At 39.8% G+C, this 144179-nt stretch overlaps 1 protein-coding gene across 4 annotated transcripts; it reads left to right on the forward strand.

The window, feature by feature from the left end:
- Positions 1-56406: 56406 nt before the first annotated feature.
- On the forward strand, positions 56407-104094 carry LOC128645956 (UDP-N-acetylglucosamine transferase subunit ALG13 homolog). Of its 4 annotated transcripts, none has more exons than XM_053699320.1 (4): positions 56407-56534; positions 76615-76777; positions 88461-88599; positions 89740-89935. In XM_053699320.1, exons 1-4 carry the CDS (start codon positions 56451-56453, stop codon positions 89849-89851), a joined length of 498 nt encoding a protein of 165 aa, XP_053555295.1. In that variant the 5' UTR covers positions 56407-56450; the 3' UTR covers positions 89852-89935. The 4 variants fall into 4 exon arrangements, with proteins under 4 accessions (XP_053555295.1, XP_053555296.1, XP_053555297.1 ...); XM_053699321.1 differs by lacking the exon at positions 89740-89935 and adding an exon at positions 102987-104094 and having other exon boundaries at positions 56436-56534; XM_053699322.1 differs by lacking the exons at positions 56407-56534; positions 76615-76777 and adding an exon at positions 86732-86861.
- Positions 104095-144179: the final 40085 nt, after the last annotated feature.

Below are 144179 nucleotides of genomic sequence, written 5' to 3' on the forward strand. Positions count from 1 at the left end.
CTAGATCATTACTTTGGGTTATCTACTACACTACACTAAATCTAAAATTAACCCTACAAGCTCCCTAATTAACTCCTTCACTGCTGGGCAAAATACACGTGTTGTGCTCAGCAGCATATAGCAGCCTTCTAATTACCAAAAAGTAATGCCAAAGTCATAAATGTCTGCTATTTCTGAACAAAGAGGATCCCAGAGAAGCATTTACAACCATGTGTGCCATGATTGCACAAGCTGTTTGTAAATAATTTCAGTAAGAAACCTAAAGTTTGTGAAAAATTTTGTGAAAAAGTGAAATTTTTTTTTTTTATTTGATCGCATTTGGCGGTGAAATGGTGACATGAAATATACCAAAATGGGCCTAGATCAATACTTTGGGTTGTCTACTAAAATATATATATATATATATATGTCTAGGGACATTCAAGGATTCCTGACAGATATCAGATTTTGGGTGTCAAAGTTAGAAAAAGTGTGTTTTTTCCATTTTTTCATCATATTTTATCATTTTTTTTATAGTAAATTATAAGATATGATGTAAATAATGGTATCTTTAGAAAGTCCATTTAATGGCAAGAAAAACTGTATATAATATGTGTGGGTACAGTAAATGAGTAAGAGGAAAATTACAGCTAAACACAAACACTGCAGAAATGTAAAAATAGCCTTGGTCCCAAACGGTAAGAAAATGGAACTATATGTATTTTTTGTGTCTTTAAGATTATATTGCCATTGATACACAAGTAAGCAGATATATATTCAGGTTATATATATATATATTTTTTTTTTGTTTACACACCATATCCAGTTTTTCTGTGTTTCTGTCATAATAGCGTGGTTCATCTTTTTTTATATCTTGCTTTAGTGCCATCTAGTGGTTATTATGTTTATCTCACTTTTCAACTACAGTTTCACCTCAAGTTTAGAATAAAACAAAAATACACAGATTTTATTTTGAGGTAAAATATATGCACTATTACTTGATTTTATATTTATTTTGTTATCCCGATTTAGATTTATAAATGTATTTTTGCAACTATTCTCACATGCCTTCATGAAAGCAAAATATATGCAGCTGTAGCAAAAGTAAAATATAGCAGGTTTAATTCAATATTGTTGATGCCTGTCTATTATGTTTCACATTTCTTTTTTTCCATCTGATATGTGCTCATGGGGTTGTTCTGAACTTGTTTGCTTACAAAAATCTGTTTGTCCTCTACTAACTGTTAGAAGCAGAAAAACAGCTGGGCAGCAGCTTAAACCTAATGGGACAGTCTACTCTAAATGTTTCATTTATTAAACAGAAAGATAATCCCTTTATTACCCATTCCCAAGTTTTTCACAAGCAACACAATTATATTATATACATTTTACCTCTGTGATCACATTGTATCTAAGCCTTTACAGACTGCCCCCTTATCTCAGTGCTATTTACAGACTTGTATTTTAGCCAATTAGTGCTGAATCATGCATAACTCCACAGGAGTGAGCACAATGTTTATCTATATAGCACACTTGTATTTGCAGTGTCTTGCTGTGAAAAGCTATAAAAATGCACTCAGATAAGAGGTGGCCTGCAGATTTTTAGTCTAATCGAGGGATCACATACCCGGCGCAGCAGACAAGTTATGCGCATATATTTTACACGTTGGGCACATTTTTTACTCCATAAACTAACATAGAACTGGCGTTGCCAGTCAGTATCACATATGCAGCAAAAGGACTTAACGCGCGCAGAATGGAGATATTTTACTCCATTTTTATCTTGCCACACATAGGCAGGCGCAGCAACCCTTGCGCATAGTAAAAAAGCACCATAACTCCCTGGAAGCCTTAACAAACACCTAACACATGCGCAATATCAAACCCTAAACCACCATCCCCCCACATTGCAATCACTAATAAAATGTATTAACCTCTAAACCTCCATTCCCCCACATCCCAATGACTAATAAAAGTTAATAACCCCTAAACCGTTAACCACCCACAACGCAAACACCTAATTAAACTATTAACCTCTAAACCGCCAAACCACCACAATGCAAAGTATCTAATTAAACTATTAACCCCTAAACCACCATAACAACGCAAAGTATTAAACTAAAAACTAATCCCCCTAACCTAACATCCTGTAACTTAACCCCAATTAAAATACACTGACATAAAATTAAAAAGATAATATATATCTTAAAAAAATAATAAATAATTGCAAAAACCAAAAAGTCTAAATTACTAAAAAAAAAGTCTCACTCGACCAGATCCGATAAGCGTTAAGATGTCCTTCACCTTTACCTTACGTAAGGTTGGCAGAGGAATAGCTTTCTATTGATGTGATTCATCTCCCAGACCGACAACAGAAGGGCGTACTTACCCTGCTACACACCGGCATCATCACTGAGCATTCCATTCTAGAAGATACATAGCCGAGTTTGCTCTCATGGCAAGGAGAGCCGGTCAGAGAAGAGTAAACATTTCCCTGTGATTTGCACAAAGACATGCAAGGACGGTCTGGGATATCTGAGGATCAGCAACCTATTACCGGTGTAAGTAAGGAATACACCTTATATTACCGAACTTTATTCTTCCTGTAAAAGAAGTTTTCTCTGTCTGCTTATACCAACAGCAAAACGATTGTGCTCCTATCTGGGCTTCTTATGCTTTTGACTGACCTGCTTTCTGCAAACTAAACCTCTGAAGCTTTCTATGCGAATGAACCATTTCGCTTATGACACTATGAACTTTTTAACTTCTTATCTTATTTTATGTATATGTGAAATGTTTTTATGAAATGTTTTTATGTGATTTGACATTGTATTAAATATTTTTTTTTTGCCATTCAGCTGGATATTATATATTTGCTCTTTATTGTAACATAGTAACATTGTAGAAAAGGTTGAAAAAAGACTGAAGTCCATCGAGTTCAACCTATACAAATCTAAAATACTTACAAAAAGCTCCAGTTAAACTTAGATAACCCCACTAAAAGGTGATCCATTTAATACTAGCAATCATATCCATGAATTTTGTTTATATACAGAAATGTATACAGACAATTTTTAAATGTATCTAGGGTATTGGCATTCACTACCTCCTTTGGTAATGAGTTCCACAATTTAATTGCTCTTACAGTGAAAAAACGTTTCCGTTGCATGAGATTAAATCTCCTTTCCTCCAACCTTAACTTGTGACCTCATGTCAGAAACAATTTTCTTGGAATAAACAGAGCTTCTGCCATCTCTGTATGTGGGCCTTGAATATATTTATATAAAGTAATCATGTCACCTCTCAAGCATCTTTTTTCTAAAGAGAACAGACCCAGTTTGGCTAGCCTCTCCTCATAGGTTAAATTCTCCAATCCCCTTATTAGCTTTGGGGCCCTTCTCTGAACATTTTCTAGTTCTGCAATATCTTTTTATGTAATCGGTCCCCAGAACTGCACTCCATACTCAAGGTGAGGTCTTACCAGGGCTTTATATAGTGACAGAATTATGCTTTCCTCCCTTGAATCACTGCCTCTTTTAATACATGCTAGTATCTTATTAGCCTTTGAAGCCGCTGCCCTGCATTGTGCACTCATCTTTATCTTGTTATATATTACTACTCCCAAATCCCTTTCCTCCTGTGTTTGGCTAAGTCTTGTCCCATTTAAAAAATACGTTGCCTGCTTATTTTTACTTCCAAAATGTAGAACCTTTCATTTTTCCGTATTAAATCTCATTTTCCATTTACTTGCCCATACTTCTAATTTTTGCAGATCCCTTTGTAATGAAAGTTCATCCTGCTCCGACCTAATGACCTTACTTAACTTAGTATCATCTGCAAAAATAGAGATATTGCTATTTAATCCTTGCTCCAAGTCATTTATAAAAATATTAAAAAGAATAGGGCCCAGCACTGATCCCTGGGGTACTCCACTGATTACCTTTGTCCAATTTGAGTATGATCCATTTACTACTACTCGTTGCTCCCTATCTTTTATCCAGTTATTTATCCATGAGCTAACATTTTCAGCTATTCCCAGTCCCTTAATTTTGTACATTAATCTCTCATGTGTCACTGTATCAAATGCCTTTGCAAAATCTAAGTATATAACATTAACTGATTCCCCTTTATCTATATTTTTACTTACTTCCTCATAGAATCTAATTAGATTAGTTTGACGTGATCTATTTCTCCTAAAACCATGCTGATTAGAACTCATAATCTTGTTTACACGAATATGCTCATCTATATAATCCCTTATAATCCTTTCAAATATCTTCCCCACTATTAATGTCAGACTAACTGGTCTATAGCATCCTGGATCATCCCTGCTTCCCTTTATGAAGAGTGGCACCACATCAGCTTTACGCCAATCCTGGGGTACCATGCCTGAGGATAATGAGTCTTGAACAATTGAGAGCAGAGGTTTGTCTATAAGAGTGCTAAATTCCCTTAACACCCTTGGGTGTATTTCATCTGGGCCTGGAGTTTTATTTACCTTAATATTATCCATTTTTTTCCTGATATCCTCTAAACATAACCCAGTTAATGGTATGGACTGGCATGTTCTATTTTGTTCCAAAATATCATCCAATGGTTCCTCTCTTGTGTATACTGAAGAAAAAAACTGGTTTAATACCTCAGCCTTCTCCCTGTCATTGTTTATCATGCTACCCTCCACGCATTTTAATGTACCTATATTGTCCTTCTTAGATTTTTTGCTATTTATGTACTTAAAAAACCTTTTAGGGATAGACTTAGAATCCTTTGCAATTAATTTTTCATTTTCAATTTTGGCTAATTTGATTCCTTTTTTGCATGCTTTGTTACATTCCTTATAAATATGGAATGTTGAGTCTGTATTATTATTATTGTGCTATTTCATTTTGCCATTTCAGTAAGGTACTACATATATTAAGCTGCCTGTTAGAGTAGCGCAGTAGTTATTTCTAGTAAACCTATTACTAGAAAACATTTTTTTCTTTTGTGCTATTTATCTATAAGGGATTGGGAATCCTTATATATAGCTACTGCTTTGTATGAGTTTCTTTTTAACTAGCGCTGTGACATTGTTTGTTTACTAAAAAAAACTAACATTAAAGGGACACTGAACCCAAAAAATTTCTTTTGTGATTCAGATAGAGCATGCAATTTTAAGCAACTTTCTAATTTACTCCTATTATCAATGTTTCTTCGTTCTCTTGGTATCTTTATTTGAGAAAGAAGGCATCTAAGCTTTTTTCTTGGTTCAGTACTCTGGACAGCAGTTTTTGATTGGTGGATGAATTTATCCACCAATCAGCAAGGACAACCTAGGTTGTTCACCAAAAATGGGCCGGCATCTAAACTTACATTCTTGCATTTCAAATAAAGATACCAAGAGAATAAGGAACATTTGATAATAGGGGTAAATTGCAAAGTTGCTTAAAATGTCATGCTCTATCTGAATCACAAAATAAAACATTTGGGTTCAGTGTCCCTTTAAACAAAAATAAAAAAGCTAACATTACACAAAATAAAAAAATAAAAATAGTTAAAAAGCTAACATTACAACAATTAATAAACGAAATTATCCAAAATAAAAAAAGTTATTCCTATTCTAATACCCCTGTTTAAAATAAAAAGCACCCCAAAATAAATCTCCCCTAATCTATAAATAAACTACCAATCGCCCTTAAAAGGGCTTTTTGTAGGGCATTGCCTTAAAGTAAACAGCTCTTTTGCCAAAAAAATAAACAAAGTACCCCCTAACATTATAATGCCCCCCCTAAACCGCCAAAATAAAAAAAACTAACTATACAAAAACCTGATCTACCCATTGCCCCAAAAAGACCATTTGTATGGGCATTGTCCTTAAAAGGGCATTCAGCTTCTTTTCAGCCCATAAATAATAAAAAAAGCCCTAATCTAAAAAAAAAACACCCCCAAAAAAAACAAAAAACCTAACACTAACAAAATCGGTACTTATCATTGATGAAGTACGTCAAAACCTCTTCATCTCAGCGGCAAAAGAAGTTCATCCAGGCGAATCCATCTTCATCCAATCTTCAACCCAGTGGCGCGGAGGAGGAGCGGTCATCAGCGACATCCATCCGACACGGTGGTCCTCTTCATGCGATCTTCCGCTGCACACTGAAGATTGAATGCAGGGTACCCCTTTCATATAGGGCTACCCTTGCATTCCTTTTGGCTGATTTGACTTTGATCAAATCAGCCAATAGGATGTAAGCAGCTCTAATCCTTTTGGCTGATTTGAATTTTTAAATGCATAAAAGTCCATTCTTAAAGGAATATGAAACACAAATATTATTCTTTAATGGTACAAATAGGGCATACAATTTTAAACAACTTTCCAATTTAATTCAGTTTTCAAGTTTGCTTCATTCTCTTGTTTTTCTTTTATAAAGGAACAGCAATGCACTACTGTGAGCTCGCTGAACACATCAGCTGAACCAATGACAAGAGACATATATGCGCAGCCACTAATCAGCAGCTAGCTCCAAGTAGTGTATTGCGGCTAGCTCTTTGTGAATCATGAAAGGCATTTTTTGGGGTTCATGACCCTTTAAATGTTATTTCCCTATTGTGTATAATCACTTGTATGCATATGCACATATGTACATGTAGCTATTTGCAAAGGGCATTTTAGTTCTTTTACTGAATGTTTATTTGTATATCTTTATTAGGGTTGCCACCTCAGCCATGTTTTCCTGGACACTTATGAGTTACACATGCTGCAGGGTGTGCAGGGAGGAACATGTATTGTGTTTCTGGACAGCACTATTCATATGCACTATTCATATTCCTCCCTGCACACCCTGCAGCATGTGTAACTTATAACTGTTCTGTATTTTAAGGGACAGGTGGCAACCCTAATCTTTATGTCAGCGTACGCTTGTTTGTGCAGTCAAAATCCTACATTACTTTCTGTCCTTTTGACTGTTTTGTGAGTACTATTATTTTAATTAGCATTGCTTTAAACCTGAAGGCGAGATGAACATTTTGAAAGCTTACTTTGTTTTTTTATGCATTGTTAGACCAATAAAAAAAAATCAATACTACTACATTTTGGCATCTCAGTAGGATTGCTAGAATATGGAATCTAGAAAGAGTCATGTAGTGAATACACATTTCACTAAAAATGCTTTTTTTTTTTTTAATGGATCAGAGTCTATACTGATATTATAAACTTCCAAAGACATGGTACTTTCTACAGGCAAAACAGTTAAAGGGACAATGAACCCAATTTTTTACTTTTGTGATTCAGATAGAGCATGCAACTTTCTAATTTACTCCTATTATCAAATTTTCTTCATTCTCTTGTTATCTTTATTTGACATGCAAGAATGTAAGTTTAGATGCTGGCCCATTTTTGGTTAACAAACTGGGTTGTTCTTGCTGATTGGTGGATAAATTCACCTACCAATATACAAGTGCTGTCCAGCGTCTGAACCAAAAAATAGCTTAGATGCCTTCTTTTTTTCAAATAAAGATAGCAAGAGAACGAGCAATCAATAGCGATTCTATTTTTGCACTTACTTTACAAGCCCATAGTTATTTTTTGTCAGTATGGGCTAGATTACGAGTGGCGCACTAAGTGTAACACGCAAGCGATAAGGGGTATATTGTGGCTCTTTGCAAATGTTGAAAATAGCGTTTACTTGAGTGCAATCAAATTTAATGTGCGTGGGGTAAGCGTAACTTTAGAGCTCTCGTTAACTGTTACGCGAGACAAAATCGTTGCACAATAAAAACATCAAAAACATTTAAAACAAATTTACACACATAATAACACTGTCTGATAAAAAATATTTAAAAAAAAATGCATTAAAAAGTTATAAGGGCTCAAATATATGAGGTCTCGGGTGTTAGAAAAAAAAAAAGGCACTGAAAGGGCTTTAATATAGAGATACATACATACACATGTCTAAATATGTGTGTGTGTGTGTGTGTGTATATATATATATATATATATATATATATATATATATATTTATATATATATATATATATATATATATATATATACTTTTATATATATATATATATATATATATATATATATATATATATACTTATATATATATATATTTATTTATTTTTATATATATATATATATATATATATATATAATGTGTGTGTTTGTGTGTGTACATATGTATTTGTGTGTTTTACTGCATATTTACTGTACATATTTCACATTCCAATGTTCTTCACTTACAGGATAATATCCTTTTTATTGTAAATACATATTTATATATACCTATACCTGTATATCTTTTCCTATAGATATAGGTATAGAAATCTATTTTACATGAACAGTATCAGATATATATAGAAATATGTATTTAATAAAAAAGTACATTATTTTGATACTGTTCATGTAAAATACATATCTATACCTATATACTGTATCTTTAGGAATATATATAAAGGCATGGGTATATATAGATATATAGAGAAATATGTATTTAAAAGAAAAGGGACTGTTCTGCATGTCAAGAACATTGGAATGTGAAATTAAATAATTCATGTCAGGTTTATCGCACATAAACACATTCGGGTTAGCAAGTATGGAGTCTATGGGGAATAAGTTGACGCGTTCATGATATTTGAAGTTCCGCTTTTTGTGCGAGTCGGGTTTAGGTTTGTTTGCAAACTTTTTACTTTCAACTCATAATACAAGCACAGCCCGACATGTGCAAAAAGCCTCCATACCACTCATAATCTAGCTCTATATCAGATAGGGAGGGTGCACTAAATCCCTCATATAGTCTTCTATAGGGGTGCATGTCATGTTGGGGTGCAAGTATTGTAGTTCTTAATATAGTTCTGTTCTTTACTATTAATAATAATAGTTTACTTCAGGTCTCAAAAAGTGCTAAATTTGGTTAGGAGTCTGAAAATCAGAGCAATGTTATTTAAAAATAAGCAAAACTATACAATGTATGGGCTATATAAATGGATCATCTACAAAACATTTATGCAAAGAAAAATCAAGTGTATAATGTCCCTTTAAGACTTCGTGAAAGTCTATAGTTAAATTATTTAAAGTTATTAATAAAAGTGACCATGATCGATCTGTACTCCAACTTGGAGTCTTTTGTTTGGGTAAGAGTTAGGTAATTGGGTGGTTGTTAGTTAGATAGGAATTTCCAATGGGGGTCCAAGCCCTTAAATTGTTTTGTTTTTAATACATCAATATACTACACAAGTGAGGGAATTATTGGTATAAATAAATAAATTCAACTTTGTAGCCATTGTTGATTGCTAACAGTTAGGTTCTTTGTATAACCTAATATACCGTCCATTTAGATTCCCCCCCCCCCCCCATGCTTGATGTCCATGCCTTTACAAAATTAAGTATGTGTCTACCTCACATTAGGCAAAATAGAGAAAAAAAAGTTACTAATTTGCAAACACACAGTCACTTATAAATACACTCATACACTCACACTCATACACTCACTCTAACACAACACAAACTACAACACACACAAACTCACAACACACACAAACTCACTTACAACACACACACTCACTATACACACACTCACTAAACACACAAACTCACTCCTAACACTCACGGTACATTATCAAATATTATGACAACATTTTTTTAAGGGATCCCCCAAGGGTTCCCAACTTAAAGTTTAAGAAGCATCGCTATATCATATATTGTTTACTAATTAATATTTTTTCTAGTCTGTATTATTTTTTATTGTTTTGTATTTTTATAATTTTGTATTGTTATTTAAGTTTCATTTTTTTTTTCTAAGATAAATATTATTTTCTATCTATATATTAAATTATTGCAGATATAATGCTGTGGTAAGTGGTTATGATGGGAATATGGAGACATTAATTCAAACCCCATTTATATTGGTGTAAATTTATAGATTCTTATCAATATTTGTATTACTATTTTAGAGGTTATAGTGGGTTAGCATAATGCATAGAATAATGAATTTATAGTTATAATGTTTTTGCAATGTTTTGTATTTTGTATATTGTTCTATATACAATTCATTTCCTTTATTATCATACTAATAGTGAATTTATTAGAAAGTTTAATGTTTATAAGTTGTTTCTTATAGAAGTTTTTTTTTTTAATAACATATTACTTATATACTTATATGGGTATTTAAGAAATTGGATAGATGATTCATTCACAAATGTACAAAAAGTATATACATCTTATATATTATCAAGTAAAATCAATTGTGTGTGTAATAGTAACCTAGTGTCTTTGTTGTTCGTTAGAACATTTTCCTTTTGCCCTCACTTGTCCCGTTAAGCAACTAATTCTTAATCAATGTTTCCAGATCCTGTCTGAATCCACAGATAAAGATTTTAGCTGTTTCTTGAGTGTAAAGTATGTCAATCTTGTATTGAGCTTAATAAAGGGACATTCCAGTCAAAATAGAAATGCACATAGATTTATTGCATCTTTGAATAGAAACATATTTGCAATATACATGTATTGGCAAAAATGCTTCTATTAAGAGTTATCACTGTTTTAGTGTTACCATTTTTCTCTGCACGTGCATGTGAAGCATAGCTAGATATTTTCAATGCACCCACATTTTAAATAATGCTGCTGCTCAGATCATCAGTGGGGCTTGTATCATTTCAACAATTAACAAATTGAGTCATCACCTGATGGTACAAGCACCTTAGGCTCTCCGAACAAGTGTTGTGTTTAAAATGCTGGTGCACGGTGCATACTTAAATACACTTTTGAAACAGCTATAGCTTTTATTAGAAGCATTTTTGCTAATGCATGTATATTACAAAATTGCTTCTGTTCAATGCCGAAATGCACCCATGTGGTTTCCAATTTTGGCTGGAATATCCCTTTAACAACACCCCTTTATATGTTATTGTATTGATGGAGTGATTTGGTTGTTACTGCAATATACACAATAGGCAAGATTCATGCTGCTGATGTGTCTCGCGGTTCAGGAGAGATCATATTCAAAAATTCATTGAGGCTCATTTCACATATAAGGTTACCACCTCAGCAATTATTTTCCTGGACAGTTATGAGTTAAACATGCTGCAGGGTGGAAAATGCATTCAGGTAGATTACGAGTTATGCGCGCTATAAGGTTTTTAACGAACGCAACACCCTCCATAGCGCTGCCATTACAAGTTTTCTAACAGCCGGCTTGTTCGTGCGATATGGTTGCGTTGAGCTCCATACCGCACAAAATACAAGCACTGTTTTGACATGCTCATGCACGCTTTCCCCATAGAAATCAATGGGGAAAGCCGGTTAGAAAAAAAACTAACACCTGCGATCGCGGAATGAAAAGCTCCATAACGCAGCCCCATTGATGCCTTTGGGAAAAAAGTAACGTTTAAACCTAACACCCTAACATAAACTCCACATCTAAACACCCCTAATCTGCCGCCACTGACATCGCCGGCACCTACATAAAGTTATTAACCCCTAATCTGCCGCTCCCGATATCGCCGCCACTATACTAAAGTTATTAACCCCTATTCCCCTGCACCCCAACACTGTAATAAATATATTAACCCCTATTCCGCCGCTCCCCGACATCGCTGCCACTAAATAAAGCTATTAACCCCTAAACCTCTGGTCTCCCACATCACTACCACTAAATAAACCTATTAACCCCTAAATCACCAGCCCCCCACATCGCAACAACCGAAATTGAACTATGAACCCCTAAATCTAACCCTAACCCCCCTAACTTTAACATAATTAAAATAGAGCTACATTAAAGTTACAATTATTAACTAAATTATATCTATTTAAAACTAAATACATACTTACCTGTGAAATAAAACCATTCCAAAAAATAAAAAACCTACCATTTCTAAAAAATAAAAAAACACTAAAATTACAAAAACTAAATTTATGCTTACCTGATAAATGTCTTTCTTTCTTGACACGATGAGTCAACGGATCATCTAATTACTATTGGGAATATCACTCCTGCCCAGCAGGAGGCGGCAAAGAGCACCACAGCAAAGCTGTTAAATATCACCTCCCTTCTATCCAACACCCAGTAATTTGACCTAAGTAAAGGAGAGAAAGGAAGCAACAAGGTGCAGTGGTGCCTGAGGTTTATAACATAACAAAAAATATCCTGTCATCAAAAACAGGGCGGGCCGTGGACTCATCATGTCAAGAAAGAAAGAAATTTATCAGGTGAGCATAAATTTAATTTTCTTCCTAATGACAAGATGAGTCCACAGATCATCTAATTACCCAAGCTAGAGGACACAGATGATAAGGGAGGGACAAGACAGGGAACCTAAACAGAAGGCACCACTGCTTGAAGAACCTTTCTCCCAAAGGAAGCCTCAGCCGAGGCAAAAGTATCAAACTTATAGAATTTTGAAAAAGTATGTAGAGAGGACCAAGTTGCAGCCTTGCAAAACTGTTCTACAGAAGCTTCATTTTTGAATGCCCAGGAAGAGGAAACAGCTCTCGTAGAATGAGCCGTAACCTTCTCAGGAGGCTGCTGTCCAGCAGTCTCATAGGCAAAGCGAATTATACTCTTCAGCCACAAAGAAAGAGAAGTAGCCATAGCTTTCTGCCCCTTACGTTTCCCAGAGAAAACTACAAATAGAGGCCCCATACTGCTCCCCAACCTGTCAGGCTGGTGTCCATAGTCACTATCAACCAGGTAGGTCTGCAAAAACTGGTTCCCTGGGAGAGATGATCCTGAGACAACCACCAAGGAAGAGAATCTCTTGTCATCTGATCCAAATGAATTTGCGGAGACAGATCCGCGTAATCCCCGTTCCAGAATATTTTCATCAAAACAGAATCTATTAAGGTTCCCAAAAAGACTACCCTTGTAGATGGAATTAAGGAACTCTTTTCCAGATTCACCTTCACACCGTGAGAGTGCAGGAAGGATACAAGCATCTCTGTGTGGGAGCTTGCTAGATGAAAAGACTGGGCCTGAACCAGAATGTCATCCAAATAAGGCGCCACTGCAATACCCTGTAACCGGAGCACTGACAACAGAGATCCCGGAACCTTTGAAAAAATTCTGGGAGCTGTAGCTAGTCCGAAAGGAAGAGCCGCAAACTGGAAGTGTTTGTGGAGAAACACAAATCTCAGAAACTTGTGATGATCCCTGTAGATGGGAACATGAAGGTACACATCCTTTAAATCTACTGTTGTCATAAATTCAACCTTTTGAACTAATGGAAGAATGGAAGGACGGTACTCTGAGGAATTTGTTTAGACTCTTGAGATCCAAGATTGGTCTGAAGGTTCCCTCTTTCTTGGGAACCACAAACAGATTGGAGTAAAATCCCAGACTCTGCTCCTGTACTGGAACAGGAACTATCACTCCCATTTCGGATAGATCTCGAACACAAGGTAAGAACGCCTCTCTTTTTTCTACAGATAATCTTGAGAGAAGAAATCTGCCCCTGGGGGGAAAGGTCTTGGATTCTAGTTTGTATCCATGGGACACGATGTCTATCACCCAAGGATCCTGAACATCCTGAACCCAAGCCTGAGCAAAAAAAGCAAAGTCTGCCCCCCACAAGATCTGGCCCCGGATCGGGGGCAGACCCTTCATGCTGACTTTGAATCATTAGCAGGCTTCTTGGATTGTTTTCCCTTATCCCAAGATTGGTTGGGTCTCCAGGAAGGTTTGGACTGATCCTGTTTTGTAGAGGGAGAGGAAGGTTTATCCTTGAAGTTTTGAAAGTAACGAAAATTACTCTGATGTCCCTTCTGCTTAGATTTCTTATCCTGAGTAAGGAAATGATTCTTTCCTCCTGTAATCTCAGAAATAATCTCAGCCAAAGCTGGGCCAGACAAGGTCTTACCCTTGTAAGGAATAGACAAAAGTTTAGACTTAGACAACACATCTGCAGACCAAGATTTCAGCCATAAAGCTCTTCAAGCCAGAATGGCATAACTAGAAATCTTTGCTCCCAACTTGATAACTTGAAGGGAAGCATAAGAAATGAAAGGATTTGCCAATTTAAGAGCCCTGATCCTGTCCTGGATCTCGTCAAGGGGAATGTATGTTTCAAAGCAATCAGACCAGACAACGTATCAAACCAGTATGCCGCCACGCTAGAAATTGTAGCAATACACACCGCAGGTTGCTATTGTAAACCCTGGTGAACATAAATTTTCTTAAGAAAACCCTCCAGTTTCTTATCCATAGGGTCCTTAAAAGAACAGCTATCCTGTATGGGAATAGTAGTTCTCTTAGCTAAAGTGGAAATTGCCCCTTCCACCTTGGGGACCGTTTGCCAAGACTCCATGATAGAGTCATCAATGGGAAACATCTTCTTAAAATAGGAGAAGGAGAAAAAGGAATACTCGGCTTCTCCCATTCCTTAACAATAATTTCTGAAGCCCGATCTGGTACGGGAAAACATTCTATCATGGAAGGTACATCATAATACTTAAGAAAAGGGGTTAAAAATAAACACTTTATTTAACAAATATACTGTAACAAACAAAATTATCAAAATGGATCAAATTTAAGAAGTGGGTAATCACCATCCACTCCTAAGTATTCATTTAGGGATGATCCAACAAAGTTAAAAACATTAAAAGGGCTGTGTGCCCTAGAGGCACTGTTACTGAAACACAGGAGACAGAGTGAAATAAGCAGAAGAATGTACAGGGATTTATCCAATCACACAAATCACACAGACTATGCGCTCAAAGGCGTCCTCCTGCCTGCGTACTGCTGGGATTGAACCCAGTCAACCGATTGCTAAATAAATGCCCTGTATCACATTCATACCAAAAATCACTCAGTGAATCTGCATGTCATACAGCATGCTTGTATTTCCACAATTAGCTCAAGATTCACTATAAATGGCTTGTATTCATTTTTAAATAGATACAGTGTGTCACCAATCGTCACTGTGTAATATAAAAGTTCATCAATGATTCATCTGTATACTAAATATGTATCATTATAAGTAGTTGCAAACGATAGTCATAGTCAATCTATATATTTGGTATGAATGTGACGATAAGATACAGGGCATTTGGGGGACGGAGCCTACTCTCAAAGCGGCACTTCATTATAAAACTGCAGTATTGTATACTCTTAGGGTGCACATTACAACTAAAGCTTGGACTATCTTTGGGGCTGATGATACGACAGTGTTTTGGCCTATGCTCTTTGGGACAGCTATGCAGGAGATATACTATCAGGGCCGAGCAGCCATTTTTGCTCAAAACTCTAGAGAAGGAATCTCAGCGTAGGTCTGGGGCTGCCGCAAGAAACTAAACCCCCCCCCCCCGAACTCCGGGGTTAAGAGATCCTGTAATAGGATTCACAAAAATAAATCATCTCTTGACTGAGTCTGCTCTCCAATAGAGAGCTATACCAAGCTAACATATCACTCGTTGGCAAATGCAAGAGCAATGGCACACAGGAGGGATGTCTTTGGAGCTGTGGCAACCTGGGAGTGCGCAATAAAGGATGCGATCAAGCAATCTAACCAACAGCTTGGAAGGGACCTGTGGTCACTACTTTTCGCAGCGACAGCTCATAGCGACACTTCACCTGGGGAAGATACAAAGCAGATTACCCCTCCGGCCACTGTGATATCGGGTTCGGAGCCGGACAATACCTCGAGCAGACGACTTCAGGTTCAGAGCTTAACCGCACCACGAGGTCTCAAGGAGTCTGCAAAGAAGACCGATGATCTCGCTGAGGCAATAAAGAATCCGAGTCAACACGCAGAGGAGCAAGGTTGCGATCTCCCATGTCCCACTATCTATGTACGGAAGCCATGCAAGTTGGAGACTAGTTGCATCGCTACTAGACCCATACACAGCCATAGTACACTGACCTCTTTGGTCGCACACATGGGCCGGTCTTGGGAACTTTCTGAGACTTTGCAGGTGGCACGGGAGTTTGTTTCAGGTCCCGCCATCAGCAATTGCCATTTGGATACGTGGCAGACATGGTTGCTTGGAGATCAGAAGTGCCGTCACCCTATATTGCTGAGACACCTGCCGAAAATGAGTACCTTAGAAGTCCTTAGGTGCTACCCACTAAAGACTGGTGTCGGTTGACCACTGACCAAATATATAGTGCCAGGGTGCTTGCCGCAGTTTTTTTTCACTTGTAGCAGGCATCTGAGCTGCAAACTGTCATTAGTTATCTACTGTTTGCTCACTCAGTCTAATTGTAGCTCTCCCTAAAACCACAGATCCCTAGTTATCCCATGTGAGTATCGTTAGTATACCTGCTATGGGGGCTGAGAACTCCAGGTCTTCATTACGCTATAAGAAGAACTAATTGAAGTCATGGTGCCTACAAGCAGAGACGGTTTGAACTTGCTCTAGAGAGCTATACATTACCTTTTTGCAGCACTAGACTCCTATATTGTTGTTCACTCAATATTGTTGATATTTTGTATTATAGATTGAGTAGCTTATCCTGATTACTAATGTAGATCTATATTACTTGAGTAGATTGCTGTTCATTTTGCCCTCATATATGTTTTTCTTAGCCTATGTGTTTACCTACAGAGCTCAATTTTGGACTATATATATTATATGCTTGAGCATGCTAGCTAATATCTCAATAACTAATTTATACATTGTTAACTTAATAGCTCTTAACAAGTTAAAGTGACACATATGCGAGTAATATAGCAGATTTATCCATTGTTCTATACACACCTATTTGTGCTTCTAATATTGTAAACATATCTTAATAATAGATGGAGTATATAGGTCTGAACATTTCTTATTAATCCCAAATTCATGTCCTACCCTTATACATGATCAGCAGTCTGTTTTGATTTTTACCTGTTTTACCTCCTTTTTATATATGGCCCCAGAGTGTGAAATTGAAAGTTTTTTAGTTGACCATATGACAACTATCCAGAAAATTGGTTGAGCTATTATACCCTATCCCATGGTCTTTATATGTGTTTATCTCCTATTTAGATAGTCCAAGGACAATGGTGTTATATGTATACTATTTCCCAGGCTCTAGCCAAACTTTATCTAGAGGGCACAAGTGAGGCCCAAAGGCTGCACTTGGGGATTAAATAACTCATATTTACGTGTTCAGAAAGTTTGTATATAAGTTTACAACATATTCTCTTCTGCCTATATATAGAGAAAAGGAAAATGAGGTATACTATTGGAGATCCATAAGTGGTCTCCTTTTAGTCATGATTACCCTCCGTTAGACAACTTTATATTACTAGGGGGTACAAAAGTGACCTCAAAGATCATTTGGAGGGTATATAGTTTACTTGGCTGAGGATATCCATCTTATTGGTGTTTGAATTTATCATCTGCATATATTTCATTACCTTTATCTGATTTGTATTGATTGTTTTATATGCAACTTATTTGTGCTGTAAGTAATTCTTACATGTTTTTTGTAAGCCTTATTTTCAACCTCAATAAAAAAATTAAATAAAAAAAAAAAGAAAAAAAAAAAGATACAGGGCATTTATTTAGCAATCGGTTGACTGGGTTCAATCCCAGCAGTACGCAGGCAGGAGGACGCCTTTGAGCGCATAGTCTGTGTGATTTGTGTGATTGGATAAATCCCTGTACATTCTTCTGCTTATTTCACTCTGTCTCCTGTGTTTCAGTAACAGTGCCTCTAGGGCACACAGCCCTTTTAATGTTTTTAACTTTGTTGGATCATCCCTAAATGAATACTTAGGAGTGGATGGTGATTACCCACTTCTTAAATTTTATACCTTTTGATAATTATGTTCGTTACAGTATATTTGTTAAATAAAGTGTTTATTTTTAACCCCTTTTCTTATTAATTCACTAGTGCCTAATTCAGCAATTAGCTTTAATGCCAAAAATCCCTTAATTTTTCTAACATATTAATTACATCATAATACTTGTTAAGTTTACTAGACTTTTTAGGGATGACAATGACAGTAGAGTCTGAGTCATCCAGAGTAGCCAAAACCTCCTTGAGTAGTAAATGGAGGTGTTCCAGCTTAAACCTGAAGGATACAACTTCAGCATCAGAGGAAGGAATTACACTGCCAGAATCTGAGATTTCACCCTCAGATGCTACCGAAAAATCCTCCTCATCAGATTTATGAGAGGAAACATTCGGACCGAGTCAGATACCTTACGCACTGATTCTTTAGACTTCCTCTTGCGCTTTCCCTGTAGCATGGGAAAAGCAGACAATGCATCAGAAACTGCAGAAGACATGAGGGAAGCAATGTCTTGCAAGGAGACCCCAGCCGGAGCTTGAGAGGAAGTGCAGGGCCCTGGAATTAATGGGTACTAAAATTTGGGACACTTATCTTTACCACTTCCTTACACTAACATAGGCAAAGAGAATGACTGGGGGTTGGATAGAAGGGAGGTGATATTTAACAGCTTTGCTGGGGTGCTCTTTGCCACTGCTGGGCAGGAGTGATATTCCCAATAGTAATTAGATGATCCGTGGACTCATCGTGTCATTAGAAATAAAAAAAAAAAACTACCCTTAAAAGGGCCTTTTGTAGGGATAACAGCTCTTTTCCTACAAAAGAAAAACAAACACCCCCTAAAAGTATACAAACCCCCACCCCCCAAACCCACAAAATAAAAATAAAGTAAAACCTAATCCACCCATTGCCCTGAAAAGGGCATTTGAATGGGCATTGCCCTTAAAAGGGCATTAAGCTCTTTTTCCTGCCCTTAAAAGGGCATTCAACTCGTTTAAGAAATGCCCAACCCTTAATCTAAAAATAAAAACCACCCCAAAATGAAAAAAAACATTACACAAAATAACAAACGAAATTATCCAAAATAATAACTATTATTCCAATTCTAATACCCATTAAAAAAATAAATAAAAAATAATAATAAAAGAAACCTAATCTAGAATAAACTACCAATAGCCCTTAAAAGGGCCTTTTGTAGGGCATTGCCCTAGGTTAAACAGCTCTTTTTCTAAAATAAAAAGACAAAGACCCACTAACATTACAAACCCCCCCCCCCCCCCAAAAAAAAAAAAAAAAAACTATCTAAAAAAACCTAATCTACCCATTAGGGCATTTAGCTCTTTTAAGATCTGCCCAACCCCTAATCTAAAAAAAAAAACACCCAAAAAACCTTTAAAAAGCATAACACCAACCCCTCTAGGTACTCACAGTTGCTGAAGCCCCGCTTCATCCCGGCAGCGTCTTATATCTTCATCCCGGCGGTCCATCCTGAAGACATCTGGCGTGGAGCATCCTCTTCATACGATCGCCGCTGTATACTGAATCTTCAATGTAAGGGACGCAATTCAAAATTACGTCCCTTGCATTCCTATTGGCTGATTTGATTTTTGAAATTCAAATCAGCCAATAGGATGAGAGCTACTGAAATCGTATTGACTGTTCAAAACAGCTAATAGGATGAGAGCTTCTGAAATTCTATTGGATGTTCAAATCAGACAATAAAATTTCAGTAGCTCTCATCCTATTGGCTGAATACAAATGCCCTTTTCAGGGCAATGGGTAGATTAGGTTTTTGTTAGAGTTAGGTTTTTTATTTTGGGGGGTTGGTTGGGTGGTGGGTTTTACTATTAGGGGGGTCTTTGTATTTTTTTTTTACAGGTAAAAGAGCTGTTTAACTTAGAGCAATGCCTACAAAAGGCCCTTTTAAGGGCTATTGGTAGTTTATTGTAGGTTAGGGTTTTTTTTTATTTTGGGTTGGCTTTTTTATTTTTATAGGGCTATTAGATTAGGTGTAATTCTTTTTTATTTTTGATAATTTCGTTTGTTATTTTTCGTAATTTAGTGTTATTTTTTGTAATTTATTATTTTTTATTTTTTGTAATTAGTTTGTAATTTTTATAGTAGTGTTAGGATTTTTTTAATGTAAACAAGAGAGGAGACAATGGCACTACTCAGTTGATTTTTTTAATGTGTATTTTAGTTTTCTTTAATTGGTAGTTAGTTTAATTTTAGTTTAATAGTTATATTAGTTTAATTGTTAGTTTAAACTTACGGCTAGATTACGAGTTTTGCGTTATGAGTTATAACGCTGCTTTTTCACTACCGCTGCTATTACGAGTCTTGTAGGTACAGCTGTCCCGCACACTTTTTTGGCCGTACCGTAAATTAACTTACGCAATTTTCGTAAAGTCTTTTTTCAATGGGACTTCCATAGCGCCAGTATTACAAGCTTTTTTTGGAGGTCAAAAAGTGAGCGGTACAGCCTATCCCACAAGATTCGTAGCGCATTCTAAAGTCAGTAGTTATGAGTTTTACACTACAAAGCTGTAGCATAAAACTCATAACTAAAGTGCTAAAAAGTACACTAACACCCAAAAACTACCTATTAACCCCTTAACCGCATTGCAAACACTAAAATAAAATTATTAACCCCTAATCTGCCGCTCCCGACATCGCTGCCACTAGAATAAACATATTAACCGCCGCACTCCCGCCTCGCAAACACTAGTTAAATATTATTAACCCCTAATCTGCTGCCCCTAACATCACCGCCACTTTTAAGGGCTTTTGGTAGTTTAAGGGCTATTGGTTGTTTAGTTTAGGCTAGGGTTTTTTTTTATTTTGGGGGGGGATTTTTTCTTTTGATAGGGCTATTGGATTAGGTGTAAATTAGTTTAAATATCTGATAATTTGTTTTTTATTTTGTGTAATTTAGTGTTTGTTTGTTTGTTTTTGTAATTTATGAAATTGTATTTAATTTAGGTAATTGATTTAATTGTAGTGTAAGGTTAAGTGTTAATGTAACTCAGGTTAGGTTTTATTTTACAGGTAAATTTGTATTTATTTTAGCTAGGTAGTTAGTAAATAGTTAATAACTATTTACTAACTAGTCTACCTAGTTAAAATAAATACAAACTGGCCTGTAAAATAAAAATAAACCCTAAGCTAGCTACAATGTAACTATTAGTTATATTGTAGCTATCTTACGCCTAGATTTAGAGTTTTGCGGCCAAAGGGGTGTGTTAGCTACGCATGCTTTTTTCTGGCCGCACCTTTTAAATACCGCTGGTATTTAGAGTTAACAGAATGGCTGGGTTTTCAGTGCGTTAGGCTCCAAAAAGGGAGCGTAGAGCATAATTTAACGCCACTGCAACTCTCGATACCAGCGGTGCTTACGGACGCAGCCAGCCTCAAAAACGTGCTTGTGCACGATTCCCCCATAGAAAACAATGGGGCTGTTTGAGCTGAAAAAAAACCTAACACCTGCAAAAAAGCCGCGTTCAGCTCCTAGCGCAGCCCCATTGTTTCCTATGGGGAAACACTTCCTACGTCTGCACCTAACACTCTAACATGTACCCCGAGTCTAAACACCCCTAACCTTAGACTTATTAACCCCTAATCTGCCGACCCCGCTATCGCTGACTCCTGCATATTATTTTTAACCCCTAATCTGCCGCTCCGTACACCCGGCCACCTACATTATCCCTATGTACCCCTAATCTGCTGCCCTAACATCGCCGACCCCTATATTATATTTATTAACCCCTAATCTGCCGCCCCCAATGTCGCCTCCACCTAACTACACTTATTAACCCTTAATCTGCCGACCGGACCTGAGCGCTACTATAATAAATGTATTAACCCCTAATCCGCCTCACTCCCGCCTCAATAACCCTATAAGAAATAGTATTAACCCCTAATCTGCCCTCCCTAACATTGCCGACACCTAACTTCAAGTATTAACCCCTAATCTGCTGATCGGAGCTCACCGCTACTCTAATAAATTTTTTAACCCCTAAAGCTAATTCTAACCCTAACCCTAACACCCCCCTAAATTAAATATAATTTTATTCTAACGAAATAAATTAACTCTTATTAAATAACTTATTCCTATTTAAAGCTAAATACTTACCTGTAAAATAAACCCTAATATAGCTACAATATAAATTATAATTATATTGTAGCTATTTTAGGATTAATATTTATTTTACAGGCAACTTTGTAATTATTTTAACCAGGTACAATAGCTATTAAATAGTTAATAGCTATTTAATAGTTACCTAGTTAAAATAATAACAAAATTACCTGTAAAATAAATCCTAACCTAAGTTACAATTAAACCTAACACTACACTATCAATAAATTAATTAAATAAACTACCTACAATTATCTACAATTAAACCTAACACTACACTATCAATAAATAAATTAAATAAAATTCCTACAAATAAATACAATTAAATAAACTAACTAAAGTACAAAAAATAAAAAAGAACTAAGTTACAAAAAATAAAAAAATATTTACAAACATTAGAAAAATATTACAACAATTTTAAACTAATTACACCTACTCTAAGCCCCCTAATAAAATAACAAAGCCCCCCAAAATAAAAAAATGCCCTACCCTATTCTAAATTAAAAAAAGTTCAAAGCTCTTTTACCTTACCAGCCCTTAAAAGGACCTTTTGTGGGGCATGCCCCAAAGAATTCAGCTCTTTTGCCTGTAAAAAAAACCATACAATACCCCCCCCAACATTACAACCCACCACCCACATACCCCTAATCTAACCCAAACCCCCCTTAAATAAACCTAACACTAAGCCCCTGAAGATCTTCCTACCTTATCTTCACCTCACCGGGTATCACCGATCGGTCCTGGCTCCGAAATCTTCATCCAACCCAAGCTGGGGCCGGCGATCCATAATCCTGCGGCTGAAGAGGTCCAGAAGAGGCTCCAAAGTCTTCATCCTATCCGGGAAGAAGAGGTGATCCAGACCGACAAACATCTTGATCCAAGCGGCATCTTCTATCTTCATCCGATGAGGAACGGCTCCATCGTGAAGACCTCCAGCGCGGATCAATCTTCTTCCTCCGACGTCCAACTGAAGAATGACGGTTCCTTTAAGGGACGTCATCCAAGATGGCGTCCCTCGAATTCCGATTGGCTAATAGAATTCTATCAGCCAATCGGAATTAAGGTAGGAAAATTCTGATTGGCTGATGGAATCAGCCAATCAGAATCAAGTTCAATCCGATTGGCTGATCCGATCAGCCAATCAGATTGAGCTCGCATTCTATTGGCTGATTGGAACTTTCCTGACTGACTCCAAATACCAGCGGGCGGTAAAAACCAGCGTTAGGAGCCTCTAACGCTGGTTTTCACGGCTACCGCCCAACTCTAAATCTAGGCGTTAGGGATTATTTTACAGGTAAGTATTTAGTTTTAAATAGGAATTATTTAGTTAATGATATTAGTTTTTATTTAGATTTATTTTAATTATATTTAAGTTAGGGGGTGTTAGAATTAGGGTTAGACTTAGGTTTAGGGGTTAATAAATTTAGTATAGTGGCGGCGACGTTGGGTGCGGCACATTAGGGGTTAATAAATGTAGGTAGGTTGCAGCGACATTGGGGGCGGGAGATTAGGGGTTAATAAATATAATGTAGGTGTCGGCGATGTTGGGGCAGCAGATTAGTGGTTTAGTGGTTAATAAGTGGCGGCGATGTTAGGGGCAGCAGATTAAGGGTTAATAATATTTATCTAGTGTTTGTGAGGTGGGAGTGCAGCGGTTTAGGGGTTAATATGTTTATTATAGTGGCGGCGACGTTCGTGGCGGCAGATTAGGGGTTAATAAGTGTAGGTAGGTTGCAGCGACATTGGGGGCGGGAGATTAGGGGTTAATAAATATAATGTAGGTGTCGGCGATGTTGGGGCAGCAGATTAGTGGTTTAGTGGTTAATAAGTGGCGGCGATGTTAGGGGCAGCAGATTAAGGGTTAATAATATTTATCTAGTGTTTGTGAGGTGGGAGTGCAGCGGTTTAGGGGTTAATATGTTTATTATAGTGGCGGCGACGTTCGTGGCGGCAGATTAGGGGTTAATAAGTGTAGGTAGGTTGCAGCGACATTGGGGGCGGGAGATTAGGGGTTAATAAATATAATGTAGGTGTCAGCGATGTCAGGGTGGCAGATTAGGGGTTAATAAGTTTAAGATTAGGGGTGTTTAGACTCGGGGTTCATGTTAGGGTGTTAGGTGTAAACATAAATTTTGTTTCCCCATAGGAATCAATGGGGCTGCATTACGGAGCTTTACGCTGCTTTATTGCAGGTGTTAGACTTTTTTTCAGCCGGCTCTCCCCATTGATGTCTATGGGGAAATCGTGCACAAGCACGTACAACCAGCTCACCGCTGACTTAAGCAGCGCTGGTATTGGAGTGCGGTATGGAACACAGTTTTGCTCTACGCTCACTTCTTGTCTTTTAACGCCGGGTTTATGAAGTTGCAAGCTAGCACTGCACCCCTCTTACCACAAAACTCGTAATCTAGCCGTCTGTTTTTTTAATTTTACAGGTAAGTTTTAATTTAATTTAAGATAGGGAAATTGTAATTTTAATATATAGTTAGTGGGGCGTTAGGTTTAGGGGTTACTAGTTTAAATTAGTTTATTGCGATGTGGAGGGCTTTTAATTTAGGGGTTAATAGTTTAATTTAGTATATTTCGTTATGGGGGGCTTTCGGTTTAGGGGTTAATAGATTTATTATAGTGGCGGTGGTGTCGGGGAGCGGTGGAATAGGTGTTAATATTTTTAGTATAGTGGGGGCGATGTGGGAGGACGGCAGATTAGGGGTTAATAATATTTAACCCTTTGAGTGCTAATGATGACGGCTCTGAGCCGTCACAGAGTTTCCCACTCTGGTGCTAATGACGGCTCAGAGCCGTCACTAGCACTCTCCCACCTTGAGGGAGATCTGGGGGCTTTCACCCGCTCCAACCCCGGCGATCGTGCCTGTAGAGGGACAGGCATCGCCGGGGCATCACGTTTTGCGCAACTTTATTAGCAATTTGTTAATACAAATTATAGGGAAAGGGGGCATGCTGCTTAGAAGCCTGAATCTCAGGCATCTAAGCAGCTACAGACCCCAAGACCCACCATTGGAAAGGTAATCACCTAACCTTTCCAATGGTGTAAGTTTTGGGGATCTGGGGGGAAAAAAAGTTGAAACTTTTTTTTCACAAAATAAAAAAAATAAAAAAATAAATTTAATCATCTTAGCACCCAGTTGGGAAAGTGCTTAGCACTCAAAGGGTTAGTGGCGATGTCGGGAGCGGCAGATTAGGGGTTAATAACTTTATTATAGTGTTTGTGATGCGGGATGACCTCAATTTAGGGGTTAATAGGTAGTTTATGGGTGTTAGTGTACAGTTTTGTAGCATAAAACTCATAACTACTGCTTTCAGATGGCGGTACGGATATTGTCGATATAGGCTGCAACGCAAGCTTTTTAGCCTCACCGCAAAACTCGTAATGGCTATGCTATGGAAGTCCCATGAAAAAACATCATTTTTACGTGTGCGGGACTGACGTTGCGTTACAGGCTAAAAGGCTTGTGGCACAGCTATACCGACAAGACTTGTAATGGCTGCGGTGCTGTTTAATGCTGAAATTACCATTTTTTCAGCGTTAAAACCGTAATGAAAAACTCGTAATCTAGGTGATTGTGTCTCTGGACAGCACATAAATATTCCTGCTAGACAGCACTATTCATGTTTCCCCCTGAACACCATAAAGCATGTATAACTCATAACTGCGCAAAAAAACATGGCCGAGGTGACAACCCTATAATCACATATCCTTTCTAGCCAATCATCAGGGGGTATTTCTGTTATTAGCATATATAGTTGTGTTAAATGGCCAAAAAAATTATATAACGCACATCAAACGTGAAATTCTAGAAATGTAGTAAAACAATAAATTCAAGTATAACAATTGTGAAACATGTAAAATAGGATCTGTGTCATTGTAAATTGTTCGTCTGTCTCTGATGTTATGTTAAAGTAGTCTCACAGGATGGAATGGTATTTGTATTGGTAAAGGTGTTGACTGTGGGAGTTCTTTGGTGTTCAGGGGTTTTAAGGCGTGGTTGTGATTTTTCACGTAAACCGCAACTCATGCAGAATTTAAAAATGAAACAAAAGAAAGCGCTCTAATGGCTTTTTGTTTTCTCAGTGAATAAACTATATGGTTATAAGAAGAGCTGACCATAAAACAAGAGAGAAGGAGTACCAAGAACTACTAATAATAGCCTTGTAGTGACGCCTCTGTCTTATTTTGGGACCAACTAAGAATTTAAAAAGACACAATTGCCCAAGTGAAATATCTCAAAGCTGATGTGGTGGTCTCTTTTATTTTATGAACGCTCTTCATGTTTTTCCTTTTGCATGTATTAGAGTGGGCAGATTTATAGAGGGTTTTTTTAATGTAATGTAATATTTTTTAAAACATTGTGATGTCTGTATCCTTGACAGTGGAAGCGGTTCTATTCCACAGGAAGTAAACAGTTTGCGAGAGAGAAACAGCTGCATTGATTTTATTAGAGCTCATTTCACCAATCACTGCTCTAGATGAATCTTTTTCAGCAGAGATGATGTGGTGATTTCTTTTAGCAAGATGATCTATAGACTGGTAACTCTCTTCAGATGGACAAACAAAAAAACATAAAATAAAGATGTGTATTACTTTGGCCCACTCAGAGGAAAGAGCATATGCATATAAATCAAAATATGGGATTTCAACTGCCCTAGGCACACGATTTGCTATAGCAAATGTTTCTCCCAGTAATACAAGTTTTTATAGAAATTCCCCATGAAAGGAGAACAAAAAGAGCATACATACAAAATATGTTCAAAGAGACATAAAAATCCCTACTTTGCTAGCAATTTTTTAAAAATAATTTATTTTGCATGCTAAAACCAAGTATGGACCCCAGAGAAAAGTACTTTATTGGCGCTCTGGAAATAGCCACATGCAGTACAGCGTATGAGCTTTTTAACTACCCACAAAAGTCTGCTCCTGTGCCTTACAAATCTATTTCATTGTCCAGGACTTGTGCACAAAATTCAAATGGCAGTACAAACTGCAACATTAAGGGACAGCACATGAAGAGCCTGCTCAGTATATATATGGGGACAATTACTCTGGTCCCAGATTGTGCAACACTACTTCTTTACCTGTTGCCTCCTTCCCCCCTGGTATTATTTATCTCACAGCTTGTGGCTTCCCCCTACCTCACACCTGTCTATACACTGCTAACCTTCAGTGAAACAGAAGACCACAGAAAAAAAATATAGCAGGAAAGTTAGATAAGGGGAAACTTAAAGGGATATTAAACCTATTTTCTTTCATGATTCAGATAGAGCATGCAATTTGAAGCAACTTTCTAATTGTCTTCGTTCTCTTGGTATCTTTATTTAAAAAGGCAGGAATGTAAGCTTAGGAGCTGGCCCATTTTTTTCGTTCAGCACCTGGGTAGAATTTGCTGATTGGTGGTTAAATGTAGCCACCAATCAGCAAGCGCTACTCAGCGTTCTGAACCAAAAATGGGCTGGCTCCTAAGCTTACGTTCCTGCCTTTTTTAAATAAAGATACCAAGAGAACGAAGAAAAATTGATAATAGGAGTCAATTAGAAAGTTTCTTAAAATTGCATGCTCTATCTGAATCATGAGAGAAAAAAATTGGGTTTACTATCCCTTTAAGCTTAAATATCATTGTGTGCATTATTTTATAGAAACTAAACCTTTTTTACTTATATCTTCAACATTTAAACAACTAATACAGTGGTTTTCAAAGTGAGATGGGGGGGTGTTAGAGCCTATAAGGGGAGGTGCGGGAGCAATGATACTTAGCACTATCTCATGGAAACCACATGCTGATTTGGCAAAACATAGAACGTTTTTTAAGAGTCTACAATGCCATGTTGTGATGGAATAAGGCAAAGGGCAGAATGTAGGTGGAACAAAAGCACTGAGGTCAAAATCGCTCAGAGACTGAGTTGCGTCTGTTGTCTTGATCAGTAACTTGTGTTTAACACAGGAGTAACAAAGTACAAATTAAAACGTGAGTGAAGGACTCATTTGGTTCTGGAGCAGAATTAGCTTTTGAACTGTGTGTAAACCCTGGATCAGATGTAAATTCCCCAAATTATAACTAAAAATAAATATTACAATTTTATTTAAAGACAAAAAAATAATCTATTGTGGGGGTGCTGTTTTGTAAATGTCAGAAGGGAGTCCCACCGCTTAAAGGGACAGTTCACCCAAACATTTTCTCCCCTTTAAATTATTCCCAATGATCCTTTTTACCTGCTAGAGTGTATTAAATTGGTTACAAGTAGCTCCTTTACTCCTATTTCATCATTTGAAATAGCTGATTTAGCCTGTGGTTTAGCCACCTATACTGAAAGTTTTGATACTGGAGTCTCAGCTATTGAATAGCCTAAGTAAACACAGCCAGCAGAAAAAGTTACACTCTCAGTGGGGTGCAGGATAGTTAAGTAATAAAATGATAATGTTCCATTGTTCTCTCTATGTATTGAGCTTTGGTTTTCCAGCCAAATAAAAGATAAGGAAGCAAGTGTGTATACACAAAGTGATAACATAATGAGTTCTGATATTACCTGAAGCTCAACCCATTGTAATAGGCTGTGGTTTCAAAGCACAAAATCAGCTACTTCATATACACAAATAAACCTGAAAATGAAATTTCTCAAATATTTTATATTCTGCATTTGGTATAACAAGTCATTGAAAATACATTAATAGAAAAACAATTTTACAGTGTACTGTCCCTTCGCTTTGAAAACCCCTGAACTAATACAATTGTAATGCTAATTATTCCAAGGCTAATTTTTGGTTTGAATACATTGTTATGTCTATCATGTATTATCTTTAAATATGGAATGCTAATCCAGTAACACATGTATTACTACTTATGGAGAAATTGCACCACCTTGTGGACATTCTTCTTAAATACAGGCATACCTCGTTTCATTGCAATTCGCTATATTGTGCTTTGCAGGTATTTCTGGAAACCCTGCGTCAAGCAAGTCTATCTGTGCCATTTTTACAACATATATACACATATAAACACATAAATACACACACACACACACACATATATATATATATATATATATATATATAGGCTGACCATATTTCCTTTAGACAAAAACGGGACATTGAGATGTCAAAAATGGGACAGGGTTAATATTCTTTATTCGTAGGAAAAAAAGTAAGATTTTAACAAAAGTTAACTTTTATGACATGAATATAAACTATTGAGCCAACAATTATCCTTAGCTCAGTTGCCCAAAATCATTGTTACATGGTGGAAGAACTGAGAAAAATGTGGAAATAGTTACTTGATAATGATAACCGTTACTTATAAAGTCTTTAGAACCAGCACTGCAGCAGCGTAATAAGTAAACTGCAAAATAAAAATAAAAATACACTACCATCATAGTTTAGTTCTAAACAACATGACAAATTACTTTTTTTTATTTTGTTTTATTTTGCAGTTTACATAAGAGTCAATTGTAAGCAGTAAGAAAAGAGTGTGAAAGGTTGGAATAGTAAGCAATTTAGTAAGCATAATTAATGACAATTAAATTAATTGACTGGCACAGACACTGGTCTTACTTTGGCCGTGCACAATTCTTGCATAACTTAGACAGTTGATCTACTTGATCACTATGTTTGTATGTTCACACTGTGACACAAGAAGTTGGCAAGAATTATCTCTCTGGTGATGGTCAGCCGCTAATTCGGATGATGGCAGAGGCAGATGATCATCACATCAGATAATGACAGATCTAGTCCGACTCCTGTCCTTACTAGGCACTAGCTAGTAGTTCTAACTTGTCTCTCGTGACCAGTCTCTCTCCTCAGCTCAGTCTGACAGCTCACGACTGAGTACTGACCTGCTGTCACTTGCTTTCAATGATCACAATGATTTTAGTAAGTGGTGTGTGTGCTAAAAAATTACACTGATAACCCTCAAAACGGGACAAAATGAATGTTATTAAAGAAATGACGGGACGGGGGAAGAAACATAAAATAACGGTACTGTCCCTTTCAAAACGGTACGTATGGTCAGCCTATATATATATATATATATATATATATATATATATATATATATATATATACATATATATATATATATATATATATATGTGCATACCACCAGCAAAATGATTACGTTTCGCAGAAGGCTTAGATAATGGTTACCTATTTTAGCAATAAAGTATTTTTTTACTACGGGATGCAGATTGTTTTTTTTAGGCATAATGAAAGTACACACTTAACAAACTATAGTATAATGTAAACATAACATTTATATGGACTGGGAGGCCACAAAATGTGTGTGACTCGCTTTGTTGCAGTGGTCTGGAACCAAACCCACAATATTTCTAATGTATCCAGATACAAGAAAACCAGTAAATTGCCGGCAATGAGTGTACATATATAGCACTCAACAACACTTTATTAGGTAAATCAAAAATAAACAGTGCATTAACCCCACAAGCATCCTACCCCAAGTTTTACGCCAGCACCCTTAAAGAACCACACCTAAACCTGGCACCATTATCCCCAACCCAGGGGAGTGCAATTACAATAGCATCCTCAATTCTGATACCTGAAAAAGTGTGCATCGACATTTTTGGTATTTGTATATACTATGATGACCCAGTACCACAGATGATAATATAGCGTTATAATAAGCAGTGTCAGGATTGTTCCAAACTGTGTTTTTATGTTCTATTTTCAATCATGAATTTTTTTATTCATATAACTAATAAAAGTTAAAGGGACATGAAACCCACATTTTTTCTTTCATGATTTTGAAAGAGAATGCAGTTTTAAAAATCTTTCTAATTGACTTCTATTATCTAATTTGTTTTATTCTCTTGATATTCTTTGCTGAAAAGCATATCTAGATATGCTCAGTAGCTGCTGATTGGTTGCTGCACATAGAAGCCTCGTGTGATTGGCTCACCATGTGCATTGCTTTTTCTTCAACTAAGGATATCTAAAAAATGAAGCAAAATAAATAATAGAAGTAAATTGTAATGTTGTTTAAGTTTGTATGTTCTATCTGAATCATGAAAGAAAGATTTTGGGTTTAGTGGCCCTTTAAGTTTTATTCAATCCCCTCGAAGCAGGGGCCCGATCCGATATGCAGCGTCGCCCGCAAAAGCCGGCGACGCCAAATTTTGCGCTGGTTTGGAATCACATATACGGCGTAACCTAGAAGTTACGCTCGTATATTTCTGTCTTCGGCCGTAGTTTTTTGGCCCATAGACAGGTATACCAAACCCGCGCAGTTTGGTATCCAATATACAGCGTAAGGACTTACGTGGCGAAAATGGAGAAATCTTACTCCATTTTCACCTCGCCACAAATTGCAGGCGTAGTAAGCCTTACGCTGAGTATTGGAGTCCCGTAACTCCCTAAACTCCCTGCAAAATAAAACACCTAATGCATGCGCAATGTCTATCTACCTGTCAACCGCAATCCCCCGCCGCAATCCCTAATAAAGTGCTTAACCCCTAAACCGCCACTCCCGGACCCCGCCGCCACCTACATTAAAATGATAACCCCCTAATGTGAGCCCTTACACCGCCGCCACCTATATTATATATCTAACCCCCTAATGTGAGCCATCTACACCGCTGCAACCTATATTATATATCTAACCCCCTAATGTGAGCCCCCTACACCGCCGCCACCTATATTATATATCTAACCCCTAATGTGAGCCCTCTACACCGCTGCCACCTCTATTAAAATTATTACCCCCTAATGTGAGCCCCCTACCCCGCTGCCACCTATTTTAACTACATCACCCCCTAATCTAATCCCCCTACACCGCCGCCACCTATATTAAAATGATTAACCCCTAATCTAATCCCCCTACACCGCCACCACCTATATTAAATGTATTAACCCCTAATCTAATCCCCCTACACCGCCGCCACCTATAATAAATGTATTACCCCTTAAAATACTAAAGTGTCCCTCCACTGCATTGCCCCAAAGTAATCAGCTCTATTACCAGCCCTTAAAAGGGCCTTTTGCGGGGCATTGCCCCAAAGTAATCAGCTCTTTTACCTGTAATCTGACCCCCCCTACACCGTCGCCACCTATATTAAATATATTAACCCCTAATCTAATCCCCCTACACCGCCGCCACCACCTATATTAAATATATTAACCCCTAATCTAATCCCCCTACACCGCCGCCACCTATATTAAATATATTAACCCCTAATCTGACCCCCCTACACCGCCGCCACCATATTAACTATATTAACCCCTAATCTGACCCCCCTACACCGCCGCCACCTATATTAACTATATTAACCCTAATTATATTAGGGTTAATATAGTTAATATAGTTATGATATTATATATATTAACTATATTAACCCTATCTAACCCTAACACCCCTAACCTAATTATTATTGCAATAAATCTAAATAATATTAATATTATTAACTAAAATATTTGTATTTAAAACTAAATACTTACCTATAAAATAAACCCTAAGATAGCTACAATATAATTAAAGGGACACTGAACCCAAATTTTTTCTATCATGATTCAGATAGAGCATGCAATATTAAGCAACTTTCTAATTTACTCCTATTATCAAATTCTTTTTATTCTCTTGGTATCTTTATTTGAAATGCAAGAATGTAAGTTTAGATGCCGGCCCATTTTTGGTGAACACACTGTGTTGTTCTTGCTGATTGGTAGATAAATTCACCTACCAATAAACAAGTGCTTTCCATGGTCCTGAACCAAAAAAATAGCTTAGATGCCTTCTTTTTCAAATAAAGAAAGCAAGAGAACGAAGAAAAATTGATAACAGGAGTAAATTAGAAAGATTTTTAAAATTGCATGCTCTATCTGAATCATGAAAGAAAAAATTTGGGTTCAGTGTCACTTTAATAATTACATTGTAGCTATTTTAGGGTTTATATTTATTTTACAGGTAACTTGGTATTTATTTTAACTAGGTTCAATAGCTATTAAAGAGTTAATAACTATTTAATAGCTACCTAGTTAAAATAATTACCAATTTACCTGTAAAATAAATCCTAACCTAAGTTACAAATACACCTACACTATCAATAAATTAATAAAATAAACTACAATTATCTAAACTAAAATATAATAAAATACACTAAACTAAATTACAAAAACAAACACTAAATTACAAAAAATAAAAAAGATTACAAGAATTTTAAGCTAATTACACCTAATCTAAGCCCCCTAATTAAATAACAAAGCCCCCCAAAATAAAAAAATGTCCCTACCCTAAACTAAATTACAAAAAGTAATCAGCTCTATTACCAGCCCTTAAAAGGGCCTTTTGTGGGGCATTGCCCCAAAGTAATCAGCTCTTTTACCTGTGGAAAAAAAGAACAACCCCCCCCATTACAACCCACCACCCACACACCCCTACTCTAAAACCCACCCTATCCCCCCTTAAAAAAACCTAAGTCTAACCCCCAAGTGGTCCTTACCTGTCCTGAAGACCGGCGGAGAAGGTCCTGTTCCAGGCGGAGAAGTCTTCCTCCAGGCGGCGACCTCTTCTCTTTCCAGGAACCAGCCGGCGCGGAGCGGAGGAGTTGAAGACCGATGACCGCAGAGCTGAAGACCGTCCTCTCTGGAACTGAAGACCTGCGACCGGCTATTCTAATCAGCCAATAGAATTACAGTAGCTCTTATTCTTTTGGTTATTCAAATCAGCCAATAGAATTAAAGTAGCTCTCATCCAATTGGCTGATTTGAATTTGAAGACTCAAATCATCCAATAGGAATTCAAGGGACGCCATTTTTAATCTATGGCGGCGATCATATGAAGAGGATCCTCCACGCTCCATGGCCCCGGTCTTCAGTTCCAGCGTCGCCGATCTTCAGTACCTGCATCGCCGGTCTTCAGTTCCAGAGAGGACGGTCTTCATCTCCGCGGTCATCGGTCTTCAACTCCTCTGCTCCGCGCCGGCTGGTTCCTGGAAGAAGAAGAGGTCGCTGCCTGGAAGAAGACTTCTCCGCCTGGAACAGGACCTTCTCCGCCGGTCTTAAGGACAGGTAAGGACCACTTGGGGGTTAGACTTAGGTTTTTTAAGGGGGGATAGGGTGGGTTTTAGAGTAGGGGTGTGTGGGTGGTGAGTTGTAAAAGGGGGGATTGTTCTTTTTTTCCACAGGTAAAAGAGCTGATTACTTTGGGGCAATGCCCCACAAAAGGCCCTTTTAAGAGCTGGTAATAGAACTGATTACTTTTTGTAATTTAGTTTAGGGTAGGGACATTTTTTTAGCTTAACTTTTAGCTTTTAGCTTAAAATTTTTGTAATCTTTTTTTATTTTTTGTAATCCGGTTCTAAATAAAGTTATTAACCCCTAAACCGCCAGCCCCCCACATCACCATAAACTAAATTAACCTATTAACCCCTAAACCTAACAACCCGCTAACTTTATATTAAATATTAACTCATCCCTATCTTATAATAAATTTAAACTTACCTTTAAAATTACATTAAAGGGACACTGTACCCAAAAAAATTATTTCGTGATTCAGATTGAGCATTACATTTTAAGCAACTTTCTAATTTACTCCTATTATCAAATTTTCATTCTCTTGGTATCTTTATTTGAAATGCAAGAATGTAATTTTAGATGCCGGACCATTTTTGGTGAACAACCTGGGTTGTCCTTGCTGATTGGTGGATAAATTCATCCACCAATAAAAAAGTGCTGTCCAGAGTACTGAAACCAAAAAAAAGCTTAGATGCCTTCTTTTTCAAATAATGATAGCAAGAGAACAAAGAAAAATTGATAATAGGAGTAAATTAGAAAGTTGCTTAAAATTGCATGCTCTTTCTGAATTACAAAAGAAAAAAATTGTGTTCAGTGTCCCTTTAAACTATATTAAACTACTAATTAATTAACCTACCCTAACTATTATAATAAAGTTACATTAAACTATATTAAATTTAAACTGAATCTAACCTAACTTTTATACTAAAATTACATTAAACTACAAATTAAATGAACTATATTATATTTTTACAAAAAACTAACAACTAAGTTACAAAAAATAAATAAGAAATGATCAAAGATTTAAACTAATTACACCTAATCTAAGGTCCCTATGAAAATAAAAAAAGCCCCCCAAAATAAAAAAAAACCCTAACCTACAATAAACTACAAATAGCCCTTAAAAGGGCCTTTTTCAGGGCATTGCTCCAAAGAAATCAGCTCTTTTACCTGTAAAAAAAATAAAATACAAATACCCCCCAACAGTAAAACCCCTAATCTGCCTCCCCCAACATCGCCACCACCTACATAAAACTATTGACCCCTAATCTGCTGCTCCCGATGTTGCCGCCACTATACTAAAGTTATTAACCCCTAAACCTCTGGCCTCCCACATCACTGCCACTTAATAAATATATTAACCCCTAAACCTAACCCTAACGTAAGCCTAACCAACCCCCCTAACTTTAACATAATTAAAATAGAGCTAAATTAAAGTTACAATTATTAACTAAATAATAACTATTTAAAACTAAATACAAACTTAACTGTAAAATAAAACATAAGCTAGCTACAATATAAATGCCCATACAAATGCCCTTTTCAGGGCAATGGTTAGTTTAGTTTTTTTTAGATAGCTTTTTTTATTTGGGAGGGTTGGTTGGGTGGTGGGTTTTACTGTTGGGGGGGTCTTTGTATTTTTTTTTTTACAGGTAAAAGAGCTGTTAAACTTAGGGCAATGCCCTAGAAAAAGCCCTTTTAAGGGCTGTTGGTAGTATATTGTAGGCTAAGGTTTTTTTTATTTTGATAGGGCTATTAGATTAGGTGTAATTCTTTTTTATTTTTGATAATTTCGTTTGTTTTTTTCGTAATTTAGTGTTTGTTATTTTTTGTAATTTACTATTTTTTTAAATTAGAGTAGTGGTAGAATTTTTTTAATGTGTAGTTTAGTTTTATTTAATTGGTAGTTAGTTTAATTTTGGTTTAATAATTATATTAGTTCAATTGTTAGTTTAAACTTAGTTTTTTTTAATTTGACAGGTAAGTTTTAATTTAATTTAAGATAGGGAAATTGTAATTTTAATATAACGTTAGTGGGCATTAGGTTTAGGGGTTAATAGTTTAAATCAGTTTATTTCGTTGTGGGGGGCTTTCAGTTTAGGGGTTAATAGTTTATTTTAGTATATTTTGTTGTGGGGGGCTTGCGGTTTAGGGGTTAATAGGTTTATTATAGTGGCGGCGGTGTGGGCAGACGGCAGATTAGGGGTTAAGAATATTTAAATAGTGTTTGAGGTGCAGGAGGGTGGCGGTTTAGGGGTTCATAACTTTAATATAGTGGCGATGATGTCGGGGAGCGGTGAAATAGGGGTTAATAAATTTTATTAGTGGCGGCGATGTCAGAGGCGGCAGATTAGGGGTTAATAACTTTATTATAGTGTTTGTGATGCGGGAGGACCTCGGTTTAGGGGTTAATAGGTAGTTTATGGGTGTTTGTGTACTTTTTAACACTTTAGTTATGAGTTTTATGTAACAGCTTTGTTGCGTAAAACTCATAACTGCTGAGTGTACCGCTCGCTTTTTAGCCTCCCAGAAAAACTTGTAATACCAGCGCTATGGAAGTCCCATTAAAAAACGTAATTTTTAGGAGTGTGGTACTGACGTTGCGTTACAGGCTAAACGGCTTGCGGTACACCTATACCGACAAGACTCGTAAATAGCTGTGTTGCTGTTTTAACTATGAAAATGCCATATTTTCAGCGTTAAAAGACGAAAACACAAACTTGTAATCTAGCTGATTGTCAGGTATGCTAACTTATTAGAGTATATCTTTTTAACCCTTAAAGGGCCTTCACTCTTTTCAAATTACAACTAACCTTCTACATAGGTTTGTTATCTGAGCTTTTATTTTTTATGTATTTTTTATTTACGGTTATCAGAAAGTCTGATTTTCTTTTCGTCCTCTATTCTGGTGCTAGCCAGGACAGGAAGTTTCCAAATATTAAGCTTTCACTATTTCTCTTTGGATAATCTCTTTAGAAATAAACTGCAGTAAAAGTAGACAAATGTCATCATCATCTGTGTCTTTGAATGCTCATTTATTTATAAACTACATTGCAGCACATGTAATTCAATAAATCATTATTCCCCCAGTTTGTACAGTTTATTGTTGCTGTCCTCCACCAGCTGACTATTTAAAATATATATATATATATTGCTTTTATTGAAAGTTTTTACAAAAGTACAATATATTCGTTTCAACAGTACAAGTAAACATTTTCCAGAGGGGTACAATCTGGCTGCATAAAAGTTCAGGGAGTTCACATTATGAGCCATCCACATAAATGAGAGAGAGTTGAGGTGTGGAAGAAACCACATAATAAATAAAAAACCAATGAAGAGACTATATGCATTATAATGACACCTCGCTCTACTCAATAGAATGAACAACTCATGTAAATACAAATGACCCACACTGTAGTATTCCCTGAGAATTGTATATAAGAACAAGCAACAGATGTACTGCAGAAACATAAGGAAATCAAAGCGGTGAAGTATACTAACTGAGAACCATGGCCCCCTATAGAGTCAGATACTGCAGGAAAAGCCTTGTCGAAAATGTGATCGAGGACCCATTCTGTTAAGAACATGGGTTCCCCCCCTGGCTCAAGACATTGTCTCCAGAGCTCCCAGCTCAACCAGTGAATGTCAATTGTGTTGTTAGCTGCAAAAATGGGGCATTCCATTGTTTCCATATGTGTCATAATTGTCAGGACTTGAGACCACCCTGGGCATTTAGGCTGACGCCATGATCTGGCTATAGCCAACTTAACTGCAGTAAATAAGTATATACACAGATTTAGAACCTGAGCCGGGAGCTTCTCGGGGAGCATATGAAAAAGACCCTTCAGAGCATGCCCCCCCCAGCTAACTCTGAACCGCCTGCAGCATAGAAGAGCCCTGGTCCAGAGATAATTAATTTTGGGACATGCCCACCACATATGAACTGCGGAGCCAGTTCTCCCACAACCCCTCCAACATAAGGGGAGTGAATGTGGGACATTTGAAATAATTTAAGAGGAGTTAGATGCCATTGGAATAAAATTTTGTGTTAAAGCTCCAAATAAGTAACATTGTGAATAGCGCTCTTGGTATATGGTTCTGGACACCAGCTGTCTATTTTAATTGACCATAAAGGCACCTGCAAGCCTCACATATATGTGCTTTTTATTTATATTGTTTGTGGTTTTTTCCTTCTAAAGATATTTAAAGGGACATAGCCAAAAAACATTTATTTCATGATTCAGATAGAGCATACAATTTTAAACAACTTTCCAATTTTCTTCTATGAGCAAATTGTCTTTGTTTTCGTGTTACCCTTTGTTGAAAAGCAGGAAGGTAAACGTGTCTGCAGCACTATTTGGCAGTAGTTTTGCAACAATATTATACATTAGCAAGAACACTAGATGGCAGCACTACTTCCTCTCATGTAGTGCTTCAGACATGTGCACGCTACCTATCTAGATATCTCTTCAACAAAAGAATAACATAAGAATGATGCAAATTTGATCATAGAAGTAAATTGCAAAATTTTAAATTGTATTCTCTATCTGAATCATGAAATATGAAGTTTGGGTATCATTCCCTTTAAGAAGTACAGGCATACTTTAGAAATATGGGCAAGAGGAAGGGGGGAAAAAAACGATGGCACTACAAGCGTTGTTGCCTGAAGCACTATCAATAGTCTGTTCCCAGTAGGTTGATAGGGAACAACATAGACATATAATGTTAGGCCAGTGTTGTACACTAAAAGGAAGCTAGATACAAGAAAACCAGTAAATTACCGACAAAGAGTGTACATATATAGCACTCAACAACACTTTATTAGGCAACTCAAAAATAAACAGTAGAGAAGGGATATTTATATGGACATCCGGGGCGCGATCCGATATACGGCGCAGGTTTCGGCGCAAGCGTGGAAACCTGTGGCGCCCGTAGTTTCAGCTCGCCCATCGAGCTATCCCATATACGGCGCTGGCATTTGCTAAAGTGCCGTAAGTCTAACAAACTAGCGATGACCAGAAATCTGCGTAAGTACAAATTTCTGGAGTCGCCAGTGACTTACGGCACTTTAGAAACTGCCGCCGCATAAAAAAACTGACTAAAATGTTAAATCTCCCGTTACTGTCTAACACGCCTCCCAAACATAGCCCGACACGTATACCCCTCTATCCGCAACCCCCCCTCTCACTCCTAACAATAAATATATTAACCCCTAAACCGCCGCTCCCGGACCCCGCCGCCAGCTACATTAACTATATTACCCCCAATATGATCCCCCTACAACGCCGCCACATATTTTAACTATATTACCCCCTAATGTGAGCCCCCTACCCCGCCGCCAGCTACATTAACTATTTTACCCCCAATATGATCCCCCTACACCGCCACCACCTATTTTAACTATATTAACCCCTAATGTGAGCCGCCACCTACATTATATGTACTACCCCCTAATCTGACCCCCTTACACCGCCGCCACCTATCTTTAAATTATTAACCCCTAATCTAATCCCCCTACACCGCTGCCACCTATAATAAATGTATTACCCCCTAAAATACTAAAGTGTCCCTACACTGCATTGCCCCAAAGTAATCAGCTCTTTTACCTGTAATCTGACGCCCCTACACCGCCGCCACTTATATTAAATATATTAACCCCTAATCTAATCCCCCTACACCACCGCCACCTATATTAAATATATTAACCCCTAATCTACCCCCTACATCGCCGCCACATATATTAAATATATTAATACCAATACCGGATTTCATTTTAAAAATTTGGTCACCTTAATATATACACATATAAAAAAATAAATACATATGTACACATATATACACACACACACACACATAAATGTGTGTGTGCATTGAAGCCCTTTGCAGTTCAGTAGATGAAAACATATAAAATATATATATATAAAATTGATTTCATAATGAATTTGAGGCCGTGAGAAGCCTCGCCCCAAGCCACGCCCTCTCCACGCCCACTTAAAAAGTGTCCAGGAATTCCCTATATAAAATGTACAATGAGGACCATTGTTAAACATTACCTTGGGTATATGTTGATGGTTGTTCTTACCATGCCACTGTTGATAATGACGCAGACTAGTCGCTGGCATTGGTATAACTTGGGCAAATGGATTCCCAAATATATCCATAAGTTTCAACATTGGACCAAGATCCAGTCAAGTTGCAGAACTCACTGCTGTTCTAAAAACCATTGAAATGGCTATTGAACAGGATATTCATGAATTTGTGATCATTACTGACTCAAATTATGTGCGTGACAGTTTTGTTGAATACCTGCCAACTTGGAAAAGAAATGGCATGCAGAAAAGCAATAACAAACCAGTCAGGCATGGCAAGTTGTTCTGTGAGATTGATAATCTGATGGTATCCAATGATTTAACCATACACTGGAAAAAGACCAAGGGTCATTCCAGGGTTCAAGGTCCTGATAAGGAAGGCAATGATCTTGCGGATTCATTAGCCAAACAAGGAGCCATAACTGGAGAACTCCTTAATATTGACCACTTAATGGGTGCAATTTAGGTAGAAGTCATTACCAGAAACCAGGCAAAACAACAGAGTGAGCCTAACCTGGTACAATGGAGTCAGGATTCTCCTAGTGAGGACCTGATCACTAGTCAAAAAGAAGACCCCATTGTAGGCATCTTCTATAAACACATAGAAGATCCTGAAAGCAACCCCATCTCAAAAGATGATTGTATTGGCAAAGAAGATCTTAGAATCTTAATGAAATCCAGATCACAATTTAAGTTAAAGGATGGTTTGTTAATTAGAACCTCCATGTGACAGACCCTTCTGTCAGGACTGAAGGAGTTAATTGTGTTTAGCTAAGAAACTAATTTCTAAAGACAGAGTTGCTGGCTCCAGCTATAATCTAATTAGTGCTAAGCATTCTATTGTTTGATCACCTCAGAGAGAAAACGCCTAAGTGATAAGAAGGGCCAAGAGTGTCTTGTGGTTGAAGTGTTTAAGTAATATAATTCTATTGTATCATGTCAAAGGGCTTGTTCCCTCCATGTAATGTACAACAGTCTTTCAACCCCCATCTGGGGGGGGGGGGGTGTCAAACCTGTATAAATACTAGGCATCTAGCCTTTAATAAATGTCATTCTGTTTAAACCTGAAAACTGGCTGGTTTGTGAATTGCTGATTCCCTATGCAGGACGTTGTTCCCTGGTATTAACCCTTGGTACACTGTTGGTACCGTAACATTGGTGGCAGCGGCAGGATGAACCTTATCGCCCAGAAGAGCAACTACACAAGCCAGTAACCTCAGGAAGAGGGGGATTATTACAATACTGACTAAGATGGAAAAGAGAAAAGTAAATTTTGCAGTTTTTAAAAACTTCCTGGAAACAGAAGGAGAGATTGATGGGTACCTTGCGGATTTTGAGAGGCAATGTGCACTACACAAGGTACCCGCAGAGGACTGGGTCACGATATTATCTGGAAAATTATCCGGCCGGGCCAGAGAGGCTTTTCGGGCCATTCCAGATGAGGAAGTCAGGGATTATAATACGGTAAAAGAGGCTCTGCTCTCCAGGTATGCGGTTACACCGGAGGCATACCGGAGGCGGTTCAGAGACACTGTTAAATTAGCTGGAGATTCCTACCTTGAGTGGGCATGTAAGGTGCACCGCACAGCAGCTCACTGGATAGCGGGGTGCCAAGCCATATCTGGGGAAGAGGTGCTGCAGCTATTCATGTTGGAACATTGCTTCGACAAGTTACCCGCAGGAGTTCGAGAGTGGGTTCGGGACCGTAAACCCTCCACCCTGCAGGAAGCGGCTCGCTTGGCAGATGAGTATACGGATGCCCGCAAACTGGACACTGCTACCACTAAGCCCCCTGCTAGAGTGGAGTACAGACCCCCAGTCACCCCAGCAGCTGCCAGTTACCAAACCCCGGCGCACCGCTATACCACACGGCCTCCGGCCACGAACTACCCTCAGAGAGCCCTGTTCAATTTGCGGGGCTACTCACAACCGATTCGATGCTTTGGATGTAAGCAACTAGGGCACAAAAGACCAGAGTGTCCCCTAAACGCAGCGAACCAAGCGCAGTCCTGGAGAAGACCTGCCGGCGGAATCCCACGTAATCCTCAGCCTGCGGCCCGCTACGTAGAGGCGCAAGAATGCTGGAGCATCCTACATGAGGCAGACCTTGTGCAAGCTGCCCACCGGAATAACCGGCAACTGGTTAAAGTGAATGGGAAGAAGGTCAGTGGTCTACGGGATACTGGTGCTACCATGACCTTGCTTCAAAAGAACTTGGTGTCTGAGAAACAGTACACTGGAGACACTGTGGCTGTGAGGGTAGCAAGGGGCGATGTGTTCAGCCTACCTGTTGCCAGGGTACATTTGGATTGGGGAGTGGGCGCTAGACCTGTGAATGTGGGGGTCAAGAAGGACTTACCTGCTGATGTTCTTCTTGGAAATGACTTGGCCCCCCTTGTTTCTGCCTACGCTCCTATGGGTCCCGCTGATGTTAACTCTGTGACTACCCGTGCCCAGATCCGTGCAGCAGAGACTGACCCACCTGCTGCTAAGCCCCAGGACGCTGAGCTCAGTAAATCTCTATCCGCTATTGATATGTGGAGGTCCCGTTACAATGCGCTGATGAAGGAGAAGAGGAGCGCAGAGGAAAAAGCACGTTTAGAACGTGAATCTCTGCTAGACAAGCTGCACCGACAGACTGCAGAAAACACCAGCTTGAGAGTGGGACATGAAACCTTAAAGACAAACTTAGCGACACTTGAGGAGAAGCTGACGCTGGCTCATAATGAGGTGCAGCAACTCAAGGGCACCCTATGTCAGTATGAAGGGATTGTGGATACCTATAAAGAGCAGGTACAGAAAACTCGTAAAGAAGCTGATGGGATTTTGAAGGACTGTTTAGCCCTAGTCTGGGCACTGAGGAAGTTGAACCCTTCTTTGTATGGACAGGAATTCTCTCTCATAACGGGAATACAGATGGATTGTCCTGGCAAACTGACATGCCTACCACCTCCTAGTCCGGTCATCCCCAGGTTGACCCGCCAAAGGGTCAAGCCGGGTCTGCCGGAGTGTTCCACAACGGGGGAGATATGTGACAGACCCTTCTGTCAGGACTGAAGGAGTTAATTGTGTTTAGCTAAGAAACTAATTTCTAAAGACAGAGTTGCTGGCTCCAGCTATAATCTAATTAGTGCTAAGCATTCTATTGTTTGATCACCTCAGAGAGAAAACGCCTAAGTGATAAGAAGGGCCAAGAGTGTCTTGTGGTTGAAGTGTTTAAGTAATATAATTCTATTGTATCATGTCAAAGGGCTTGTTCCCTCCATGTAATGTACAACAGTCTTTCAACCCCCATCTGGGGGGGGGGGGGGTGTCAAACCTGTATAAATACTAGGCATCTAGCCTTTAATAAATGTCATTCTGTTTAAACCTGAAAACTGGCTGGTTTGTGAATTGCTGATTCCCTATGCAGGACGTTGTTCCCTGGTATTAACCCTTGGTACACTGTTGGTACCGTAACACTCCAAAACTGGCATCCAGCAATGGGTAGTACCCACCAAGTTCAGAGGTCTAATGCTTCAACATGCCCATGATGCTCCCACATCTGGTCATTGTGGTGCCAAACTCACGTATGAAATATTGCATGATTATGCATTCTGGCCACACATGTTGAAAGATGTTCAAACCTACTGTCAAGGTTGTAAAATTGATTTTATTGGTCCAGTAACTAGGTCATCACGAGCTAACAAATACATGTTAACAGTGACATGCCTGTTCACTAAATAGGTAGAATGCATCAGTGCACCTAACAATAGTGCTGAAACATGTGCAGAATTGCTCATCAACCACGTGTATTCCAGATTTGGTTTGCCCCAAAGAATCGAGTCAGATCGGGGAACCCACTTCACTAGCGAAGTGATGACCAAAATGTGGAAAATACTAGGGGTAAAAAGAAAGCTCCATATTGCTTATAGAGCTTACTCAAGTGGTGGTGTAGAGCATTACAACCAGTCCATTGTTAAAATCCTCAAAAAGTTTGTGAGTGAGACGGGTAAAGACTGGGATGTAAAACTACCTCCAGTCTTAATGGCATTAAGAGCAATCCAAGAAGTGCTACCAAGATGTCACCTTTTGAACTGATGACTGGTAGAAGAATGGTTCTACCTCAGCATCTACTGTACCGTACATCAGACCAAAACTTGATAAACGCTGCCAATACACATCAAAATGGGGAGAACCTAAGAAAGCACCTGCAATATGCCTTTGCATTTGCTCAAAGGAACTTAGAGAAATCCGCATCTGCCAATAAAACCTATTATGATCTCAAAACGTCCAAAAAGGAATATGAAATAAATGATAAAGTTTATCTTTATAACTTTGGAAGAGATCAGGTTAAAGAGAAGAAGTTTCTTCCATCATGGAAAGGTCCTTTTGTCATTACTGACAAAATATCTCCAGTGGCCTATAAAATACGGATCCCCAAAAATGAAAGTTTCATAGATAAATGGGTCCATATCAATCAATTGCGAGCATGCCATCCTAGGTCTCAACTCGAGTCATAGAGGGAGAATGAAGAGTCATATCAACAAATGCACTAAAGGTATACTATAGTTTAAAGATGTCTAGCTGATAAGCATGAAGTCTCAAAAATGATGGACTCTCTGCATAAGAGACTGTCTATGAAGCGTACGGTCAATACCCTCACCAAGTACCGCTGACTTTAAGCCAATTCAAATACATGTGTCCCACATCTATTTGAATTGGAAGGGGAATTATGTCAGGGTACAGGTAAATAACATATATATATGTAAATAGGACAGGGGAATGTGTTTATGTATGAAGCCATATTTTTATCAGATATTATTAAAATAGGGTTGCAATTCTGATGTCAGGAATTGACTCAAAACCCACATGATTTGAATTAGACATGTGCGTTTCGATTCGGAACGGATCAAAATTCGGCCGAATTTGTTAAATTCGGAGATTCGGATCGATTCGAATTTCCGAATTACGGTAGTACCGAATCTACCGAATAAATCTGAATTAGTTCAGATTTATTCGGTAGATTCGGATGGCCATGGATTACACTAGTATTGTACAGTATATTAGGTTATATCAATCTGCTATGGGTTACACCTAATATACAGTACATAATACTAGTCTAATACACAGCACATCCCACCTAACACATACCGAAATTCCGAATTTCCGAATCAAACTGAACTGAATCCAGCCGAATTTATTAGAATCCAAATGAATCCAAAACAAATCAGAAACGAATGCATTCAAATTTTTTCGAAATCAAATCGATCCGAACCGAAATTCGAAAACATCCGAATCTATCCGAACCGAACCAAATTTTTCCACCATGCACAAGTCTAATTTGAATACACATCTCAAGACTCAAATACAGACAGGATGTCCCGAGAAACTTCAAAAGACAGCATTTGCTCCCTAGCTGTTAATACAAACTTCAAAACATTTTTTTTTCACCTCACCACTTGATGAGATTAGATCTTTTTCAAACAAAGATACACATGGTGCCTATATCAGGATACATGCCCATATATGGGTTTCCTGCCAAGGTAAGGAGCCGCACCGTCTGGGAAGATGTTTGAAGATACAAAGATCTTCCAAAGGAACTGTAACTTAATGACCATGTGTAAATTATCTCCTGTGGAGTTCCCATGTACCGTACCAACATAACACAGCAAAAGCACATGTTACAATGTAACTTTGAAATTTAGTGAAAATACAACTGATAACATATTAAATGTATGCCTCAGAATGTATTGAATATATATATGGGAGATAAATTCAAATTTGTAATAGATTAAATAACAGTTGTAATAATCCCATTTTTTAAAATATATATAACATATGGTTTTTCTATCTTTCAGATGGGGCTAAAAGATACTAAATACAGGATTGCCTGCATGGGATGATCTGAGTCATGTCATATGATTATACACTAAATGTATATGAAAGTTTAAATACATCTTTTAAAATATAACAGATCTATAAATGCTATAATATTGGAAATTAGCAGTATAATAGCTTTGATATAATCTAATGTTAAAAACATACTGTATTTAGTATTGGAATAATCAGAAAATTCACATGATGATATCCTGCCTGGAATTCGGAGTATAAGTGATTAATGCAAGAAATTATGATGATTTTAAATAATCATTATATGGAAGATATTTAAATTGTAGCAAACATGAATGTTAGGACTAAATGAGTCTGTGTGTTTGTCATGTTGCCCCCCAATGGCCAAGGTCCAGTATTACAGCCAGAAGGCTTTGGCTGTTCAAAATGAAATTTTCCAGGGCAAATCCGATGGGACCTCCCGAGTGTCCAATGAAAAGGGACAAGCACCGTGGGCGTCAACGAAAAAGATCATCAATGATTATATAAGGAATAGCTAAATGCAAGACAAGGACAGTTTTTGGTGATCTGCTTGTCACTAGTGATTGATAACTGGCAGCCATTCTCTTGGGGACACAATCATTTTAAGCAAGGAACTGAAAACTTACCTTGATCTATGCGATAACTTTTCTTCAAATGAGAGGATCTAAAGATATTTGGAAAGGACAACTACAAATTGGTTCAAGTTGGTGATGTATAATTGTTCTAATTTTTAATATTTGAAACAAAGGTTATTGGTAAGACCATGTTCAAATTGTAGTTAAGAGATTTAAAAGAGCAGTTTGTATTTTAGCTTATTTCATAGCCTGTGCATTGTTAAACAGGTCTTTTGTATGCTAAGTAATTTATCTGTGCAAAATATAGAATATATTTATATATATAACTTCTGGTGTTTCAATTAGAATATATATAGTGTCCTATTGTTTAACTAAGCACTGTTAAAATTGTATTGCTTGAATGTTAGCAGCTAAATATCTTGGAATATCATTCTGACTAAAAAAGCAACATAACTCCCTGGAAGTCTTAACAAACACATACATTTAAGCAGCATCTCAAGGTTAAAGGGACAGTATACTATGATATTGCTTTTTTAAGGTATATTTGTGTATTTGAAATAGTTTCAAGCCACAACATAATCAAATGGATTGAGCTTGTAGGTACGTTATCACATTGTGGACATATACTTGCTTATTTACTTTAAATTGGATTACCTTCATCTCTTTAGAACCCACTGGAGTGTAATTTATTCTAATGCTAACACAGCTTGGCACTGATGCCAAAATATATAAAGGGACAGTCAAGTCCAAAGAAAACCTTCTTCTTTTAAATAGGGCATGTTATTTCAAACTACTTTCAGATTTAATTAGAACACTTGCTTTGTTCTCTTGGTATTCTTAGTTGAAAGCAAAACCTAGGATGGCTCATATGATCATTTCTAACACCTTCTTGAAGGCTGCCTCTTTGCAATTGTGTCAAACCAATCACAGACACCACAACCTCTCACCTGCAGACTTAAAACACCTGATAATGCCCACCCTATCAGTAACATCATATACCATATACCGTATATATACCAATATGTCAATTTATATTGGATGTGAGATACATTGATTTACATCTTACAAGTGGATATTACTATATGTACGCTTCAGAAACAACTATTGTGGATGTGAGTTATAGTACAAGAATATGTCATAAACAGGATAATATTACCTTTTTTGGGCCATTTCCACACAGGCCTTATTATATGTTTAAACAATATTAGTTTACTAAAACACCCCTCACATGGATGTGGATGACAATTATATGGTAAATAACAGAGGACAAGATTTATGGTGAACTATAAGAATATGTTTTTTTTCTGGCTTCTTGGATGAGGGGACTGAGGTGACTGGAGTGGATTTCCTGGTTCTCCTGGTTTGGGAAGCTTCAGATGATTCTGCTGGAGTGCTAGCCACAGATGAAAGGCTGGAGGCAGTGTCCTGCTGGTGTGTGAAGTGCTCAACCAACACACCCAAGAGTTGGTTTTGTTCCCGCCATCTGTTGTCATCTGCATCTGCATATAAGAAATAACTCTCATCATCTGCGACTGGTTTTATACTATACCATTTAATGATGCTGCCATGTCCCTCTGCAGCTCTATGGTACGCTGGAGTAACCTCTGTTGGCTCCTGTGAAACTTGTGTTGGCCTTTTTGTCTGCTCTCGCAGCTTGTTATGAGCCTCCTCTGGAGTGAAATGTATTCCTCACCCAGGGGAAAATACAGTGGATCTACAGGCTCTTGAGCAGCAGTGATTCTAGGTGCAGGTTCAGCTCTATCTGCTGGTGCATCATGGACAACTGCAGCTGCTGGTGCATCATGGACAACTGCAGCTGCTGGTGCATCATGGACAACTGCAGCTGTTGGTGCTTCAGGGACAACTTCAGCTGCTGGTGCTTCAGGGACAACTTCAGCTGCTGGTGCTTCAGGGACAACTTCAGCTGCTGGTGCTTCAGGGACAACTGCAGCTGCTGGTGCTTCAGGGACAAATGCAGCTGCTGGCGCTTCATGGACAACTGCAGCTATATGCTCATCTGAGGATGGTGGAGCTCTCCCGAGGGAAGCGGATGGTAGAGCTCTCCCAAGGGAAGCGGATGGTGGAGCTCTCCCAAGGGAAGCAGATGGTGGAGCTCTCCCAAGGGAAGAGGATGGTGGAGCTCTCAGGCTGGATTGGTAGTCCCATTGACGACTAGTGTGTGACTCAGCCTGTCCAGTTTGCATTTCTTGCGACATCCCCTGTGTGGAAAAGCCATGACTGGCCTGATATTGTGTTGGGTGTGGGGGGGTAAAGACATGGACCCTTCATGGCTGACTTGGCTCCCCCTCAAAGCCAAAAGGATATTCCTTAGGCCAGGTATCTTGCCAGGGGTCGTATGCCAATGGTGGTGGCATCACTTCTGGGTCCTCAACGGAGGCAATCCAACCCTGCTCATGCCTGGGAGAATACTGTCCATGTTGCTGCCTGAAGACTGGTGGTGGAGGTGGCTGCATGGCTGTGACTGGTGGTGGAGGTGGCTGCATGCCTGTGACTGGTGGTGGTGGTGGAGGTGGCGGCATGCCTGCTTGCAGCCTGGTGACAGGAGGTTCTGTGGAGGAGTCAAATGATGATAGGGATTAGTACAGTCATATATATGTCCATGTGGGCATACAATATACATTGATACATGCTAGGGACAATACTCATTCTTATGTCAAACTATATAACATGCATGTGCACAATGTGATTTGTGATATGAGGGATTTTAATCTGCACAGTATACAGGTATGTGTTTCATACAATAGTCATGTCAGTGATGGAGAAAATGTGTTCTTTAAGTGACACTATGGTCACACAATTTACTTTAGCCTGATGTAGGCACAGAACCTGCTTTCTGAGCTAAAAGTATTGTGATGGCTATAGTGTCCATTTACTGAAAACTCAACATGTGGCTTGTAGCCTGTGTTACTCTGAGACATGTTAGTATTGCACTTTTCCACCTAATATCATGAATTGCATTGTGTTAAGTAGCATTAATGTGAAATATAATTGTAGATGTTTTTGTTAGTAGGCCAAATACCATGCTCCTCATTGTGTACATGAATGTGTGACATTAAAGGATGTTATATCTCAAATACATATAATACTGGTGTGTGGGATGTTACTCACCAGCATGAGGTGCTGTAGTTGCAGCCCCTGAGTCACGAGCCCCTGGAAGTCCACGGACTGCTGTGATACTCAGGGAGCTGCGTATCATCTCCTGCCAGGTGTTGTATTCGGTTTCCAGGGGTGGACCACAGCCTGTTCCCCTCTGGTGCATGGCTTCCTGCCCCATCTTCTCTTTCACCCGCCTCTTACAATCGTTCCACCTTTTTTTAAGTCCCTCGACAGTCCTTCTCTGCGGGGCCACACTGTTTACAGCATCCTCTACCGCCAACCATGCTGCCTTACGCCTTCGAGCAACAACTTTGCCCTTCTCCTGGCCAAAGAGGGCACTGTGGTTGTCCATGATGGCTTGGACTAGCACAACATTCTCATCGAATGAGAAGTTTGGGCATCTCATGCGCTCCTCCTCTGTGGTCACCTGGCTTCCTCCCTGGGATATCCCTGGTGTGAGTTCCTCCCTATCCTCTCCCTCCTCCCCCCTCCTGTCCCCATGTGCACCCTCTGTCCCTCTTCTAAGTGTGCCTGGTCTCTGGGCATCTCCCCTCCCATCATCCCTTCTAACTCTCCCTCTCCCCACTCCACTAACTCCCTGACGGGGACCCTACTGCTCCTCCTGTCCGCTACAATTACTCCTCTCCCTGCAACTCCGCTCCCCTCCTCCCCTCCGCCCTACCTCTCCCTGCTATCCTCACACTACACACACTCACACACTCACACTCACTCCCAGTTCAATCACACACAATCACAACCAAACACAGCCTATCACACTGTAAAATTGAAATAAAATGTGTGAGGTGTTAGAAAAAAAAAAGTGTTGTGTATTTTGTATATGTATGTATGCAATATGTGAACAATATGTAAAAATAAGTGTAAGTAAATGTACAAGCTTACCCAAACAAAAATCCGACTTAACTAACTATTATGCTGCGCCTCTCTCACTACTCTTACTAATCCTAAACTTACTGTAGTGTGCTGTAGCTCAACGAACCATCCAAACACACTGAAGAAAATTGCGGCTGCACATGGGTTTATATATGACTTTTAAATAGCGTAATTACATTGTGCATTTTTAGATGGAGTCGCGGGTAATTTTTACGAGTGTTAGCCAAATTTGCATAAAACTACACTTTATTGAGACTTTACGTGAACAAAATACTGGCATAAGTACTTGCGACGACTAAAATGTGTATTTGCGCACTTTTCGGAACAACGCCAGTTTGTCCTACTTATGCCACTTTAGCATCTGACGGCGCCGTATATTGGATAGCCCGATGTGCGAGGCGAGGCCAAAAACTATGCCATATATCGGATCGCTCCCCAGTTGCGTACACCTGCTAGTTTCATAGTAAAAATACACAGTTTAGACTGAAACTTCTTCATATTTTTTTTAAACATACTTAAAGGGCCACTAAACCCAAAATCTTTCTTTCATGATTCAGGTAGAGAATACAAATTTAAACAACATTACAATTTACTGCTATTAATTATTTGGCTTCATTTTTTAGATATCCTTAGTTGGAGAAAAAGCAATGCACATGGGTGAGCCAATCACATGAGGCTTCTATGTGCAGCAACCAATCAGCAGCTACTGAGCATATCTAGATATGCTTTTTAGCAAAGAATATCAAGAGAATAAAACAAATGAGATAATAGAAGTAAATTAGAAAGATGTTTAAAATTGCATTCTCTTTTTTTAAATCATGAAAGAAAAAATGTGGGTTTCATGTCCCTTTAACTAGTGCTATTTCATATGCATGATAGAAATGTATTATTTTTCAGAAAACTAAGGAGAATCACACAAAGAGTGTGGATATCTCCTGGAAGTATGCACCTGAAAGCACTCTTAGCCTAGACTCTGTGGCAGTAATTCCAGAACGGGTAAAATTAAAATATAACTTTTATTATGAATTGCTCTTAAAATAAGGGTAACACACAAATTAAAAACGACACTAGCACCTCCAAGACATCTATTAAGTGGTTCACTCTTTAGGAGGACTTATTAGATAAAAGGCCTAATGTATATAATTATATTCTCCTTAATAGAGTTATCTTTGTTCTGCTATACTGCTGCTATTGGGTCCAAATAATGTATGTGTGCAGTCATAATATGACTACCACCCTATATAAGGATATTTGGTTACCCTAATGACTCTGGATCATGTGGTGTTAGCCAGAATTGTGTCTGTTTGTATAAATATTTTCTGAGAGGACAATAACTGATTGATTTCTCTCAGTGAGGCCAAATATCCTCACTGTTTAATGGTACAACATGTGGATGTTTATTGAAAAAACCAATATTCAGTGTTGCTTGTATCTAGATGTATACTATTTAGACTCTGTACTCTAAATAATAGTTGTGAAGTTTTGTGTGCAACACTATAGTGTTATATTATATTGACCACATATGTGAAATAGTTTTCTGATATCTAAGCTCAATATAATCCCCAACCGTTTACTCAGTGCAAATCCTTGTTGTTATATTATTACTATTTTGTTCAGTTATCATTCACTTTGTAAGTAATATGGGAGTGCTCTCAGTCAAGCTAATGTTACGGTCACTGCTTGACTACTGATATATACAGCATTAGCACAACAGCACTAAACAATATCACTATAGAGTTAATGTGGGTTACAATATTTTCTTTTATCTTAGCGCTGCATCAATATCCTTTGTGGTATCTAGTATTGGTTGCAAAGCAGCAGCACTGTTATTGTGTTTCTATTTTGTATCACATTTCAGTTACATTCAATTCGTGCTGTAAACTTGTAACTAATTCCTATACTGGATAGTATAGTTCTATTTGAATTGGTTGGTATCTATACTCGTGTCAATTCAGATTGCAACTGACTCGGTAGGTTCTATTATACCCTCTATTGTCCTGCACAGTAATAAGTAAGACTGATTGTATTTCAGTTAGCCAAAAATTCTAGCTAAGTCTGGCACAACCCAGACTGTACAACAAGTTAACTACGTATAGCAGATATTGAGTATTAGATTGTCATTGAGGTGCTAGGCTTTTAAAAAATTTTGAGAGCGCCCAAACACTCGCTGTGACTCCTGACTAGTTTCGCCCCTCCGGGCTTTGTCAAAGGCGGCGAGCCGCCGTTGTTGGGGGAGTATATACTGGTTGAAACCGGAAGTCCCGCCTTGCTTCTATTGTGATTGGCTCTTGATCAGACAAGGTTCATTGATTGACAGCTTCTACTTGCAATCATTATTTGGGGATTATTGGTTTGTGTCCTATGCTGATGTTACGCGTGCTGTCTGTATGTTAAATGACAGATTCGGTCAGTGTTCTATACTGATTCCTAAGGTGGTCTACCTTATTTGATATTATCATGGTGTTCAAATATTGATACATATACTATTATTTCGATATTTTGCTGATCATTGTGACTAATCATTAACTACTCTTTGGATAAATTACATTCCTAATATGATGGAAATAGATTAACTTCTCATCTAATGTAAATAGCAGTTTAATATCTGAGTCCAGTGCCATAGATATTAATTATTAGTTTTAGGCTGTACTGCAGTGAAGAACAGATACGGTCTTATAATGTGACTGTGCTCTTGCGTGAAACTGAATAAAAGTGTTGGTGAAAATTAATATGTGAAATGAGAAAATAAAATAAAAAGATTTGTTAACTCTCTACAGTGCTGTGAGTGTTCACGTTATTTGAAGAACATGTTTATGTTACATCCCTTGTTTCGTTGTGTGTTTTGTCCTAGTGTCTTGTGATACTTGATTGTAAATATTGTGATGAATATAATCTTGCTATTGAGTTCAAAGCTAGCAATTTAAATTAGTGCTGTTTGTTATTTTAGTTGTCTGTGTGATAAATTAATTGTGTGTTAATTATGAAAACACTGGTTAGACAGTCTATTCCAGTGGTTCGTGAATGTGTTCTTGTAAACAGATTTTTGTGACATTAACTTTTGTGAAAAGTTGGGGGAAGGGGTGAAAGAACTATATTCACTTAACATACTTCATTTTTGTGACTCTTTACTTGTGTATTTTACTTATTTGTATTATATCATATTGTTTCATTTATATTGTGTCAACTTTTTTAATCGTGATCTGTTTCTAATGATTCTTGATTATTCTATATGGTTACTGTATCAGTGTATACATTTTAAAGTTTACAGAAAAACATAATAGTTATTCTGTTCATTCAGCCCATATGGTTGGACTGAATTTAATAAATAGATCCACCTACTCTCAGCTCTCAGCAGGGCATTTTCTAGATTTCCTCCTCGCATTCCTAAACTCACTTTTTCTATACCCCAGCATTGCAAGTCATTTGAGTTTGAATTGTGGAATTTTAAGAAATGTGCAGCTACACTAGTTATGGATTTCATTTCATCCTTATCTTTCGCTGCATTTTTGATATTCCTTAAGTGTTCCATAAGCCTCAGATGTAATTTCCTTGAGGTCATTCCTACATAGTACAGGTTGCATGTGCAGTGTAATACATAAATTACAAGTAAAGAGTCACAAAAATGAAGTATGTTAAGTGAATATAGTTCTTAACATACAACTACAACTTTACTTGTATTATTACACACGAACAATGGCACTACAAGGGCTTTTTCCCTGTTATTCAATAATTACAGACTATATAATATGTATTTGTGAAACAAATATTGCTTATATAGGGAATGGTGCTAATGCATAAGTAGATAAATTTCAGAAAACTAAGGAGAATCACACAAAGAGTGTGGATATCTCCTGGAAGTATGCACCTGAAAGCACTCTTAGCCTAGACTCTGTGGCAGTAATTCCAGAACGGGTAAAATTAAAATATAACTTTTATTATGAATTGCTCTTAAAATAAGGGTAACACACAAATTAAAAACGACACTAGCACCTCCAAGACATCTATTAAGTGGTTCACTCTTTAGGAGGACTTATTAGATAAAAGGCCTAATGTATATAATTATATTCTCCTTAATAGAGTTATCTTTGTTCTGCTATACTGCTGCTATTGGGTCCAAATAATGTATGTGTGCAGTCATAATATGACTACCACCCTATATAAGGATATTTGGTTACCCTAATGACTCTGGATCATGTGGTGTTAGCCAGAATTGTGTCTGTTTGTATAAATATTTTCTGAGAGGACAATAACTGATTGATTTCTCTCAGTGAGGCCAAATATCCTCACTGTTTAATGGTACAACATGTGGATGTTTATTGAAAAAACCAATATTCAGTGTTGCTTGTATCTAGATGTATACTATTTAGACTCTGTACTCTAAATAATAGTTGTGAAGTTTTGTGTGCAACACTATAGTGTTATATTATATTGACCACATATGTGAAATAGTTTTCTGATATCTAAGCTCAATATAATCCCCAACCGTTTACTCAGTGCAAATCCTTGTTGTTATATTATTACTATTTTGTTCAGTTATCATTCACTTTGTAAGTAATATGGGAGTGCTCTCAGTCAAGCTAATGTTACGGTCACTGCTTGACTACTGATATATACAGCATTAGCACAACAGCACTAAACAATATCACTATAGAGTTAATGTGGGTTACAATATTTTCTTTTATCTTAGCGCTGCATCAATATCCTTTGTGGTATCTAGTATTGGTTGCAAAGCAGCAGCACTGTTATTGTGTTTCTATTTTGTATCACATTTCAGTTACATTCAATTCGTGCTGTAAACTTGTAACTAATTCCTATACTGGATAGTATAGTTCTATTTGAATTGGTTGGTATCTATACTCGTGTCAATTCAGATTGCAACTGACTCGGTAGGTTCTATTATACCCTCTATTGTCCTGCACAGTAATAAGTAAGACTGATTGTATTTCAGTTAGCCAAAAATTCTAGCTAAGTCTGGCACAACCCAGACTGTACAACAAGTTAACTACGTATAGCAGATATTGAGTATTAGATTGTCATTGAGGTGCTAGGCTTTTAAAAAATTTTGAGAGCGCCCAAACACTCGCTGTGACTCCTGACTAGTTTCGCCCCTCCGGGCTTTGTCAAAGGCGGCGAGCCGCCGTTGTTGGGGGAGTATATACCGGTTGAAAATAATAGTATACATCTAGATACAAGCAACACTGAATATTGGTTTTTTCAATAAACATCCACATGTTGTACCATTAAACAGTGAGGATATTTGGCCTCACTGAGAGAAATCAATCAGTTATTGTCCTCTCAGAAAATATTTATACAAACAGACACAATTCTGGCTAACACCACATGATCCAGAGTCATTAGGGTAACCAAATATCCTTATATAGGGTGGTAGTCATATTATGACTGCACACATACATTATTTGGACCCAATAGCAGCAGTATAGCAGAACAAAGATAACTCTATTAAGGAGAATATAATTATATACATTAGGCCTTTTATCTAATAAGTCCTCCTAAAGAGTGAACCACTTAATAGATGTCTTGGAGGTGCTAGTGTCGTTTTTAATTTGTGTGTTACCCTTATTTTAAGAGCAATTCATAATAAAAGTTATATTTTAATTTTACCCGTTCTGGAATTACTGCCACAGAGTCTAGGCTAAGAGTGCTTTCAGGTGCATACTTCCAGGAGATATCCACACTCTTTGTGTGATTCTCCTTAGTTTTCTGAAATTTATCTACTTATGCATTAGCACCATTCCCTATATAAGCAATATTTGTTTCACAAATACATATTATATAGTCTGTAATTATTGAATAACAGGGAAAAAGCCCTTGTAGTGCCATTGTTCGTGTGTAATAATACTAGAAATGTATTATGTTTAATGTCTCTTTAATTAGTTTAATAATCATATTATGAAATTGTATTGCACTCTCACAACACAAGCAGCCTTTGCCTGAAAAAACAACAGCCAATTAAAAAGAGGAATACAAGTTAGTCATTTGTAAAGACCAATCAGAATCTGTCTCTCATCACACCAGGAAGTAGCTTGCTGCAGCTTGAGTCAGGCAGCCGTGCTGTTGCAGAATGTAATATGGGGAAGTGTGTGTTTGTCACAGTGGGAACAACAAGCTTTGATGATCTGATCTCCTGTGTGTCTGCTGAACACAACATTACAGTAAGAAATCAAACCCTGTTTATTTATTTGTGTCTGATTCATTCTGGTGATAGCCATATACAGGGTTCCTAGCCTAGGTTCAGTTATTTTGCATTTGATTAGGTGGTCAAAAGTGTGTGTTTATAAAAATGTGTGCAAATTAAATTATTTAAAGGATTTTGTATTTGATTCCCAAATAGAGCAAACACAAACATTATCTGTTGTCTAAAATGTTATCTGTAACTGCAGTGTACTCCCACCACAAAATACAGAGGATATTTCATAAATTAGTGAAACTAGACCACAGCTACCCAAGTTTGGGGGGGTGGGAGGATACTTTCCATAATTTTAGAACGTAATGGTTTAGTTCTTCTATGCATGTGGTAGGCTAAAGGACTTAATTAAAGTAATATTATATAATGAAGTCAAGATGGAAATATTTATAGCCTAAGTCATATAAAGCATATCTATAAATTAATAAATTAACACCCTGATATGTTGATTAAAGCTATTAAGAAGCTGGAGCTCTATATGTCAGCCTTTCTGCAAGAATACTTTTAACAATGTAATACTGTACATTTTGCAGAGCTGACGATGTTGTGCATTGGTGTCAGCTAAAATTTAAGTTGTGCCTCTGACATTGGTGTGTATGTACTATGTCACATATAACTTAATCTGTGTTACAAGCCACTACAGACTCTCTGGTGTTTGAATGAAGGTGCACGGGGCACTCACAACATATTTGTGTATGCTGCTAAAAAAATAATTTTATATATATATATATATATATATATATATATATATACTGTACATACATACATACATACATACATCCCAACCTGCAAAAACTCATTTCAGGGAGGTGGCTTCACCCGCTACTGCACCGCCCCGTTATATATTGGACACCTTGAAACCCTAAATAAGATAGGGACTTATCATTAAAGTAGCTTCCCACTAAAGTCACATACAACAAACCTATTTTTCAGTGATCAAATTTATATTTTAGAATACGAAGTTTAATTACGTGCAATAAATAAGGTAGTATTTGTGTTTTATTTTATTAAAATCAGGGGAGGCTTTTTGGTTACTGATGCATGCTTTAAGGGTTCTATAATGTCTTACCAACTAAAGGCATTCCTTAAAGGGACAGTCTAGTTAAAATTAAACTTTCATGATTCAGATAAGGCATGAAAATTTAAACAACTTTCCAATTGACTTTTATCATTAAATTTGCTTTGTTCCCTTGGTGGTATTTTTCAAAAGCTAAACCTAGGTAGGCTCAAACTGATTTCTAAACCATTGAAAACCGCCTCTTAGCTCAGAGCATTTTTAAAGTTTTTGACAGTTAGTATTAATTAATGTGTGTCATATAGATACAATTATGCTCACTCCCGTGTAGTTATTTAAGAGTCTGCACTGATTGGCTAAACTGCATGTCTGTCAAAAACACTGAGATAAGGGGACAGTCTGCAGAGGTTTAGAGACAAGGTAACCACAGAGGTAAAACATATATTAATATAACTGTGTTGGTTATGCAAAACTGGGGAATGGATACTAAAGGGATTATCTATCTTTTTAAACAATAACAATTCTGGTGTAGACTGTCCCTTTAAAGAAGCACTTTTCCGTATTTGGGTCACATTGGATCATGGTACTTGGAGTTTCAGGGAGATTACATTCCATTTGCTGGCATCAGGGAGCCGCTATTACAATCGGGGAGACTCCCTGTGCTTCAGGGAGAGTTGGAATGTCTGTATATATAACAATAATAACTTTTACTATAAGCATTTTTTGCTAATGGATGTAAAATTGAAATACACTTATGCATGTTTCTCTTTTGACCATTATGTCCCTTTAAGAGAATATGGAAGGGTTGTTCAGCATTGAGGGTTCACATTATCCCTCTATTTTACGCTCATTTTTTCTTTAAATGAACATGTTAACAATATGCTGCATCACTTCCAAGTAATTTAGCATAACTGTAAAAAGAAAATACCTCTCTATGGGAAAATTAATATTTCAGTTTAACAAACAATTAGCATCAGCAATGCTGAATTCACACTTTTCTTGACTGATCTTGTAGGATTTCAATGTAATCTCAAGATATTTCATAGCAAACTTGCTTAAAATGTGGAGGGGAATAAAGTAACTTTATGTGCACGTGCCAGATACTGGCTCCCTTAATAGTCCTAGGACTAGCATCCTCATTGGATGTTTAAAAAGGGTGTAGCTACAGAGGACATTTTGAGGTATAGTCAGTTTTTTTCTTTACAGATAGGTTGCCTCACTTTCAAGCAATTCAGCATTTGGATAACGTGTTCCTTTAATTGATTGAAGTAATCAAGGAAACGTATTAATTTGATAAAAAAACGTTAAATAATTTGTGTCACAAATAATTCAGATATACTTGTCACTGATACCCAAAACTCCCCCAGTCTTATGTTTGAGCTAAAACCCATAAACAACACAGTTGGTCTTTTATGTGTTGAAAATTATGTTAGGAAAGTATTTTGTTTAAGTGATGATAAACTTAATCGTTTTTAGTTACAATATTTGTAATCATAAAGTAAAAGATTGGCACTTTGATTCATGAAAGACTTTGTAAACACTTAATTTCCTTCTTAATATAAGGAGAGTCCACTGCTTCATTCCTTACTGTTGGGAAATACTGAACCTGGCCATCAGGAGGAGGCAAAGACACCCCAGCCAAAGGTTTAAATGCCTCTCCCACTTCCCCCATCCCCCAGTCATTCTTTGCCTTTCGTCACAGGAGGATGGCAGAGAAGTGTCAGAAGATTTCGGAGATGTTCCTCAGGAGAGATATATGCCTTTCATTATGGAACTGGAGTTTTAAGTAGTCTTGAGAGCATTGACGAAAGTACAGTCTGGAGATGCAGGGAGAGTCTAGTCAAAATGAAACTTTCCTTATTCAGATAGGACTTGTAATTTTAATTAACTTCCCAATTTACTTTTATCATCAAATTTTGCTTTGCTCTCTTAGTATTCTTAGTTGAAACTAAACCTAGGCAGGCTCATATGCTAATTTCTAAGCCCTTGAGGGCTGCCTCTTATCACATGCTTTTTAAATAGCTTTTCACAACAAGAGACTGATAAGTTCATGTGGGCCAAATAGATAACACTGTGTTAACGTCCGGGGAGTTATTTAAGATTTAGAACAACAAAGTAGTAAATGCAACTCAATAGATTTTATATAGTCACAGTCATGTGATCAGGGGGCTGTCAGAAGGTTCTTAGATACAAGGTAATCACAGAGATACAAAGTATATTAATATAACTGTGTTGGTTATGCAAAACTGGGGAATGGGTAATAAAGGGATTATGTATCTTTTAAAACAATAAAAATTATATTGTAGACTGTCCCTTTAAGCAACCAGTGTTGACAAGTTTCACTATCTGCTTTCTTCACTCAAGTCCATGTCAGGAGTGAAGCTACTAGACTGTCACACTTGAGAGGCTGTTTCTGTTCCACAGCACGGATGGTTTAAATTTTTACTTATGTTGAAAACGCTGAAGACAGGGTCACAGTGTGACTCCTTTTATCTTTATAGAATCGTGGGTTAATATCTCCTGAGGGAGGTTATTTGTCATGGATACCGGGCTGCAAGGGTTAAAAGGGTTAAAACCTGTGTTTTCTGTGAAATAAAGCAGTTCTTACTTCACCTGAATGCTAGTCTGTCTAGTCATTTAGGTGGGCTCCTGCTAGAATAATTTTCTTGGGCTACATAGCTGGAGTCACCAGGGAGGAAGAAGCACCCGTTAGGCGGAGCTACCCAGCTGGGGTAGCCGGGGTATCCGTCACATTGGCTGGCAGCGGTGGGATGCTTCCAACTTCTTGAGACAGCTAGAAGTGTTATTGAATTGAGACTTTGCTGGAAAACTGCGGGTACCAGGAGCAGAACTACCCCCACCAAAAAAATGCTGGGGGAGGACCAGGCGGCCGGTGGGTCGGATGATGACCAGGGCAATGAGCCATCCGTTACAGCACCAAGTACAGTATCCACCCCGGGGACACCCACGTCCGATATACAGCGGGAAGTGCAGTGGCGGTTGGCATTGTATGACACCCGGCCACCAGAGGAGGTCATCACCAAGATAGTCTCAGATGTTACCAGTCCATAGGAGGGGCTCCATCCGCCCATGGAATGCAGGCTCCCCGACCGCCCAAGCTACCCCATGGGGCCTTCCTATAAGGAAGAGGAGGAGGATATTGACTGTTATCTTCAGGTCTTTGAGACCCAATGCGAACTACAGGGGGTAGCCTACGGCGACAGACTGTCTGTCCTGATCGGTAAATTGTAAGGGCGGGCTTTGGCAGCTTTCCACGCTACCCCTTCTGAGGACCAAAAGGATTATAACAAAATGAAAGACCGTATCCTTGCCCGATATGGGCTCACGCCAGATGCCCACCGGCAGAAATTCTGGGCACTAATGAAGCAAGACGGGACAGCCTTTCACAGAATGGACCCACCAATTCACCCGGTCGATAACTTCCTGGCTAACCGGCTGCAAGGCCACTACTGGGGCCGAAGTGGCACAGCTATTCCTACTGGAGCATTTCTATAACCATGTTCCAGTCAAAATTAAAGAATGGGTCCATGACCGTTGGCCCACCACAGCAGACCAGGCAGCCGTCCTGGCCGATCAATACACAGATGCCCGCCGCCAAGTTCGCTCTGCCCCGCAATCGTCTCCCCGCCTGGCTTTGGTTGTAGTCCGACCCCCAGCGGTTACCACTAAGCCCCCGGGACGCCCGGACTTTGTCCCTCCGGCCGGAGTCAGGGACTCCCAGGGATGTTTCTCCTGCCCAGCCAAGACACCCCCAGCCAACAGCTTGAGTAAGCGCTCCAGCCCCGGCCTACCCAGCCGCTGCCCACTACGCTTATGCACCGGCATCGGCTGACTACCCTGAATGGGCTGAAGAGGAGATTGGCACTCTACAAGAAGCCCACCTTGTGTCTACCGACAATCATCAGCACCACTGCCAGACCGTTTGGGTCAATGGAAAGGTAGCCCAGGGATTACGGGACACCGGATCCACCATCACCCTGATCTAGCCTCATCTGGCCTCCGCTTCTACCGCTACTGGAAGAACCCTTGCGGTTCGAGTGGCCGGAGGTGCCACTGTACGAATCCCTATGGCCTGTGTCCATCTGGTTTGGGGCACTGGAGCCCGTACTGTGGACGTGGGCATTATGCCAGATCTTCCTGCAGAGGTTCTACTAGGAAACGACCTCGGCCTACTTGTCTCCACCTTTTTGGGGGATACTCCCCTAGACACCTGCCCAGTGACCACCCGCAGGCAAGCTCAGCGTCAAGCCAACAAACCGCAGCTGGGGACCCAGGTAAGACCTCCCACCCCGACTCCTCTCCTTCCCCAACGCCTTACCCTTACGCCCAACCCCAGTCCCTGCCCTCCTTCCTGACCAACTATCCTGGGCCTCCCCCTCTGAATTTGCCCAAGAGACCCTGAGCAACCCGACCCTTGCCCCCTTCCGAGGCCGAGTAGGGACTGACCCCCAGGGCCCCGGGGAGGAACAGTTCCAATGGGAAAACAGTCTGTTGTATCGGGTCTCCCGGAGAAAGAAAGGGCCAGTGCCCAAACGCCAGCTGGTGGTACCGAAACAATATGGGTCCGACCTGCTGCGAATAGGGCACAACATCCCCTTGGCCGGGCATTTAGGCAACTCCCGAACACACCACCGCCTTACTCAGGTCTTTTTCTGGCCCAGAATCACAAGAGAAATTAGGGAGTATTGTAAGACCTGCGTGGTGTGTCAGAAAGTAGGGAAGACCTTGGACCATACGAAAGCGCCCCTTAACCCTCTCCCCGTTATTGATGAACCCTTTAGCAGAATCGCTGTGGGTATAGTAGGGCCCCTACCTCGACCCAGCCCCTCCGGGAAAAAATACATACTCACGGTAGTCGACTATGCCACTAGGTATCCCGAGGCAATACCTTTGGCGAATATCCAGGCGGAGACGGTGGCAGGTGCTTTGCTCCGGGTATTCACCAGGGTAGGCTTCCCCCGAGAAATGGTCTCTGACCAAGGGACCCAATTTACAGCGGAGGTCACCTAGAAGTTATGGGAACTGTGTCGGATAAAACCCCTGTACAGTGCCCCATATCACCCCCAGACCAATGGGCTTTGTGAATGGTTTAACGGGACACTGAAGCAATTGCTTCGGATGTTCTCGGCTACTCTAGGGGCACCTCCTCTTTGCCTATCGAGGGGTGCCCCAGGAATCCACCGGGTTTTCACGCTTTGAGCTGCTATATGGCCGGAAAATAAGGGGGCCCCTAGACTTATTGCGAGCCCACTGGGAGGGATCAGCCGGGGTGGAAGGACCATCCATTGTGGAGTACGTCCTGAAGTTCAGGGATCGGCTGAAGGACCTCACTGCCATGGTGCGGGAGAACCTTCAGGGCGATCAAAGGAGACAGAAACGGTGGTACGACCGTAACGCTCGTAGCCGAATTCTCACAGTAGGGCAGAGGGTTCTAGCCTTGAAGCCTGTCAAAACGGACAAGTTACAGGCTTCCTGGCAAGAGCCCTAACGGGTGGTGGAACAATTGAGTAACACCACCTACCTTGTAGCAAAATGCTCCGATGACCGGGTCCAACGGACCTTTCATGTGAACATGCTCAAGGAGTATGTAGAAAGACCCCAAGATGTAGCCACTATCTGTGCTCCGGCTGTGGCAGACTAGGAGAGCCTCCCCATGCCGGAGCTCCCCGGGCCAGATGAGGCCCCTCAATGAGTAGCCAACATAATCCTGGATGAGAGGTTAGCGGCTGGACAGAGACAGCAGGTCCGGCATTTACTAGAGGACCGCCAGGAGATGTTCTCCAATGTCTCTGGGTACACCACAGTGGCTGGTCACTGAGTGGAAACCCCAGGGCAAGCTCCCCTGAGGCAGACAGCTTACAGAGTACCTGAAGCTGTCAGAGACAGTATGCAACGGGAGCTCCGAGGAATGTTGGACCTCGGTGTTGTTGAACAGTCCCTGGGCCTCCCCGGTGGTGCTGGTCCCCAAAAAAGATGGTACTACCCGGTTCTGCATTGACTACCATAAGATCAATGACCTCTTAGATAGAATTGCCAGAGGTCACTTCCTAACTACCCTTGACCTCTGCAAGGGGTATTGTCAGATCCCACAAGAATCTGATTCAGTAATATTCCTTTCTGTAATAAGGTGATAGTCATAAATATTTTAAAAGTTATTCAGCCCTTTGCATGATGATCTGTCATACTATATTTACACTAGAGCAATACCTTATAGTAGGAAAATGGTTATTTGTACTCAGTTCATATGAAACAATTACAAGGCAGCTCTGGGTATTTAACATTTTGGGTGATTCTGATTTAGTTATTAACTTGGGACTTGCTGTCAGAAATAGTTATGTCCCATATATCAGTTAAATACAATATCTAAATTAGAAGTTTCACTAAATAAATGCTGACACTCTAAAATGAAATTACATTTTATTTCACTCTCTGTAACTATGTAAATATGCTTATCTGTTAGGAATTATATACTGCATATGTTGAATGTGATTGCCCTCCTTTTCTGTGATTCACCTGAACCAATAATTTGCACCTGTAATGGGGGAGTGGTTAATATCTTTATTAAGGATGAGTTTTCAGGTGTTGTTATAGGTCACTGAAGAAGTTACAACTATGAAACGCGTTTGACCTTGTTACCTTGCTGGTGTCAGCCGTTTAGGAATCAGTCCGGGGTGCAACCCAACTGCTAGCGTGAATAGTAAAACACACGCTAGCACACTGAGAAATAACCAGGACGTGACCCACTCAGGAAACAGACAAGATTGGTTTACAAAAATAAAAATTGTTCCAATACGCTGGAAAGCCACAAAAGTGAAAACGTCCCTTTAAGCAGGTTTGTAATATATAAAGATAATGCTCTTATTTGCAGCTTGTAAAAGTAAATGTCCCTTGAAGCAGACTTGTATCAAACAAAAAAACAAAGTTCTCTTTTGCAGTTTGTGAAAGAAAATGTCCCTTTAAGCAGGCTTGTAACAAACAAAAAGACAAAGTTCTCTTTTGCAGCTTGTAAAAGTAAATGTCCATTTAAGCAGGCTTGTAACAAACAAAAAGACAAAGTTCTCTTTTGCAGCTTGTAAAAGTAAATGTCCCTTTAAGCAGGCTTGTAACAAACAAAAAGACAAAGTTCTCTTTTGCAGCTTGTAAAAGTAAATGTCCCTTTAAGCAGGCAGTAAATAGGAAATTATATCCAAGAGTTAGATTGAAGGATAAGGCATAAGCTAGGTCAGGCAGGCAGTAGTCGGTATCCAGAAATCAGTAGCAAGGATAAGGCAAAAGCTAGGTCAGGCAGGCAGAAGTCGGTATCCAGAAATCAGTAGCAGGGATAAGGCAAAAGCTAGGTCAGGCAGGCAGTAGTCGGTACACAAGTCTAGATACAGGGAAAGTACTCACAAACGCCAGGGAAATCAAACAAACGGGCCCCGAGTAAGATCTCCTGCCGTGGTTTAAAGGCAGGAGCGGCGACGTCATCAGAGGGGTGTGTCAGAGGATGCGTCACGTTGCTAAGCAACGTGACGTCATTCACACTGAGAAGATCCGGGAGCCGCGGTGACACGGCGATGAACGGAAAAATCATGACAGCACCCCCCTCCTCAAGGACCCCTCCGGGGGACAGGACCAGGCCTAGCAGGATGAGACTTGTGGAAGGCCTTTATTAAAGTAGGAGCATTTACTTGATGAGCCGGCTCCCAGGATCGTTCCGTGACTGGATAACCTTTCCAATGAATGAGATAATACAATTTCTTGCCACGGAGTTTGGAATCCAGAATATGGCTGATCTCAAACTCAGGGTGTCCATGGACAAAAAGAGGTGGAGGTTTAGAAAGAGGCTTAGAATACCTGTTAGACAGCATAGGTTTTAGAAGAGAAACGTGGAATACCGGATGGACTTTGAGAGTCTTGGGTAAAGCTACCCGGTAAGCAGTGGAACACACTTGACCCAGTATTCAGAAAGGACCCACGTATCGTGGTCCCAGTTTGGTAGAAGGTTGTTTCAGGCGAAGAAAACGAGAGGAAATCCAAACTTTATCACCAGGACGATGCTTGGGAGCCTTCTTCCGTCGAAGATCTGAAAAGAACTTGTAACGTTTAGAAGCTACAGAAAGGATACAATGTATTCTCCGCCAATGTCGAGTTAATCTTCGGGCAGAAAGATCAGAGGCAGGATTCTCTGTGGAAGAAGTATGCAAAGGAAATGTTCTGGGCTGATATCCGTAAGCCGCATGAAAAGGAGAGGTCTGAAGGGAGGAATTATACCGGGCGTTATGAGCCAATTCAGCTAATGGAAGGTAAGAAGTCCAGTTAGAGTGAAAATGATCCACATAATGTCTAAGATATGTTTCAAGACACTGGTTTACCCTTTCAGTCTGGCCGTTAGATTGTGGATGATGAGAAGTAGACAGAGATATTGTAGTTCCAAAGTGTTTACAAAGTGATCTCCAAAATCGGGAAACAAACTGTACCCCTCTATCTGAAACAATATCCAGAGGAAATCCATGGATTCTTACAATATGCAAAATAAAAAGTTCAGAAAGTCTTTTGGCAGACGGTAATCCAGGTAAGGGAACAAAATGAGCAGTCTTAGTGAACCTGTCGACCACCACCCAAATAGTGTTGTTTCCAGCTGACAAAGGAAGATCGGTAATAAAGTCCATGGATACATGAGTCCAAGGCTGATGAGGTATGGGCAACGGTTGGAGCAGCCCTGAAGGAAGTTGGCGAGGAGTCTTGTTTATGGCACATTGTGTGCATACTGAGACGTAATCTTTAACATCTTGAGAGAGAGTAGGCCACCAGACATGCTGTTTGAGATTTCGAGCGGTGATACTGATGCCAGGATGTCCAGAAAGGGGACTATCATGAGCCCAAAATAGAATCTTGGAACGAAGGCGTTCAGGAACAAAGAGTAAACCATCAGGAGGTTTACAGGACAAAGGAAGATTCCTTTGAGCAGACTGTAAATCTTGTAACCAGGAAGTTGTTAGCTGGGCTATGACTTCATGAGGTTGGAGAATGGTACCAGACTCAGGAATTGGGGTATCTTGAAATTGTCTGGAAAGGGCGTCTGCTTTAATATTTTTTGAACCAGGTATATAAGACAAATTATAGTGAAACCGGGAGAAGAATAACGACCAGCGTGCTTGCCTGGAATTCAATCGTTTGGCCGTTTGGAGATAGAGAAGGTTTTTATGATCAGTGAGTATGGTAAAAGGCAAAGAAGTACCCTCCAGCCAATGCCTCCATTCGTCCAAGGCCATTTTAATGGCAAGCAACTCTTTATTGCCTACGTCATAGTTAAATTCAGAAGGAGTGAATCTTTTAGAGAAAAATCCAACAGGACGAATCTTTCCAGTCTCCGGTATTCGTTGAGAAAGAACAGCTCCAGCAGCAACAGAGGAAGCATCAACTTCCAGGATGAACTGAAAATCTGGATTTGGGTGACGGAGAATAGGTGCAGAAGAAAAAGCTTCTTTGAGAGACTCAAAAGCCTCAATAGCCTCAGGAGGCCATTTTTTTACAATGTTGCCCCTTTCTAGTGAGAGAAGTAATAGTAGCAAAATCCTTGATGAACTTCCTGTAATAGTTGGCGAAGCCCAGAAAACGTTGCAAAGCCTTCAGAGAATCAGGTCTAGGCCAATCCAAGATGGCAGAAAGTTTAGTAGGATCCATTTCAAATCCAGATGCCGATATTACATAACCCAGAAAGGGTATGGATTTTTGATGGAAAGAACATTTCTCCAGTTTAGCAAACAGATGGTAATCTCTTAAACGTTGAAGTACTTTCCTGACGTGGTGCACATGATCTTGGTGGTTTTGAGAAAAAATCAAGATATCGTCAAGGTATATGATGACAAAGATATTCAAAAAATCACGAAAGATCTCGTTTAAAAAATGTTGAAAAACCGCCGGAGCATTGCATAGCCCAAAAGGCATGACCAGATATTCGTAATGCCCAAATTGAGTGTTAAAAGCAGTCTTCCATTCATCTCCTTTGCGTATGCGAATAAGATTGTATGCACCACGTAGATCAAGTTTAGTAAATATGGTGGCTCCCTGAAGATAAGTAAAAAGTTCAGGAATAAGGGGTAGAGGATAACTGTTCTTGATGGTAATCTGATTTAGTCCTCTGTAATCAATACAGGGTCGTAATCCGCCATCCTTCTTTCCTACAAAAAAGAAACCAGCCCCTACAGGGGAAGAGGAGGGTCGGATAAATCCTCTAGCCAGATTGTCTTTAATATATTCTTCCAAAGCCACGTTTTCAGGTTTAGAAAGTGGATATGTCTTGCCTCGAGGATAGGTAGCCCCAGGAAGGAGATCAATGGGGCAATCGAAAGGACGGTGAGGAGGAAGACGTTCAGCTTCCTTTTTGGAGAAGACATCCACAAAGTCATGATAAGGCATAGGTAGAGAGTCCGGAGTTTCGATTGTGAGAGCAATAATGAGTGGTAACTTGGTGATCTTTTGAAGACATTTAGTCTGGCATGTAGATCCCCAGGAGGTGAGTTCGCCAAAAGTCCAAGAAAAAGTAGGATTATGTACTTGGAGCCAGGGTAGTCCCAAGATAATGGGAAATTGAGGAGTGGGAATGACATCAAAACAAATTGTCTCGGAATGAAGTATTCCAACAGTGAGAAGTAAAGGTTTAGTAGCAAACTGAATGTATCCGGAACCCAAAGGATCTCCACTGACCGTAGAGACTGAAATTGAATACTCTTTCTTTAGTAAGGGTATAGAGTGAGTAGAGACGAATGTGGAGTCAATGAACACTCCTCCAGCACCAGAGTCGATAAGAGCTTGGGTATGAATCTTACTATGTCCAATTTGAAGGGTTACTGGAACAAAGAGTTTCTTGTATAGGGAATGACTACTTTTTTGGCTTAACTCAGTTCCCTGGACTAGAGTTAAGCCCTGGCTTTTACTGGCCTGGTAGGACACTCCCTTAATAAATGCCCTTTAAGGCCACAGTACAAACACAAGCCAAGAGAACGTCTTCTCAAGCGTTCAGTCTCTGTTAATTTTATACTTCCCACTTCCATGGGTTCAGCCTGATCAGGAGTAGGAGAGGCAGGAGTAACTGGATTAGAAAAACAAGGAGCCAAACGAAAAGGAGTTCGAGTTGATGACCTCTGTGTTCTATCCCTTTCTTGTTGGCGTTCACGAAATCTGGCGTCGAGACTGATACAAAGATTTATTAAGGCTTCCAAGGATTCTGGAAGTTCCCGATACACCAATTCATCCTTGAGACGCTCAGAAAGTCCTTTACGAAAAGCGGCTCTAAGTGCTCCCTGATTCCAAGTAGTTTCAGAGGCAAGGGTGCGGAACTCAATAGCGTATTGAGAAACTGGTTGACTACCTTGTCGTAAATCCAAGAGAGTAGCTTCAGCAGCAGATGACCTTCCAGGTTTATCAAATACATTTGAAAACACAGAGAGAAATGTATCTACATCCAAAAGTATAGGGTCATTCTTTTCAAGCAAAGGTGATACCCAAGCCAAAGCTTTTCCTTTCATTAAGGAAATAAGAAATGTGATTCTAGAAGAGGGAGTAGCAAAAAGAGTAGGGCTATTTCGGAAATGGAGACGGCACTGATTCAGAAAACCCCTACATTCTTCAGGATTCCCATCATATTTATCCGGAAGAGGTATCCTGGGACTCAGTTGTACTTGAGACTGGTTGTTTGGAATCGAAGGAGGTAATGCCTCATTAGGATTAGGATTGGGATTGGGATTGGGAGGTGTAGTAGCAACCAAATTTTGTAATAAAGCAGTTATTTGATCAAGTTTAGTGTCCAGGGATTGCAAGTGGGTGGCATGAGATCCCAGTAGTTGTCCCTGGTGAGCCACGGCCATGGATAATTCAGTGGGGTCCATTTATGGCCCGTTTGTAATGTCAGCCGTTTAGGAATCAGTCCGGGGTGCAACCCAACTGCTAGCGTGAATAGTAAAACACACGCTAGCACACTGAGAAATAACCAGGACGTGACCCACTCAGGAAACAGACAAGATTGGTTTACAAAAATAAAAATTGTTCCAATATGCGGGAAAGCCACAAAAGTGAAAACGTCCCTTTAAGCAGGTTTGTAATATATAAAGATAATGCTCTTATTTGCAGCTTGTAAAAGTAAATGTCCCTTGAAGCAGACTTGTATCAAACAAAAAAACAAAGTTCTCTTTTGCAGTTTGTGAAAGAAAATGTCCCTTTAAGCAGGCTTGTAACAAACAAAAAGACAAAGTTCTCTTTTGCAGCTTGTAAAAGTAAATGTCCCTTTAAGCAGGTTTGTAACAAACAAAAAGACAAAGTTCTCTTTTGCAGCTTGTAAAAGTAAATGTCCCTTTAAGCAGGCAGTAAATAGGAAATTATATCCAAGAGTTAGATTGAAGGATAAGGCATAAGCTAGGTCAGGCAGGCAGTAGTCGGTATCCAGAAATCAGTAGCAAGGATAAGGCAAAAGCTAGGTCAGGCAGGCAGAAGTCGGTATCCAGAAATCAGTAGCAGGGATAAGGCAAAAGCTAGGTCAGGCAGGCAGTAGTCGGTACACAAGTCTAGATACAGGGAAAGTACTCACAAACGCCAGGGAAATCAAACAAACGGGCCCCGAGTAAGATCTCCCGCCGTGGTTTAAAGGCAGGAGCGGCGACGTCATCAGAGGGGTGTGTCAGAGGATGCGTCACGTTGCTAAGCAACGTGACGTCATTCACACTGAGAAGATCCGGGAGCCGCGGTGACACAGCGATGAACGGAAAAATCATGACAGCTGGCGTGTATGCCTTTTTAGTGTATTTCTAATAAAGGAGCTTTCTATTTTTAAGCCACTGGACTGGCGGTACGTTATTTATATTCACCCTCCTTTTACCTACCCTTGTGTGTGCGAGGATTTAGCTGCCCATCAGATCCCACTAGAGCCTGAATCCGTTCCCAAGTCCGCCTTCATCACCCCTTTCGGCCTCTACCAGTTTAAGGTCATGCCGTTTGGGATGAAGAACGCTCCAGCCACCTTTCAGAGGATGGTGGATCGCCTGCTGGATGGCCTCCAAGACTATGCCTGTGCCTACTTGGACGACATTGCCATCTTTAGCGTTCTAGATCGCCTCAGAGCCACCGGGCTGACCCTTAAGCCCGACAAATGCACCATAGGCCGCTTGGAAGTCCAGTACCTGGGCCACCGAGTGGGCTGCGCACAGCAGTGGCCGGAGCTGGCCACGGTTGAGGCAGTTGCAAACTGGCCCACTCCTCGAACGAAGACCCAGGTCTTAGCCTTCCTAGGAGCCACCGGTTATTACCGAAGGTTCGTCCCCAATTATAGCACCCCCGCTAAACCCCTGACCGACCTGACTCATAAAAGACTGCCCGACAGGTACTGTGGTCCCCAGAATGTGAAAATTCCTTTCAGAGCCTCAAGTCTGCCTTGATCTCTGCCCCCATCCTGGCCGCACCTAACCCCACCAAACGTTTTTGTGTCCACACAGATGCCTCCATGTTTGGGTTGGGAGCAGTGTTAAGCCAGATGGACGAGGAAGGGAATGACCACCCCATAGCCTACATCAGTAGGAAGCTGCTGCCCAGGGAGGTAGGCTACGCGGCGGTGGAGAAGGAATGCCTGGCACTGGTATGGGGCCTCAAGAAATTACAACCGTACCTATATGGAAGACCTTTCACTGTGCTCACCGATCACAACCCCCTGGTGTGACTTAACCGAGTGTCGGGAGATAATGGACGTCTATTAAGATGGAGTTTGGCCCTGCAGCCCTTTAATTTTGACGTTCAGTATAGGCCCTGAAAGGGCAATGGGAATGCCGATGGACTATCCCGGCAGACTGAAATAGAATGCTCGTCGGACAGCCCCAAGTAGACCCGTGTGGATCTAGCCGGGTCTGCCAAACTGGAAGGGGGGAGTTGTCACGGATACCGGGCTGCAAGGGTTAAACTCCCACCCCCCTACAACCTCACTGTCACGGATACTGGGCTGCAGGGGTTGAACTCTTACCCCCCTTTTTGGTTGGAGTATAAAGTGACAGCCCAATTCAGTATTGCCTGTCCCAACCCCCCCCCCTAGACTCAGAATGTTTGAGATTATTGCAACCTCCTGCTGTTATGTGTCTATACATTCAGTCTAGGTGTGAGACACAGAGCAGGGGATTACACACAGCACAGACAATCGAATGCTGAGACCTCCTGCGGTTATGTGCCTTTCTGTTATTGTGTGAGTCATCCATTGTTCTTTTGTGATTAGAATCTTGTTCAACTAACCATTGTCTGATGTTTGTCTCATTGTATAATATTTGTTATAACTACCCCCCTTTTCTGTTGGAAATGTATAAAAGCTGTGTTTTCTGTGAAATAAAGCAGTTCTTACTTCACCTGAATGCTAGTCTGTCTAGTCATTTAGGTGGGCTCCTGCTAGAATAATTTTCTTGGGCTACATAGCTGGAGTCACCAGGGAGGAAGAAGGACCTGTTAGGCGGAGCTACCCAGCCGGGGTATCCGTCACATTATTGAATAGTGGGGATTAATCAAATGTGTTTCTTTGATTTATGCTGCTTTATGTGTGAGATTTATTTTAGGCTCATAGACTGTTATGCGGTAACGGAACATACAGGTGTTTTACTTTCACTTTGAACGCTGCACAGCTTATAGCTTAGCACGCTTTTTTTCATAGCAGGGGCAGTCCTGCCTTGTGCACCACCTGACCTGGGGTGGTCACACTTTCGTTTTCTCTCTCCTGTTGTTCTCTTTCCTGACCGAGCTAGCTGTCGGAAAGGTCGCTTCTTCTCTGGTTGCCTGGGTCTAGGAGGTGGTGAGTGCCCCAGTCATTGGGGGTATAAAGGTGCCGTTTTTGTGAGAAATAAAAAGGTTCATTTATTTGTATCCTACTGTTGTTAGCGCAAGCTATAGAGGATCCTGATATGCTTGAGGGTACTACCTCTATTCCTAATAGTAATACCTGTCTATATTGTGAGGAGGCCTTGGTGAGCCTGCAATCTCAACTATGTTCCATATGCATTAACAAGGTTATTATGTCTAAGAAGGTTAACCCCTTTAGTACGAGTGAGCCGTGCCTGCCCTCTCAACTATGTTCCATATGCATCAACAAGGTTATTATGTCTAAGAAGGTTAACCCCTTTAGTATGACTGAGCCGTCCACCTCTGAGGACTCGCCATCCCGTGAGGTGCATACCCATCAATCATCTCCATTGTCACATGCAGCTTCCCGTAGCACGCCTGATCCTCCGTCTGGAGGGAGCCTTTTACCATCAGACTTTACTGCGCAGTTAAAGATGGCCGTGTCTGAGGCCCTTAGTGCCCTACCTCACCCTGCTAAGCACTAGCTAAAGGTTAAACATAGCTCTCTGGACCAGGGGACATTCAGTGATTTACTTGATTTGTCTGCTTTTCAAGTATCACAGAATGGGTCACACTCTCAGTCTTCAGAGGGTGAAATTTCTGGATCGGAGTCTGCTACCTCTAGGCCTCCGGATGTGGAGGAGCCAGCCTTTAGATTTAAAATTGAACACCTACATTTTCTTCTAAAGGAGCTTCTGTTGATATTAGAGGTTCCAGAAGCCAAGTTGCGTGATGAACCTTTGATCCCTAAATTAGACAGTGTCCGAGGACAGGGTAGTGCCGCTAACTTTTCCTTGGAAGCCGGCTCAATCCTGGAACAAATCCAAGCAGAAAAGAAGCCTGCCGAGAACAAGTCGGCATGAAGGGGCGGCCCTTGATCCAAAGCTGGATCGTATAGGGGGCAGACTGTCGCTGTTTTCAGATGTTTGGTCCAGGGATGTGCAGGATCAAAATCTCATCCACCCAAGGGCAGATTTCTCCTCTCAAGCCTGTCTTTAAAACCAGAAAAGAGGGAAGCCTTTCTGGGGTGCGTGCGGGATCTGTCCTCCTTATTGTCCCGGTTCCTATCGCAGAAAGAGGTTTGGGATACTACTTAAACCTGTTTATGGTCCCAATATTGGACCTAAAGTGCTTAAACAAGTTTAAATGCCCCCTCATTCAAGATGGAGACAATAAGGTCCATTCTTCCTCTAGTTCAGGAAGGACAGTTCATGACCACTAGATCTGAAGGATGCCTACCTTCACGTTCCAATCCACAGGGACCACTTCCAGTTCTAAGGTTTGCGTTCCTGGTTCAGCACTTCCAGTTGATTGCACTTCCGTTTGGTCTAGCTACGGCCCCAAGAATCTTTACAAAGGTTCTAGGAGCTCCCCTGGCCATTGCCAGAACTCAAGGTGTAGCAGTAGCTCCCTACTTGGACGACAAGCACCATCCTTTCGTCTAGCAGAGGACCATTCGGTATCTCTTCTCTCTCTTCTTCGATCACATGGATAGAAGATAAACTTAGAGAAGAGTTCTCTCATTCCAAGCACCAGGGTAGATTTCGTGGGTACTATAATAGATTCAATATCCATGAGGATATTTCTAACCGACCAGAGACAGTCCAAGCTAGCTTTGGCATGTCTTGCCCTCCGGACCTCCTTAAGGCCATCTGTGGCTCAGTGTATGGAGGTAATTGGTCTCATGGTGTCCAGCATGGACATAATTCCTTTTGACAGGTTCTGTCTCAGACCACTACAGCTGTGCATGCTGGGGCAGTGGAACGGTGATCATTTGGATCTGTCTCAACTGGACAACCAGTCGAGAGAATCGCTCTCTTGATGGCTCTGTCCAGATCATCTGTCCCAAGGGACATCCTTTCTCAGACCATCCTGGGAGATAGTGACTATGGATGCGAGCCTTTCAGGATGGAGAGCTGTTTGGGTTGCCAAGAAGGCACAGGGCCTATGGTCTCAGGAGGAACGCTCCCTCCTGATCAACATTTTGGAGCTTTGAGCAATCTACAATGCTCTGAAGGCTTTAGCTCTTTTGGGTTCGTCCCGGTTTATCAGATTCCAGTCAGACAATATAACCTTGGTGGCTTACATTAACCTTCAGGGGGGAACGAGACGCTCCCTAGCAATGAGGGAAGTATCTCGGATTCTGGAGTGGGCGGAGGCCCACAGCTGTTCACTGTCAGCGATCCACATTCCGGGTGTGGACAACTGGGAAGCAGATTTTCTCAGCAGACAATCCTTTCATCCGGGGGAATGGTCACTCCACCCCGTAGTGTTTGCGGAGATATGCTACAGGTGGGGAACGCCGGAGATAGATCTCATGTTGTCTCGTCTCAATACCAGACTACCCAGATATGGGTCGAGGTCCAGGGATCCCCAGACAGAGCTAATAGATGCATTAGCGGTGCCTTGGAGGTTCAATCTAATCTACCCTTTTCTGCCATTACCACTCCTTCCTCGAGTAGTGGCCCGCATCAAGCAGGAGCAGGCGTCAGTAATACTGATTGCCCCATCGTGGCCACGAAGGATGTGGTTTGCAGACCTAGTAAGGATGTCATCTTCTCCTCCATGGAAGTTACCTTGTCGCAGGGATCTGCTGGAACAAGGTCCTTTTGTTCATCAAAATTTAGATTCTCTGAGACTGACTGTGTGGAGATAAGGGTCTTTTGGCCAGTTCCCAGAGGGGACAGATTTCGGCCTTGTCTGTTTAACTGCACAAGAGGCTCTCTGAGCTTCCAGATGTTCAGTCTTTTGTTAAAGCTCTGATTGGATCAGACCTGTGTTCAGATCTTTGGCTCCCCCTTGGAGTCTGAGCCTATGCATGAAATTGATATTAAATTGTTGTCCTGGAAAGTTCTTTTTCTACTGGCTATTGCTTTGGCGCACAGAGTTTCTGAGATTGCCGCATTGTAATGTGAGTCTTTTTCTGGTGTTCCATTTGGATAAGGCTGTCCTACGTACCAAGTTAGGGTTTCTCCCTAAAGTCGTGTCAGACCGCAACGTCTACTTCATAATTTGGACGTGGTTCGTGCCTTGAAGTTTTATCTTCAAGCTACTAAAGATCCTTGTTTGTGGCATATTCTGGGAAGTGTAAGGGTCAGAAGGTCTCTTAGACTTCCTTATCTTTTTGGTTGAGGAGTCTTATCCGCTTAGTTTATGAAACAGCGGGACATAGACCTCCTCAGAGAATTACGGTTCATTCTACTAGAGCAGTGAGGTGGTTACCTGGTCCTTCTTACACACTTTTTCTAAATTCTACAAGTTTGATGTTTTTGCTTCAGCTGAAGCTGCCTTCGGGAGAAAGGTTTTTAAGGCTGTGGTGCCATTAGATTAGGGTCTGCCTCTTTTTTTGTCCCTCCCGTTATCATTCAGTGTCCTCTAGAGCTTGGGTATAAGTTTCCCAACAGTAAGGAATGAAGCCGTGGACTCTCCTTATATTAAGAAGGAAAACATAAATTATGCTTACCAGATAAATTCATTTTCTTCTGTATAAGGAGAGTCCACAGCTCCCGCCCGTGTTTCTCTGATGGGCGGCCCCCTAAATGATGTGTTTTTCTTCAAGGCACCTTTTATACCCTGATATTTCTTTTACTGTTCCTTGTTCCCTCGGCAGAATGACTGGGGGATGGGGGAGGTGGGAGAGGTATTTAAGCCTTTGGCCAGGTTCAGTATTTCCCAACAGTAAGGAATAAAGCCGTGGACTCTCCTTATACAGAAGGAAATGAAATTATCTGGTAAGCATAATTTATGGGGTTTTTTTAAAAAGAATTACCCTTTCATGTTTTCAGATATTCTGCCGTTCCTCCTCCCTTAACGGATACTCTATTTCTTACTTCAGTGACGATTCAAGCTGTATCGTGCCCCCTTTAGCGTCCAAAACCAGGGGCGTTATTATTTACTTGCTTGACGCCAAAGGGAGTGTGATATGATTGGCTACAGCACAAATCATCACTGAAGTAAGAAATAGAGTATCCATTAAGGGCGGAGGAATGGCAGAATATCTTAAAGCATGAAAGGGTAATTATATAAAAAAAATCATCACTTTAAATGGTATTACAGCTTTGATAATACACAGATGTGGAGAATACAGTTATTGTTGTTTGAACAATAATGTTTCATACAAAATCTACATTATGTATTTATATACAGTAACGTATACATTTTACCCACACAGATCTTCAGAAAACTTGGCTATAACAGACTAGTCCTACAGATTGGCAGGGGAGATGTGGAACCCAAACCATTTACTACAGCTAATTTCACCTTGGATGTTTTCCGATACAAAGACTCTCTGGCAGAAGACATTAGGAACGCTGACCTAGTTATCAGCCATGCTGGTATGATGTAACACTCTGTTAAACAATCTAACTGCATGATTATGAAATATTTAGTTGTACTTTCCTAGGTGATTACCAGTGATAACTGATTGCTGTGAGAAAATTAAATTAATAAATAAAACATTTGGAGAGCTTAGATATGGTCAGGCACAATACCATGGACCTGTTATACTTTATTATTATTATTATTATTATTATTATTATTGGCTTGAAAACATTGGACACTTGGCTTGAGGTTGAGGTCTGATCTGTATGCAGGTCATTTGAGTTGGAACAGGAACGGGCCTTCCCCAAACTGTTGTCACAAAGTTGGAACCACCCAATTGTCTATAATATCTTCGTATCCTGTAGCATTAAGATGACCCTTCAATGGCCTAAACCTTGAACAACAGCCCCAGACCATTATCCCTTCTTCATCAAACTTTACAGTAGGTACTATGCATTCTTGTAGGTAGTATTTTCCTGGAATTTGCCACACCCTGATTCTTTAATCTTACGGCCAGATAGTGGAGCGTGATTCAACACTCAAGAGAACACATTTCCAGTGCTCTACAGTGGTGCCGTGCTTTACATCACTCCATGGTACACTTGAAATTGCACATGTTGATGTGAGACTTGTGTACAACTGCTTGGCTATGGAGATCTATTTCATTAAGCTCCCGATGCACAGTTCTTGTGCTGATGCTGGTTTCATAGGCAATTTGGAACTCTGTAGTGAGTGATGCAACAGAGGATATGTGTTTTTATAAACCTTCATATATAAGAATATTTTTTGCAATGAAAACTGCAGCTTTATTTTGTCAAATGAGTATTTTTTTATTCGGTTTTAAAATGAAAGGTAACACTTGGGGACACGCAGGTCCCCTGTTCAAACATACACAAATATAAGGATCGGACACGCAGGTCCGGTTGCAATAGCTGACAAAACATTGATACATCATAAGTAAATTGCAGGGATTTGTGGTAAAAATAATTCACCGAGATTGAACCCTGGTGTGGGCTCTAAATATGGGGAGGGGGGGGGGGGTGGTACTTATAAATTAAGTTTAATGCTCCAAGGAATAAGTCAGAATGCGTTGCTGTAATATATATTAACAAATTTATACATATAGAGTGAGGAGCAGGTTTTGTCAACATCTTGAAAACAAATGAGTCGCACATTATACCCGATACATACTTAGCACCCACTGTACCTAGTACTCACTGTGCCTAGCACACACTTAACCCAGCATACCTAGCATACAGTATATCTTGCACACATTGTACCTAGAACACATTGTACCCAGCACACATTGTGCTTAGCACCTACTGTACCTAGCTCACGCCATACTTAGCACATGCTGTACCCAGCACCCACCTTGCCTAGCACTCGCAGTACCCAACACATGGTACTCAGCACACATGGCACCTAAAATACGAAACCTAGCACACATTGTACCTAGCACCTACTGTACCTAGATCACGCCATACCTAGCACATGCCGTACCCAGCACCCCCCTTGCCTAGCACTCGCAGTACCTAGCACACGTTGAACCTAGCACACATGGTACTCAGCACACATGGCACCTAAAACACAAGACCTAGCCCACATTGTACCTAGCCCACATTGTACCTAGCCCACATTGTACCTAGCCCACATTGTGCTTAGCACCTACTGTACCTAGCCCACATTGTACCTAGCCCACATTGTGCTTAGCACCTACTGTACCTAGCTCTTGCCATACCTAGCACATGCCGTACCCAGCACCCCCCTTGCCTAGCACTCGCAGTACCTAGCACACGTTGAACCTAGCACACATGGTACTCAGCACACATGGCATCTAAAACACGAGACTTAGCACATGCTGTACCTAGCACACGCTGTACCTAGCACACGCTGTACCTAGCACACGCTGTACCTAGCTCACGCTATACCTAACACACGCCGTGCCCAGCACCCACCTTGCCTAGCACTCGCAGTACCTAGCACACGTTGAACCTAGCCAGCATGGTACTTAGCACCCATGATACCTAGCTCACATGATACCTAGCTCACATACCTAGCTCCCACTGCACCTAGCTCACGCTATACCTAGCACACACCGTGCCCATCACCCGCCTTGCCTAGCACACGCAGTACCTAGCACACACTGAACCTAGCGCACATTGTACCTAGCACACGCTGTGCCTAATACACATTATACCTAGCACCCATTTTGCCTAGCTCACATTGTAACTAACACCCATTGTATCTAGCACACATTATACCTAGCACCTACTGTACCTAGCTTACGCTATACCTAGCACACGCCGTGCCCAGCACCCACCTTGCCTGGCACACAAGGTACCCAGCACACGTTGAACTTAGCACACATGACACCTAGCACACACGATACCCAGCACACACACGATACCCAGCACACACACGATACCCAGCACACACACGATACCCAGCACACATGGTACCTAGCACACATGGTACCTAATACATATGATGCCTAACCTAAGGTATGTTGGCAATATTTAATTGGGCAACATCCTCTCTAAATACTATAAGTTAGCAGGAGTACCTAACGCATACAGTACCTAACATAAACATCACCAAGTACATGCTGTACCCAGCACACATGGCACCTAGCACACCCAGTACCTAGCTCACACAGTACCTAGCACAAGCAACCCCAGGCACGAGCAGCACCTAGCACACACGTCACTTAGCACATACAGTACCTAGCACATACAGTACCTAGCACACACCGCACATCTAGGACACATGGTACCTAGCACACACAGCACCTATCTCTCACACACAATACCTAGCTCAAGCTGCACCTTGATCAAATAGTACCTACCACAAACATTAGCCAGCCTTGACAGTACCTATATACAATAGCAGGCAAGTTGCAAGGTGTAGGAATTATATGTCACTAGAATTAAATCCAACATATGAAGTATAAAGAAACTTAGCAACCGATAGCTTAAGTTAAATGTTAATATAAATAAAACTATATAGTAATACAATAGGTCTATACCATTACGTTGGGATAAGAAATCGCTCTTGAGCCTGTAAACAAACAATGTTGAAAAAAAATATAGTACATCTATACCCAATAGTATGGAGAGTTGGGAATTCACTGGAGATAGAAAATATATATACCTGGAGGACTGCCTATTGGAAATCTAATACACCATTTTGCCTTGATGTACACAAATCACATGAAACTGGTATCAGTTGGGGCATCTATAAATAAAACATGTAAATAATTGTTAAACATGGAACAATGAATGTATCTAACAAGAGTATGCCTAATAAGACACCAGATTTATACAATGACAGGTTTGGAACAACAGGTTCATGGTTGTAGCAAGTCCTTATATAAACAGCACACAGAAATAAGCTTATCATTAATATCTAGTTCCACAATGTTTTCGTCTGATTTACTATAATAAAATATATATAATGGGTTATAGCCTATTCAGGAAATGTAAAAGTAACAAGGGGAATGTGTTCAGGTTAGTGTTATTGGTTTGTAACAATGCTAACAGGTATATCAAATAAAACTAGCGTATTATCATAAAGTTTATAAAGTAGTGGAGGATTGCATATATTAGATGTGGATGACCTCTTATCTCTGCAAGAGTTTACATCATCTCATGGGCATAGCTTGGGACCTTCTCCTCAAATGTCTCACACAAGCCCATTATAATGCTCCAAGAGGAACGCTCCCAGCTACATGTGAGGACTCAATTGCGATTAGGAGCTGGCTATTTCCCAAGGGCTTCTGCAGCAATATCACATGCCTGGCAATCTGAGACCAGCAACACTGGGGAAGTCTCGCCTCGATCAGGAGTTCCAAACAGAAAAGCCAGCCCAGCTATCAGGATCAGTTCAACCCCTGGGAGACACGTGCCTTCCGTGGCCTCCATGAACGCCGATCTGTGCTGTGTTAATACAGCTGCGTCATAATCTCTCCAGCATGGCTGCCTTTGTGTTCCGCAGCATAGAAGTGCTGGAACTGGGCTTGCAGATGTCCTGGTGATTCCGGAGTTATTCCTCCCGGTGTACCGTTCTTGTCACGATAAGTGCCGCTTGGTGATTTAGGTGTTGGTGCCACATGGGTAGCAGGGGCCTCCCAGGCGTTTGATCCTTCCTCTGTTTTTCTAGCGCTGGTGGCCAAGTTGGTTTCCATATCTCAGGAGACAGTAGCAAATACACTCCTGCGGTAAGAGGTCGATTGATGGCCAGGGTTCCCTATGTCCTTTGAGATCTGGCATTGTACGATCCGGGAACTCCATGTAGTTGCCACTGAAAAGTCTGACCCGCGATGTTCCATGATTGACTGTATGCATAGTCCACTACCCAAGTAGGTCTCAGAGCACTCCTCAAATCTTGTAGGGTACCCCAGCAGCTATAGTCTACAGGAGTAGGATGCTTCGTAATTGCCACCCTAATGTTAGCTAATCTCCGTGGGTTCGCTCAGGGCTCAGAAGTAGGCCACAATCGGTTAGGCTGCTGCATAGATAAGGACGCCCCAATCTAACATCTTTCTACCTCCGGTGCTCCAGATGTCGAACATCAGGTGTAGAGGATATTTTGGAGAAATCCCCATAACATTTCAGTGCGGAGCTCACAAGATGTGCGGCTGCTCCATGGCTGGCTCCGCCCCCCCCCCCCGAGTATATTTTTTATGTTTGTTCATTTCACTGATTTCCCTTTCCGCCAGAACAAAAGAATCCTTGCTAACCAATCACAAACTAATATTCAGATATAGCACAAAATCTGCTTGCACATGTGCAATTGAGAGAGACTGGGGAAGCCTGCCCTTATCTCTTCCCTTAAGGTGGTTTAGCACCAATTCAACTTAGTTACTATTGCAAAGAATGCTTCTCCTATCATGATTGTTGATGCAATGCTGATAATGCACCGTTACAAACATGTGACTGCTGAGAATCTTAGGGTGAAGTAAACAAAAGCTAACAGAAATTGCCTAAAAGTATTAACCCAAATCTCCTTGGGAGAAAGTAAAACAAGCACAATATTTAGATGTATTTTGCAACAAAAGGCAGCAAAATAAATAATGAATGTATATTGCAATAACAAAACATTTTATGCCTTGTTGAAATGTCAAGTTTAATGGTCCTTTAAAGTCACCAAGCTCTTTAGTACGACCCATTGTACTGCCAATATTTGTCTAGGGTGATGTCTTGACTATGTGCTGGATTTTATGCACCTGTCAGCAATGGGTGTGGCTGGAAGACCTGAACTTAAAGGGACATGAAACATAATATTTTTTCTTTCATGATTCAGATGGCTCATACAATTTTAAACAACTTTTCAATTTACTTCTGTTATATAATTTGCTTAGTTCTCTTGGTATCTTTTTTGAAAAGCATACCTAGGTAGGCTCAGGAGCTGAGAGCTAGCTGCTGATTGGTGGCTGCACATCTATTTATCTTGGCATTGGCTTCCTTATGTGTTCAGCTAGCTCCCAGTAATGCATTGCTAGTCATTCAAAATGGATTCCAAGAGAATGTAGCAAAATTGATAGTAGACGTAAACTGGAAAGTTGTTTAATAATGTATGCTTTTATCTGAATTATGAAAGAACATTTTTGGGTTACATTTCCCTTTAATAATTAGTAGGGGTGTCCACATACTTTTGGCCATATAGTGTGTGTGCTTGTGCATGTCAGGGGAGAAAACCTGCTAGTTCAGAGGGAAAACGTTACTAGGCCACTCTGTTAAAGATAGGAAAAAAGCAAAATGTATTAGGCATCCACTGCAATTGTTTACTAATCCAGGACTAGTGGAAATTTATAAACTTAGTTCTCCATTTTTCAGTTTTTGAAATGTTTTATGATCTAGTGAATATAGGCAAAGATATTACAAGTGACCATAAGCAGCATCACTATAGTAAACTTAAGTATTGCTGATGTTTGGGCCTACACTGGGGCCAAGGTACTAATACCATCACAGATAACCTTTAAAAAGGGACAGTAAAGTCAAAATTAAACATTTAGCCACCAATCAGCAAGCGCTACCCAGGTGCTGAACTAAAAATGGGCCGGCTCCTAATCTTACATTCCTGCTTTTTAAAATAAAGATACCAAGAGAACGAAGAAATTTCATAATAAGAGTAAATTAAATAGTTGCTTAAAATTGTATGCTCTATCTGAATCATGAAAGCAAAAATGGGTTTTGTGTCCCTTTAAGTTCCATAAAAATGTATTCAACTGTTTCCTGTACAGACAAACAAACGAACATATAATCTATGAAGCGATTAATGGCTTCCAAATTTACTGCTGTACGTAACTGTGCATGTCTGCATTAAAGGGACATTAAACACTAAATAAATGCTAGATAGAATGATGCATTCAAATAAAAGATTAGTCTGAGAATAACATGTAGATGTGTTTTTTAAAGTTTCACTAGCTGTTCAAATATTGAAAAAATAAATATAAAGTTTTAGTGTCTATAAAACAATGGGAGCTGCCATGTTGTAACCTAGGTTACTTTCCCTGCTGTGGCCATTTAGGGACGGTTATAAATAGGTCACTAGAGTGTGCAGCCAATGGTTGTGTGGAATATAACAGTGTTCTGTACTTCCATTTCTAACAGGAACTGAAAAGCTCACAACATCAGAATGGAATTACAGGAAAATGGGACAAAATAAAGTATATTGCAGAGTAATTTTTATATATATGATTTATCATTTTATATTAACATCTCCAAGTGTTTAATGTCCCTTTTTAATGTTAAAGGGACAGTTCACCCAAATAATGTTTTATTTTTAATTGAAAGAACTTTATTATTAACGTATGACAGACTGAAACAATAAATACAAATGTTTACCTTCAAAAAGATAAAAAAAAAATTTACTATGATGAATTCCAACTGTCTTGTTTATACCCTTTCTTGCTATATTAATACGTACGTTTAGCCCTAAATTGCATCTCTGTTGTGACCCGCCCTCAAAATGATGTCACCCAGAAGTGTGAACACAGACGAGCACTGCATAAAAGCGCGTCCGTGTTCTTCATTGCATATGTATTTTGCTAGTGCCCGGAATTGTTGAGCGGTCTCAGAAGGCAGCACTTCAGTATCATCTTTATACTGAAGGTAAGACGATCTATCGTAGATCCTTACATGATCCCTGTTAGCACCGTGGATTGAAACTGTCAGCAGTTTATAGTGAATTGCGGCTACAATGGTATTGGGTGTTACAGGCAGCAGTGTATTTTACATTACAAATTACGGGTAGAAATCTACTGTCAATTTCTGTCATCAGTTTATAGTTCATTGTGGGAATTACGGTCATCAGTTTATTTGCAATTTCAGACACCAAAGGAAACCCCGACAGAGACAGCCTCAGAAAACACACAGACATACACACACACACACACACACAGACACCCACAGATATGGATATGGAAATTGGATACAATGGAACCTAAAGGTTTGAACAAAGATTTGGATATGTCTGTATTCTTATAAATGGCTTGTCTATATATCTGTATTTTTGAGCATTTTTTAAGATTTTATTGATTCATTGTTAAATTGATAAATGTGAAACTTAGGTTTAAGGTATTTACATTGTGGTAGATTAAGGGTTAATATGGATTTGTATCTTGAGCACCACCTTGTGGTGGATGGGTATAAATAGAATCTATGTCATTATGCACTTTAGCTTGACTAAGGTAGCAATACCGAAACGTTGCTGCATCTGTTGTTGTGTTAAACAATAAATCCTTTGTTTGCTGCTACTCTGCTTTGATTCTTTTATCTACTGTTCAGAGTTTGGAGTGGAGCTCTGGAGTGGCGTGCAGGGGGCCGTTGTGTGCTGGATTAAGGACTTGCTGTTTTCACCCACAGAAAACACACAGACATACACACACAGACAACCACATAAAACACACAAAGACATACATACACACACACCCTCACTGAGACATCCACAGAAAACACACAAAGACATACACACACTCTCACAAAAACACCCACAGAAAATGCACAGACATACACACACCCTCACAGAGACACCCACAGAAAACACAGGCATACATACATACACACACACACACCTTCACAGAGGCATCCAGAGAAAATACACAAAGACATGCATACACACACCCTCACAGAGACACCCATAGAAAAAGCACAAAGACATACGCACACACACTCACAGACATCCACAGAAAATGCACAAAGACATACACACCCACCCTCACAGAGAGACCCACAGAAAAAATACATACTCATAGAGACACAAACAAAAGCAAAAAAGACATAAGCACAGACACCCACAGAAACACTCACATGAGGTAAAATTTCTGCACATTGCATCCCCTAAATCGACAGTGTGTGACATGCATGATAAAAAAAATGCAGAAATTAAGAGATCACTTTTTAAAGAATCATATTTGTAAATGTGCAAATAAAAATAATCTGTGAATTCAAAATTGTTCATTAATGATCTGGGTAGATGGCTAGATGAAGAAAAGTACTTTTGAAAAGTTGACATATGTTTGAGGTTTTTCCCCATTTTCCCCAACCAAGACCACAACTTCAAATATGGTGTACAAATGTTCCCATTTGTCAGCTGTACTTATGAATTTTGAAAATTCTGTACTCTATATGGTCTTGGTGGAACCATAAGCTGTGGTACTCAGTCTCATACCATTAGATCTGGTTAAATACAGGATTTAGGCTTGTTTGTATGTATTTCAAAATTAAGTCAGCTGTAGTGTAAACTGAACAGTGTTACGTTAACCTGTCTCATTTCAAACACTGAGCAATCTTAGTCTGAGAGTATAACATTTTATGCAGATGTAAAAATCTTAGATAAAATTCCGTCCTTGCATCAGGAAAGTCCTTGCATAAAGGGGCAGTAAACTGGAATGTAATTAAAATATATATATTAATAAAAAGCCAAAATGGCACCTACCATTTGTGTATTGAGGAGGAAATATTTCTGCATGGCTTTAAATATAGAATTTCTACAGCATTATCAAATATTCATAAATACATTGCTGCATATTGCTAATACAACTACTACCACACTGAAGTTACAATCCGAAATTGCACAAAGAAATAAATAACATTTTCTAAGTAAGTCCTACCTCCTCTACAAATGAAAGTGATCTGCCGTATGACTCAGGCACACACTGTACAAACAAAGTGCCAAGTCTGTCTCACACATAGTGGTTTAGTGCACACTCAGAAATCCTCTCAAATGCTAATGCTTTACTCCTTGTAATAACATTTTCCACACTCAATAGCACTCTGCTGTAGTACCCTCTGGTGGCTGCCAAAATGTAAAAAAAGGAGGCCCTGTTTGTTTATTTCACTGCTCCAGGCATGATGACAGAATAGAGGCACCGCTAGCCTAAGTATCACCGGAGTAATATTGCAATGTAGCGCTATTAGTGTCCTGTGCTATGTTGAAATTCACTTTGATTCTTTTGAAACGTGCCCCCGGCCACGTGTGCACGCTCCCTTGATGTAGAAAGCGCACTTTTCTGCTTTTTTGCATGAAATTTAATGAAATTTAATCAAGCAATTTGATAGGCCAAGGGGCAGGGTTACTCATTTTGGAAGCACAACTCTTTTATCAGGGTGTTCCGGGGCTGCCAAGCAGAAACGCTAAGAAGCAAACTAAAAAGTAAAAAAGATTGCATATTGAAATAAATAAAAAAAAAACAGTGCTCTCCTTTCCTTTTAATCATACTGCGATAATCATGCTAAATAACATCATTTTGATTGAGTGAACTGGTCCTTTTAATAAGAACAAAAAATACTCATCCTGTCATTATTCAGCAACATCGCCCTAGCTGCCTACAAACCGTCATGAGAAATGCATGTGTTCAATATGGTACTTGTGCCAAACAACGATTTTCAATTAATCTCTTTAATACCTGTTTTAACAAAATAGTGTTTAAATCACCTTTCTCCTTTATTACAGCCTGCATCATTGAAGTAAAATAAAGGTTGCAGTTTTTATTTTATCCAGAAGGTGGCAGCAGTACAGTACTTACTGAGAGAAAGAGAGGTGATGTCATGCACAGAGACCATGCTTATGGTCACTTGTTGGTAATTAAAGGGACAGGCAAGTCCAAATTAAACTTTCATAATTCAGATAGGGTATGCAATTTTAAACAACTTTCCAGTTTAATTTTGTTATTATAAATAAAAAGAGAGAAACGCTCAACTTATGCCGAAACGTATGTCTGGGAGTTTGCCATTTCCTTTGTTCAGAGAGGGATTGCCTGGTATTTTGGGGCTGGACTGCACTGTGAAGTCAGGATCAGACTGATATGCTACAGGAAAGTTCTTCTCTGGGAAAGCCACATGTTAAAGGGACAGTGTACACCAGAATTTTTATTGTTTAAAAAGATAGATAATCCCTTTATGACCCATTCCCCAGTTTTGCATAACCAACATAATATTTGTTTTACCTCTGTGATAACCTTGTATCTAAGCCTCTGCAGACTGCCCCTTATTTCAGTGCTTTTGACAGACATGCAGTTTAGCCAATCGGTGCATACTCCTAAATAACTCCACAGGAGTGAGCACATTGTTATTTATATGACACACATGAACTCGTACTGTCTAACTGTGAAAATCTTTCAAAATGTTCTGAGCTAAGAGGCGGTTTTCAATGGTTTAGAAATTAGTTTGAGCCTTCCTAGGTTTAGCTTTTGAAAAAACCCACCAAGGAAACAAAACAAATTTAATGATAAAAGTCAATTAGAAAGTTGTTTAAAATTGCATGCCCTATCTGAATAATGAAAGTTTAATGTTGACTTTACTGTCTCTTTAATCAAAAAGAGGCTGCTTCTTGGGTGGTAACTAGCCATAGAACAAGCTATTATGCTATTCTTCGTTCCCAGGTTGAGCGCTTCTCTCTTTTAATTTAATTTTGTTATTCCCTTGCTTTGTTCTCTTGGTATTCGTTGTTTAAAGCTAAACCTAAGTAAGCTCATATACTAATTTATAAGCCCTTGACGGCCGCCTCTTATCTCAGTGCATTTTGACAGTTTTTCACATGTAGACATTGCTAGTTCATCTGTGCCATATAGATAACATAGTGCGCACACCTGTGGAGCTACTTATTAGTCAGTACTGATTGGCTAAAATGCAAGTCTGTCAAAAGAACTGAGATAAAAGGGCTGTCTGCAGAGGCTTACATACAAGGTAATCACAGAGGTAAAAATTGTATTATTATAACTGTGTTGGTTATGTTAAACTGGGGAATGGGTAATAAAGGGATTATCTATCTGTTTAAACAATACACATTCTGGAGTAAACTGTCCCTTATTCATAAACAAATAACATAATTTGTTTCACAGGTGCACGTCAGGCACGTTACTGTGTAGTTATTCCTTATGACTACAATCTTTTTAAAGTAGCAGAATTTCAACTTACTCTGAATTTCCTACATTTGAAACTTAAACTGGGACCTTGTTCTGCTATTACTTTTTCTTTGAATGGTATTAAATTTGTCTTCTGTTCTTAGATATCTCATCACTAAAATATATTTCTGTAATATGAATAATATAGCAACAGTAATTATACACAGTATTCTGATATCATAAATCACTTACTTTTTAGAAACTGGAATTCAAAATAAACTGAAAGATTGCAGAGTTGTCTTAATATTGTCTATCGGTTACTTTTTTCTCACTTTTTGTAATTTTCTAATTAGGAGCTGGAAGCTGCTTAGAAACCCTTGGAGATGGTAAACCTCTGATAGTTGTGATTAATGAAAACCTGATGTCCAATCACCAACTGGAACTAGCACAACAGCTTCATAGAGATGGGCATCTTTACTACTGCACATGCAGGTACAGAGGTGTTGTATATGATATTCACATCCATCACCCTGATGGCCATACATAACCAAGCGTTCCTTAGTAATGTTCATAACAAAGGCAGGATGTGAAATTTAAAGTTAATATTGCAATCATATAAATACTTGTTCTGTGTGGATTAGATGTGCAACTGGCGCTGCTGATTTGAACAGCAGCGGTTTCCGTTCGGGACCAGCAGTGCTCTGTGGGTCCCAAGAGGTACTTCTACTGAGTGTGAGGGTTAAATACTTAAATACACAGCAGTGCTGGTCAATAGTTTTAAAATGACATACTCTGATATTATGTAATTAGATAGTCTATCGCTACTTATTTGTTAAAATGCTAGGTGGTGTACACTGACTCATTTCAATTGGTTATCTTTTTTTTTTTTTTTTAAGGAAATTGATTAGTAAAGTTTCATTATTTTATTTTAGCTTTCTGGTTCCAGCTTATTTCCATTTTTGGAAGTGGGTTTGTGTGGAGAACTAACATTAAACAACACACACATTTGAACAGAGTATTAGGGATTATTTGTCCACCTTAAAGGGACACTATAATATTTCCCCCTAATGTGTTTCAAATAGCTTGTAATACCTATTGAAGACTATTACATTTATGTAATACTGTTCCTTCATAGTTATTTTGTATTTGAAATAGTTGGGTTTGCTATTTCAGATGCAAAAATATCTGTGAGATTAATGCTATTGTCTCCTGTGTACAAAGCTTTTCTACATAGAAGATGCTTGTTCATATATTCATTGTAGGTTGTGGCTTCTAGAGGCAAAAGCAGCTATTTCAGATGCGCATATAATGGTAAAAGAGCTGTTTGCAAACAATTAAATTCAGTTTGAGCAGGTAAAATGGACCATTGGGAACATGTTGAAGGGGAGAAAATTTTAACGTACACTGTACCTTTAAGTGTGTCATGCTGTATTTCTTCCTTATGCATTACAAGGCAATGGTTGTCCTGTGATAATTGTTTGTTCTTCCACTACAAGAAGTTCATGCAGAGTATATCTCAGTAGCACACTGTTAAGTATTTGTACATACAGTAGTTCTGTGTCAATAATATGACTGTTTTCTAATGTGCTGATAAAAAACACCCCCCTGACATTTTTTTTTTTTTAAATACAGAACACTAGGGGACACTTTACAAACGATGGATCTTTCAGCATTAAAAGAATTTCCTCCAGGGCACCCAGAGAATTTTGCTGCATTTTTAGATAAAGTTGTGGGATTTAAATAATATGTACATTAATTTATTGTTGTTTTCTTATATTAATCATCTCCTCTTGCTAAGTACTTATTAATAAAACTGTTTTATGCTCCATCTTGTCTTCATTCTTTTAAGACCTTTTAAGCAGCAAACTAAATTAACCCTTACATGTTTCTGAATGTCCAAGGAGAGATCCTGTTTTATAACCTTTCACTTCACTTTTTTAAACAAAGGACACCAAAGGAAGGAGGTACATTTGATAACAGTAAATTAGAAAGTTTGTTAAAATTCTCTTTGTCTGAACGTTTATTTTTTACTTGGATCTACAAACTCAGGAGCAAGGTTACCCATTATGCCCTAAAAAACTAGACACGATACTGGAATTGAGAGCCCTGAAGTTACACCGTACTGCCTGCCTAGTTTTACTGCACCGTGATAAGCTAGTACTGCAATTTGGAACTATAATCCCTAGCAAACATGTGCTCAGAGGAGAGAAAGTCAGGTGCTTCCTGCTGGAGGTTCTCTCTAAACTAATTAATTATCAACAAGTGGAATTGAGAGATAGAGGTAATATTTATAACTTGACAAATAAAAAAATCTAAACAGTAGGTGTTTTTTTTTTGGTCTCTGCAGTGGAAGTGTGTCGGGGGGACACTTATTATGCAGAATGTGTAATTTTTTCTTCTTAAAGGGACAGTATACTGTAAAATTGTTTTTTTTCTTTATGTGTTTCCTTGTACTTTACTGCACAGTATAAAATTATGAGAATTTGCTTTTTATGGTTTATATGAAATAACTGATTTTGTGTTTTGAAGCCACAACCTAATAAAATGGGTTGGGCTTGTAGGTATAATCAGATCTCATTACTTTATCACATTGGCCTCTATTTATCAAGCTGTCAACCGCAAATACGCTGGAATTCCGCAGCGTATTTGTGGCGAGCCTGATTCGCCTTAGTTATCAAACCCTACAGACCGGCAAAAGTAGAATTTAGTGACGTAACATACGATCCGCCGGACTCAGTCCGACACAGATCGATGCTTACGTCACTACAGATGTTCTGAACGCAAGTTCGGCACAATCTGACTACTTTTGGAAATTATCAAATTCCGACCAGGTACGCTCGCCACTATTCCGGCCCAGCATACCTGGTTTTCAATCCGCCGCCCTGGAGGCGGCGGATGCCATAGGAATCAATGGGAGTCGGAAAACAGCAAACGCTCATGTTCGCTGCTGCCCGATATCCCATTGATTCCTATGGTAAATGTCTACACCTAACACCCTAACATGTACCCTGAGTCTAAACACCCCTAATCTGCCCCCTCCACTCCCCACACCGCCGCAACTAAATAAAGTGTTTAACCCCTAAACCGCCGCAACCGGAGCCAACCGCAACTCTAATAAAGTGTTTAACCCCTAATCTGCCGCCCCCTAGTTCCGCCACCTACATTATATTTATTAACCCCTAATCTGCCCCCCTACACCGCTGCCACCTACCTACATTTATTAACCCCTAATCTGCCGCCCCAACACTATATTAAATTTATTAACCCCTAAGCCTAACCCTAACACCCACTAACGTAAATATAATTTAAATATATCTAAATAAAATTACTATCATTAAATAAATTATTCCTATTTAAAACTAAATACTTACCTATAAAATAAACCCTAAGATAGCTGCAATATAACTAATAGTTACATTGTAGCTAGCTTAGGGTTTATTTTTATTTTACAGGCAAGTTTGTATTTATTTTAACTAGGTAGAATATTTATTAAATAGTTATTAACTATTTAATAACTTCCTAGTTAAAATAAAGACAAATTTACCTGTAAAATAAAACCTAACCTAAGTAACACCTAACACTACACTATAATTAAATAAATTCCCTAAACTAAATACAATTAAATATAATTAAAAACAATTATCTAAAGTACAAAAAAACACACACTAAATTACAGAAAATAATAAAATAATTACAAGTTTTTAAAACTAATTACACCTAATCTAATCCCCCTAATAAAATAAAAAAGCCCCCCAAAATAATAAAAAGCCCTACCCTATACTAAATGCGGGGCATTGCCCCAAAGTAATCAGCTCTATTACCTGTAAAAAAAAAAAAGTACAATACCCCCCCCCAACATTAAAACCCACCCAATCCCCCCTTAAAAAACCTAACACTAACCCCTTGAAGATCACCCTACCGTGAGACGTCTTCACCCAGCCGGGCCGAAGTCCTCCACGAAGCCGGGCGAAGTGGTCCTCCAGACGGGCAGAAGTCTTCATCCAGGCGGCATCTTCTATCTTCATCCATCCGGCGCTTAGCGGCTCCATCTTCAAGACATCCGACGCGGAGCATCCTCTTCATCAGCCAATAGGATTGAGCTCGCATTCTATTGGCTGTTCCAATAAGCCAATAGAATGTGAGCTCAATCCTATTGGCTGATTGGATCAGCCAATAGGATTGAACTTCAATCCTATTGGCTGATTGCATCAGCCAATAGGATTTTTCCTACCTTAATTCCGATTGGCTGATAGAATTCTATCAGTCAATCGGAATTCAAGGGACGCCATCTTGGATGACGTCACTTAAAGGGCCCGTCATTGTTCAAGAAGACTCCGGATGAAGAGGATGCACCGCGTCGGATGTCTTGAAGATGGAGCCGCTCCACGCCGTATGGATGAAGATAGAAGATGCCACCTGGATGAAGACTTCTGCCCGTCTGGAGGACCACTTCGTGGAGGACTTCGGCCCGGCTGGGTGAAGACGTCTCAAGGTAGGGTGATCCTCAAGGGGTTAGTGTTAAGGGTTTTTTAAGGGGGGATTGGGTGGGTTTTAGAGTAGGGTTGGGTGTGTGGGTGGTGGGTTTTAATGTTGGGGGGGTATTGTACTTTTTGTTACAGGTAAAAGAGTGATTACTTTGGGGCAATGCCCCGCAAAAGGCCCTTTTAAGGGCTATTCGTAATTTAGTATAGGGTAGGGATTTTTATTATTTTGGGGGGCTTTTTTATTTTATTAGGGGGATTAGATTAGGTGTAATTAGTTTAAAAAACTTGTAATTATTTTATTATTTTCTGTAATTTAGTGTTTGTTTTTGTACTTTAGATAATTGGGGGGGGGTTTATAAATCAAAGATTTTTATTAAGGTATTTAGCATAGCATTACAAATATAGCAATGGCAAATCAGTTTCTCATACATGTTACAGTCTTGTTCAAGAGAAATAATAGAGATATAAAAGACATCAACAGCACTGAAACCCGTGAACAACCTAATGGTTAACATGACTTAATAACATTAATACAATTCAAGCTAAAGGTGTTAGACCCTGCCAGTCAAGCTTATTGCAAATGTCTCAGTATTACTGAAGGGTTATGATACCTATATTTTAACATTTATAACATCAAGCATACCTCCCTGGTTAATTAGGTTGTCTCATAGAATGATATCTAACCCCCATTTATAAACAGATTATGAAAAAGTGTCTATATTTGTTGCCGGGGGTACTGAAAATACATTTTGACTTGTGGTAATTACTAATGGGTGGTACAAGCTCAGTATGAAAAAGGATTAAAATTCTATAGTAACTAGTATAAAGTAGGAACGAGAATTAATCAATATCTTGTAAAAACTAGCCTATACATTCCTTCCAGCCTATCTTTGCAGTAACATATATTCTTGCTTAACATATCTAAGTATCTAAAAATGGTAACACAAAAAACTAATACCCAGAAGTTACATACAAAACATAAGGAGTCACTTGTGTACATGAAGTAAACCAAGAATGAGAGCTAGGGTGGTTAGTTATTATTAAATTCTGCAATGAATACACTCATCAGATAGGTTTGCAGCTTTAACATGTAGCAGAAGGAACAAACATCAATATTATCAGTATCTACTTGCAGTGTAGTACAGTGATAAGGTATGCGCTCTAAAAATCCTTAAATAAACAGCACTACTCCTTATAGCTAGCATGTATGGTCTACAATACTCAACATATACTCATACACATCAAACTTAAGTCGTCATTGGGATATATGAGTACTATATGTAGATCTTCTTTTGTGTGGCATATGTAAAAACAAAGGCGGTGTTACCCTATCCCAATACGGGAGGCCCCAAATGCGGAGCTGCCACAGTTAGATCGATGGTAGGAGCTACAAAAGAGAAAGTGCTTTCTGAACGCAAAGCTTATCTGCGGTGAAGTCGCCTGTAGTAGGGAGCAAAGGAGAGAGCAATGGTTTCAAATCATCTTCCGTGGAGCTCTAGAACTCAGTAAGGAGACTATGTATGTCCCAGTCTGTTCCAAAACCTTACATTGGTCCATTCTGTAGTGAGAGCGGTCGGCCACATCCGCCCAAACTTGTAGTGTCTTCGTCTCCTTCAGATTCACAAACCTAGGTTCTATAACCGGGGGGAGAATTATATCTACACCCCCGTAGTTGTGATCAGCTCCCTTTAACTCCCCACTCCCCCCCCCCCCCCGCAGACAGATGCAAAAGTATTGCGTAGTTCATCTTGTGTATCCATGGTGTAATCCTCCTCTGCTCTTAAGCTCTCAATAAGAGAAGTCAAATGACCCTCCATCTTGTCAGCGATCAATTCAAGTAACTCTATGATACTCGGTGCCATTATGCAAGAGTTAAATTTCTTGTGTTTCAGATCCCGGTTTCTGCTTTTCTCTCTGGTTCGTTTTAAGGAAGTAAGGCTAGTATGATGAATCTTGTCAATCACAGCAGGTGAAAACTGCTTTACCCGGCATGAATCCAGCTGGGGGGGAAGGATGGCAAATGTAAAAAGTTATATAGGCCGCCGCCAGTTGATATAATGATTCGGGCACTTCTGATGTACGGATCTCCCCCATAAACACATCAAAAGATCCCAATTCTCTTCATGGTGAGACAATGAAAATTACAGGCATGAGTGCTGTATTGAGGTGGAGATAAATTTCAATTATAGTGAACTAGGATCAGAGCTCCAACAATTCATGTCTGCACACGGCCACGGCTTGGACACGCCCCAGATAATTGTTTTTAATTGTATTTAATTGTATTTAGTTTAGGGAATTTATTTAATTATAGTGTAGTGTTTAGGTTTAATTGTAACTTAGGTTAGGTTTTATTTTACAGGTATATTTGTATTTATTTTAACTTGGTAGCTATTAAATAGTTAATAACTATTTAATAGCTATTGTACCTAGTTAAAATAAATACAAACTTGCCTGTAAAATAAAAATAAACCTTAAGCTAGCTACAATGTAACTATTAGTTATATTGTAGCTATCTTAGGGTTTATTTTATAGCTAAGTATTTAGTTTTACATAGGAATAATTTATTTAGATTTAGGTAAATTAAATTTAAGTTAGGGGGTGTTAGGGTTAGTGTTAGACTTAGGTTTAGGGGTTAATACATTTAATATAGTGGCGGTGGTGTATGGGGGGCAGATTAGGGGTTAATAAATATAATGTAGGTGGCGGTGGGCTCCGGGAGCGGCGGTTTAGGGGTTAAACACTTTATTTAATTGCGGCGGGCTCCAGGAGCAGCAGGATAGGGGTTAATAACAGTATGTAGGTGGCGGCGGTATAGGGGGCGGAAGATTAGGGGTTAATATGTATAATGTAGGTGGCGGTGGGCTCCGGGAGCGGCGGTTTAGGGGTTAATACATTTATTAGATTTGCGGTGGGCTCCGGGAGCGGCGGTTTAGGGGTTAATAACTTTATTTAGGTGCGGTGGGGTCCGGGAGCGGCGGTATAGGGGGTAAAACAGTATAGTATAGTGTGAGTGTTTAGTGACAGGGTACCAAGAAAGCTGTAAAAAAGCCGAAGAGCAGCGAGATCGATAACTGTTAGTTACCAACAGTCCGCTGCTCATCGCCCCGTACTTGGTGCGCGGCTTTTTTGATAAATTTGGAGAACGTATTCAGGTCCGCGGCAGCGATGTTAGGCGATCTTAGGTGAGCGTATTGGTGTCGTCGAATGCAAGAAAGTCGACAGCTTGATAAGTAGGGGCCATTGTGTACATATACATGATCTTTATCTTATATCTGTCCATATACCAAGCACCAATACTTGGAAAGAACAATGGAAAATTAACATTTTATTACCTTATCTCTTCTATACCCCACTGGGAGTATAATTTCTTCTACTGGCTGTGTTACACAGCTTGGTCTCCTGGCCAAAACCCTTTAAGGATAGGTGGGGATTACCACAGGCTAAATCAAACTATTTAAATTGCCAATATAAGGGTAAAGGAAATACTTGTAAACAATTTAATACACTCCAGCAGGTAAAGTGGATCATTGGGAACAAATGAGAATTTTTTTAAAGAAAAATAGCACTTTAATCCTTACAGTGACCGCATTCCTGGGGTCTAGTGTTATGCAGATTTGAGGAAACACTATGTCTGGGTCAGATCACACAAGATTTCATAGTAAACTTCCTTATTTATGACTGCCTACAAATTCCAGATGCTCCCTTGCTAGTTCTTAAGAGACCGCTGCTGAAATGGTGGCCTAGTTATAACGTTTGGACTGGGGCCTATTGTGTTCTAGTCACGCCCCTGCAATTCAGCTAGCAATGTTATCATTACATTTTTAGGTCTGTGCAGTGATTTAATAATTGCAGTATCTCAGACAAGTAAAAGCCAGATGAAATGCAGGTAACGGGATGTGAAACTGCAAATAAACAGAAATTAAATTATTAAAAACTATTCACTGCATTCTGGTGCTTTCTCCTCTCCTATTTAACTCTCTCTTGGTATGTGAATATGCGTATTGAGCATATGATTATAGGTTGTTAAATAAGTCCTGTATTTATTGTAGTGTTAATCCCAATGTCTTATTTCTAATGTTTTATTAATTGCCATGTGATGTTCAATCCTTAGCAATACTTGCTATTATTGTTACATTTATAGCTGTTGTATGCCATAGCTTCAACCTCCTCCAAATGTTACTGTCTGTTTACTTTAACTTATCTCACCCTGACCTGACCAAAATCTAACTTTTCAAGTGGCCTCTTAAATTGTCTTTGACTTAGCAATCAACTAATTTAGTGGACCCAGCTGACTGCCCTACTTATATATTTAACTCTAGCTTGGGCTGTGCATTGCAATGTCACAATAGCATATGCTCACATTTCTGAAGTGAACATTTTATAAGTGAGGCATTAAGATAAGAATTATACAAGAATTGGACAAGGGGCAAAACACAAGGCAAGTACTGTTGTAAATTTGTGTTTTATGTAACTCACTGTTTCCTTTTTTGCAAAATGTTTCATATCATCATGTTCCTTTTTGCTACCTCTTGTCTGTTTAATAAACTATACCTTTCATTTACTCATTTTCCCTCACCACCTACTACATTCATCAGCCCATCCCTTTTATCCTCATCTCACTGCTCTCATGAACTTTATATATTACTAAACTCTCTCCTCCCTGCTCCACATTCCAAAGACACTCAATACTTCAAATCTGTATCTCATCTTATGTCACTCTCCATCTTACTCATACTCACTGCTGGTGATATATCCCCCAATCCTGGTCCCCCACAACTTCATAAACCTGCCCACCCTTGTATGCCTTGCCTTCAACCTAAACACCATAACTCTGGAAACTTTATACAAGTTCCTCTTGTAACTAAAACAAACACCCCCTTCACTTGTACAGTCTGGAACTCTCACTCAGTTTGCAGCAAACTCACTTCTATTCATGACCTCTTCATATCCCACTCCTTCAACCTCCTGGCTCTCACAGAAACCTGGCTCTCTCCCTCAGACACAGCTTCCCCTGCTACACTGTCACATGGGGGTCTACACTTCAGCCACACCCCAAGGCTTGGAAACAGGCAAGGAGGTGGTGTAGTTATATTACTATCCTCTCGTTGTACCTTTCAACAAATACAACCCATCTCCTCCCTCACATTTTCTTCCTTAGAAACCCACATGATTAGCTTATTCTCTCCTCTGTCTCTCTACATGTTGCTAGTATATATCGCTCCCTCCCCCCTTGGTTCTTCGACTCAATTTCTTGATAATTTTGCATCCGGGCTGCCTTATTTCCTCTCCTCAGACATCCCTGCAATCATCCTTGGGGATTTCAACCTCCCTGTTAACAATCCCGCTGCCCCTGCTGCAAAAAAACTTCTCCAGCTCACTTCCTTTTACGATCTGTCACTATGGCCTGACTTTCCCACTCAAAAAGATAGACGCTCCCTCTATGTGATTTTCAGCTATCGATGCACTCTCTCAAGCTTCACAAATTCCACTTTTCCTGTTTCTGACCATCATCTCCTCACTTGTAATATCACAGCACTTCCTACTGCCCTCCCTCCTAGCCAAATTCCACAGGAGCGTTAAGTCACTTGATCGGCAACATCTTTTAAACTCTCTAAAACCTCTGCTTTCTTCCATCTCCTCCTTTTCCTGCCCTGACCAATCTATCTGTCACTATAATTCCACTCATGGTCCTTGACAATTTGGCACCTCCTACCATAGCCAAAAGATCATGTACTCATCCTCAGCCCTGGCATACTCCTATGACACGCTACCTACGTAGATGTTCCCACACTGCTGAGCGACATTGGAGAAAATCCTGTTGTTCAGCTAACTTCCTTCATTACAAGTTCATCTTAAACTCCTACTATTCTGCCCTTTACCTCTCCAAGCAGGACTACTTCTCTACTCTTTCTTCAAACCCAAAACATCTGTTCTCCACTTTTAATACCCTTCTCCACCACCCCCCACCTCCTATTTCCCACATCTCTCTCAGCTCAAGATTTTGCCAACCACTTCACCAACAAAATAGACTCCAACAGAAACTATATCATCTCCCAACACACTACCAGTCTCCAACCCCCTCAACCAATAACCAATGTCCAAAACCTGCAAAGCCACTGACTCAGCTTTTTTTCTCCCACTACTGAGGAAGAAGTTTCTGCCCTTATATCCTCTAACCTCACTACCTGTCCCCTTGATCCCATCCCCTCACAATTACTGCCCTCCCTCTCTCCTACTCTTAATACACCAGCTAGTATTAGGAAAGTTATCCAGATATCATGATCACAGCATATCTCCACATAGCACATGCATGGATGTCCACCACCAGTTGGGTCTGATGATACAAAAAGAGTCACCTGGTCTTAACCCTCTCACTGACCGAGGAAGAAGCTCATTTCTTCTCCTGCTCCTTATCTGCCCCCCTCTCACAGCCACAAAGGACTAAGTATAGGTGAGATTCCTGGCTTTAAAAACACAAAAATAACAGGTCCTTCCAGGTGAAGCGCAATGATTTGACCAATCGCACATATAGAGGAGGGAGCAAGAGGACAGTGCAGGCCCAAGGTAATTTACACTGAAAGGGCTAATATGACCTGCTACCATAAGGATAGAAATGCAGCAGATGTAAAGTCAGCATTGCCTTTGATATAATGCAACAAAGATTATATCAAGAGTACTTCAGAGTGATAAACAAGGAAGTAACAAAGACTGTAGGCAGCAGTCATATACAACAGCAACTGTGCTGTGGCAATAACTGGTAGATTGTCCACTACTACTGGTAGATTGTCCATCGATACAGAATTTTGCGGCTCTATACAAATAAATATTAATAAATAAATAAATGATAATACGAAGGCTCTGACAGGAAACTCAAAGGTTAAAAGGATCACAACCGGGCTAGATGGTGAACCCATGGCTGAGCTATGATGATCGCCCATGCCTGGGCTGGACAGAGCTCCACACTGGAATACAGGAATAAATAGGTACTTTTAAAGGGACATAAAATTACAGTAGTATGCTGCAAAGCATCATTAAAAAGGGTTTGCTTTTTGTTTTGTCTGTATGTGTGCACATGGTGCTTACACGTGGTGTAGATAAAATGATTTTAAAAAAAAGGCTACTGCAGTCTTAATAATGTCCTTTTGCTTTTCAATAGTATATGGCTGCTGGAAACTGGTATGTGGAATGCAGATTATGGTCTTTATGTGAGGGTTAAACTACACGCTAAGTTACAATCTCATAACCTTACAAAAACCCCTTTGTTAAGACTACTGCATAAGTGTCTGGATAGATCTGCAGCCACTTAACTATGGATCCCACCTTCAGTGGTGATGGATTTTTTGTTATCAGAGGCCTCAAAGGATCTTCACTGTCTGGAATATTACTGCTCCTTCTTACAGTCACTGGTGGGTTGATTACCCCCATACCTTATAGGAAAGCACCAGCATTCATTGCCTCTTAAACTGAAAACACCTAGGAGATGGCCTAGTTGCCATCTGGTCCCCCAAACCAAACATATATATATATATTTATTTGTCGTACCACAATTGAATGTGTAATTTGTTCAACATTATTATTACAATTTAGGACAGGGCTACCCTCCAGCTTCAGCCAAAACTTCTGTCAAGCAAACCTCTGCACTTTACATTAATTTAGTCTATTACCTCCATATTCTTTAGCATGTTAGTCACCTAGCCTCTAGATAACAAAAGGTAACAAATCTAAAACAGCTTTAAATTTCCTTATAGGAGTTTGGGCATTTAGATGACTTCCTGCACCCTCTCACTATCTCTTATGCCACCTTAGACAATAAAAGAAAATAAAGATATTTCTATAACTCCCATCACTAATATTTAGCAATTTAGTCCTCAATTACAAACGAGGACTAAATGAAGCCCTGAGAGCAATCAGCTGTGGGGTGAAACGCCTGTAGCTGGATGCTGGATAGACACACTATGAGTAACTAAAAAGTGTGTACATTTTCTGTTCGCTGAGCCCATTCCTCTCCTCTGATTGAAGGGACACTTTCTACTTGAACTGTATTTGTACCAATATTCATACAGCACAAATTTGCATCTTGTGTTTCCTGATTATGGGACACCAGTCTTGGAAAAAACTAGCAGCAACACCCAGCCAGTGACATCATGAATTGGAGGGGGTCACGCAGAGTCAGTGTGGTTTGGAAAAAGCCGGTCCTGGCTTAAGGGGTAAGAAGACCTGCATATTAACATATATAGATTTGCCACCTCGGCCATGTTTTCCTGGACACTTATAAGTTACACATGCTGCAGGGTGTGCAGGGAGGAACATGAATAGAGCTGTCCAGGGGAGCAATTCATGTTCCCCTCTGCACACCCTGCAGCATGTGTAACTCATAAGTGTCCAGGACAACATGGCCGAGGTGGCAAACCTAAAGATATACCAAGTCAGAGCTGGTGAGTCCCTGCAGAAGATCTGGTGGTCCGGTGAGCTTGGTCTCTAGGAGGACCGCTGCAGTGATTTATACTGTGAATTCCCTGTCACTAAGAAGAGAGACTTTAGCCTTGTTTTGTTACACTTATATGAACTGCAACATGTTGTGGATACATAGTTCACTATTCCAGGTGGAACTTTAACAGATTGCTGATTACGTTGTGCCACATTACATGGTTATGATATATTTTAAGTAGCAACATTTATACCGGTAACATTTATTTAGGGATCCCTGATATAGGCTCAGTTGAATGTGTTTGTTTTTTATTGCCCTAATAAATATTTATTTGATTCATCTCAATATGAGTGTGATGTATACGCTGATTTGTTCTTAAAGGGACGGTGTCAGTACTTTTGTATTTTATTGGCTTAATAGGGGGTTGCAAGATTAGGTTTACTGTTAGTGCTCTCTTTGATCAATTTAATTATTTAAACTTCCTGGATCACCACAATTAATTATACAAGTGGTGCCCTGTCCCTAGCTGTCCCTAGCCACCCATATCCTCACTAGCTGGTTATAGACTATATATATATATATATATATATATATATATATATATATATATATATATATATATATATATATATATATATATATATCACATGCATATGCACACGTACACCCTTGACACTTTACCTTGTCATATACCTTATCTGTATACCCCTTCCCATAGGCAATGGCAAGGGGGTGCATTTGCCTCCAGCTGGAGGACATACTTCAGAAAAAAAGACAATTTAATGTCATTTTTTTCTTTTTTAAATTCCCCTGAATGTAGCTTCATTTTAGAAGAAAAAGCACTGTATTCTGGGAATTATATAGCATTATGGAATTTATAGTTAACTATTTCACTCTCAGTTCTGGACTCTAATTCGCAGCATGCATTGCATAGTGGTGGGGAGTGAGTATTCTGGAAGGCAGGAAGTTTTGCATGAGGTCACGCCCCCTCCTCTATGCTGTGTGTTTGTGTATCCCAGACAATATGAGACTATGAGCCCATTGTACACACTGGGGAAGGCAGCTGGAAGTATTGTCTTACCCTTTGCACTGGGTTATACCTGTATATTTATTTGTAAGTTCAGACCCTCTGCACAAGTGGTAGAAGGGGTGTACAGTGCCAGTGATCTTAAACTCTGCACCATGACCTTTTTAACAGCAGCAAAGAATAAAGTATTTCATTAATGACAATCTGCTCTGAGTTAACACTTTCTGGGCAGAGTCCTCTTACTCACATACAGGAATAATTTGTTAAAAGTCATGCCAGTAGCACAAATAGAGAAATGTACATTTTGCATTTCTTAGGTAATTTACTGTTAGCAGTTTTAGGCTTTATATGTTAACTTATGTTGGTTCTTTTGTGTTTTAATTATAATTTTGTTTTTCTTTATTATAACTGTGTAATGCAACAAATCAAATAAGCACAATACTAAATAAATTAATAGATACAATTATATGCTCCTATTTTTATTTAATACAGAGTCTGGATAAAAACCTTCATTTTAAAACACACCACAAAAAAAATGTATAAATGTGTATTAATGTTTAGCAAATAGTGACTCCAAAATGTATAGTGTACTAGTAAACTAGTAAGCTTTTCCTGGGACTAGTAGCATTGTGGGAAAATTTCTATGGACACCCAGGCTCCTATCTCAAAACCTCAGCCTTTTTTAAACCCTTTGTTACCTGTTTAGTAAACCTTAATTAAACCTCAGCTTGTTTATTTCTACATTTAGAAGGTGTCTTTGAAACGATAATCGCAAGTGATAAAAGTTAGTTATCTCCGATCCAGCTACTAAATTTTGGATTGTAATTGTCTAAATACACCACTAGGTGGTGTCTTTGGAGCTACAATCACAAGTGATAAGTTAGTGATCCCTGATCCAGCCTCAAAATATTGGAATGTAATTGTCCAAATTCAACACTAGGTGGCAAGAGATTCCTACATACACTACAGCAAACTGAACGAAAGCCTCTTCATACAAAAGCGACCAAAGATGCAACTGAAGCCGTAGCCAGGTGACTTGATGCTGCAGTTCTCATATAATGCACTAAAATACATTATATATACCTGTCTTGGTTTACATGTAACAGTGACCATGTCAGCAAATAAACTAGACATATTAATTAAAATGTTGGACTTATTCCTATCTCTGTTAAAATATAATACATAATACTCTGTTGTCTGGGTGCATGTGTGTGTGTGATTCTTTAGTTTTTTTATATCTATATGTGTGTGTTTGAAATACATTTTTTAATGTGCCTCCATTGCTATCCCCTTGAACCCCCTTAGCATGTAAGCCTAAGAGTCCAGCTGTTTGTAGATCACCTTCTTTAGAGCTGACTACAACAGTGCGACTCTTGGCAGGGCCCTCTATCCGTCTGATCCATATAAATGTTTTGTTGTATTCCGCCTAAGTTTATTAAGCCCCCGCGGAGGATTAAGCCCCCACTTGAGGATTAAGACCCCCTCCGGCAGTGCCCCCCTCTACAAATAACCGATAATAATAATAGTGATTTAAATGATAAACAGTATATGATCAGGTGTATATGTATGTATTTCTATTTGTATGTATATATAGATAATTACCTTGTATACTGTATAAGCCTCTGCAGACTGCCCCCTTATTTCAGTTATTTTGACAGACTTGGTGACTCCACTGGAGTGAGTACAATATTGTTAATATGGCACTCATGAACTAGCGCTGTCTAGCTGTGAAAAATTGTCAAAATGCACTGAGATAAGAGGCGCCCTTCAGGGGCTTAGAAATTAGCATCTGAGCCTACCTAGGTTTAGCTTTCAACAAAGAATACCAAGAGAACAAGGCAAATTTGATTATAAATGTAAATTGGAAAATTGTTTAAAATTGTATGCCTTATCTAAATCATGAATGTTTAATTTTGACTAGACTGTCCCTTTAATATAATTTATTCCCGTGTAATTTACATAACAAAGTTTTTGATAAAGTACAATTTTTGGTAAACAATTTTGTTACGAATCTTGATGCACTTTAACAATAAAAAAATTTCTGCTTATTTTTGTGTGGATGGTTCAATTATTTATTTTGTATGTCTGCATCTCCTTCCCATATGAAAATGCAGTATACACCGCTTAGTGAGACACCCTGTTTTCAGTGTAAAAAGAGGATTTAGATCATTTCACCAGGGAAATTAAAGTAAAGGTGAGCATTCTTAAATAATCTCGCCAGTTAATAGATCTTTAGGTATTCCGGCCCTCAGTATTAGCCTTTGAGTAAACAGTAATAAATAAGGAGGACTTTGTGCAATTAATTAGATAGATATGATAATGAGGTATTCTCTCCCTACAAGATTAGCCCATTGTATTGGGTTGTGGTTTCAGTTAGCAGAAACAGTTATTTCATATACAGAAATAAACATTTTAAACTCGCAGCTGGAATAACGTAATTAAAAACACATTAATGGGGACACTGTCCCTTTAATAAGACTAAACCAAATGTGCTTCTATCACATGAAACATGTAGACAGCGAATTTTACCTGCACATTGCTTGGTTCTTTTTTATGAACCCCAAATAAGGGTAGATCTCCTGCATAACATTGGAACACAAACTACTATAGGTATTTCTCACGGCCAGACCACTCTAGCCAAAACCCTTAAAGGGCCATTATAGTAAAAAAAATACATGCTCTTATCCATTAACGCGTGTCATTTTATAACTATTGACCCTGCAGTGCTGTGTGTTTAACTGTAGAAGTCCATCTCGGGACCCTTGGTGCACTGCTGGCCCCCTGCGGAACCTGCAACTGATTCAATTAGTGGCACTATTTGGGTTAATAGTCTAATGGATTAGAGCGTGTCATTTTTTTACTATTATGGCCCTTCAACTTCATTCAGCGGTCTGACCTAGACTTAAAGGGACATAAAACTCATATACTTAGTCATTAAAAAGTGATGCAGCATACCTGTAAAAAGATGACAGGAAAATATCTCTATGTAAAAAAGGAAGATATTTTACCTCACAATTTCTTCAGCTCACTACAGTAAGTGCTGAGTAAACAGTTATACTTCAGATGCTGTCCAGCTGCAAGTTGAAAAAAAAAACAATAGCCAATCAGCATCAGTAGTGCTAAGGTAATGCTTTGCCTTTGCTGTGATCTCATGAGCTGTGACTCAGGTGAGAGCACTGGACCTCTGTAGAGGAGCTGTGACTCAGGTGAGAGCACTGGATCTCTGTAGAGGAGCTGTGACTCAGGTGAGAGCACTGGATCTCTGTAGAGGAGCTGTGACTCAGGTGAGAGCACTGGATCTCTGTAGAGGAGCTGTGACTCAGGTGAGAGCACTGGAACTCTGTAGAGGAGCTATGATTCAGGTGAGAGCACTGGATCTCTGTAGAGGAGCTGTGACTCAGGTGAGAGCACTGGATCTCTGTAGAGGAGCTGTGACTCAGGTGAGAGCACTGGCTCTCTGTAGAGAAACTGTAAGTGAGGAGGGAGCACTGGATCTCTGTAGAGGACTGTGAGTGAGGAGGGACCACTGGATCTCTGTAGAGTAGCTGTGAGGGAGGTGGGAGCACTGGCTCTCTTCCTACGGCTGTATCAACCACTAAGTGGGGTGGGAGCACTGGCTCTTTGTAGAGGAGCTGTGAGTGGGGTGGGAGCACCAGTTCTCTGTAGAGGAGCTGTGAGTGGGGTGGGAGCACCGGCTCTCTGTAGAGAAACTGTAAGTGAGGAGGGAGCACTGGATCTCTGTAGAGGACTGTGAGTGAGGAGGGAGCACTGGATCTCTGTAGAGTAGCTGTGAGGGAGGTGGGAGCACTGGCTCTCTTCCTACGGCTGTATCAACCACTAAGTGTAACTATGCAAGTCACATTTCACTAGTCAATGTGTTTATTATAACATATCTATAGAATCATATTACCTTTCATTGATCGTATTTTTGGTTTAGTTTGTGTTTGTGAACACTTCACTCTTGCCTATACAAATGGGTCTGTGTAATATGCTGAATGTATGGACTATGTGAATCTTGCTACATACACTTCCCCTCTTAGTCACTATACTAATTTTGTCATAGGGAATATTTTGGACAGACCTACACCGGTCCAGTATTGCACTAGATAGTATAATTTTGTTTGAGGTCAATCCTCTTTTTTAGATAGATTTTGGTGCAATCCGTGAACCATTTTTTGGTGTATACCTGCCTAAAAATCCCTCCTACTCTATTCTGAGTTTCCATGGTATACATTCTGGGGTCATTGTGGATATACAGCCGTTTATTATTTGTTTGTGTTTTAATCTAAGTATTAATCACTACTTATATAGTAGTTTTTTATCATTTTTTTTGAATAATAAATGTTAAGTTTTAATATTATATACCCACTGAATAGCCACTTATACTAGTCTCCCTTTGCGAGTGCTCTACTTTGTGTTCGCTTGTCTCCTATTTTTTCTCTCTGTATAGGAGCTGTGAGTGAGGTGGGAGAACTGGCTCTCTGTAGAGGAACTGGGGTTAAGGAGGGAGCACTGGCTCTCTGTAGAGGAACTGTTAGTGAGGAGGGAGCACTGGATCTCTGTAGAGGAGCTGTGAGTGAGGTGGGAGCATTGGCTCTCTGTAGAGGAACTGGGATTCAGGAGAGAGCACTGGCTCTCTGTAGAGGAACTGTGAGTGAGGAGGGAGCACTGGATCTCTGTAGAGGAGCTGTGAGTGAGGTGGGAGCATTGGCTCTCTGTAGAGGAACTGGGATTCAGGAGGGAGCACTGTCCCTCTGTAGAGTAGCTGTGAGTGAGGAGGGAGCATTGGCTCTCTGTATAGGAGCTGTGAGTGGGTTGGGAGCACCGGCTCTCTGTTGAGGAGCTGTGAGTGAGCTGGGAGCACTGGCTCTCTGTAGAGGTACTGTGAGTGAGGAGGGATCATCGGATCTCTGTAGAGTAGTTGTGAGTGAGGTGGGAGCACTGGCTCTCTTTAGAGGAGCTGTGAGTGAGGAGGGAGCACTGGCTCTCTGTATAGGAGCTGTGAGTGAGGTGGAAGCACTGGGTCTCTGTAGAGGAGCTGTGAGTGAGGTGGGAGCACTGGGTCTCTGTAGAGGAACTGGGATTCAGGAGGGAGCACTGGCTCTCTGTAGAGTAGCTGTGAGTGAGGTGGGAGCACTGGCTCTCTGTAGAGGAACTGTGAGTGAGGAGAGAGCACTGGATCTCTGTAGAGGAACTGTGAGTCAGGAGGGAGTACTGGCTTTCTGTAGAGGAGCTGTGAGTGAGGAGGGAGCACTGGATCTCTTTAGAGGAGCTGTGAGTGGGGTGGGAGCACTGGCTCTTTGTAGAGGAGCTGTGAGTGGGGTGGGAGCACCAGTTCTCTGTAGAGGAGCTGTGAGTGGGGTGGGAGCACCAGTTCTCTGTAGAGGAGCTGTGAGTGGGGTGGGAGCACCGGCTCTCTGTAGAGGAGCTGTGAGTAAGGTGGGAGCACTGGCTCTCTGTAGAGGAGCTGTGAGTGAGGAGGGAGCACTGGCTCTCTGTAGAGGAACTGTGAGTGAGGAGTGAGCACAGGCTCTCTGTAGAGAAGCTGTAAGTCAGGTGAGAGCACTGAATCTCTGCTGTGACATGATGTGTCCTACAGGGGATTGATGTGAATACATGGCCCATTGCCACTATCATGTATTCACATCAATAAGAACATGGGGGCCACTGGTATCCCCAGAAACATCCAGCAACACATACAAAATCCTAGAACGGCTCCAACTTTTAATTATTTGAGGGATACAGAGCCGTTCTGGGATACAGAGCCACCAATGTAAAACAGGTACAGATTTATAAGTAGAGCATCCAGTAGTTCTAGAAGAATGTATTCAAAGTAGATAAATATTGCTGAAAACATTCCAAATGTTCATCATATAGTTTAGCTAGTTGGCCAGAAAATTGCTCTTTATAAGTAGAACCATTTATTTTCTGGTATCAAACTCCTATAATTTATGTTTTTGTTAAATATAATAAACTAACTTTTACCCTCACAGGATATCCTTTGCGGTGGCCCTTCCATGCTTTGCGAAGTAGCTGCACGATTCACGGACTGTTTAGTGAGTTTCTATTTCTCCCTACTCTCTAGAAACCTACTTGTTAGGAGGTTCATCAACTCCTGTCACCCCAGGAGCCGGTCACATATTCCCGCTCCTGCTACCATATCTGCCGCTTCCAAAGCTGCCACTTTGTTTAGTGCGCTAAGGGCGCAAAGGCTATAACTGCCCCCTGTGATGCGCGTCTTTCTTTTACACATGCGTGGGGCCTACAAAGTTATTGTGTGGCTGAGCTACCATGAGCATTACAGCGCACAGGATTATTTGCTTACCTGATTCTTGCCAGCTTTGCTGAGAGAATTTCTGTTTGTCTCCATGGGCCTCACCTGCATGTAGAGAAATCACACAAAATCTATAGATTTGTTTTAGCATTATATTGTAATGTATGTATCTGTCTTTTATATCCAGATCCCAGCATAGAAAGATCTAAAGCTAAACTTCCTTGAGACACTTGTTAAGTAATATTACCAGTCCAGAGAGTTTTAGAGAATCAGACGCAGTAAGCGGCCTCTCAAGCTCTCCACCATACATATAAATAAAAGTACTTAATTATAAATAAACCTCAGTACCTACAAATTAGTATTTAAAAACTAAATAACTGTCAGCTAGATTACGAGTTGTGCATTATGAGTGAAAAAGCAGCGTTATGGCTCTTTTTCACTACCGCTGGTATTACAGGTGTTGTAGGTATAGCTGTACCGCACACCTTTTTGGCCGTAACGCAACATAACTACCGCACCTTTCAAAAAGTCCTTTTTCAATAGGACTTACATAGCGCCGGTATTACGAGTTTTGCCTGGGAGGCCAAAAAGTGAGCGGTACAGCCTATAACTACAACATCTGATTGGAACAGCCAATAGAATGCAAGCTCAATCCCATTGGCTGATTGGGTCAGCCAATAGGATTGAAGCTCAATCCTATTGGCTGATTGCATCAACCAATAGGATTTTTTACCCTTTAATTCCTATTGGCTGACCTGGAGGACGACTTCTTGCCGCTTGGATGAAGACTTCTCCCGGCTTCGTTGAGGACTTCTTGCCGCTTGGATGAAAACTTCTCCCGGCTGGATGAGGATGGATGTCCGGTCTTCCAAAACTGTAAGTGGATCTTTGGGGGTTAGTGTTAGGTTTTTTTAAGGGTTTATTGGGTGGGTTTTATTTTTAGCTTAGGGTTTGGGCAATGTAAAAGTGCTAAATGCCCTTTTAAGGGCAATGCCCATCCAAATGCCCTTTTCAGGGCAATGGGGAGCTTAGGTTTTTTTAGGTAGGTTTTTATTTGGGGGGGTTGGTTGTGTGGGTGGTGGGTTTTACTGTTGGGGGGGTTGTTTGTATTTTTTTTTTACAGGTAAAAGAGCTGAATTCTTTGGGGCAATGATAATTTCTTTTTTATTTTGTGTAATTTAGTGTTAATTATTTTTTGTAATTTAGATAAATGTATTTTTTTAATTTATTTAATTTTTTTGTAATGTGAGGTGTTAGTGTAACTCAGGTTAGGTTTTATTTTACAGGTAACTTTGTATTTATTTTAACTAGGTAGCTAGTAAATAGTTAATAACTGTTTACTAACTAGTCTACCTAGTTAAAACAAATACAAACTTAGCTGTGAAATAAAAATAAAACCTAAGATAGCTACAATGTAACTATTAGTTATATTGTAGCTAGCTTAGGGTTTATTTTACAGGTAAGTATTTAGTCTTAAATAGGTATTATTTAGGTAATAATAGTAAGTTTTATTTAGATTTATTTTAATTATATTAAAGTTAGGGATGTTAGGGTTAGGGTTAGACTTAGGGTTAGGTTTAGGGGTTAATATATTTATTTAGTGTTAGTGATGTGGGAGGCCAGAGGTTTAGGGGTTAATAACTTTAGTATAATGGTGGCGGCGACGGGGGTGGTAGATTAGGGGTTAATAAATTTATGTAGGTGGTGGCGACATTGGAGGTGGCAGATTAGGGGTTAATACATTTATGTAGGTGGCGGCAGCGGCAGATTAGGGGTTAATAAGTGTAATGTAGGTTTCGGCGATGTCGGGGGCAGCAGATTAGGGGTGTTTAGACTCGGGTTTATGTTAGGGTGTTAGGTGTACACATACATTTTCTTTCCACATAGACATCAATGGGGCTGTGTTACGGAGCTTTACAATCCGTCATTGCAGGTGTTAGGCTTTTTTTAGCCGGCTCTCCCCATTGACGTCTATGGGGAAATCGTGCACTTGCACGTCAAAGCAGCTCAAAGCAGCGCTGGTATTTGTGTGCGGTATGGAGCTCAACGCAGCCATATCACCTGCAAACGCCGGGTTTTTGCAAACCTGTAATAGTAGCGCTATTAAAGGTGAGCGGTGGAAATAACTTGCAAGTTATTTGCGCGCCAGCCATAACGCAAAACTCGGAATCTGGCTGTGTAGTAGTATCGGTTTAGAAAATACAAATGCAAACTAATGAAGGGAATGAATTGAAAACTCTAAGCTGCACTTACCAAACTCAACAATCATGTTTTTTACTGTTTCAAATAATTTCTTTATGAAAGGGACATGAAACCCAAAATCTGTCTTTCATGATTCAGATAGAGAATACAATTTTAAACAACTTTCCAATTTACTTCTATTATTTAATTTGCTTCCTTCTCTTGTTATCCTTTGCTGAAAGGTTTATCTAGGCAAGATCAGGAGCAACAGAGAACCTAGGTTCTAGCTGCTGATTGGTGGTTGCATATATACACCGATAGTCATTGGCTCACCCATGTGTACAGTTAGAAACCATTAGTAAATTGCTGCTCCTTCAACAAATCATACCAAGAGAATGAAACAAATTAGATAATAACAGTAAATTAGAAAGTTGTTTAAAATGGTATTCTCTATCTGAATCATGAAAGAAAACTTTCGGGTGTCATGTCCCTTTAATGTTGTGCAAATTTATTTTTGTGTTTTATTTGTCTATGTGCTTTAAAGGGACATAAAACCCCATTTTTTTTCTTTCATGTTTCAGATAGAACATACAGTTTTCCCAAAGAAGTTTTATTAAGAATCAATGATACAAGGAGATTGACAATATAAACAAGGAAGAATGCCATAATAACAGTCAGGGAATCAATCTTACATAGAAAAATACCAAGTAATTGTCATGCATCCTAGATTCTTGTTTTCACTTTTTTCTTAAAACAATATTAAACTGACAAAAACAAAAATAAAGATATCTCTATGCTTATCTCTCCATGTATTAAAGTCTACCTATGGATATTATTCAGATGCCGTGCTTGTGCTTAGATAGAATCTGTCATTATAGCCAGCCAGTTGGCCTCTATGCATTGTCGAGTGGGTTAGGTGGGGGTTCAATAGATTTTTTTCTTTTTTTAAATAATTTTTATTGAGGTTTACAAATACAAGTAACATCAAGTTTGCACAGTAGGTTCAATAGATTTGGTATAGTTTACCCATGTTATTTGTAGTTCTATAAATTGTTCTCTTTTATCATTTACAAAGGAGCCGTACTCTTCCAGTTCTATCAAGTCTGTGACCTTATTGCGCCACATAGCTAGCGAGGGGATCTCTGGCAATCTCCAGTTTTGTGCTATCAGGACTTTCAAGCTATTCGTCATGATTTTTAACAAAGGTTTGAAATGAGGTTGAGGCAGCTTAAATGATTTATTTAATAACCAGATAAGGGGGTCTAATGGGATGCTTATTTGAAAGATGTGTTCTATTTCTGTGATTATTATTCGCCATAACGAATTTATCTGAGAGCACCACCACCACATATGACTCATGCCACTGCCAACATGTCCACATCTCCAGCAGCGATTATTGGTATGTGGAAAGAGCTTATGAAGTGTTCTAGGGGTCAAGTACCATCCATGTAATAGTTTATAATTGAGTTCTTTAATAGACGCGGACATGGAAACCGATTTGGTATTATGAAAGATATTTGTCGCTGTCTGAGGTGTGATGGTGACTCCCAATTCCCTTTCCCACATCTCTATAGAGCGTGGTAGGTTACCAGGTGGCAGTTGGGTAATGATGTTGTTGATATATGAAAGGCTATGTTTAACTGGTGGCGTTGACATGTAAAGTTTCTCTATGTTGGTCAGAGGTCTTAACATGTTTAGATGTTGTTGGTGAGTTGTGATGTAGTGATGTACCTTTCTATATGTGAACCAATTGCTGGCCCAGTTGTGACCTATTTCTATGAGTTGTTTTTGGGATTTTATCTGGTCATTAGTATTTAGAGTCAGGAGTTGGATGTCTAAATCTTTATATTGAGTTCCTATGCCAGTGGCTAAAGTTAGCAATGAGAACTCATTATTGTGGAGAAGCGAAGTCAAGGGGCCTGGGCATGAAGAGATATATGGATTCATCCTATTGGATGAGTCCCAGGTTCTCAGAGTTTCTTGAGTAATAGGATTATCAATTCGTCTATAGAGTGCCTGGAAGTCTGGGTTCCAACATATAGAGGGGAGATTAAGGCCAGGGCTGAGTGCCTCTTCTAGTGAAACCCATCGTTTGTGTTCCCTATGGATCCTCCAATTAAGAATCCTTTGGATAAATATGGACCTACGATATGAATCTATATTCGGGACACCTAAGCCTCCTTGGGACGTGGACGGGACATTGTGATTTTATTTATCCTGGGGGGACGTCTGTTCCAAATGAACGAGCTAAATAACTGTTGCATTTGTGGAATGTATGTGCTATCGAGTTGGACAGGGAGGGTCTGCAAGATGTAAAGCAATCTTGGGAAAATATTCATTTTGATTGTGTTTATCCTCCCTAGCCAAGACAAGCGTTTCCTGGTCCAGGAGGAAAGGTCTTGCATTAAGTCATTTCTTATATTTGAGTAATTCAGCTTGTGAAATAAGTCAGGGTTATCAGTTAGGTAAATCCCTAGGTATTTTAGTGAGTCTTTATTCCATTTAAATGGGCAAATTTTTGTGATTAAGCCCTCCATTAAGGGGTCGATGGCTACCCCTAGCATCTCAGATTTATTTTGATTAATTTTGTAATTAGATAGGTTATGAAATGTCTCTAATTCTTCAAGTAGATGGGGATGGAATCCACCGGCGACACCATAGTAAATAGGATATCGTCAGCGAAAAGTGATAATTTGTAGTCTTCTCTCCCCACCCTCAGGCCTTTGATATTGTTATTGGATCTAATTTTGGTAGCTAATGTTTCAATGAGGCAAGTGAAAAGCAGGGGGGATAAGGGGCAACCCTGTCTAGTACCATTGGTGATCTGGAATGGGGGTGAAAGAATTCCATTAAGGGCAATTCTGGCACTAGGTTTGTTATATAACGCAAAGATCATTTTTAATATTTTATCGCCAAGTCCATAAGCTCGCAATGTTGCTTCTAGAAAAGGCCATCCGACCCTTTCGAAGGCCTTTTCTGCATCAGTGGAAACCCAGAGCGAGAAGATCTGATTTGTCTTAGCATACCATAGCAAGTGCAAGTTACGCACAGTATTATCTCTTGCCTCTCGGTATGGTACAAAGCCAACTTGGTCGCGATGTATGATAGTGGGCAGTATTAGATTAAGTCTATTGGCGATAATCTTAGCGAAAATCTTGATATCTGAGTTCAGAAGGGAGATTGGCCTGTAATTCGATATAGATAGGGGAGATTTATTGGGTTTTGGGATTAGTGAAATGTTGGCTTGTAAGGCTAGGGGTGGAAAGGGCTTGTCATGTTCTATGCTTTGGAAGTATGCCAGAAGGTGTGGAATCAGTATGTCCCTAAAGGTTGTGTAATAGGTGTTACTAAGTCCATCTGGGCCTGGGGATTTACCAGTTTTGAGTGATTTTTATGGCTAGTTTGATCTCTTCGGTTGATATTGGGGCTTCTAAATCGGTCCTCTGTTCGTCACTAATTTAAGGCAAGTGGAGCTGTGTCAAATAACCTTGAATAACCTCCTGTGCCGGAGGGTGGGTATCTACGGATAAGTTATATAATGAGTGGTAGTAGCGCCTAAAGCTATCAGCTATGTCTTTGGAGGAGTGCCAGTCTTTTCCCTTCTCGTCTTTAATATGTAAGATATATCTACTGAGAGTTTTCCTTCTAAGCTGCCTGGCCAGGGATCTGCCTTGTTTATTAGCACCTTCAAAGTAGGTCTTTTTAAGGAAGAGAGCATTACGCTTAGCCTCATTCCCCAAGTAACAATTAAGCTGTAGTCGTTTATGCTCGAGACTGTCTAGGAGAGATCGGACTTTCGGGAATATTTTGTGTATTTCTTGGAGTTTACCTAAGAACATACAATTTTAAACAACTTTCCTATTTTCTTCTATTATAAGATTGGCCTGTAATTCGATATAGATAGGGGAGATTTATTGGGTTTTGGGATTAGTGAAATGTTGGCTTGTAAGGCTAGGGGTGGAAAGGGCTTGTCATGTTCTATGCTTTGGAAGTATGCCAGAAGGTGTGGAATCAGTATGTCCCTAAAGGTTGTGTAATAGGTGTTACTAAGTCCATCTGGGCCTGGGGATTTACCAGTTTTGAGTGATTTTTATGGCTAGTTTGATCTCTTCGGTTGATATTGGGGCTTCTAAATCGGTCCTCTGTTCGTCACTAATTTGAGGCAAGTGGAGCTGTGTCAAATAACCTTGAATAACCTCCTGTGCCGGAGGGTGGGTATCTACGGATAAGTTATATAATGAGTGGTAGTAGCGCCTAAAGCTATCAGCTATGTCTTTGGAGGAGTGCCAGTTTTTTCCCTTCTCGTCTTTAATATGTAAGATATATCTACTGAGAGTTTTCCTTCTAAGCTGCCTGGCCAGGGATCTGCCTTGTTTATTAGCACCTTCAAAGTAGGTCTTTTTAAGGAAGAGAGCATTACGCTTAGCCTCATTCCCCAAGTAACAATTAAGCTGTAGTCGTTTATGCTCGAGACTGTCTAGGAGAGATCGGTCTTTCGGGAATATTTTGTGTATTTCTTGGAGTTTACCTAAGAACATACAATTTTAAACAACTTTCCTATTTTCTTCTATTATAAAAAACAAATTGTATCCTTTGTTGAAAAGCAGGAAGGTAAGTTTAGGTGTGTGCACGTGTCTGCAGCAATATATCTGCAGCAATATATGGCAGCCGTTTTTCAACAATGTTATACATTAGTAAGAGCACTAGATCGCAGCACTATTTCCTTTTCATGTAGTGTTCCAGATATTTGAACTCTACCTATCTAGATATCTCATCAACAAAAGAATAACAAGAGAATGAAGTTTGATAATAGAAGTTAATAGTATTTAACTTCATGTCCCTTTAATGCATGTCCCTTTAATGCATCTTAACAAATACTGTGTGTGCATTGTGGTCTTTTAAAGAGACATTCTAATTAAAAAATGACATGCTCCAATTTGTTAGAACATTTAATTACTGACCCTGGAGAAGTATTTGTTAGAGCAGGTGATCATTGCTTGCAAAGGGGGATAAGCACATAGTTAAAGGGGCACTAAACCTCAAAATTTTCTTTCGTGATTCAGGTAGAAAATACAATTTTAAACAATATTCCAATTTACTTCTATTATCTAATTTGCTTCATTCTTTAGATATCTTTTGTTGAAGACATAGCAATGCACATAGGTGAGTCAATCACACGAGGCATCTATGTGCAACCATCAATCAGCCGCTACTGAGCCTATCTAGATATGCTTTTCAGCAAAGGATATCAAGTGAATTAAGCAAATACGATAATATAAGTAAATTAGAAAGTTGTTTAGAATTGTATGTTCTTTCTAAATCGTGAAAGAAAAAAAATTGGGTTTCATGTCCCTTTAAAGAGACAATAAAGTCAAAATTAAACCGTTATGATTCAGATAGAACATGCAATTTTAACCCCTTAACCCAATAAGACGTATACATACGTCATGTCGTACTGCAAAATGTATATATATGTTGTCGCTTCAGGATGCTCCAGCACTCTCAGTTGTTAAGTTACAGCTGAGATCTAGAGCTCCTAAAGCTTCAGGCATCTACCGCATATGGAGCCGGAGTGCGATCGGTGTTCTCTCTCTATATGAGGGCATATGCCTGATTGTTACAGACGGTGACACTTTTTTGAGAGGGTTCAGGAAGAGATCAGGGAGTGAGAAGTGTCAGGTGGAAGGGTAATCTCTACACTAAAGCTAAAATTAACCTCACAGGCTTCCTAATTAACCCCTTCACTGCCTGGAGTAATAGAAGTGTGGTGCGCAGCTGCAATTAGCGGCCTTCTAATGACCGAAAAGCAATTGCAAAGCCATATATGTCTGCTATTTCTGAATAAAGGGGATCCCAGAGAAGCTTTTACAACCATCTGTGCCATGATTGCACAAGCAGTATGTAAATAATTTCAGTGAGAAGCCCAAAGTTTGTGAAACATTTTTTTTTTAATTTGATTGCATTTGGCTGTGAAATGGTGGCATGAAATATATCAAGATGGGCCTAGATCAATTCCTTTGATTGTCTTCTTAAAATATATATATAGTTTTGACAGGTAAATAAAAAATACAAGGCTCTATTTTTGTTTAAATTGAGTGATAGAAAAAATGCTGAAAATTTCCCGGTATTTTGGGCAAGTTTTTCTCTGAAAGTCCCGGTAGAGAAAGGGGTTAAACAACTTTCCAGTGTACTTCTATTATCTAATTTACCTTGTTCTTTTGGTATACTTTGTTGAAAAACATACCTAGGTTGGCTCAGGAATGGCAATGCAGTACTGGGAGCTAGCTGCTGATTTGTGGCTGCACATAGATGTCTCCTTCAACAAAAGATACAGAAGCAGCAAATTTGATAATAGAAGTAAATTGGAAAGTTGTTTAAAATTATATGTTCTGTCTGAATCATAAAAGAAACCATTTTTTTCAACTGAAGTCGGCTCCAGAACAGCAATTTACTACGGGGAGTAAGCTGAACATCTGGTGACTTAATGACAAGATGCATATAAGCATTGTCACTAAACACCAGGGGCACGATCAAATATACTGCGCAGGTTTCGGCGCAAGCATGGGAACCCGCGCTGCCCGTAATTCCACCTCGCACATCTGGGTATTACATATACTGCGCCGTTAGATGCTAAACTGGTGTAAGTAGGACAAACTGGTGATCTTCTGAAATGTGCGCAAATACACATTTTAGTCATCGCAAGTAACTTACGCCAGTATTTTGTCCACGGAAAGTGTCAATAAAGAGTAGTTTTATGCAAATTAGGCTAACACTCGTAAAAATGAACCACGATTTAATATAAAAATGCGACACGTAATTAAGCTATTCAAAATTCATATATAAACCCATGCGCAGGCGCCATTTTCTTCAGTGTGTTTGGATGGTTCGTTGAGCTACAGCACACTACACTGGAGTGGAGGATTAGTCAGAGTAGAGAGAGAGGCGCAAACAGAGGAGTTAGTTAGGTTGCATTGTTGTTTGATTAAACTTGTATACTTACACATATTTTTACATATTGCACACATTTTGCATACATACATATACAAATACACCACACTTTTTTTTCTAACACCTCACACATTTTATTTGAATTTCACAGTGTGATAGGCTGAGTGTTTGGTTGTGATTGTGTGTGATTGAACTGGGAGTGAGTGTGAGTGTGTGTAGTGTGATTTAGTGTGAGGATGGCAGGGAGAGGTAGGGAGGAGAAGAGAGGAGTAGCAGGGAGAGGAGTATTGTAGAGGACAGGAGGAGCAGTGGGGTCCCCGTCAGGGAGTAAGTAGAGTGGGGAAAGGGAGAGCTAGAAGGGATGATGGGAGGGGAGATGCCCAAGAGCCCCAGAGACCAGGCACATCTAGGAGAGGGACAGAGGGTGCACATGTGGACAGAAGGGGGGAGGAGGGAGAGGATAGGGAGGAACCCACACCAGGGACATCACAGGGAGCAAGCCAGGTGTCCATGGAGGATGAGAGGCTGAGATGTCCCAACTTCTCATTTGATGAAAATATTGCCCTAGTCCAGGCCATCATGGACAATTACAGTGCCCTCTTCGGGCAGGAGAATGGCAAAGGCAGTGCCAAAAGGCGAAAAACGGCATGGTTGGCGGTAGAGGATGCCGTCAACAGTGTGGCCCCGCAGAGGAGGACTGTTGAGGGCCTGAAAAAGCGGTGGAATGACTGCAAGAGGCGGGTCAAAGAAAAGATGGGGCAGGAAGCTATGCACCAGAGGGGAACAGGCGGTGGTCCATCCCTGGACATAGAGTATAACACCTGGCAGGAGATGATACTCAGGTCCCTGAGTATCACAGCAGTCCATGGACTACCAGGGGCTCGTGACTCAAGGGCTGCAACCACAGCACATCATGCTGGTGAGTAACATCCCACACACCAGTATTATATGTATTTGAGATATAACATCCTTTAATGTCACACATTCATGTACACAATGAGGAGCATGGTATTTGGCCTACTAACAAAAACATCTACAATTATATTTGACATTAATGCTACTTAACACAATGCAATTCATGATATGAGGTGGAATAGTGCAATACTAACATGTCTCAGAGTAACACAGGCCACAGGCTTATGTAGAGTTTTCAGTAAATGGACACTATAGCCATCACAATACTTTTAGCTCAGAAAGCAGGTTCAGTGCCTACATCAGGCTAAAGTAAATTGTGTGACCATAGTGTCACTTAAAGAACACATTTTTTCCATCACTGACATGTACACATAACTATTGTATGAAACACATACCTGTATACTGCGCATATTAAAATCCCTCATAGCACAAATCACAATGTGCACATGCATGTTATAGAGTTTGACATGAGAATCAGTATAGGCCCTAGCATGTATCAATGTACATTGTATGCCCACATGGACATATATCTGACTGTACTAATCCCTCTCATCATTTGACTCCTCCACAGAACCTCCTGTCACGAGGATACAAACAGGCATGCCGCCACCACCACCACCAGTCACAGGCATGCCGCCACCACCACCACCAGTCTTCAGGCAACCACATGAACAGTATGCTTCTAGGCAGGAGCATGGTTGGATTGCTTCAGTTGAGGACCCGGGAGTGATGCCACCACCATTGCCATATGACCCCTGGCAAGATTCCTGGCCAGAGGAATATTCTTCTTTTGGCTTTGAGGGGGAGCCAAGACAGCCACAAAGGGTCCATGTATTTACCCCCCCCCCCCCCAACACAATCTCAGGGCAGTCATGGCTTTTACCCACAGACTATGTCACAAGAAGTGCCAAATGGACAGGCTGAGTGGTCACACACTGGTCATCAGTGGGACTATCAATCAACCCTGAGAGCTCCACCATCCTCATCACTTGGACGAGTTCCACCATCCTCATCACTTGGGCGAGTTCCACCATCTGCAGATGAAAATATAGCTGAAAGTACTCAAGCACCAGCAGATGCAGCTGAACCTGCCCCACCAGAAACAGCAGATGCAGCTGAACCTGCCCCACCAGAAACAGCAGATGCAGCTGAACCTGCCCCACCAGAAACAGCAGATGCAGCTGAACCTGCACCTCAAGCAACTTGAAGCCCTGCTGCTCAAGAGCCTGTGGATGCATTGTATTCTCTCCTGGGTGAGGAATACATTGCACTCCAGAGGAGGCTCATAACAAGCTCCGAGAGCAGACAAAGAGGCCAAGAGAGGTTCTTCAGGAGCCAAGAGAGGTTACACAAACGTAGCATAGAGCTGCAGAGGGATATGGCAGCATCATTAAGTGGAAGTGTTCAAAACCAGTCACAGATGATGCGAATTCTGTCAGATGCAGATGGACAATAGATGGCGAGAACAAAATCAACTCTTGGGTGTGTTGGTTGAGCACTTTACACACCAGCAGGACACTGCCTCCAGCCTATCATCTGTGGCCAGCACACCAGCAGAAACATCAGAATCTTCTCAAACCAGGAGAACAAGGAAATCCACTGCAGTCACCTCACCCCCCTCATCTAAGAAGCCAAAAAAGAAATAAATATTCTTATAGTTCACCATAAATCTTGTCCTCTGTTATTTACCATATAATTTTCATCCACATCCATGTGAGGTGTGTTTTAGTACACTAATATTGTTAAAACATATAATAAGGCCTGTGTGGAAATGGCAAAAAAAAAGGTAATATTATCCTGTTTATGACATATTCTTGTACTATAACTCACATCCACAAATGCTGTTTATGAAGGGTACATATAGTAATATTCACTTCTAAGATGAAAATCAATGTATCTCACATCCAATATAAATTGACACATTGGTATATATACGGTATATGGTATATGATGTTACTGATAGGTTGGGCATTATCAGGTGTTTTAAGTCTGCAGGTTTGACACAATTGCAAAGAGGCAGCCTTCAAGAAGGTCTTAGAAATTATCATATTAGCCATCCTAGGTTTTGCTTTCAACTAAGAATACCAAGAGAACAAAGCAAGTGTTAGAATTAAATCTGAAAGTAGTTTGAAATAACATGCCCTATTTAAAAGAAGAAGGTTTTCTTTGGACTTGACTGTCCCTTTATATATTTTGGCATCAATCCCAAGCTGTGTTAGCATTAGAATAAATTACACTCAGTGGGTTCTAAAGAGATGAAGGTATTGCAATTATGATTTCCCATTGTTCTCTCCTCCAAGTATTGTTGATTGTTTTGAGAAGAAATTTAAAGTAAATAAGCAAGTATATGTCCACAATGTGATAAAGTACCTACAAGCTCAATCCATTTGATTATGTTGTGGCTTCAAACTATTTCAAATACACAAATAAACCTTAAAAAAGCAATATCATAGTATACTGTCCCTTTAACCTTGAGATGCTGCTTAAATGTATGTTTTTGTTAAGGCTTCCAGGGAGTTACGTTGCTTTTTTAGTCAGTGCAAGGGTTAGTCAGTGCAAGGGTTGCTGTGCCTGCAATATGTGGCGAGATGAGAATGGAGTAGATTTTCTGAATTCTGCGTGCGTAAGTCCTTACGCTGTATATTCGATACCAAATTGCGCGGCTGTTCTATGTTAGTCTATGGCTAAAATAAATAGGTCCGAAGGGTGAAATATACGCGCGTAACTTCTATGCTACGCCGTATATGTAATACCAAAATCGCATAAAATCTGGCGGTGGAGGATTTTGTGGGCGACGCTGCATATGTAATGGAGGCCCAGCTAGTTCTCAGTAGTGCATGCTTGTCAACAAAGGATACCAACTTAATTTGAAAAAAAGAAGTGAATTGTAAAGTGTCTTAAAATTGCATGTGCTATCCTAACATTGAAAGATGAATTTTTATTTTCATGTCCCTTTAAGTCTTTAATTTAGAGCGAATGTTAAACATCCAACTGTGGTGAAAGATGCCAAATCGCTTGCTGTATTCTGTCAGCGAAGGCTGCAACAGATTGCTATGCAAGACATACTGCAATGACGTCACTTTAACAATATTAAAGGGACATTATAGTGTTAGAATTAAATGATCTAATCTGTTAGAGTATGTCATTTTAAACTTTGATGCTGTAATGCTGTGTGTTTAACCCCCTCAGAAAGGTTAATCACATACAGCTAGATTACTAGTTTTGCGTTATGAGTGAAAAAGCATTGTTATGCTTCAACACCGCTATTACAAGTCTTGTCGGTATAGGTGTACCGCACACCTTTTTGGCCGTCACGCAACGTCAGTTCTGCACTTTTAAAAAAGTCCTTTTTCAATGGGAGTCCCATAGCGCCGGTATTACGAGTTTTGCTGTGAGGCCAAAAAGTGAGCGGTATAGCCTAAAATGAGAAGATCCATACCGCCATCTAAAGTCAGCAGTTATAAGTTTTACGCTACAAAGCTGTAGCATAAAACTCATAACTAAACTGTTATAAAGTACACTAACACCCATAAACTACCTATTAACCCCTAAACCGAGGCCCTCCCGCATCGCAAATACTAAAATAAAATTATTAGCCCCTAATTTGCCGCTCCGGACATCACCGCCACTTAAAAAAATGTATTAACCCCTATTTTTCCACTCCCCGACATCATTGCCACTATAATAAACCTATTAACCCCTAAACCGCCATCCTCCCACATCGCAAACACTATTTAAAGATTATTAACCCCTAATCTGCCGTCCGCCCACACTGCCGCAATTATAAACCTATTAACCACTAAACCGCAAGCCCCCCACAACGAAATATAATAAAATAAATTATTAACCCCTAAACCTCTGGCCTCCCACATAACTACATAAATATATTAACCCCTAAACCTAACCCTAATGTAACCCTAAGCCTAAGTCTAACCCTAAAACCCCCTAACTTAAATATAATTAAAATAAATTTAAATTAAACTTACAATTATAACCTAAATAATTCCTATTTAAAACTAAATACTTATCTATAAAATAAAACCTATGCTAGCTACACTATAACTAATAGTTACATTGTATCTAGCTTAGGTTTTATTTTTATTTCACAGGTAAGTTTGTATTTATTTTAGGTAGACTAGTTATTAACTATTTACTAACTACCTAGCTAAAATAAATACAAATTTACCTGTAAAATAAAACCTAACCTGCCTTTCACTAAAACCTAACCTTACAATAAAATAAAAAAAATTAAAAAATACAATTATCTACATTACAATTTTTTTTATTTTATTGCACAAAATAAAAAACAAAATTATAAAAAAACACAAAAAAAAAACGAATTACTCCTAATCTAATAGCCCTATCAAAATAAAAAAGCACACCCAAAATAAAAAAAACCTAGCCTACACTAAACTACCAATGGCCCTTAAAAGGGCCTTTTGCGGGGCATTGTCCCAAAGAAATCATCTCTTTTACCTGTAAAAAAAAATACAAACAACCCCCCAACACTGTAAAACCCCCCACCCACACAACCAAACATAGTAACATAGTAGATGAGGTTGAATAAATACCGAAGTCCATTGAGTTCAACCTATACAAATCTAAAATATATACAAAAAGCTCCAGTTAAGCTTAAATAATCACACTAAAAGGTTACCCATTTAAAACTAGCAATCATATCCATGAATTTTGTTTATAGACAGAAATGTATCCAAATAATTTTTAAATGTATCTAGGGTATTGGCATTTACTACCTCCTTTGGTAATGAGTTCCACACTTTTATTGCTTTTACAGTGCAAAAACGTTTCCGTTGCATCTCCTTTCCTCCAACCTTAAATTGTGACCTCTGGTCACAAACAATTTTCTTGGAATAAACAGAGCTTCTGCCATCTCTGTATATGGGCCTTGAATATATTTATATAAAGTAATCATGTCACCTCTTAAGCGCCTTTTTTCTAAAGAAAACAGACCCAGTTTGGCTAGCCTCTCCTCATAGGTTGAATTCTCCAATCCCCTTATTAGCTTTGTGGCCCTTCTCTGGACTTTTTCTAGTTCTGCAATATCTTTTTTTGTGATTGGTCCCCAGAACTCCACTCCATACTCAAGGTGAGGTCTTACCAGGGCTTTATATAATGACAGAATTATGCTTTCCTCCCTTGAGTCAATGCCTCTTTTAGTACATGCTAGTATCTTATTAGCCTTTGAAGCTGCTGCTCTGCATTGTGCACACCCATCTTTAGCTTGTTATCTATTACTACCCCCAAATCCCTTTCCTCCTGTGTTTGGCTAAGTCTTGTCCCATTTAAATAATACATTGCCTGCTTATTTTTACTTCCAAAATGTAGAACCTTGCATTTTCCCGTATTAAATCTCATTTTCCATTTACCTGCCCATACTTCTAATTTTTGCAGGTCCCTTTGTAACAAAAGTTCATCCTGCTCTGACCTAATAACCTTACTTAACTTAGTATCATCTGCAAAAAAAGAGATGTTGCTATTTAATCCTAGCTCCAAGTCATTTATAAAAATATTAAAAAGAATAGGGCCTAGCACTGATCCCTGGAGTACTCCACTGATTACCTTTGTCCAATCTGAGTGTGATCCATTTACTACTACTCGTTGCTCCCTATCTTTTATCCAGTTATTTATCCACAAACTAACATTTTCAGCTATTCCCAGTCTCCTAATTTTGTGCATTAATCTCTCATGTGGCACTGTATCAAACGCCTTTGCAAAATCTAAGTATATCACATCAATTGATTCCCCTTTATCTATATTTTTACTCACTTCCTCATAGAATCTAATTAGATTAGTTTGACATGATCTATTTCTCCTAAAACCATGTTGATTAGAACTCATAATCTTGTTTACACGAATATGCTCATCAATATAATCCTTTATAATCCCTTCAAATATCTTCCCCATTATTGATGTCAGACTAACTGGTCTATAGCTTCCTGGATCATCCCTACTTCCCTTTTTGAAGAGTGGCACCACATCAGCTTTACGCCAATCCTTGGGTACCATGCCTGAGGATAATGAGTCTTGAAAAATTAAGAGTAGAGGTTTGTCTATAACAGTGCTAAGTTCCCTTAACACCCCTGGGTGTATTCCATCTGGGCCTGGAGTTTTATTTACCTTAATATTATCCAATTTGTTCCTGATATCCTCTATACATAAACCAATTAATGGTATGGGCTGGCATGTTCTATTTTGTTCCAAAGTATCATCCAATGGTTCCTCTCTTGTGTATACTGAAGAAAAAAACTGGTTTAGTATCTCAGCCTTCTCCCTGTCACTGTTAATCATGCTACCCTCCCTGCATTTTAATGTACCTATATTGTCTTTCTTAGATTTTTTGCTATTTGTGTACTTAAAGAACCTTTTAGGGTTAGATTTAGAATCCTTTGCAATTAATTTTTCATTTTCAATTTTGGCTAATTTGATTGCTTTTTTGCATGCTTTGTTACATTCCTTATAAATATGGAATTTTGAGTCTGTACTATTTTCTTTGAATAATTTAAATGCCCTACGTTTTTTCCTAATTTCTCTTAACACATTTCTATTCAGCTACATTGGCTTGGATTTTTTATTTTTATTTTTATAACCATATGGTATTTGTTGATATGTATATTTATTTAACAAAGTTTTAAATGTTATCCATTTTTCCTCTGTATTTTTATTACAGAATACTTTGTCCCAATTTATATTATTTAATGATTTCCTTAAATCGTGGAATTTTGCTTTCTTAAAATTAAAAGTCTTGGTTAAACCTTTAAGACACTGCTTATGAAAAGAAATTTCAAATGTGACCATGTTATGATCACTCTTACCCAAATGTTCTTTGACTTCTATGTTTGATATTATATCTGTATTATTTGATAGCACTAAATCCAATATAGCGTTACTCCTAGTTGGCTCCTCTATTAATTGTGACAAGAAGTTATCCCTGAGAACATTTATAAATCTATCCCCCTTAGCTGAATTACTAGTTTCATTGGCCCAGTTTATATCAGGGTAGTTAAAATCTCCCATAATTACAGCACTGTTATTAGCAGCCTTACCTATTTGTATTAGTAGTTGAGTTTCATCAAAGTCACTAATGTCGGGGGGCTTGTAGCATGTTCCTAGTAATATTTTTTTAGGATTTTTCCCCCCCACTCTTTATTTCCACCCACAGGGTCTCTACATTGTCGCCTGTATCAGAAATATCTTCCCTTATTGTAGGTTTAAGGTTAGGTTTAATATACATGCAGATTCCTCCACCCCTTTTCTTATTTCTGTCCCTCCTAAATAAAGTATACCCCTCTAAGTTAACTGCCCAGTCATGTGAATCATCCCACCAAGTTTCAGTTATACTGATAACATCATAGTCCTCTTCTGCAACTAAGAGCGTCAGCTCCCCCATTTTACTTGTCATGCTTCTTGCATTTGTTGTCATACATTTAATTTTCATGTGCTTACTGCTGATACTTGGTGTGCTTTCCTCCATAATTTCTAATGTGACATTTCTTAAGTCATTTTAATACTGATTGTGACTAAAACTGCTGTTGGAGCAGATTGGTCACGAGAAAAAAGAATGCTTCTATGCACTGTTATACTAATTATTTCTATATTTCATTTGAATTACTGTGACTTGATCGTCTTGGAAGATATTGTTCGTTAAAATTTAACTTTTATTGATTATTGGTTTAAAAAGACAGCTTTAGTGGATGATAATACTGCCCTAAAGAATTTAAAAACACACTCACTGTGCTGCGTGACAAAACAGCATGTTATATTTATGCTGCAAAGGTAGAACTAGTAATGCTGAAAGCAGTAATACTTAAGCTGTGAATATGCACAGAGCTTAAGTCATCTCTTCCTTGAGATATTAAAGGACCGCCCAAATAAAATTCTATCGAAATAAACCTAAGCTAACCATTGCCCTGAAAAGGGCATTTGGATGGGCATTGCCCTTAAAAGGGCATTTAGCTCGTTTACATTGCCCAAACCCTAAGCTAAAAATAAAACCCACCCAATAAACCCTTAAAAAACCTAACACTAACCCCCGACGATCCACTTACAGTTTTCGAAGACCGGACATCCATCCTCATCCAGATGGCAGAAGTCTTCATCCAAGCGGGTAGAAGTCCTCATCGAAGCCGGCACCGAGCATCCTCTTCTTCCGATGGTCGCTAAATAATGAAGTTTCCCTTTAAGTGATGTCATCCAAGATGGCGTCCCTTACATTCCAATTGGCTAATAGAATTCTATCAGCCAATAGGAATTAAAGGTGACAAAATCCTATTGGCTGTTGCAATCAGCCAATAGGATTGAGCTTGCATTCTATTGTCTGATTGGAATAGCCAATAGAATGTGAGCTCAATCCTATTGGCTGAATGAATCAGCCAATAGGATGAAAGCTCAATCCTATTGGCTGATTGCAAAAGCCAATAGGATTTTTTCACCTTTAATTCCTATTGGCTGATAGAATTCTATCAGCCAATCGGAATGTAAGGGACACCATCTTGGATGACGTCACTTAAAGGGAAACTTCATTCTTCAGCGATCATCGGAAGAAGAGGATGCTCTGCGCCAGATGTCTTAAAGATGGACCGGCTCTGCACCGAATGGATGAAGATAGAAGATGCCGCCTAGATGAAGACTTCTGCCTGCTTGGATGAAGACTTCTGCCTGCTTTGATGAAGACTTATGCCGGCTTGGATGAGGACTTCTGCTGGCTTGGATGAGGACTTCTGCTGCCTGGATGAGGATGGATGTCCGGTCTTCGAAAACTGTAAGTGGATCATCGGGGGTTAGTGTTAGGTTTTTTTTAAGAGTTTATTGGGAGGGTTTTATTTTTAGCTTAGGGTTTGGGCAATGTAAAAGAGATAAATGCCCTTTTAAGGGCAATGCCCATCCAAATGCCCTTTTCAGGGCAATGGTTAGCTTAGGTTTATTTAGATAGAATTTTATTTGGGGGGTTTGGTTGTGTGGGTGATGGGTTTTACTGTTGGGGGGTTGTTTGTATTTTTTTTTACAGGTAAAAGAGATGATTTATTTGGGGCAATGCCCCGCAAAAAGACCTTTTAAGGGCCATTGGCAGTTTAGTGTAGGCTAGGGTTTTTTTTATTTTGGGTGGGCTTTTTTATTTTGATAGGGCTCTTAGATTAGGAGTAATTTGTTTTTATTTTTGATAATTTCATTTTTTATTTTGTGTAATTTAGTGTTTATTTTTTATTTTTTTTGTAATGTAGATAATTGTATTTCGTTAATTTATATTATTTTATTTTATTGTAATGTTAGGTTTTAGTGTAAGGCAGGTTAGGTTTTATTTTACAGGTAAATTTGTATTTATTTTAGCTAGGTAGCTAGTAAATAGTTAATAACTATTTACTAACTACATTTACTAACCGCTCTACCTCGTTAAAATAAAGACAAACTTGCCTGTGAAATAAAAATAAAACTTAAGCTAGCTACAATATAACTATTAGTTATATTGTAGCTAGCTTGGGTTTTATTTTACAGGTAAGTATTACGTTTTAAATAGGAATTATTTAGATAATAATTGTAAGTTTAATTTAGAGTTATTTTAATTATATTTAAGCTGGGGGGGTTAGGGTTAGATTTAGGCTTAGGGTTACGTTAGGGTTATGCTTAGGGTTAGGGTTACATTAGGGTTAGGGTTAGGTTTAGGGGTTAATATATTTATTTAGTATTAGTGATGTGGGAGGCCAGAGGTTTAGAAGTTAATAACTTTATTATAGCGGCGGCAACATTGGGGGCGGCAGATAAGGGGTTACTAACTGTAATGTAGGTGGTGGTGATATCGGAAGCGGCAGATTAGGGGTTAATAAGTGTATTTAAGTGGCAGTGATGTTAGGGGTAGCAGATTAGGGGTTAATAAGTGTATTTAGGTGGCAGCGATATCAGGAGAGGCAGATTAGGGGTAAATAACATTATGTAGGTGGCGGCGATGTTAGGGGCAGAAGATTAGGGGTTAATAACATTATGTAGGTTGCGTTGATGTTGGGGGCGGCAGCTATGGGTGTTTAGATGTGGTTTTTATGTTAGGGTGTTAGGGTCAAACATAACTTTTTCTTTCCCCATAGACATCAATGGGGCTGCGTTACGGAGCTTTTGTTTCCGCGATCGCAGATGTTAGGCTTTTTTTTTGCCTGCTCTCCTCATTGATGTCTATAGGGAAATCGCACACGAGCACGTCAAAACACTGCTTGTATTTGGGTGAGGTATGGAGCTCAACGCCACCATATCGCCCACGCAAGCCTGGTTTTTAAAAACTTGTAATAGCAGCTCTATAGGGAGGTGAATTAACTAAGTTTTTGTGGCGCTCGTTAATTTTCCTATAGCGCTGAAAACTCATAATCTAGCTGATAGTTAAAGTACAGTTGGGTCGTGTGACTAGCACTGCTGATAGCATCAACAGCAGTTTCCACTCTCAACCTGCAGTCCCCAAACAGTACTTTAAGTATGTGTTTAACCCATTTCCATAGGTTAAACACATAACATTACATTGTCACTAGTGTTAAAACCACATGTCCTAACAGATTAGAGTAATTTTAACTCTTTAATGGCCGTTTAATTCTATATAGGTATACCAAACAAATCCAATAATGATGCTTATCCCAGTAATAACAGAAACTTGTCAGTGGCTCAAAATTTAGTTTAATGCAGATAGATAAGTTTCCACTTGACTGTAACATAGATTAATCCCAATGTACAATAAAGACAAACAACATATTAAAAATAACCTAAAGGATAAATAACGGATGTCCAGATTTTTTCATTTCCATATTTGGTCAAAGTTTTTTTCGGAAAGCTTGGCTAGTAAATCAAATGTCAAAGTGGAAGGAAGAAAGCTTTTATATTGTGAGCCAGACCTCTGAGTGGGAAAGTCTGTCATTAAGGCTGCTTCCTCCTCTGCTTAAAATTCAGGGGAATTCCTGAAATAATTCCTGAACTGTGGAAAGTTCCTTGTTTTCTTCTGACTTTTAACAAAGGAATTAGAGAAATAGCAAACAAAGGGGACGGTATTAGGTACAAATTGTGACAATAAATTACCAACTGTACTTTACCAAACAAAATGCAGCTTTGCCATATGTTAACAATCATAAATATATATGACCTTTGCTAATTAGGATTGTGTGACTGTTATTACCTTTAAATTGTATACCCTTTTAGCTTATTACATCAAGCTTGCTTGTGAGATCATTGAAGCATGTGTAGTTCTCTAACACCTAGATTACAAGTTTTGCGCTATAGAGGGTGCGAAACGAATGCAACAGAAGTTGCGTTATTTCACCCTCCATAGCGCTGCCATTACAAGTTTTTGAAAAGCCTCCTTGTGTGTGTGATATGATTGCGATGAGCTCCATACCGCACAAAATCCAAGGGCTGAGAATACGTGCTCGTGCACGCTTTCCCTATAGACATCAATGGGGAGAGCGTGTTAGAAAAAAAAATAACACCTGAAGAGCGGAATGGCGATCACCGTAACGCAACCCCATTGATGTCTATGGGGAAAAAAAGTTACGTTTAAACCTAACATAAACCCCAAGTCTAAACACCCCTAATCTTCCGCCCCCGACCCCTATGTAAAGTTATTAACCCTTAATCTACCGCCCCCGACATCGCCGACACCGAAATAAACTTATTAACCCCTAATCTGCCACTCCCGATATCGCTGCCACTGTAATAAAGTTACTAACCCCAACATCGCCCACACTATAATAAAGATATTAACCCCTATTCTGCTGCTCCTCGACATCGCCGCCACTAAATAAAGTTATTAACCCCTAAATCTCTGGCCTCCCACATCACCACCACTAAATAAACATATTAACCCCTAAACCACCAGCCCACCACATCACAAAAAACTAAATTAAACTATTAAACCCTAAACCTAACAACCTACTAACTTTAAATTAAAATTACAATATCCCTATTTTAAAATAAATAAAAACTTTACCTGTGAAATTGAAAAAAACCTTAGTTTAAACGAACAATTTAACAACTATTATACTAAAATTTAAATAACTATCAATTAAATAAACTAAATTACACATAAAAAAAACTAACACTACTAAAAAAAATATTTCTAAAATTACAAAAAAAATACTAAATTACTAAAGTATATATAAATATACTATAATATACTAAATTACAAAAAATAACAAACACTAAATTATGAAAAATAACAAACAAAATTATCCAAAAAAAATCAATTACACCTAATCTAATAGCCCTATAAAAATAAAAAAGCCCCCCAAAATAAAAAAAAACCTAGCCTACAATAAACTACCAATAGCCCTTAAAAGGGCCTTTTGTAGGGCATTGCCCTAAAGAAACCAGCTCTTTTCCCTGTAAAAATATACAAAGACCCCCCAATAGTAAAACCCACCACCCAACCAACCCCCCAAAATAAAAAACCTAACTCTAACAAAAACCTAAGCTACCCATTGCCCTGAAAGGGGCTTTTGTATGGGCATTGCCCTTAAAAGGGCATTTAGATCTTTTGCATTGCCCTGAAAAGGGCATTAAGCTTTTTTAACAAAGCCCAAACCCTAATCTAAAAAAAACTAACACTAATCCCCGATGATCCACTTACAGTTTTTGAAGTCCGGAAATCCAGGCGGCGAGAAGTCTTCATCCAGGCGGCGAGGTCTTCATCCATCCAGGCGGCTTCTTCTATCTTCATCCGTGCAGCTTCTTCAATCTTTATCCCGGCGGCGCGGAGCAGGTCCATCCTTCAAGACATCCGGGGCGGAGCGTCCTCTTCATACGGTCACCGACGTACACTGAATCTTCAATGCATGGGAGCCTTTTCAAAATGGCGTCCCTTTCATTCCTATTGGCTGATTTGATTTTTGAAATTCAAATCAGCCAATAGGATGAGAGCTACTGAAATTCTATTGGCTATTCAAATAAGCCAATAAATTTTCAGTAGCTCTCATCCTATTGGCTAATTTGAACAGACCTCGCCGCCTGGATGAAGACTTCTCGCCGCCTGGATGTCCGGACTTCAAAAACTGTAAATGGATCGTCGGGGGTTAGTGTTAGGTTTTTTGGGTGGGTTTTTTTTTAGATTAGGGTTTGGGCTTTCTTAAAAGAGCTTAATGCCCTTTTCGGGGCAATGCAATAAAGCTAAAAGCCCTTTTAACGGCAATGCCCATACAAATGCCCATTTCAGGGCAATGGGTAGCTTAGGTTTTTGTTAGAGTTGGGTTTTTTATTTTGGGGGGTTGGTTTGGTAGTGGGATTTACTGTTGCGGGAGTTTTTGTATTTTTTTAACAGGGAAAAGAGCTGATTTCTTTAGGGCAATGCCCTACAAAAGGCCCTTTTATGGGCTATAGGTAGTTTATTGTAGGCTAGGTTTTTTTTTTTTTTTTTGGGGGGCTTTTTTATTTTTATAGGGCTATTAGATTAGGTGTAATTGTTTTTATTTTGGATAATTTTGTTTGTTATTTTTCATAATTTAGTGTTTGTTATTTTTGTAATTTTAGATTTTTTTTTTTTTTGTAGTGTTAGTTTTTTTAATGTGTAATTTAGTTTATTTAATTGATAGTTATTTTAATTTTAGTATAATAGTTGTTAGTTTAATTGTTAGTTTCAACTTAGGTTTTTTTAATTTCACAGGTAAGTTTTTATTTATTTTAATTTAGGGATATTGTAATTTTAAAGTTAGGGGGTTGTTAGGTTTAGGGGTTAATAGTTTAATTTAGTTTTTTGCAATGGGGGCTGGCAGTTTAGAGGTTAATAGGTTTATTTAGTGGCGGTGATGTGGGAGGCCAGAGGTTTCGGGGTTAATAACTTTATTTAGTGGCGGCAATGTCGGGGAGCGGCGAATAGGGGTTAATAGCTTTATTATAGTGTGGGCGATGTTGGGGTGCGGGGGAATAGGGATTAATAACTCGTAATCTAGGTGTAAGTGTGTTAGTTCATAAGTGTATCGAGTTATAACAAGGAGTTAGACAAAGGAGTGGATAACACAGAAACAAGTGCATTTAAATCTCCCTAAATTAACTGCAAACATGCTACACTTTCTAATGTCTGCATTAACCTTTTCCTCCCTTCTCCTTAAAGTCACAGCTCTTCCTTTCACAAACAGCACTCAGACAATTCATATTTCTCCTTCTCTTCTATCTTCCCCCCTCTACAACACACATGAACTATATTCCTATCTTACATCCCTCAGCCAGCCATGCTTCACTGATTCTAAACTTAAGACACATTCTCATCTCCTTTCACTCACCATATTTCTTCTTCTTGCAGCTGGGGATGTCTCACCTAACCTAAGTCCACCCTCTGCTTCCCTCAATTCACTACCCCAAATGACACCTCATACACCTTGCCCACGTAACCCTCTAAACCTCATTAACTGCACATCTGTTGATACATCCCAATTCTCTTGTGCTCTTTGGAATGCACACTCTCTATGCAATAAGCTTACATCTATTCACAACCTATTTATTTCATGTTCACTTAACCTGTGAGCTCTCACTGAAACTTGGCTTTCCTCCTCTAACACAACTGCTGTAGCCTCTCGGTCCTATGGCGGCCTGCACTACAGTCACACTCCCAGGCCAGGAGACAAACAAGGAAGGGGAGTAGGAATTCTCCTGTCTCCACACAGTATCTTTCACTGCATTCCTTCACCCCCTCTCTTTCCTTCTCATCTTTTGAAGTTCATGCTATCCGCATCTTCTCCCCTGTAGCTCTTCGTGTTGCAGTTATCTATTGGCCCCCTGGCCCACCATCACAATTTCTGGACCACTTTGAAACCTGGATTCTACATTTTCTCTCTTGTAATGTCCCTTCTCTCATCTTTGGGGACTTCAACATACCCGTTGATATTCCTAACGTGCCTGCTGCCTCTAAACTTCTATCCCTTACCACCTCTTTTGGCCTGTCCCAGTGGACAACATCTCCAACCCACTGTGAAGGCAACTCCATAGACCTAGTCTTCACTAATCTCTGTGCCATTTCCAACTTCATTAACTTCCCCTTTCCACTCTCTTAACACCATCTACTAACTTTCTCTCTTACTCTAGCTACTACATCTTTGCAAGCCCCAAAAAATTGCTACCTTGCAGGAATTTAAATGACTTGGATCTCACAGACTTTTCCACTCAACTGAATTCTCTGCTCTCCAACATTTCATCTCTCTCTTGCCCAAACCTCGTGGCTTTACAATATAATTCAGCACTAAAATCAACACTTGACAAATCTGCACCCTCTACTCTTCGACGTACATCAATCACTTGACGGCAACCATGGCACACCAAACAGACCAGATATCTTCAGCAATGTTCACAGGCTACTGAATGGCAGTGGAGGAAATCACGCACCTGTGCTGATTTCCAGCATTATAAATTCATCCTTAAGTCCTACAACTCTGCGCTCAGCCTGGCCAAACAAGTATATTTCTCCTCCCTTATATCATCTCATGCATCCAACCCCAGAAAGCTGTTCTCAACCTTTAACTCTCTTCTACGTCTGCCTGCACCTCGGTCCACTACCAACCTCACTGCTCAGATTATTGCTGATCACTTCAAAAATAAAATTGACACCATTAGAAAAGATATCTGCACCTTACACCCCTCAAACCCAGCAATCCTACCCACCCCTTCTATTAACAAAACTCTATGCTACTTCCCTCCTGTAACAGAGGAAGGAGTCTCTGTACTCCTTTCCTTGGCTCATCTCACAACCTGCCCACTTGACCCTATTCCTTCACAACCTCTTCCCTCTCTCTCTGCTTCACTAACCCATACCATAACTCCTCTCTTCAACCAATCTCTCACCGCTGGCACATTTCCTGATACATTCAAGCATGCATCAATCATACTGCCAGGGTGCCAGGAATCAGACTGAGACGAGAAGTGCAAAAATAATCGCACCTTTATTAATAGCAAAAAATAACAAAAAGTTCACAAGTAAAATAACAAGCCAGGAGTCAAAACCAGAGCTGGTAGTCAGATGAGCCGAGTCAGGAGCCAAAGCGAATAGTCAGACGAGCCGGAATCAGGAACAAGGAAAACAGCAGAGTCAGGAACAAGCCAGGGATCAGGAACCAGAAAGGACATCAGGCAGCCAGGTAATACACAGGAACTCTCACAAACAGGTCTGAGACAACGCAAAGGCAAAGCATACTGAACAGAGGCCCTTTAAATAATAAGTGATGACATCACAATTCTGAGACTGTATCCTGTCTCACATGGATGATGCACACCAGTCTGGCCATAAAAGGAAGTGTAAGAAATGAGCAGCATCCCCCACAATGCACCATAGTCAGGAAGAGAGGTGAGTAAAATGGCTGCTAGCAGCACATGGCAAACAACAGGGAAAAAACCCTGACAGTACCCTCCCCTCAACGACCCCTCCCCCGCGGGAGGACAAAAGGCTTATTGGGAAACGGGCATGGAAGGCATGGAGGAGGGCGGGAGCATGAACATCAGAGAAGGGAACCCAAGAACGCTCCTCCAGACCGTAGCCCCTCCAGTGAACCAAATACTGTACACGGCCCCTGGACATACAAGAGTCAATAATGCTGCTGACCTCATACTCCTCAAGGTTGTCAACAAAGATAGGACGGGGACGAGGCAACACAGTGGTAAACCGATTACAAACCAATGGTTTCAAGAGGGAGACATGAAAAACATTGGAGATGCGCATAGCAGGAGGAAGTTCAAAAGCGTAGGCCACAGGATTAACCCGTCGGAGTATTCGAAAAGGACCAACATAACGGGGAACCAATTTATTGGAAGGCACACGAAGGTTCAAGTTGCGGGAGGACAGCCAAACTCTCTCACCAACCTGGTCGGAAGGTGCGGGCAGACGCCTACGATCAGCCTGGAACTTTTGGCGCTGCATAGAACGATAAAGGCAATCCTGAATTTGCACCCACGTGGAACGGAGTTGCCGGAGATGCTCCTCCAAAGCCAGAATACCCTGAGACATGAATGAATTGGGCAACAAGGATGTTTGAAACCCATAATTCGCCATGAACAGGGATAACTTGGAGGAAGCATAAATAGCACTATTACGAGCAAACTCTGCCCAAGGTAACAGTTCAGACCAATTATTGTGGTGATCTGAGACATAGCAATGGAGGAACTGTTCCAGAGCTTGATTAGACCGTTCCGCAGCCCCATTGGATTGAGGGTGATATGCCGAGGAGAAGGAAAGCTGGATCCCCATTTGAGCACAAAAGGAACGCCAAAATTTGGAGACAAACTGGCTACCCGGGTCCGACACTATCTCCTTGGGTAACCCATGTAAACGGAAGACCTCCCGGGCAAAAATCGAAGCAAGCTCCTGAGCGGTAGGCAGCTTCATCAAGGGAATGCAATGTGACATTTTAGAAAAACGGTCAACCACCATAAAGATAACAGTATTGCCATTGGAAACAGGGAGCTCGACAATGAAGTCCATGGAAAGATGTGTCCAAGGACGCTCACCATTAGCAATAGGCTGAAGAAGACCCACAGGAAGACGTTAAGGAGTCTTATTCTGTGCACAAAGTGAGCAGGAGGCAACATACGCAGCAATATCAGAACGAAGACCTGGCCACCAGAATTGTCGAGTGACAGACCAAATCATTTGGTTCTTGCCTGGGTGACCTGCGGCTTTAGGATAGTGGTAAGTGTGCAAAAGTTTAGTTCGAAGATTCTCAGGAACAAAACACTTACCACTAGGTTTCTCAGGAGGTGCATTGGTTTGTGCAGCCAGGATCTCCTCTCCCAAGGGAGAAGTCAAATTAGTACGTATGGTAGCCAAAATATGGTAAGGAGGTATAACAGAAGTAGGTACAGACTCCTCCTTGGACAGAGGCGAAAATTGTCGAGAGAGGGCATCAGCCCTAACATTCTTACTACCAGGCAGGTAGGAGACCACATAATTAAACCGAGACAAAAATAGCGCCCATCTGGCCTGTCGGGGCGACAAACGTTTTGCTTCAGATAGATAAGTTAAATTCTTGTGGTCAGTAAGAATGAGCACTGGCACGCTAGTACCCTCGAGAAGATGCCTCCATTCCTTGAGTGCCAAAATTATGGCCAGTAATTCCCTGTCGCCAATTTCATAATTGCACTCCGCTGGAGACAATTTCTTAGAGAAGAAACCAACGGATGCAAGGAACCGTCAGGCGTAGGACGTTGAGACAAGAGGGCACCTACTCCAGTCTCAGATGCATCGACCTCAAGAACAAAAGGCAGGACAGGGTTAGGATGAGCCAGAACTGGAGTGGCAGCAAAGGCAGTCTTAAGACTATCAAAGGCCTTAATGGCAGTAGGTGACCAATGGAGTGGATCATTCTCTTTACGAGTCATGTCTGTGATAGGTTTGACCAAGGAAGAAAAGTTTTTAATAAACTTTCTATAGTAATTGGCGAACCCCAAAAAACGTTGAATAGACCGAAGACCAACTGGGCGAGGCCACTGCAGAACTGCAGATAACTTGTCAGGATCCATGGAGAACCCTGCAACGGAGATAACATAACCTAGGAAGGTTACTTGAGTCTGATGGAACTCACATTTCTCGAGTTTACAAAACAGGCCGTTCTCACGTAGTCTCTGAAGAACCTCAGAACGATGAGCCTCAAGTGTGGGTGAGTGTATGAGGATGTCGTCTAAGTACACCACAACACACTGTTGCAACATATCTCGTAGGACAAACAGCAGGAGCATTACATAGGCCAAAGGGCATTACAAGATACTCATAATGCCCGCTCCTGGTGTTAAATGCTGTTTTGCATTCGTGACCCTCCTTAATCCTAACGAGATTGTACGCTCCTCTCAAATCAAGTTTAATAAAGACCGTAGCTCCCTTGAGGAGGTCAGAGAGTTCCGTAATGAGCGGAATAGGGTAAGCATTCTTAATGGTAAGACGATTAAGACCCCTATAATCGATACATGGTCTTAACTCGCCACCCTTTTTCTTCACAAAGAAGAAGCCAGCCCCTGCAGGAGAGCAGGATTTGCGGATGATTTCCCGCGACAGAGCATCGGCAACATACTCCTCCATAGCACAATTCTCTGCAACAGACACCCAGCCCCGAGGAGGAATGGCTCCGGGTTGCAGGTCTATGGCACAATCGTAAGAACGGTGAGGAGGCAACGTACCGGCACGCACTTTGTCAAACACGTCTAGGAACTCTCGGTACTCCTCTGGCAATTGAGATACCGAAGAAGTGCACAAGACTTTAACTGGTTTCCGAAGACAAGTGGAAATACATTGCGGGGACCACGACAAAATTTCGGACCTGTGCCAGTCGACACTGGGATTGTGCTTTTGGAGCCAGGGATAACCCAGAACAACCGGAAAATGCGGAGAGTTTATCACCTGGAACTGGAGGGTTTCAAAATGGAGAGCCCCAACAGCCATGGACAACGGAGCAGTTTCGTGAGTAACGAGTGCGGGCTGAAGGGGCCTGTCATCAATGGCCTCAATAGCAAGCGGAACGGACCGAGGCAAAACAGGAATGGAGTTCTTTGATACAAAAGCACTGTCAATGAAATAGCCCGCAGCACCGGAGTCAACAAGAGCCTGAGTGACTATGGATGAGTCCACCCAGGAAAGGACAACCATGACAAAAGGTTTCTCCTTAAGCGGTTCCGGGGACGAGGATAAACCACCCAAGGTCTGCCCCCGACAGGACCTTAGGTGTGAGCGTTTCCCGGCCGTGTAGGACAAGACTTCAAAAGGTGGCCCTGTAACCCACAATAGAGGCAGAGCCCCTCCCGCCTCCTAAAGGCCCTCTCCGCCGTGGAGAGACGCGTGAATCCCAACTGCATTGGCTCAGCAGTACCTGGTGACTCGGGACCAGGAGGCATGGGAGGAGAGGGAGGCATGGGTGGGAACGAACAAGTAGGAGACAAAGGAACAGGAGGCTTCCGCAAGCGCTCCTTGAAAGAGGGCCTCTCTCTGAGTCTGATGTCAATTAGACTCTGAAGAACCATGGCATATCCCCTGCTCACTCTTTTGTATATGTATTTTAATTTGTTTTTAATAAATAGTATTTTTAATCTGTAAAAATACTCCTGTGAGGGATTTTACCTGCCTGCACCTGCTTGGAGTGGAGCCTAACACACAAAAGTCTGCCACATTTGGATATTGCATCCTAAAGAAAAGTTCCTTGTTGGTGAGCTGACACACCATACCAAAATATGCCAGCTTGCTCCTACTAGCACATAGGTGTGCTCATCCAATATGTGAGTACCCAATCTTCCTTTGTGTTAAGTCAAACACCATATCCTTTGTGATCTGCACAATTTGGTGCTTTTCCTGTGTTTCATCTTTTTACTACAGTTGTATGACTGATATCCTTTGTGGGTGAGCTGTCACACCTGATAAAATCTGCAGCCTGTCCCTACAAGCACATAGGTGGGCTCCAAAGCCTTGTGAGTACCCATTTGGCTTTTATCTGTGGCTTTGTTCTTATTGGATGATACCACACATGAGGTGCCCCTTTGTTTTGTCATTTATATAGTACTTCTGGACCGTTGTTGGTGAGGAGGAGGCTGCCATCATTTGGAATAAAGATACACTTCATAATCTGAATCTGAACTTTCTTTTAATATGCTAAATTGCTGGCAATTCTAATTGTACTTATAATCTCATATTTCATTGAGGTTACTATTAGCTATCTATTAGCGCTCACCCTTTTGTTGTGTAGATATTTTGTTATCTTATGCCTTTCTCAGGCTCTGTCTTGGGCCCCTTGCTTTTATCTCTCTATACATCCTCCCTTTGAAAACTTATAGCCTCCTTTGGATTCCAGTACCACTTATATGCTGATGATACCCAAATCTATCTTTCCTCTCCTGATATCTCTCCCTCTTTACTCAACCAGATTTCCAACTGCCTCTCTGCAATTTCCTATTGGATGTTTTCACACCACCTCCAACTCAATCTGTCCAAAACTGAGCTGATTCTTATTCCCCCCTCTTCGAGACATCCAGCACAAGGCCCTCTTCCTCCTGTACTAGATGTATTAAGTTTTGTTATGTTTTGTATTTTATCACAAATCCTTGTTATTGTATACCCCTATCATTGTACCCAGCGCTACAGAATTTTGCAGTGCTATACAAATAAATGATAATAATAAATGATAATAATAATAATTTACACACACACACACATACATAAATATATATATATAGATATATATATATATATATGTGTGTGTATTTTTCTTGAATGCAGTAAACAAACCAGAATGTAATTCCCTGTTTAAGCCTTTTCCAAACTATTGATGATATTTAGACCAATTTGTGGTTCTTTAATGGACATTGAACTGCTGAGTACACCTAAGGTAGCATAGTTACTATTCACTGTATTATTGTTTTCCCCTCCATGCCTGTTGCTATCTTCAAAGCTATTCTCTTATTTTAACCTTTCAAAAGTGCTAGTGAGTGGAGTTCTACTGGACGATACAATCTTGGAATTTAAGTATTCCTGTACCCTGTGACAGAGTGTTGCACATTCACCAATCATTGATATCGTTGTCTTATTGACAAGACATATCATGCACTTCAGTTTAGTGTGCATAATACAGAGCAGGGGCTGCACATTTTTGCTTTGGCTGCATTGCTGTATATTATTCTTGAGGGTATATATATATGTGTGTTATGTAACTTTTAAACTGTGGGGAAAAAATGCAAAAATGTAAGTCTATTCTTTCTATTATTCGAGCTAAACCAAAATTCAAGTTACATATGTCAAAAAGCTAGCACTGCTTCTGTCACAGGAGGCAAAAATATGTGAGTACCAAGATGGCGGCGCCTAGTATAAATATACAGAGCTTTACCAACTGGCTTCTGTAATGGGTTAAAATAAGAGAATAGCTTTAAATAGAGCAGCAGGTACAGGAGGAAAGACAATAGCATGGTCAGTAGTAACCATCCTACAGTACTGTATTTGTGCCCAACAGTTTAATGTGCCTTTAAAAGCTGTATTTGTACCTTTTAAATATTACATCAACTACACACCACAAAAACACTACACACATAAAAACACACACTATACAAACACATACTACACCAAACACTATACACATATTCAAAACACACAAAACAAATAACATACAAATGTTACTAACATACTCACTTCACCCCCCCCCCACACACACACACACAAGCCACACAAAGCCTATACACACAAACATAGCAAAAAACAGCATACACACTACCCACCACACAGTACACATACACACACTGTACACAAATGCTAGTCTCTTTAAGAATTTATGCTCAAATAAATTCAAGGTAATTCAAATTTGGAAAGGCAAATTCCAACTCCTATTGGTCCCCTACCCAGAAGCAATTCCTATTGGACAAATGGCAAATAAATATACCCCCAAAAAAAATTTACATGTAAAAGTTAGCCTTTTATGTAATATTTTTACAGACTAGAAAAATGTTAAAACATAATCTATTATGTATCTATATTATATACATATGGCAATCATAAAAGCTTTTGTTAAAATACAAAGAAAAATAATTTAAACATAACTCATTTGTTATAAACAAATTTGTTATAAATATATGGCTACATAGCATGTCTTTGTTATTGTTTCAAAACAAATATGTAATTTGTTCTTGAAAAAAAGTTTCCACTTAAAAAGTAAATACAACAGTAAAAAAAACTGAAAAATGAAAATCAAAGTGATAAGCAATAAGAAAAGACCACATGGTTTTGAATCTATACCTGGAATACACTATTTATTTAAATAAAAGTAATTATTCAGTCAATTACACTCATGGTAAATAAATAAATCCAGTTATATACAGGCAATAGTATAAATAAATCAACATAATCCTTTTATATATATATATATATATATATATATATATATATATATTATATTATATATATATATATATATATATATATATAATATATATATATATATATATATATATATATATACATACACTGTATGTCACGGATACCAGGCTGCAAGGGTTAAACCTCCACCCCCTACTACCTAGCCCCCTCTTGTTTCTCAGCGGCTTTGGGTTTTATAGAGCAACCGCAATCTCCCAGACCTTTGATTTGCTTCATTTTATGGTTACACATCGTCATGAAAGAGCTGGTCTCTGACCGCCTAGTCCCTCTCTGGCTGGCCGACCACATTGTCCCACATCCCTAGTGTCCTTTACCCTAGGTCGCTCCAGTGGCCCTTTGTCCCAGAGCTCCGCTCTTTTGGGGATTGGTACCACTTGGGGAGGGCAAGAGATGGGCTGATTGCCGGAAGGGAGCTCCCTTGGGAACCGGGGGTTCCGGACCCCCTCTACAACCCCTACTCCCCAGTGGCCTTCCCGGTGTACGTTTAATCACCCATAGCTCCGGCCTCCAGCCATGGATCATGTCGCTTTTTGGACTGTAGCAGCTGGGGACCCAGGGCTTTCCAAGGACACCCGGGAAATGCCGCCGCTCCCCCGGTATCACCCCGGAACCACCATTACTATACTTCTGGACACTATGGAACAATGGACTCTATGGAAGGCGCCAGCCTGTCTGGAGGGGCTGGAAGGGTGGGAGATTTGGGGGACTGATAAGGCTCTTATCTTGATGAGATTGTGTAAAAAACTGTTTTCCCAAAAAAAGATGTATTTTGTGTTTTCACTTGAATGCTAGTCTGTCTAGCTATTTGGGTGATTGCCTAAATCACTTTTTCCGCTACATAGTGGCAGGTTCCAGGTACAGGAAGGATCCTTTGGCGAAGCTACCCATTCGGGGTCCCAGCCGGAGTCCATCACAATATATTTATGAAATAATTAAGTAAAGGGACATCCCAACCAAAAGTGAAATGTGCATGAATCCATTTCACTATTTAATTCTAGTAAAAACTATCACTGGTTTTAGTGTGAGCATTCACTGTGCATGTTCTTCGTGCACCTGCCTTTCATACAGTGTGTCTGCTAAGAGAACTGGTGGTGCTTTGTTTTGTCTTAATGACTGGGAAATCAAACTGGCCCTGGAAATGTTTGAAGAACGGCCCCAACACCCCCGGCCCCGAGTCCACCCCATATACAATACTGTATATTTAACAAAATGGCTATATCACCAAAATGGATAGGAACTACTAGAGGAATAACGTCCACAGGTAACAGTCCCACAAGTCTACAATTACTCTGACAGAATTACAGGCAGCTTATCTTGATATGTCTAGCCAGACATTTCTGTAACTATAACAAAAAAAGCAAAAGAAAGCGCCTTGTAGGGTAGACCAGCAAGACGATGTGTAAAATGGGCAAAGGGGTAGAAACTACTCACAAGGTAGAAAGCACAATAAGAGTGCAATTCAGGCAGGATGGGTCCTCAAAGTCGCCCGACAGACTTGCTCACAATGGCACTCACAGGTATACAGCAGGATCCATGGAAGGAAGGTCGCACACAGCAACAACACTGGATACACCTGGAATGCAGTTAAGTAGTCACAACGGCAACACCATGATCCACTCAGGAAAAGCTGACAGATGACCGCACATAGCAATGCGCTCAGCGGTAGCACCAACTCCACTTCAGGGTGCGGCATTCCTATATGTTCAAATGCTTTTGGCATAAAAAGGTTGTTTTAAAGCTGAGTATGTATATATATATATATATATATATATATATATAATCTAACATGAGGTGCAACTGGGCCTTAAAGGGACATGAAAACCATTTTTCTTTCATAAAGGTGGCAAGAGTCCACAATCCTTTACTCCTTGGAATTATCTTCCCTACCACTAGGAGGAGGCAAAAATCCCAAACCCAAGAGCTATATTTAACCCCTCCCACCTCTATGGTAGTTAGTCTTAACCATCATGCATATTTGCATCATGCTCTAACTTGGTGGCTGGATCTCCAGCCTATTTTGCGAGAGGCTGCTTTTGCTCGTCCTATTTGGTCTGTGATCACTAAAGATGCAAGTCTTTCAGGGTGGAAGCTGTTTAGGGGTCTCTGACAACACATGGAGTTTGGGCTCCTTGAGAAACAAGGTTGCCTATAAACATATTAGAACTTTTCAGAGCTCTTCAAGTTTGGCCCCTCTTGAAAAAATAATCTTTTCTCTCGTTCCAGTCAGACAATGTCACAGCCATGGCTTTTGTCAACAATGAAGGGGGGACTTGCAGTCCTTTAGCCATAGGGGAAGCTTTTCAAATTCTCTCTTGGGCAGAAGTCAATTGCCGTTTAATTTCAGTGGTCCACATCCTAGGGGTGTTCAATTGGGAAGTGGATTTTCTCAGTCATCAATTTCTTCATCCAGGGGAATGGTCTCTTCATCTAGAAGTGTTCAATCAGATTGTAAATCTTTGGGGTCTCGCTGAGGTAGACCTTATGGCCTCTCGGTTAAACAACCAACTTCCCAGGTACTTTGCAAGATCAAGGGATCCTAAGGCAGAATTTGTCCATGCTCTGATAGCTCCATGGTCCTTTCAGCTGGTCTATGTGTTTCTATCCGGGGGGAATTCTTACAAGAGTAGTTTCAAAGATCAGGCATTCTGATTGCTCCAGCTTGGTTTCCGGATCTGGTTCAGATGTGCAGTTGCCCTCCTATGCCTCTTCCTCTTAGGCCGGACCTTCTTTGTCAAGGTCTGTCTGTCTCGACAATCTGCCTTCATAAGATAAAGACAGAACAATCAGTTCTTCCTTACTATATGATGGCAGATACCTTCTGCCCCTGACTGCAGTTTTCGCTGTCAAAGCTGACAGTGGGGACCACAGCATGAGCCAGAGTGTTGGAGATGGATACTTCACCAGCACAGTATGCTGGGCAAAGTACTGTGTGATGTAATACCTACGTTCATTTTGTTTAATGG

Source organism: Bombina bombina, chromosome 1, assembly GCF_027579735.1.
Source record: "Bombina bombina isolate aBomBom1 chromosome 1, aBomBom1.pri, whole genome shotgun sequence".
Lineage (NCBI taxonomy): Eukaryota > Metazoa > Chordata > Amphibia > Anura > Bombinatoridae > Bombina > Bombina bombina.

Coding starts and splice junctions, on each gene's coding strand:
- LOC128645956 (XM_053699320.1), top strand. CDS start 56,451: ATGGGGAAGTGTGTGTTTGTCACAGTGGGAACAACAAGCTTTGATGAT. Junction 56,535..76,614: donor CTGCTGAACACAACATTACA/GTAAGAAATCAA, acceptor TTACCCACACAG/ATCTTCAGAAAACTTGGCTA. Junction 88,600..89,739: donor CTTTACTACTGCACATGCAG/GTACAGAGGTGT, acceptor TTTTAAATACAG/AACACTAGGGGACACTTTAC.